Here is a 144179-nt window from a genome sequence, read left to right as displayed (position 1 = left end):
TGACTCATTTGTATGAGCTGAGCAAACCAAGCCCTTTTTGGCCAGAACGGGATTATGGCTATTCCCGAGGCTTGGTCCTGTCTTATTTTTATCAATACCTTCGGTATGATTGGAATTGGAGGGAAAATGTAAAACAGCCTGAACCTCCAAGGGATGGACAGGGCATCCACTGCCAAGGGATTGTCCTCCTGGTACAGGGAGCAGAAGGTCCCTACCTTGGCGTTGAGTCGGGTAGCCATAAGATCGACCTCCGGGAGACCCCATCTCTGGACGATCTGTTGAAATATGTCTGGATTGAGAGACCATTCTCCTGATACGGTAATACCCCGACTCAGCTGATCCGCTACTATGTTCAGGGAGCCCTTTATGTGAACAGCGGACAACTGGACCAGATTCTTCTCTGCCCAGGTGAATATGAGATTCGTCTCTCTCAGCAAGGTTGGTGACCTGGTGCCCCCTTGTTTGTTTATATAAATAACCACCGTCGTATTGTCTGACCGGATCTTGACTGACTTGCCTTTCAATTCCGGGGCAAAGTGTACTAGGGCCAGGTACACTGCTCTGAGTTCCTTGAGATTGGATGACCCCAGCTCCGGACATCTCCATCGTCCTTGTACAGTTTTGTCTTGACAATGGGCTCCCCATCCCCACTGGGATGCATCTGTTGTCAACAGGGTCCACACTGTCGGGACCGTGGACCTTCCGTCTTTCAGGTGTATCCACCATCTGAGGGAAAGACGGGTAGCGGGAGAAAGGCAGATCTTCTTGTGCAGTCCCCGTGGAGACCTGTTCCAGGTCTTCAACACTTCCATCTGTAGGGGACGCAAATGCCATAAAGCCCAAGGGACCGCCCTGGCCGAGGATGACATTAGGCCCAGAACTCTCATGGCGGTGCGGATGGTTACCTGCCGAGTGAGCAATAGGAATCGCGCACTGGCTTGGATCCTTTCTTTTCTTGGACGGGAGAGGAAGATCTGCATCGCTTCTGAATCCACTAAAAAACCGAGGAATTTCCTTCGGGTGGATGGAACGACTTCGGACTTCTCCCAATTGATAATCCATCCTAATTCTTGTAGGAAGTTGGTGGCAAGGTTGAGCTGCTGGAGGAGGGCAGCAGGAGACTGAGCTTTCAATAGCCAGTCGTCTAGATAAGGGACGATGAAAAGACCCTGAAGTCTGAGGGTCGCAGCGACCGGAGCGATCACCTTGGTGAATACTAGTGGGGCGGATGTGATGCCAAAAAGCAGAGCTGTGAATTGATAGTGCTCCCTGTGGCCTGCCATAGAAACGGCAATCCTGAGGAACCTCCTGTGGGAAGGAGCAATAGGGACATGTAGGTAAGCGTCCTTCAAGTCAAGGGTAACCATCACCTCTCCTGGTTGAAGAAAAACAGCCACGGAATCCACGGTCTCCATTCGAAATGACCTCTTTCTGATAAACTGGTTAAGGTACCTCAGGTCTATTATCATTCTCCAGCCCCCGGTGACTTTGGGGACCAGAAAGATGGGGGAGTAAACTCCCAGACCGTGATCTGAGGCTGGTACCTTCTCCAGGGCGCCCTTGGTAACATAATTGGCGACCGAGGCTTCCAGACTGGACTGCTGAGAAGGTGGAAGGATTCGGGTGATGACGAACCGATCTGGAGGTGGAAGGTGAAAATCGATATGATACCCGTGCTGTATAATCTTCAACACCCATGGGTCTTGAATGTGGGTGGACCATGCTTTGAAAAAGGAGGAGAGACGTTCTCCCACAGGAAGAAGGGCCACAGGGAGCTGCCCCACGTCAAAACTCAGGCTTCCTCTTGGCATCCTCCTTGGAAGCGCCACGTCCGGCACCCCTAGGGCGGTATCTAGAACGCCGCTGCTGAGCCGGGCGTCTATAATTAGAGGAAGAACCTCTGCCTCTAGAGGGAGCACGTCTGCCCCTGGATGCTTGAGGTAGGGACCTTCCCCTACCTTCAGCTAAACCCTCCATAATGGCATCCAAACTTTGGCCAAACACTCTTCCCGGTTCAAAGGGGAGAGCGCAGAGAGCTGCCTTAGATGCAAAATCTGCACGCCAAGGCTTTAGCCACAGGGGTCTACGGGCAGCGGTAGATAACACCATAGATTTGGCGGAGATCTTCAATTGATGGCGGGAAGCTTCCGCCAGATAGTCTGCAGCCCTATGAACTCTCTTCATAGAGGTCAGAATTTCGTCTCTATCCACGCCCGCATCTATATCCCGCTCCAAGGCGGCTAAACGGTTGCGCAGAAAGTCGCCAGCCGTGGAGGAGGCTATGGCCACAGAGGCTTGTGCAGAGGAAGCGGAGTAGATCTTCTTTAGAACAGAGTCCGCCCTACGGTCCAGAGGGTCTTGAAGATTGGAACCATCTTCTAGGGGCACCAGGGTTCTGCGGGACAGCTTGGCTACGGCCAAATCCACCTTCGGGGGAGGCCCAAAGGAATCCCACTGGGCAGTGTCAACAGGAAACAGAGTCTTGAAAATCCTGGAGAGAGAGTGTCCCTTCTCTGGCTGTTTCCACTGCTGTGCCATAAGGTCGGACAGCGTGGCGTCCGCATGGAAGGCAATATGTCCCCCAGAGGCAGACGTGGAGGCTTCCCCGTCAACATCTCGGCCCACTGTAGACCGGATGGACTTCAGCAGCCTGCCTGTTTGTTCATAGTGGAACACAGGTCTGCCGGAAATTACTGAGTCGTCCTCAGAGGAATCATCCTCTGCCACCTGCAGCTGTTCCAAAGGTGGCAGGGAGGAGGAACGGTGCTCAGGGCATGGTCTCTTGGTGAGCTGAGACAAGGTGGCATGGATTCCTTTGAGGGAATCATCCTGCAAAACAAAAGGAGAATACAAGCAAGGGAAAACCTATTTACCCAAGCGATGCCCAAAACTCACCATCTCCTTGACCCAGGCCATCATATCTCTGGGAGAGGGCTCCTCAGGTGGAGGACCTCTACACCCGCGACAACGGGCCCATTCATAGCCTAAAAATAATAGGCAAGTTATAGGACCACAATACATCAAAGGGACCACCCCTTAAACCGCTACCTACCATCAGGGAGCGGTGTGTCGCAATTAAAACAGGAAAGGTGTTTCCTCTTGGCAGAGGATTTCCTCCTACCATCCCCAGGAGGGGTAGTAGAGGATGACATATCCTGCAATAAGGAGATAATAGACCATGCAATACTGTCACCATGCATCATACCATTGCACTTTAAAAAGGGTAGATCTTACCAGGTTCAGAAGACCGGATCAGTAAAGGTGACAGACAATAACCAGACTCAAGGTTAACAAACGCAATTTAAGCTAGTGAGACCAGACTCACAACAATAGCACAGCCTTCCAGGTGCAGCAGGAAGGTACAAGTGACACGGCCGGCCTGACCTTTAACCTGGCCGGCCGGAAATGGGAGGAGCTAACCGCTCCCATCCACTACCCCAAACAGGGGTTAATAAGGCTTTTATCTCCCCTCCCCAGCAATCCCCAAGCCAGGGGAACACTCACCCTCTCCTCCGTAGGGCTCCGAGTACTGGGAGTGGAGCCTGAAGTGAAGATAGCGCTGGCCGCGGCCGCCGCGCCACGAACTTCCGGTCAAAACCGGAAGTGAGCGCAGGCAAAGTGCGGCCGCCGCGAATGCAGCCATACGCAGAAGTTCCGGCTGCCGCGCGGACCCGCCGTAACCACGGACGCCGCTGCACAGATCAGTGGCGTGGTGCGGCTCTGAGGATCAGCGCTCAACAGACGCTGAAAGGGTAAGGAGGAGAGGGGAGGGAAGGAGGGGGAGAGGAGAAGGAGGATTCAGGGGGAAAAAGCCAACGCAGGCTAACCAGCACCCTCTTTCCTTAGGAAAGAGGGTGACTTTGAACAAAAACATCAAGCTCAACAGCTGAGCCCTGTAAGAGGACACAAGTCCTCACACCTGTCCTCTGTCCACACAGGACAGAAAAAAACACGCAGAGGGGAGGTTCTTGTGCCCTCTTATAGGGCCTGCCACGCATCTTATTGGCTAATTAACTATCCGCCTGTCCTACCAGCACACAGGGGCAGAAATACCCCACATTGTGCCGCTGTTGAGGACGATAGGGAAAGGAGGTTATGGTTGGAGCACAATCGATCATGAAGTTATCCCCTATTTTATATGTAGTGGATAGATTAAAAATTTGTTACAACCCCTCTAACATATCAACACAGGAAGTGTATACAATGTACATTGTAATTCTCCTTATTTTTATTTTAGATCAGTTACTCCTCCATGGATCCTCTTCTCAGTGATAATATTCAGTTTCCCTCATTTTATCGCACTGTCCCCAATGAAAATATACAATTTCAAGCTATAGCTAAACTAATACGATATTTTGGTTGGTCCTGGATTGGTTTATTTGTGCCAGAAGATGAAACCGGTCTCAGAGCCAGTCAAAGAATACAAAAAGAGCTGGAACAAAGTGATGCGTGTTTGGCATTTTTGGAATTTCTTCCATATCGTGAATCTCCAGATGAAGACAAAAAGCAAAATCACATTGCTAAAATATTAAGAAGTACATTAGCTACCGTAATAATTGCCTATGGAGATAAAGACTACATGCTGACATTGTACATAATACTCTACAAATTCCCCGCACCAGAGAAGGCTTGGATTATTATTTCCTCACAGTGGGAAATTTCCTTTGAATTTTACTTCCCATTTTTAAACTTTAATCCATTCAATGGTAGTTTGGGTTTTATTCTACACGGAAATGTTATGTCCAAACTCTCAGAGTTTATAGGAAATATTCATCCTCGGCATTATCCAAATGATATCTATATTGATGTGGCATGGGCAATACTATTTGATGATGATCATGAGTTTTATACTGGGAATGAAACCATTCTGAATTCTAAATACAAGTATATATACAAAGAGATTTCCTTCTATAGCTACAGCATATATAATGCTGTATATGCCCTGGCCTATGCTTTACATAATATTCAATCTCATACTAAGATGGAACAGAGTAAATCTCATTTTTTAAAAGCTTGGATGGTAAAGTAGAAATTATGATGATGATATTTAGTAATACTGATATAATAATGAAATCAAGATTGGACTCACTTCATGCCTAGTTTATTTATCTGTTGATTATGGGATTTCTGGGCTGCTTCCAACACCAAGTTATATAGTGGGAACCAGCACCCAACTCCCACCTCTTGTTGTACAATGGTATTACTTGTATATAGGGGCTGACAGACTTCATCACTGTAATAGTAATGCCATTCCCCATAAACATGTAATCCTAGTGAGAAGCGAGGAGAAGGAGTTTGGGTGCCAGACACTGGTTTTCATCATGTGGTGTTATAAGCAGCCCATAAATAGAGATGAGCGAACAGTGTTCTATCGAACTCATGTTCGATCGGATATTAGGCTGTTCGGCATGTTCGAATCGAATCGAACACCGCGTGGTAAAGTGCGCCATTACTCGATTCCCCTCCCACCTTCCCTGGCGCCTTTTTTGCTCCAATAACAGCACAGGGTAGGTGGGACAGGAACTACGACACCGGTGACGTTGAAAAAAGTAGGCAAAACCCATTGGCTGCCGAAAACATGTGACCTCTAATTTAAAAGAACAGCGACGCCCAGCTTCGCGTCATTCTGAGCTTGCAATTCACCGAGGACGGAGGTTTCCGTCCAGCTAGCTAGGGCTTAGATTCTGGGTAGGCAGGGACAGGCTAGGATAGGAAGGAGAAGACAACCAACAGCTCTTATAAGAGCTAAATTCCAGGGAGAAGCTTGTCAGTGTAACGTGGCACTGACGGGCTCAATCGCCGCAACCCAGCTTTCCCAGGATCCTGAATGGAATACACTGTCAGTGTATTCCCGTATACCCGATATATACCCCGATACCCGTTCCAACGGTGTGCCCCCCCACCTTCACCCCAGAAATACCCTGCAAGTCCCCTAGCAATAGAATTGGGGCTATATACACCCACAATTTTTACTACTGGTATACAGTGCCATTGTCTGACTGGGAATTCAAAGAATATATTGGGAATACAAATACCCTCATTTCTTGCTACTGCCATATAGTGCCAGTGTCTGACTGGGAATTCAAAGAATATATTGGGGTTACGTGCACCCACAATTTTTACTACTGGTATACAGTGCCATTGTCTGACTGGGAATTCAAAGAATATATTGGGAATACAAATACCCTCATTTCTTGCTACTGCCATATAGTGCCAGTTTCTGACTGGTAATTCAAAGAATATATTGGGGTTACGTGCACCCACAATTTTTACTACTGGTATACAGTGCCATTGTCTGACTGGGAATTCAAAGAGTATATTGGGAATACAAATACCCTCATTTCTTGCTACTGCCATATAGTGCCAGTTTCTGACTGGGAATTCAAAGAATATATTGGGGTTACGTGCACCCACAATTTTTACTACTGGTATACAGTGCCATTGTCTGACTGGGAATTCAAAGAATATATTGGGGTTATAAATACCCTCATTTCTTGCTACTGCCATATAGTGCCAGTTTCTGACTGGGAATTCAAAGAATATATTGGGGTTACGTGCACCCACAATTTTTACTACTGGTATACAGTGCCATTGTCTGACTGGGAATTCAAAGAGTATATTGGGAATACAAATACCCTCATTTCTTGCTACTGCCATATAGTGCCAGTTTCTGACTGGTAATTCAAAGAATATATTGGGGTTACGTGCACCCACAATTTTTACTACTGGTATACAGTGCCATTGTCTGACTGGGAATTCAAAGAGTATATTGGGAATACAAATACCCTCATTTCTTGCTACTGCCATATAGTGCCAGTTTCTGACTGGGAATTCAAAGAATATATTGGGGTTACGTGCACCCACAATTTTTACTACTGGTATACAGTGCCATTGTCTGACTGGGAATTCAAAGAATATATTGGGGTTATAAATACCCTCATTTCTTGCTACTGCCATATAGTGCCAGTTTCTGACTGGTAATTCAAAGAATATATTGGGGTTACGTGCACCCACAATTTTTACTACTGGTATACAGTGCCATTGTCTGACTGGGAATTCAAAGAGTATATTGGGAATACAAATACCCTCATTTCTTGCTACTGCCATATAGTGCCAGTTTCTGACTGGGAATTCAAAGAATATATTGGGGTTACGTGCACCCACAATTTTTACTACTGGTATACAGTGCCATTGTCTGACTGGGAATTCAAAGAGTATATTGGGAATACAAATACCCTCATTTCTTGCTACTGCCATATAGTGCCAGTTTCTGACTGGTAATTCAAAGAATATATTGGGGTTACGTGCACCCACAATTTTTACTACTGGTATACAGTGCCAATTTCTAACTAGGAATTCAAAATGCGCAAGGCTCCCGGAAAGGGACGTGGACGAGGCCGTGGGCGAGGTCGGGGGAATGGTTCTGGGGAGCAAGGTAGCAGTGAAGCCACAGGGCGTCCCGTGCCTACTCCTGTGGGGCAGCAAGCATTGCGCCACTCCACAGTGCCAGGGTTGCTTGCCACATTAACTAAACTGCAGGGTACAAACCTTAGTAGGCCCGAGAACCAGGAACAGGTCTTGCAATGGCTGTCAGAGAACGCTTACAGCACATTGTCCAGCAGCCAGTCAGACTCTGCCTCCTCTCCTCCTATTACCCAACAGTCTTGTCTTCCTTCCTCCCAAAATTCCGAAGCTTTACAGAACAATAACCCAAACTGTCCCTGCTCCCCAGAGCTGTTCTCCGCTCCTTTCATTGTCCCTCAACCTGCCTCTCCACGTCACGATTCCACGAACCTAACAGAGGAGCATCTGTATCCAGATGCTCAAACACTAGAGTCTCCTCCATCTCCGTTCGATTTGGTGGTGGATGACCAGCAACCCACCCTCATCGACGATGATGTGACGCAGTTGCCGTCAGGGCATCCAGTTGACCGGCGCATTGTGCGGGAGGAGGAGATGAGACAGGAGTTGGAAGAGGAAGTGGTGGATGATGAGGACACTGACCCGACCTGGACAGGGGGGATGTCAAGCGGGGAAAGTAGTGTGGATGTTGAGGCAGGTGCAGCACCAAAAAGGGTAGCTAGAGGCAGAGGCAGAGGTCAGCAGCTTAGGCGAAGCCAGGCCACACCCGGAATCTCCCAAGATGTTCCAGTTCGTACCCAGCCCCGAAAAACTCCCACCTCGAGGGCACGTTTCTCGAAGGTGTGGAGTTTTTTCAAGGAATGCGCCGAGGACAGATATAGTGTTGTCTGCACAATTTGCCTCTCGAAATTGATTAGGGGCTCTGAGAAGAGCAACCTGTCCACCACTTCAATGCGCCGTCATTTGGAATCCAAGCACTGGAATCAGTGGCAGGCAGCAACGGCAGGACAAAGGCCGCCTGCCGTTCACGCCACTGCCACTGCCTCTGCCTCTGCCTCTGCCACTGCCACTGCTGACTGTGCTGGCGATGCACTCCAGAGGACGAGCCAGGACACCACTTCATCTGCCTCCGCCACTTTGTTGACTTCTACCTCATCCTCCCCTGGTCCTGTCTTATCTCCTTCTCCTGCACCATCAAAGGCACCATCAGGCGTTTCTTTACAACAACCCACCATCTCTCAGACATTGGAGCGGCAGCAGAAATACACTGCTAACCACCCACACACGCAAGCCTTGAACGCCAACATCGCTAAACTGCTGGCCCAGGAGATGTTGGCGTTCCGGCTTGTTGAAACTCCCGCCTTCCTGGACCTGATGGCAACTGCGGCACCTCGCTATGCCGTCCCTAGCCGTCACTACTTCTCCCGGTGTGCCGTCCCCGCCTTGCACCAGCACGTGTCACTCAACATCAGGCGGGCCCTTAGTTCCGCGCTTTGCACAAAGGTCCACTTGACCACCGACGCGTGGACAAGTGCATGCGGACAGGGACGCTACATTTCACTGACGGCACACTGGGTGAATGTAGTTGAGGCTGGGACTGCTTCCCAAACTGGCCCGGTGTACCTCGTCTCCCCGCCTAACATTCCTGGCAGGGACACGAGAAGAACACCCCCCTCCTCCTCCTCCTCTACCGCCTCCTCCTCCGCCACCGCCTCCTCCTCCGCCACCGCCTCCTCCTCCGCTGTTAGATTGACCCCAGCTACGAGTTGGAAACGTTGCAGCACTGGCGTTGGTAGACGTCAGCAGGCTGTGCTGAAGCTGATCAGCTTGGGGGACAGACAGCACACTGCCTCCGAGGTGAGGGATGCCCTCCTCGATGAGACGGCAATATGGTTTGAGCCGCTGCACCTGGGCCCAGGCATGGTCGTTTGTGATAACGGCCGGAACCTGGTAGCAGCTCTGGAGCTTGCCGGACTCCAACATGTTCCATGCCTGGCCCACGTCTTCAACCTAGTGGTGCAACGTTTCCTAAAGAGCTACCCCAATGTTCCAGAGCTACTGGTGAAAGTGCGGCGCATGTGCGCCCACTTTCGCAAGTCGACAGTAGCCGCTGCTAGCTTAAAATCTCTCCAGCAACGCCTGCATGTGCCACAACACCGGCTTTTGTGCGACGTCCCCACACGCTGGAACTCAACGTTTCAGATGTTGAATAGAGTGGTTGAGCAGCAGAGACCTTTGATGGAATACCAGCTACAAAACCCTAGGGTGCCACAAAGTCAGCTGCCTCAGTTTCACATCCATGAGTGGCCATGGATGAGAGACCTTTGTGACATCCTACGGGTCTTTGAGGAGTCCACAAGGAGGGTGAGCTCTGAGGATGCGATGGTGAGCCTTACAATCCCGCTCTTGTGTGTTCTGAGAGAATCCCTGATTGACATCAGGGATAACTCAGATCACACAGAGGAGTTAGGGATAGCATCCGATCCGTCACAGCTGGAGAGTAGGTCCACACATCTGTCCGCTTCACTGCGTTTAATGGAGGAGGAGGAGGAGGAGGAGGAGGAAGAAGAGTTGTCCGATGATGTGATGGTGATACAGGAGGCTTCCGGGCAACTTCGAATCGTCCCATTGTTGCAGCGCGGATGGGTAGACATGGAGGATGAGGAGGAAATGGAGATTGAACTTTCCGGTGGGGCCAGAGGAGTCATGCCAACTAACACTGTGGCAGACATGGCTGAGTTCATGTTGGGGTGCTTTACAACCGACAAGCGTATTGTCAAAATCATGGAGGACAACCAGTACTGGATCTTTGCTATCCTTGACCCCCGGTATAAAAACAACATCTCGTCTTTTATTCCGGTAGAGGGGAGGGCCAATCGCATCAATGCTTGCCACAGGCAATTGGTGCAGAATATGATGGAGATGTTTCCAGCATGTGACGTTGGCGGCAGGGAGGGCAGTTCCTCCAGTAGGCAACCAAGTTCTCACCGGTCCACACAAACGAGGGGCACACTGTCTAAGGTCTGGGACACCTTGATGGCACCCCCTCGCCAAAGTGCCGCCACGGAGGGTCCTAGTGTCACCAGGCGTGAGAAGTATAGGCGCATGTTGCGGGAATACCTTTCCGACCACAGCCCTGTCCTCTCCGACCCCTCTGCGCCCTACACGTATTGGGTGTCGAAGTTGGACCTGTGGCTTGAACTTGCCCTATATGCCTTGGAGGTGCTGTCCTGTCCTGCCGCCAGCGTCCTATCTGAGAGGGTGTTCAGTGCAGCCGGTGGCATCATCACTGACAAGCGCACCCGTCTGTCAGCTGAGAGTGCCGACCGGCTCACTTTGATAAAAATGAACCACCACTGGCTAGAGCCGTCATTTTTGTGCCCACCTGTGTAAAGCACCCCAACATGAAACTCCATGTCTGTACTCAACCTCTCCAATTCCTCCGCATCCTCATACTCATCCACCATAAGCGTTGCACAATTCTGCTAATACTAGGCTCCCTCCACCCTGATTTCCCCCAACTCTGCTGGTTAGAGGCTCCCTCCACCCTGATTTCCACCAACTCTGCTGGTTAGAGGCTCCCTCCACCATGAATTTGCCCAAACTGGGCTGTTTAGAGGCTCCCTCCACCATGAATTGGTCTAAACTGGGGTGGTTAGAGGCTCCCTCCACCATGAATTGGTCCAAACTGGGGTGGTTAGAGGCTCCCTCCACCATTAATTGGTCCAAACTGGGCTGGTTAGAGGCTCCCTCCACAATTAATTGGTCCAAACTGGGCTAATTAGAGGCTCCCTCCACCATGAATTGGTCCAAACTGGGTTTTTTAGAGGCTCCCTCCACCATTAATTGGTCCAAACTGGGCTGGTTAGAGGCTCCCTCCACAATTAATTGGTCCAAACTGGGCTAATTAGAGGCTCCCTCCACCATGAATTGGTCCAAACTGGGTTTTTTAGAGGCTCCCTCCACCATGAATTTGCCCAAACTGGGCTGTTTAGAGGCTCCCTCCACCATGAATTGGTCCAAACTGGGCTGGTTAGAGGCTCCCTCCACCATGAATTTGCCCAAACTGGGCTGTTTAGAGGCTCCCTCCACCATGAATTGGTCCAAACTGGGCTGGTTAGAGGCTCCCTCCACCATGAATTTCCCAAAACTTGGCTGTTTAGAGGCTCCCTCCACCATTAATTGGTCCAAACTGGGCTGGTTAGAGGCTCCCTCCACCATGAATTTGCCCAAACTGGGGTGGTTAGAGGCTCCCTCCACCATTAATTGGTCCAAACTGGGCTGGTTAGAGGCTCCCTCCACAATTAATTGGTCCAAACTGGGCTAATTAGAGGCTCCCTCCACCATGAATTGGTCCAAACTGGGTTTTTTAGAGGCTCCCTCCACCATGAATTTGCCCAAACTGGGCTGTTTAGAGGCTCCCTCCACCATGAATTGGTCCAAACTGGGCTGGTTAGAGGCTCCCTCCACCATGAATTTCCCAAAACTTGGCTGTTTAGAGGCTCCCTCCACCATTAATTGGTCCAAACTGGGCTGGTTAGAGGCTCCCTCCACCATGAATTTGCCCAAACTGGGGTGGTTAGAGGCTCCCTCCACCATTAATTGGTCCAAACTGGGCTGGTTAGAGGCTCCCTCCACAATTAATTGGTCCAAACTGGGCTAATTAGAGGCTCCCTCCACCATGAATTGGTCCAAACTGGGTTTTTTAGAGGCTCCCTCCACCATGAATTTGCCCAAACTGGGCTGTTTAGAGGCTCCCTCCACCATGAATTGGTCCAAACTGGGCTGTTTAGAGGCTCCCTCCACCATGAATTTCCCAAAACTTGGCTGTTTAGAGGCTCCCTCCACCATTAATTGGTCCAAACTGGGCTGGTTAGAGGCTCCCTCCACCATTAATTGGTCCAAACTGGGCTGGTTAGAGGCTCCCTCCACCATTAATTGGTCCAAACTGGGCTGGTTAGAGGCTCCCTCCACCATTAATTGGTCCAAACTGGGCTGTTTAGAGGCTCCCTCCACCATTAATTGGTCCAAACTGGGCTGGTTAGAGGCTCCCTCCACCATGAATTGGTCCAAACTGGGGTTTTTAGAGGCTCCCTCCACCATGAATTGGTCCAAACTGGGGTTTTTAGAGTCTCCCTCCACCATGAATTGGTCCAAACTGGGGTTTTTAGAGTCTCCCTCCACCATGAATTGGTCCAAACTGGGGTTTTTAGAGGCTCCCTCCACCATGAATTTGCCCAAACTCTGCTGGTTAGAGGCTCAATCCACCCTGATTTTCAAAACAAATGTTGGTGCCAACCTCAACTTACTACAAGGGCCAAATTCACTGCTGGTGACAAGCTCTCCTCACTGCAAGTGCCAAATACACATGTTTCAAGGTGTTTTCCTACTGTCAGAGAGGTGGTATTGAGTGTGTAAAGTGTGTAGTTGTTAGGCTGTGATGTTGGGGTAATAGAGGGTCTTTGGTGTGTTAGATGCCCCCAGACATGCTTCCCCTGCTGTCCCAGTGTCATTCCAGAGGTGTTGGCATCATTTCCTGGGGTGTCATAGTGGACTTGGTGACCCTCCAGACACGGATTTGGGTTTCCCCCTTAACGAGTATCTGTTCCCCATAGACTATAATGGGGTTCGAAACCCGTTCGAACACACGAACATTGAGCGGCTGTTCGAATCGAATTTCGAACCTCGAACATTTTAGTGTTCGCTCATCTCTACCCATAAACTGATAGACCGACAAATAAAGACGCCAGACAAGAAGAAAGTTCAAAATAGTCCCCAGATAATCCCTTTAAACTTATTAATAAAATGGTCTGAAATGTTGTCTGGGACAGATCAGTGTCCTCATTCTTCAGTCGAATTCCAGCTGATACTCCAGGTCATTGACCAAGGAATTACCTGAAGCTGAGTTTGGAATCTCCACAGACCACATTGCGATTTGCCATCTCTAAAGCGATACTTGACTTTCAACAATCTTTAAGTAGTAGAACAGTCTCTTGATAGTACATTGGTCTCAAAGTATCCTCCTTCTAAGAATTCCAGGGGTAAACTGTAATTCTTAGGGAAACTTTGGAGTCGTATATTTCCCTACAGCTCCACCACAGTTGAAAATAAGGATTTTAATTAGAGATGAGCGAGTAGTGTTCGATTGAGTAGGTGTTCGATCGAATACAACGGTATTCAATCGAACACTACTCGATCGAACACTACTAGCTGTTCGAAGTTTAAGGTTCGATGCAGAACCAGCGTTGATTGGCAGAATGCTATACATTCTGCCATTCAACGCTGGTTCTTCTCTTACCTTTAGAAGTCTTCTCCGTGCGGTGTCCCCGCGGTGTCTTCCATCTGGAATTCACTCTGCCTAGGCACTCTGAATCTATACTGCGCATGACCTCAGATGTGCAGTCGGCTCTGCCTAGGCCGGATGCCTAGGCAGACTGAATTACAGCCGGAAGACGCTGCGGGGACCCTGCACTGGAAGAAGACTTCAAGGAGGATCCAGCCCGACCATCACTCGTGGACTAGGCAAGTATAATTTTATCGAATTTTGCGTACCCCTGAAACAAGCATTTCCCCCCATAGACTATAATGGGGTTCGAAATCCGTTCGAACAGTCGAACAGTGTGCGGCTGTTCGAATCGGATTTCGAACCTCAGACATTTTATTGTTCGCTCATCTCTAGGGTTGAGTAATTGGGATTGGAAAAGATTGGTAAATTTCACGATCGCGATCGAGTTCTGATCCCGCATAAAATAGATCGGGAATGAAATTCCCATCCCGATCGCTCAACTTACCTGCACAGATCTGCTGCCGCTGTCGCTTCTCGGTCTGGTTCTCTCTCATGTTCAGGCCTTCAGAGCGCCGTACGCGCCCCTGCCTCCCAGGTTAGTGTTACAGACCTAGGAAGAAGGCAGGGCTTGTGGCTTAGGAGAGTGTGGGCAGGTACTTGGAGGGGAGACATGAGTGATGCACTTACGTCTCCCCGCCCTGTACCCGCCCACACTCTCCTAAGCCACAACAAGCCCCGCCTACTCCCAGCATCTCTAACACTAGCCTAGGGAGCCGGGGGCGCGCACGCCATTCTGAAGGCATGTGAATGAGAGATAAGAGGAGCGAGAAGAATGGGGAGTGGCAGAAGCAGCGATCTGTGCAGGTAAGTGGACACCAGGGGGGACTAAGTAGTCAGAGGATTTTTTTTAATCACTACACAGCGTGGAGTCTAAATATTAAAGCATTCAATTTTTGGACTCCATTTTGTATAGTGAATAGGATCATTTTTAAAATCCGATCTTTGATTATTAAAAATATTCCATTGACTTTCATTAGGATCGGAATTAGGATCGGGTTCGAATGGAAAATGATCGGAAATCGGATTTTAAAAACGATCCTGAAATCTCAAGATCGACTCAACCCCACTATTACACAAAACCTGTCAGGGGTCATATCTTTTGAATGGGAGGACATTTTTTTTTTTTTTATGCCAAATTAATCAGGGTTCCTTTGGCAATCAAATTACTATTTTCCACAATCCAAAAGGAACTATATATGGGCTGAATTCTTGAGTACCTGCGCCTACCATCAAGGCGTGGGGAAGGGTAGTTTTCACTACTTCATTGTAGAACTATTGTGCTAGCTAGATAGTATCTGACAGAGCAGTTCCACATGATACCGTCTGAGATAGATACTTTGTTTACTGCTTCGGTAGATTAGAGTCCAGGCTAGCTGAAAGACATATATCCAGTAATGATTGCTGCTGAATCTATACTATTAGTCTCCTGAGGATTCCCTGCAATGGGAAGAAATGCATAGAGACATAGATTGTTACCTAGACTAGGGTGAGAGGAAGCTAGGAATAAGACCTGGTGAGACTCCCCTCCCCCTCCTCATATTTGTTTTATTTAAGTAGTGACAGAGTGTCTCTCTTCATCAGCTAGGACACTTGTACTAGCCTAGGGTTAATTGTGAGAAATTTCCCATTGCCCTCCTGCTTTCCCTGAATGTGCAGCAGCTTTTAAAGACACAGGAACAATTTACTCGTTGTGGTCTTTTATAGTTTGGCTGGCTGGCAACTCCTGCAGCATTTGTGTTTTCACCTGAGCTGTAAGGTGATAGATTACTATGTATCAGTGGCACCCTCTGTTATATACTGTCTAGAGGCTGCCTGTTCTGCTCATTTGTATGCAACACTTTGAGCTACTCTATTAATTATACCTCATAGGTGACACTGACTATTTTGGCTTTACACAATACACTCTTTAGTAGAGGGTTATGGTCCCCTTTATATCTAAAAGACTTGAGTAATAGAGTTCCTTGGTGTATATAGCCAATCTTGAATTCCTTCTTCTGTACATGAAATAGGGCTAGATCAGTCACTGTCTACTGACTTAGGGGTATTTTTACATCATATGTATACCCATGGACATATATTTTTAATAAGTATTAATAAAGAATAGTTTTTATTGCCATTTTTTGTTTTTGGAATTACAAATGACTATTTAGCATTTACTACTTGGTGTGAGATCCTTGAGATTTTTTTCTGCAAATAAATGGCATATTATGGCCATTGCACTTTTGTGTGCATGAGACATACTAGGTTTTTTTTTTTTTTTTAGAGAAGGTCCTGCATGCAGTATTAGACAGATTGTGTGACAGAGACTAATGAAGCCTTTGACACAGATGAGAACATAAACTTTGTACAGCAAGATAAACTTTTGAATGACTTATGAATTTTTACATAAAACACATTCTTATTATTCTTGTTTTAGATCCATAAATATTTGAAGAAAACCTCATTCACAAACAATGTAGGTGAGGTTGTGCAGTTTGATGAATATGGAGATATACATTCAACATTAGATATCGTGAACTGGATAGTAATTCCCAATGAGACCCAACATGCTATCAAAATTGGAACGTTTGATCCTAATTCCTTCAATCAACTACAAATGAATGACACATTAATAAGTTGGAGACCGCCATTCAATCAGGTGATCAACCACTTTCATTTACTTTATACCATAATCTAAAAGTCTCCACTTATTGCTGGTGAAGGTCCATCAGTACAAAACTTGTGCAAGCCCAATGTAAAGGAATTTCTAGACGAGCAATTCCCTAGTACCTGTTGGTGAACCCTGGATGAGAGACACGACAAGACAGTGATCCCTAAGCTGAACCCTCACCCTTTCCCTGCCTATTTGCCTGAACTGTTCTAGGCAACTGACAACTGGGTGGCAATCCCTTCTTAGCTATAATTTTCTTTTATTTTTTTTTTCTTATGGTAGAGTTGGAAGGGACCTCAAGGGCCATCGGGTCCAACCCCCTGCGAGTGCAGGCTTTCCTAAATCATCCCAGCTATATGTTTATCCAGATTCCGCTTGAAGATTTCCATTGATGGAGCGCCCACCACCTCCCGTGGCAGCCTATTCCACTCTCTCACTACCCTCACTGTCAGAAAGTTTTTCCTAATGTCTAATCTGTATCTCTTTCCCTTTAGTTTCATCCCATTGCTTCTTGTACTTCCTTGTGCTAATGAGAATAGGGGAGATCCCTCTGCACTGTGACTACCTTTCAGATATTTGTAGACTGCTATTAAATCTCCCCTCAGCCTTCTCTTCTGCAAACTAAACAATCCCAGTTCTTTTAGCCGCTCCTCATAGGACATGGTTTGCAGACCTTCCACCATTTTGGTTGCTCTTCTCTGGACTTGCTCCAATATATTGATGTCTTTCTTGAATTGAGGCGCCCAGAACTGTACACAGTATTCCAGGTGTGGTCTGACCAGGGAAGAGTACAGCGGAATAATGACCTCTCTTGATCTAGATTCAATGCTTGTCTTAATACATCCCAGAATTTTATTAGCCTTTTTTGCAGCAGCACCGCACTGTTGGCTCATGTTGAATTTGTGATCTACTATTATGCCCAAGTCCTTTTCCCCTATGCTATCACTTAGTTCTATTCCTCCCATACTATATATGTTTTTTACATTTCTGTTACCCAGATGTAGAACTTTGCATTTGTCCCTGTTAAATACCATTTTGTTCGCCTCAGCCCATTGTTCCAGTGTGTCTAAGTCCTTTTGAATACACTCTCTCTCCTCTCTAGTGTTGGCTATTCCTCCTATCTTCATATCATCTGCAAATTTTATGAGTTCCCCAATAATTCCATCGTCCAGATCATTTATAAAGATATTAAAAAGTACTGGGCCCAGAACAGAGCCCTGCGGCACCCCGCTTTTGACTTTCTTCCAGTTCGATGTGTAGCCATTCAGTATTACTCGTTGTGCCCGATCATTAAGCCAGTTGTGAATCCACCTAACTGATTTTTTGTCAAAGCCATACTTAATCATTTTTTCAATAAGAAGGTTATGTGATACTTTATCAAATGCCTTACTGAAGTCAAGATATACTATGTCCACGGCATTCCCTTGGTCCAACCATTCAGTGATTTTGTTGCAGAAGGAAATCAGGTTAGTCTGACAAGATTTATTGGTCATAAAGCCATGCTGGCTCTGGTTAATTAATGCCTTCCCATCCAGGTACTGAAGTAAATGTTCCTTGACAATTTGCTCAAAGATTTTTCCTGCTATCGAGGTCAGACTTACCGGCCTGTAATTTCCTGGATCGTCCCTTTTCCTCTTTTTGTAGATGGGGACAACATTTGCCCTTTTCCATTCTGAAGGGACTACTCCTGTTTCCCATAACTTACCGAAGATTATAGCAAGGGGTTCTGTTATTTCCTCTGCTATCTCTTTCAGGACTCTAGGGTGTAAATCATCTGGTCCTGGGGACTTGGTTTCCTGTAACTTGGCTAAGTGCTCTCTTACCAGACCTTCGCTTATAGTCAGCTTGGAGTCCTCCTTCCCCTCATCTCCATAACCATTAATGTTGATATTTCCATTTGTTTCTTGGGAGAAGACGGATACAAAATATGAATTTAGTAGCTCCACCTGCTGTTCCACCATGTTGACTGTTTCTCCTTTGTCATTCTTCAGGACTCCAATGGTCTCCTTCACTTTTCTTTTGCTTTTAACATAAGTGAAGTAGCAGAATGCAGACTAGACAAATAACAACAAAAGAGTGGTCAGCTAGTAGGGTTGAGCGATCGTGTTCGGAAAAAATCGGATTCCGATCGGCGATCGAGAAAATTTCATGATCGCGATCGGAATTCCGAACACGATCTTTTTAGGTGGGATCGGGATTGGTAGTATTTCCCACAATGCCTTCACACTGAGTATATAGTGTATACTCAGTGTGAAGGCTCCGCTACGGTTCCATAGGAATTAATGGAAACAGTCGACACACAGCCTTAACCCCCTGCACGCCGGCTGCCTCCATTCATTCTAATGGGAGGCTAAACTAACATGTCTTGTAGCTACTTACCTCCAGAGATGGCTGCTCCGCTGCTGTTCGCCTCGCTGCCAGTCCAGCTGCAGTCTTCTTCGCCTCGCGGCCCCCTCCCTGCCAGGTTAGGAGAGTGTGGGCGGGTTAGGAGAGTGCGGGCAGGTACAGAGCAGGGAGACGTCACATCTCCCGTCCCAGTACCCGCCCACACTCTCCTAACCCACCCACACTCTCCTAACCTGGCAGGGAGGGGGCAGCGAGGCAGAGAAGACTGCAGCTGGACCGGCAGCCAGGACAAGAAGAAGGAGAAGCAGCGGACCAGCCATCTTTAGAGGTAAGTGGACACCAGGGGGGACTAAGTAGCCAGAGGATTAAAAAAAAAATCCTCTGGCTACTTAGTGATTCACTACACAGCGTGGATTCTAACAATTAAAGCGTTCAATTGTTAGATTACATGCTGTATAGTGAATAGGATTGCTTTTAAAATCCGATCTCCGATTTAAAAAAAAATCCCATAGACTTGCATTGGGATCAGAATTGGGATCGAGATCGGGTTCGAATGAAAAATGATTGGAAATCAGATTTTAAAATCGATCCTGAAAAGTCAGGATCGGCTCAACCCTACTAGCTAGCCATTAGTCAAGCAATGCAGTACAGAATCAAAGTCCGGGAGAATAGCCAAAGGTAAAGCCAAAGGTCAGGAATATGAATACAGGTAACAACGGCATGAGTAGCAGTCAGCAGACGCAAGGCAATAGCAAGCACCAATGTGAATGTGAGCAAATAAATCAGAAGGAAGAACCCGCCTCAGACTTGAAAAGAAGATGGGCTGTCAATCACATAGCAGATGGGTGATGGGTGTGTTGGAAAATTAATTACAAAGTTGAGGGAATAGGACAGTTCTCTGACAGGGCAACTAGAATCCTAAGCAAGGAATCAAAACTAACACACCTCCTCTGCCGCAGTCTGCAAGTGGATTCTGCAGACGTAACAGTATCTCCCCTTTTATATGGGGGCACCAGATTCTCATCAGACAACCCAGGTTTAAAAGGATTCTGCTGATGAAACAACATCATGCGTGAAGCATGAAGGTTCTTGCCAGGGACCCACTTCCGCTCTTCAGGGCGATAACCCCTCCAATATACCAGGTACTGGACCGAGTTTCATACCCAAGGGGAATCTAGAATTTTTTCAACTTCATATTCTAGTTTCCCCAGAATTAACACAAATTCGGGTGGAGTGACAGGTGTAATGTACATTTTCAAAACAAATTTATTGAACGCATTATGATTTTGGAAAGACTTAGGCAGTCGTAGTTTAATTGAAACCGGATTAATAACATGAATGACAGTGTGGTGGAGAAAATTTTGCAGATGAAACCCTAAGGCGCAAATTTTTGTGGACAGCCAAACCCGATTTTACCTTGTAATCAGGACCCGATAAGCATCTCTTACAGTATTTGCCTGACTTTTTTGATTCTCTTGGGTTTTTACCAGGTTCTGCAGAGCCTGGGCCCATACTGTGCATAGTTGTCGATAAGTCTGTCCAGTGGTAAGATTATTAGGTTCATTACTTTGAAAAGATGAGTATCTAGGGTTAAAACCATAGTTACAGTAAAATGGAGACATCTTAGTGGAGGAGTTCCTTCTTTTATTACCTCCGCCAATGGAAGGAACTTCCTCCACTGTTCCTGGGCATCAGACACAAAACACCTCAGGTATTGTTCAAGAGACTGGTTGAGTCTCTTCATCTGTCCACTGGTCTCTGGATGGAATGCAGACGAAAAAGACAAAGAGATCCCCAGATGATCAGAAAACTCCCTCGAAAACCAGGAAAAAAATACTTCCCTTTCAGACACAATATTCTCTGGTACCCTAAAAAAACTATGGTTAATGACCAGAGAGGCAGTGTCGAGCACTCGGAAGCTTTTTTAGCAGTGTAAAATGGCTCATTTTAGTGAGTCTGAAAAAGACCCCCGAGTGTAATAAGAGCGGCAGTGGGATCATGGCCTAGCCCCGGCCTATTCACTGCAGGACTCTACAAGGGGAAGCGGGGGCGGCAGGGATCAGGTCCGGGGAGGTTGGTAAATAAAACAAAAAAAAATGTTATTATACTTACCGATAACGCTGCTGCTGCTCCCGCTGCCTCTGCAATCCTTTTCTCTTGGCAGACGTCAGACGTCTACATATCAGTGTGGTCGGCTTGATGACGCGGCCTATGCTGATACGTACATGTCTGAACCAGCACACGGAGAGCAGCAGCTCTCCTGCGCTGGTTCAAAGAAAAAAACAAAAAAAAAGAAAAAGAAAATCGCCCGCGCTGCCGCCCCCATTAGAGGTGCAGTGCTGGGTCCGGGCTGTGGCACGGGGCCCTGGGCGGTTGCCCAGCTCGCCCGGTCCTGGATCCACCCCTGTTGAGGGATACAAATAATTTCCAAGTGGGAATATTTCTGAGAGCATAATCTTGAAAATGAACCACAGACGTGGCAAGAACAGGGTTTATAGTGGCCACTACCACTCCAGGGGACAGGATTTTTCTTGGAGATTTTCTACAGCATTACTGGCACAAAAGCTTTGAGAAAGAACATCGGCTTGCGTGTTTTTAGTACTTGGATGACAGGTTACAGCAAAGTTAAAACGTGTGAAGAACAAGGCCCATCAAGCCTGCCTAGCATAGAACAGAACGCTGCAAAATGGCAACAGAACATGCGCGGTTGGCTTATAGTGCAGATGTGGATGCCTACGAAAGGCAGAAAATTAGAAGAACATGAAGAGGGTCATGAACAAAATTTGCTAAGGGGTATCTAAAGTTATTTGAGTTTCATTTCCAGCAGTCTCCCCTTCTGTCCCCTCCCTATAGACTAATGTAAAAAGGTAACTGTAAGGGAATTGCTAGGACAGCAATTCTCAGTAACTGTTTAAACCCTGGGATGGGGCACAAGAGACAGTGAACCCTAAGCTGAAACCCCCCAGTTTCCCTTCCTATTGCCAGACCCTATCCTAGGTAATAGGCGACAACCACGAAGACAGTCCCTCCCTGAATACGTGAAACACAAAACGCAGACAAGACGAACAACAACAAAGGGAGGTCAGCTAGCCAGGGTTCGGTAACAAGAGAGCGATGCAGTGCCAAATCAGAGTCCAAAAGAATTGTCAGTAGGGAAGCCAGAGGTCAAGGATTAGAATACAAGTAATATAACAGCAAGAAAAACCAGCAAGCAAGAGGCAATAACCGGCACCAGTGTGACTGTGAGCCAAGACTAAATAGGGGAGGAAGAACCCGCCCTGAACCTGATAGGAAGGAAAGTTGTCAATCATAGGCAAGACAAAATCAAACACTTAATGGACAGAGGCAACATTGGCAGGAGACGGGTGTGGTGCAAATGCAATCACAGAACTAGAGCTGAGTTCACACAGTGCAACTAAAAACTTTAAGCAGATTATCAAACTGCACACGCCTCCTGCGCCGCAGCACGCGAGCAGAGGGTGGCGCAGAGGCCCGAACAGGCAGAGATGTTACAGTAACTCAACCTGATAAGTGGAGAAGGAAACACATTTATTTATTAAGATATATCATAAAGTTTGTTATATTTACTTGAACTGTTCATTTATGCAAAGTCAGTTTATAATTGGAGTTCTTCTTTAAGTCAATTCACCCCAAACTTGTTTCCATTTCCTCTCTCTTCATAGACTCCACGTTCAACATGCAGCACAATTTGCTTCCCTGGCTATAGAAAATCACCAAAAGAGCCCTATTCATCTTGTTGTTATAGATGTGTCCCCTGCTCAGATGGGGAGGTTTCAAATGAGACAAGTAAGTGAACTAGAATTACAAATTGTCAAATATTGTCTCTGTAGTATCTTAACTCTCTATTCAATATAGTAACCATAATTCTAGAAAAATATAGCCATTGTGTAAAAATAATAAAATAAATATATGTATTCCTATATTATAAACCTATAAATCTTTATTCTATAGCAATCCCTTCAAAACAATGTTTCACTTTTTCCCCCCAACTAGATCCTCATAAAGGCTAAGACTCCATTGGTTGCAGTCTCTAGCAAAAAAATAAAAAAATAAAGAATAGAGATGAGCGAACAGTAAAATATTTGATATTCGTTTCGAATAGCGCCTCAATATTCGACTATTCGAACGAATATCGAACCCCATTATAGTCTATGGGGAAAAAATGCTTCGTTTCAGGGGATCCCATTCTTTGACTCTGGAGAGTCACCAAGTCCACTATGACACCCCAGGAAATGATGCCAACACCCTGGAATGCAACTGGGACAGCAGGGGAAGCATGTCTGGGGGCATCTATCATGCCCAAGTCACTGTATTACGTCGGGATCCCTGTCAGCTTGCGATATGCGCAAGCTGACTTTTTCCCATAGGAATGCATTGACCAGCGTTGATTGGCCGAATGCCATACAGAGTACAGCATTCGGCCAATCAACACTGGTTCTGCTGGAGGCTCGTCTGTGAGGAGGCGGAGTTTAAGATCGGACCAGAATGGAAACTGCTGTGGACCAATCTTAGGCTCCGCCTCCTCTGGCAGAACCAGCTTTGATTGGCCGAATGCTGTACTCTGTATGGCATTCGGCCAATCAACGCTAGTCAATGCATTCTTATGCTGAGATGTAGTGGAGCTGGCCGAGTGCTCTGCTGGGCTACACCAGGGATGCAGCTGAGCTGAGGACACGACCAGCACTGCTACACTGGAGATGACGCACAGCTGGCCGTGCGCTGAGCTCGGCTACTCTGGAGATGCAACCGAGCTCAGCGCACGGAGAGCTCTGCCACACCGGAGATGAAGCAGAGCCGGACATGCGCTAAGCTCTACTACACCAGAGATGTAGCAGAGCTCAGTGTGCGCTGCACCCTGCTGCACACTCCGCTCTGCTGCAGCAGAGATTCAGCAGAGCTGAGTGTGCACTGAACACTGCTGCACACTCAGCTCTTCTGCATAAGAGATATAACAGAGCTGAGTGTGCAGCTGGGTTCAGCACACACTCATCTCTGCTACATCTGAGATGCAGAAGAGCTGAGAGTGCAGCAGGGCTCGAGCGCACACTCAGCTCTGCTACTGTACATCTCTGATGCCGCAGAGCTGAGTGTGCAGCAGGGTTCAGCGCACACTCAGCTCTGCTACATCTCTGATTCATCCCCGGTGTAGCAATGCTGGTCGTGCGCTCAGCTTGGCTGCATCTCCGGTGTAGTCATGGTGAGCGCACAGCCAGCTCCGCTACATCTCGGCATAGGAATGCATTGACCAGCATTGATTGGCCGAATGCCATACAGCATTCGGCCAATCAACGCTGATTCTGCCGGAGGAGGCGGAGTCTAAGATCGGTCCACAGCAGTCTCCATTCTGGTCCGATCTTAGACTCTGCCTCCTCACAGATGAGCCTCCGGCAGAACCAGCGTTGATTGACCGAATGCTGTACTCTGTATGGCATTCGGCCAATCAATGCTGGTCAATGCATTCCTATGGGAAAAAGTCAACTCGCGAATATCGCAAGCTGACAGGGATCCCGACCAGATAGAGCAGGGGTAGCTGCTGTAAAACTACAACTCCCAACATTCTCCATTCACTTCCATGGAAGTTCCAAGAAAAACAGAGCAAGTATGCAAGCTGGGAGTTGTAGTTTTGCAACAGCTGGAGAGCCGTACATTCCCTACCTCTGAGATAGAGCATTGCTCCAAACAGCTCAAGCTCAATGGGAAAACAGAATAGGTTTTAGGTGATAGCTATCTGTTTGTGTGTTTAGAGTGATATGCTGGGTTCTGGTGACAGATTCCCTTCAAATGTATCTTAACACACAGAAAGCTAGAAGCTTGCAGAATGGTGGCTCAGTGGTTAGCACTACAGCCTTGCAGCGCTGGAGTCCTGGGTTTGAATCCTGCCAAGAGCAAAAAAAAGAATGTCTGCAAGGAGTTTGTATGTTTTCCCTGTGTTTGCGTGAATTTCCATCCCATACTCTAAAGACATACTGATAAGGAAAAAAAATGTACATTTGGAGCCCTATGTGGGGCTTACAATCTACATTAAAAAAAAACCCCAAAGAACAAGAGACTGGTGCAGCCATATTCAATGTGTATGTTCTTATAATAATTTGCGTCAAACCTGCCTTGCCAGTGAAATCACATTGGATGAAATTTTTTTTAAAAAAGCATTTTCCTTAGATTAGATTTCTGTGGGCCTTATAGTGTGATCAGATGCAGCCATATTCTGCTGAACTAGTAGAATCTGAGTGAAGTCAGTGCTCCTGGGGGACAAAAGTGTTATCAGGGGTGAATGAAGTTTTGTACTTACCAACACAAATCATGCAGTACAACATGTTAGGGGGGATTCTAGTTGTGTGCGCACAGCTGTTCCCTTCCTTGTCATTATATTGGAGTTTATAGTAGAAGACAAATATTTCAGATAATTCTGTCACTTGGCATTATGTTGCTGTTAATTCACTTTCTTTTGATCTTTGAGAAGATCTTCTCTGTTGGGGAGGAGATGGGACTACTGAATTTTTAGTAACTATTCTAGAAAGAAAAACATTCTGTTAGGAACCTAATGAAACAAACAACTCTGTAACGTCTAGGGAAACTAGAATCCCCAAGCGTTGAGGTAAAACAGTCCTGGGTGTGCTACGCTCTCCCAACCGGAGTGGAAACAGGCCCCAGAGTTCTTTACCAGAGCTCCTGATGGTGGAGTGGGACTTGGTAAAAGTCCAAGGCCCAGATCCGCAACTGCCCAGAGAGTGACACACACCCAGCTAACCCCAAGGAAGAGGACCCAGAAGTACACAGACACTAACCTTGGAGTGAAGTTCGGAAGAGCAGGTGGGTTCAGGATGGTAGGAAGGTAGACCAAGGAAGACATGCAGAAGCCAAGGAAGTAAATCCGTAGTCAGGCAAACCGAGTTGTCAACTGGAAGTCACAAGGTAGCAGAGGGAAGAGGCAGCAGCAAAGTCAGGACAGCCGGGTCATACACAGGAGGTCAGCAGGGTAGCCAAATCAAGATCCAAAAGGGAGGTCAGGAGACAGCCAAAAGGTCATACACAGAAGGTCAAAGGAGTAGCCAAATCAGGATCACGGAGAGGAGGTCTGTAAAGCAAGCCAGGTCATACACAGGCAGAAGGTACAGGAATAGCAGGGACAGGAGCCAGGCAGGAAGGTATCTTTAGGGAGCTGATGCTGCGGTAACATGAATAACCAGCGGCGGGCCAGGAGCAAAATGAGGCCTAAATATCCTCAGCCCCGCCGCTAATCCCCTAACCCCGGAAGTGCAGGCTCCGGCGCCAGGGGAAAACCGGAACCTCCGCAAACTCTAGTGGAGGCCTCCGGCCTACCTCACGCCAGAACCTACAACCTATGTATAATTTTTCTTGCATTTTTTTTTAATAACGTCAAAACATATTAGTCAGTCATTATTGTTACTGAAAATTAATAAATAATGTTATTATATATTTTCAGATGTGGATAAATGTTCCAAATGCCCAATAACTGAATGGCCGAATAAAGAAAAAGTAGCGTGCGTTCCTAAGGTCCTAATATACTTATATTACGAGGAACCTCTTGGAATATGTTTGCTTCTTGTATCAGTCGTATTATTTCTCCTGACTTGTTTAGTTACAATGACATTTATCAAATACAGAGACACTCCAGTTGTAAAAGCTAACAATAGAGATCTCAGCTATATCCTCCTTCTATCCCTCAAGATGTGTTTTCTGTGTCCATTATTATTCATCGGTCTTCCTAACAATGTGACATGTCTTCTTAGACAGGCAGTGTTCGGAATTACATTCTCCATGGCCGTATCCTCCATCTTGGCCAAAACCATATTAGTTGTTACTGCTTTCCATGCCACCAGACCAGGAAGTAAATTAAATAACTGGATCAAATCCCGATGGCCCAACTGTATTGTCTTACTTTGTACAATGTTCCAAGTTATAATATGCGGTATTTGGCTTGGGAAATCTCCACCGTTCCCATATTATAACATGGATGATGACATTGAGAGGATATTGGCTGAATGTAAGGAGGGTTCCTTTGGACTGTATTGTGTTCTAGGATATATGGGATTCTTAGCCATTGCCAGTTTCATCATTGCTTTTTTAGCTCGGAATTTACCCGATATTTTCAATGAAGCCAAATTTATTACATTCAGTATGTTAGTGTTTTGCAGTGTCTGGATATCCTTTATACCAGCTTATCTGAGCAGCAAAGGGAAATATGTTGTGGCGGTTGAGATATTTGCTATCCTCACGTCTAGTGCTGGATTACTGGGGTTAATATTTATTCCTAAATGTTATATTATACTTATTAGATCTGATCTAAACGTCATTAAACATTTTAAACTAAATAACTATTGATTGGAAATAATAAAAAGTGAGGGGAATTCATAAAGACTGGCATATTGTGTGTCCGTCTTGTTGATCACCCCTCGCTATTCGAATGGAAAAGTTCGATGCAGAACCAGCATTGAATGGCCGAATGCTAGGTTCTTCTCCTATCTTTAGAAGTCTTCTCCGTGCAGCTTCCCCGCGGCGTCTTCCGGCTCTGAATTCACTCTGCCAGGCATCAAGCTTTGTAGTGCGGGCATGCGCAGTCGGCTCTGCACAGTCCCGGTGACTGGCAGAGTGAATTCAGAGCCGGAAGACGCCGCGGGGACGCTGCACGGAGAAGACTTCTCGGAGGATCCAGCCCGACCCTCACTCGTGGACTTGGTAAGTATAATTTGATCGAACGTTGCCTACCCCTGAAACGAGCATTTTCCCCCCATAGACTATAATAGGGTTCGATATTCGATTCTAGTAGTCGAATATTGAGGGGCTACTGGAAACGAATATCGAACCTTGAACATTTTATTGTTCGCTCATCTCTACTCATTATATATCACGTACATCCTAAACGGAGCTGTGTATTTATAAGGGTTAATAACTTTCAGACCTATATTGAGAGACAAATGTTATTGTTTGAAAAGAAAAATATGCACAATTTTCCAACATACCTTCTCACACATAAATTTGTCTTGTAACTATTTAGCATATGATTAATTATGCAGATTCTTGTCATGTAACTGCATTTTACTGTTTGATCCTAAAAATTAGAGATGAGCGAGTACTGTTCGGATCAGCCGATCTGAACAGCACGCTCGCATAGAAATGAATGGACGTAGCTGGCACGCGGGGGGTTAAGCGGCCAGCCACTGTCAAAGCGGAAGTACCAGGTGCATCCATTCATTTCTATGGAGCGTGCTGTTCGGATCGGCTGATCCAAATAGTACTCGCTCATCTCTACTAAAAATCTAAATTTTTATTTTTTATTAGTATTTTGTAAATCCACCTTTGGCTTTCAACACTGCCTGAATTTTTCTGGTTCTGTGGATAACATCACTCTTTAAGGAGAGAGTACCTTCACAGGCGTATGGAGACCTACAAAAAAAAGCCTTTTTAGCTCCATTGGGGGATTATGGGAAAAATATGCAAATCTGTTTTCCAAGATGTAAATAGGAAAACAGTGCCTCTGTTTGCTGCCCTCTTCCTAGTTACATCTTGGAAAAAAGATTTGCATATTTTTCCCTAAATTCTTCTGGGCATGTTGTTGGTCATATTCAAGCATGTCTCGACCAAACTCTGATCCTAGGTCTTTTCAACACGTTCTCGATGTTGGTGCATAGTGTTCGGCTCACTCTACAAGCAATAGGTTGGATTGGGTTGAGATCAGATGACTGTGAGGGCCAATCCAGTACCTCTACTTCATTGCCATTGAACCATTTCTTTGCTAATCTTGATGTATGATTTGAGTTGATGTCCTGCTGGAACACTATATCATCCTTTTCATAGCCATAGTAATCGAGTGTATGATAGTGTAGGATATTCACATATAGCTCAGCATTGAGACCACCATCGATCCTATTCAACACCTTTGACTGTGAAACAACCCTATATCATTAGGCATCCTCCACCAAACTTGAGAGTTCCTTCAATTTCTCAATCCTTTAGCCCCCTTTGTCCCTTGTTTCTTCCAGACCCATTTGCACACATCACAGCCCAGTCTATTGACTTTTGTCTCATGAATCCAAATCACCCTTTTTCCATCTACTGTCCACTTTTTTTGTACTTTTTTGCAAACTCGAGTTGACACTTCTTCTGACAATATTGAAGTTAAGGCTTCTTCGCTTTTTTTAAGCCATCATTCCAGACTTGTGTAATGCACATCGCACAGAGATTGTATGAATGTCTGTGATCTCAATATTATGAAGCATACAAGACCTCCTCCGCTACTGTTTTTGTCGCAGAAGAACTGATATACCATGTGATGAGCCAACTTGTTGACTTCGATATTTTGCCTGGATGTCCATCTCTTAGTTTTTGAATGGATGGATGGACTTCAATTTGTGTTATTCTCTCATGGCAATTTCATGATGCAGTTTGGCAATTTTTTTGGCCGAGACCACTGTGGATGAGCTGGATGATGTTGTTTCTATTTTCTTTGGAAACCTTCAAAGCTGACATTTAATTCAAAACAGTAAGCTTTCACTTAAGAACACACTGAATTATTGGGTAAACAGAAGTTGTAATTTGTAGTATACAAGAGGAAAAAGATTTTTCCACTACCAGGAGAAAAACAGTAACAATGCAATTACATGACAAGAATCTGCATAACTAATTATATGCAGGTATATATATACCTTCTCCCATACTATCATCTTATGTCAATGCACATCTTAAGATCAGAGCTGGCTCATGTTGGGTTTGGGAGTTCTCTTCTGAGCTACAGTGGTTATTGGTTCTCTAGAACCAACTTGTGGGCATGTATCAGTAGCATATGTACCATTGAGATAAATATACTAGAGGTGAACCTACTGTGCATTCTACCCATCAGCCCCTCCTCACAACTGTTTTTTTTTTTTCTAATATAGTAACAAATTGGGCTTTTATCTTGAAGAATAATAGTAATAATAATGTACCTTGTATTGGGTAATGACTTTAATATATATATGCTGTGACCCCCCCTCCTCATGTCCTACAACTGCAGTAGGCTGTATTATTAACATCACTTCACACAGAGAACTAAATGATCCTGCAGTGTGTCTGTGTTTCTTTCTTTTTTAGTTGCTCTGATTCCTAGGATTTCTCTATCTGCCATGAGCTTGTATGTGTTTTCTCTCTTGTTATATACTACTGTACCATCTATGAAACTGTATCACTGACATTTCCCCATTGTGGGACTATTAAAGGATTATTTTATCTTACCTTATCTTAATATGCTTAATATGTATATACATTTACACATTAATTATTTAATTATTTATTTTGACCTTTGAACTGCTATCTTGCTGCCTTTTTGCCTCTTGAAATTGTTCTGGCTGTCTCTTTACTTTAAAGGATTTTAAGCCCAAGTACATTGTTTTAGCCTCGATAAACCAGATTTCAAACCATGGATCATCCCAGCGGATCTCTGTGAGGAGTGCCCTACAGAACCCAGCTTTACCAGGATTGAATCCTTTTGACAGTGGAGAAGTTTTGGCCTGAGTGTTGGTCTTTTGCTGTACCAGATACTCATCTTACAAGATATTCATACATGGTGGTGTTTGCACAAGGCACAGAAACTTCCAAAGAACATTCTGATCCTGACAATGCATACCACCTAACTTTCAGAGGACAGAAAGAGGGTCAAAATATGTGGCACGCTATGCACATTGTGGCAAATTTAGATCCACCCACTTCTAAATTTTTGAAGGCGTCTGAAGCCGTCTTTGCTCGCATTTTCTACTGCTCGCAGTTGTCAGCCTATTTCTGCTGCTGCTCTCCTGAAGACCAGAACATTTCTTATCTTCTTACCTATATTCCTATGACAGGGCTTCATAGGAACTAGATGGTTCCCAAGACCTCACAGCAGAAGCTGTCCTGCAGCAGATTGAGTACTGGAGAGATGAGGAATGTCTCGGGAACAGACTTTCCACTGTGAAACCTGGCAACTATGGCTCTGCTTCAGAGCGGGTGCCAAATTTAAAGACCTAACGGCAGCACCATTGTGGTGTATGGAGTGGAAGGACGGTAAAGATGTTTCCAGCATACCACTGACCTCTACCTTTGGTGAAAAAATTAAGCGACTAAGTAATATTCTATATGTCTAATACTATATTTTGCTTCAGTATATATATATATATATATATATATATATATATATATATATATATATATATATTTCTGTTTAGTTCACTAAATCATAGAAATAAACCGAATTAAAAAAGAAAATGCTTCAAATTGTCCATCCTGACACATTTTGATAAATTTGGGAAGTTTTAGAATATGTGTGTTGTAAACTCCAAATAGAAGCTGGTACTATGGGGGTCTATTTCCATTTATTTTATATACATTATTTCTACTGAATATTCTTACATTTTTCATTTGTATTCTGGAATTTTAGGTTTTTAAAATAAATCAAGGCTAAACTACAAAATTGTTCCGTTTTTTTTTCATTGCTAAAAAATAGTTACATACCAGTTACAAAGACTCCTGGGGATAGTGAAGTTAATGTCTAGTTATACTAAAACTAGTAAAGTTGAGTATTCCTCCGTCTTTTCACTGAGATTTATTACATACTAGTGCATCTCAATAATTTATAATATCATCAAAAAGTAAAAAATTTTTAGTAATTCAATTGAAAAAGTGAACCCCATATAGTGAGTCATTACATAGAAAACTTTTTTAAGTGTTCCTTTCTATTAATGTTGATGATTATGGCTTACAGCCAAGGAAAACCCAAAAGTCATTACCTCAGAGAATTAGAATATTATATAAGACCAACTGTAAAAAAAAAATAAAATAAAAATAACACAGAAATGTTGGCCAAATGAAAAGTCTGTCCAGTAAATACCCTCAATACTTGGTCAGGGCTCCTTTTCCATGAATGACGTCATTAATGCGGCAATGTGGGATGGAGGAAATAAGCCTGTGGCACTGTGGAGAACGTGTTATGGAATCCCAGGTCGCTTTGATAACTTGTCTGCATTGTTGGGTCTGGGGTCTCACATCTTCTTCTTGAAAATACCCCATAGATTGGTCAGGCGAGTTTGCTGGCCAATCAAGCTCAGTGATACTGTGGTTATTACACCAGGTCTTGGTACTTTCGACAGTGTGGACAGGTGCCAAGTCCTGTTGGAAAATGAAATTTCCATCTCTAAAAAGCTTGTGGGCAGAGGGAAGTATGAAGTGCTCTAGAATTTCCTGGTAGACGGCTGCACTGACTTTGGTCTTGATAAAACACAGTGGACCTACACCAGTAGATGACATGGCTCCCCAAACCATCACTGATGGTGGAAACCTCACAATAGACCTCAAGCAGCTTGGATTGTGTACAGAAGCCTTTCCACTCTTCCTCCAGACTCTGGGACCTTGATTTTCAAATGAAATGCAAAATTTACTTTAATCTGAAAACAGCACCTTCCACCACTGAGCAGTCGTCCAGTTTTTTCTTTCCTTGGCACAGCTAAGAAACTACTGGCATGCGATAAGTCTGTGTGTGGTGGCTCTTGATGCACTGACTCCAGCAGCAGTCCACTCCTTATGAATCTTCCCCAAATTTTTGAATGGCCTTTTCTTAACAATCCTATCAAGGCTGCGGTTATCCTGGTTGCTTGTGCACCTTTTTCTACTACACTTTTTCCTTCAACTCCATTTTCCGTTAATAGGCTTTGATACATCACTCTGTGAACAGCCGGCTTCTTTAGCAATGACCTTTGGTGGCTTACCTTCCTTGTGGAGTGTGTCAATGACTTCCCTCTGTACATCTGTCAAGTCAGTAGTCTTCCCCATGATTGTGTCACCTACTGAACCAGACTAAGGAACACTTTTAAATGCTTAGGAAGCCTTTGCAGCTGTTTTGGCTTTATTTAATCTAAATTTCTGATATAACGACTTTTGGGTTTTCCTTGGCTGTACGCCATAATCATTAATATTGATAGAAAAACACTAGAAAAGTTCTCTCTGATTGTAATGACTCAATATAATATATGGGGTTCACTTTTTCAATTGAATTATTAAAAAAAAAATAACTTTTTGATGATATTCTGATTTATTGAGATGCACTTGTAAGACTTGTTTAACAATTAACAATTGTTTTTTATATATATTCTTGTCAAACACAAAAACCAATTGAACTAATTTTTCATATACTTTTTTTTACTATCCAAATAATTCAGATTTTGTAACATAAAAGGGCCCGTGCAAAAAAATGCCTGTTAAAAATAGGGTAGTGAATGAAAAGGAAACGCTCATTGCCACACAGCATATTTGTTGCAGAGTTCCAGATTTATTAAGAAGAAAGTAAGTCATGGTCATCCAAATACAGAAGCAGAAAGATTAGGAACTTTGAATCTCCATCGCCACATGTACCTGCATCATCCTACTAATACTATAGATGTGTATGTTTGTGTGTTTTTGTGTTTGTTAATCAATCACGCAAAAACGGCTAAATAGTTTGTAACCTCGAATAACACATAGGCTACTTTTTATCCTGGTAAATGATATGGCTTCATGACTGTTATGAATTTATGTTCATATACTATATTAAACTGCTCTTGCTAGCAGCAGTATCTCAGTATCTTCATTTGAATGGGTGAGAAAGCTGTCCGGCCGTGAGCGGCGGTGAGCGTTTTATGCTCTCCGCTGTGAAACCGGGTTTTTTAATTGGACATGCAGAGTCGGACATGCAGTACTCTGTGTCCGGATTTAAAAAAAAAACGGTTTCGCGGTGGAGAGCATAAAACGCTCACTGCCGCACCCGTTCTGTGGTTTCCGTCTTCTTGCATGCAGAAGACGGAAACCACAGAACGGAGACCCAAACGCAGGTGTGAACCTAGCGTAAGAAGGAACCCAAGGACTAGCGGTTGCTGAATCGCTACGATGTGATGATAGTAGGAAACAAACTAAACTCATTTATCCTGTTAAAGAAGGCGTCAGCAACTACTATCCAGTATGACGACTGTTTTCACTACATTTCACTCACTTCACGGAGCTCGCTTGGGGGGTTTCATACTTTGCCTAAATATCATTTGGCATTCTATAGTCTAGGCAAAGTACGGAATGATTCTCCCATTTTATACATTGACTGAAAACGCCAGGCATTCTATATTTTACAGGCATTATACTTTGCCTGTAAAATATATATCTCCCTATATTATAAAAATGAATTTCTGTCTGTCTGTCTGTCTGTCTGTCTGTGCTCTAATGCGAACCAAACGACTGGACCGATCTTCACCAAATTTGGTACAGAGATACTTCAGATATCCGGGAAGGTTTAAGACGAGACTCCAACTCGCTTGGATGTACCATTGCTGAAATACAGCATTCCAAACACAGTGCCCCCCCACACCTTAGCCAATACAAACCTGCAAGACTTTCACTCATATTCCAACTGCAATACACATGGTCACTCCACATGCACAATACAACACTGATATCCAAACTGAGATACACGCATCAGAGGATTAGATACACAGATCAGCACACAGTATTACACACCAGAGGATTAGATACACGGGTCTGCACAGAGTCTCACAAACCAGAGAATTAAATACGCGCTTCTGCACACAGTTCCACACACTGATGGATTTGATACGTACATCTGCACACGGTTCCACATATCGAAGGATTAGATACAGGCGTCTAAACACAGTTCCACACTCCAGAAGATTAGATACGCGCGTCTGCACACATTTGTACACGCCATAGGATTAGATACACGCATCTGCACAAAGTACCACATGCCTTAGGATTAGATACACGCGTCTACACACAGTTCCACACTCCAGAGGATTAGATACGCGCGTCTGCACACAGTTGTACACGCCATAGGATTAGATACACGCGTCTTCACACAGTACCACATGCAGTAGGATTAGATACGTGCGTCTACACACAGTTCCACATGCAGAAGGATTAGATACGCGCCTCTTCACACAATACCACACAGGGGAGGATTAGATACGTGTGTGTGCACACAGTACCACACTTTGGAGGATTAGATACAAGCCTCTGCACACAGTACCACATGCCAGATAATTAGATACGCATCTCAGCACACAGTACCACACGGGGGAGGATTAGATACGTGCATCTGCACACAGTACCTCACGCCAGAGGATTAGATACACCTGTCTGCACACAGTACCACACGCCAGAGGATTAGATACGCGCATCTGCACATAGTACCACATGCCGTAAGATTAGATATGCACGTCTGCACACAGTTTCACTTACCGGAGGATTAGATACGTGCCTCTTCACACAATGCCACATGGGGGAGGATTAGATACATGCCTCTGCACACAGTACCACAAGCCAGAGAATTAGATACGCGTCTCAGCACACAGTACCACATGGGGGAGGATTAGATACGCGCGTCTACACACAGTACCACATGCCATAGGATTATAAACGCGCGTCTGCACACAGTACCACATGCTGGGGGATTGGATACATGCGTCTACACACAGTTCCACACACTGTAGGATTAGATACGCACCTCTTCACACAATACCACACAGGGGAGGATTAGATACATATGTCTTCACACAGTTGTACACGCCATAGGATTAGATACACGCGTCTTCACACAGTACCACATGCAGTAGGATTAGATACGTGCGTCTACACACAGTACCACATGCAGTAGGATTAGATACGCGCATTTACACACAGTTCCACACGCTGAAGGATTATATACGCGCCTCTTCACACAATACCACACAGGGGAGGATTAGATATGTGTGTGTGCACACAGTACCACACTTTGGAGGATTAGATACATGCCTCTGCACACAGTACCACAAGCCAGAGAATTAGATATGCGTCTCAGCACACAGTACCACATGGGGAGGATTAGATACGTGCGTCTACACACAGTACCACACAGGGGAGGATTAGATATGCGCGTCTACACACAGTACCACATGCCATAGGATTAGATACGCGCATCTGCACACAGTACCACATGCCGGGGGATTGGATACGCGCGTCTACACACAGTTCCACACGCCGTAGGATTAGATACGCACCTCTTCACACAATACCATACAGGGGAGGATTAGATACACGTGTCTTCACACAGTTGTACACACCATAGGATTAGATACATGCCTCTGCACACAGTACCACAAGCCAGAGAATTAGATACGCGTCTCAGCACACAGTACCACATGGGGGAGGATTAGATACGTGCGTCTACACACAGTACCACACGGGGGAGGATTAGATATGCGCGTCTACACACAGTACCACATGCCATAGGATTAGATACGCGCATCTGCACACAGTACCACATGCCGGGGGATTGGATACGCGTGTCTACACACAGTTCCACACGCCGTAGGATTAGATATGCACCTCTTCACACAATACCACACAGGGGAAGATTAGATACGTGTGTGTGCACACAGTACCACACTTTGGAGGATTAGATACATGCCTCTGCACACAGTACCACAAGCCAGAGAATTAGATACGCGTCTCAGCACACAGTACCACATGGGGGAGGATTAGATACGTGCATCTACACACAGTACCACATGCCATAGGATTATATACGCACGTCTGCACACAGTACCACATGCCGGGGGATTGGATACATGCTTCTACACACAGTTCCACACACTGCAGGATTAGATACGCACCTCTTCACACAATACCACACAGGGGAGGATTAGATACACGTGTCTTCACACAGTTGTACACGCCATAGGATTAGATACACGCGTCTGCACACAGTACCACATGCCGTAGGATTAGATACGCGCGTCTACACACAGTACCACATGGGGGAGGATTAGATATGCGCGTCTGCACACAGTACCACATGCCGTAGAATTAGATACGCGCGTCTACACACAGTTCCACACTCCACAGGATTAGATACGCGCGTCTGCACACAGTTGTACACGCCATAGGATTAGATACACACGTCTGCACAGAGTACCACATGCCGTAGGATTAGATACACACGTCTACACACAGTTCCACACTCCAGAGGATTAGATGCGCGCGTCTGCACACAGTTGTACATGCCATAGAATTAGATACACGCGTCTGCACACAGTACCACATGCAGTAGGATTAGATACACGACTCTTCACACAGTACCACACAGGGGAGGATTAGATACGTGTGTGCACACAGTACCACACGTTGGAGGATTAGATACATGCCTCGGCACACAGTACCACAAGCCAGAGAATTAGATACGCGTCTCTGCACACAGTATCACACGGGGGAGGATTAGATACGCGCCTCTTCACACAATACCACACAGGGGAGGATTAGATACGCGCGTCTGCACACAGTACCACATGCCGTAGAATTAGATACGCGCGTCTACACACAGTTCCACACTCCAGAGGATTAGATATGCGCGTCTGCACACAGTTGTACATGCCATAGGATTAGATACACACGTCTGCACAGAGTACCACATGCCGTAGGATTAGATACACACGTCTACACACAGTTCCACACTCCAGAGGATTAGATACGCGCGTCTGCACACAGTTGTACACGCCATAGAATTAGATACACGCGTCTGCACACAGTACCACATGCAGTAGGATTAGATACGGGACTCTTCACACAGTACCACACAGGGGAGGATTAGATACGTGTATGCACACAGTACCACACTTTGGAGGATTAGATACAGGCCTCTGCATACAGTACCACATGCCAGAGAATTAGATACGCGTCTCAGCACACAGTTCCACATGGGGAGGATTAGATATGCGCATCTGCACACAGTACCACACGCCAGAGTCATTAGATATGCGCGTCTGCACACAGTTTCACTTACTGGAGGATTAGATACGCGCCTCTTCACACAATATCACATGGGGAGGATTAGATATGTGCATCTGCACAAAGTACCACACCAACAAGAATTAGACACTTGCATCTAAACACAGTACTACACGGGGAAGGATTAGATACAGCTTTACTCCAGGTATCCATAACAACTGATCACAGGTTTTTCACTGACATCCAAAATGAGATCCACATAATCACATGACGCTTATGGACATACACACAAACCACATACAAAATACACCAGTGCAAAACTGGACAATTCTTATGGGGCCACTACACAAACATAAAATGTAATATACCCGTGCGAAGCCGGGTCCTCCCTCTAGTATATATATATATATATATATATATATATATGTTTCAACAGTAGCATCAACTGGTTAGTGATTTTTTTTTATTAAATGTAGATTGTGAGCCCCACATAGAGCTCACAATGTACATTTTTCCCTATCAGTATGTCTTTGGAATATGGGATGGAAATCCATGCAAACATGGGGAGAACATACAAACCCCTTGCAGATGTTTTTTTTTTTTTTTGTCCCTTGGCAGGATTTGAACACCAGGTTTCCAGCACTGCAAGGCTGCACTGCTAACCACTGAGCCACCGTGTGACCCCTTAACTGGTTAGTGATTGATCCACTTCATTTTAGAGTCAATGGCTGGATCATAGGGGGGCCTCTCTGCTATGATTATTTTGCTTTTTTAACAGTGTGTCACCAGTGGTTTATACAGTATATTCTTGTACTGTGATGTCACTGTGCCACAGTACAGAGATGAGTCATAGTGTTGGTCTTCACTGTGCCGCCAATGCTCTTTTAGGGTGTAGACAGCAGCAGAACAGATATGAGGGGAAAAGGTGGCAAACACTGCCAGGCAATTTATCTGAATTGATGGGCAGCTCTTGCTATGATTTCTGGTATGGTAAAATAGTGCACCAGCAACATGCCAGCAGTGATTATAATGAATGCTACATCCATATGACTATTTGTCTTGCATGCACAATAATGAATTATTTTTTTTTTACATTTTAAACAGAAATAAAATAATAATAATAATAATAATAATAATAATAATAATAATAATAATAATAATAATAATAATAATAATTAGAGATGAGCGAACACTAAAATGTTCGAGGTTCGAAATTCGATTCGAACAGCCGCTCAATGTTCGTGTGTTCGAACGGGTTTCGAACCCCATTATAGTCTATGGGGAACAGATACTCGTTAAGGGGGAAACCCAAATCCGTGTCTGGAGGGTCACCAAGTCCACTATGACACCCCAGGAAATGATGCCAACACCTCTGGAATGACACTGGGACAGCAGGGGAAGCATGTCTGGGGGCATCTAACACACCAAAGACCCTCTATTACCCCAACATCACAGCCTAACAACTACACACTTTACACACTCAATACCACCTCTCTGACAGTAGGAAAACACCTTGAAACATGTGTATTTGGCACTTGCAGTGAGGAGAGCTTGTCACCAGCAGTGAATTTGGCCCTTGTAGTAAGTTGAGGTTGGCACCAACATTTGTTTTGAAAATCAGGGTGGATTGAGCCTCTAACCAGCAGAGTTTGGGCAAATTCATGGTGGAGGGAGCCTCTAAACACCCCAGTTTGGGCAAATTCATGGTGGAGGGAGCCTCTAAAAACCCCAGTTTGGACCAATTCATGGTGGAGGGAGCCTCTAACCAGCCCAGTTTGGGCAAATTCATGGTGGAGGGAGCCTCTAAAAAACCCAGTTTGGACCAATTCATGGTGGAGGGAGCCTCTAACCAGCCCAGTTTGGGCAAATTCATGGTGGAGGGAGCCTCTAACCAGCCCAGTTTGGACCAATTAATGGTGGAGGGAGCCTCTAACCAGCCCAGTTTGGACCAATTAATGGTGGAGGGAGCCTCTAACCAGCCCAGTTTGAACCAATTCATGGTGGAGGGAGCCTCTAAACAGCCCAGTTTGGGCAAATTCATGGTGGAGGGAGCCTCTAAAAAACCCAGTTTGGACCAATTCATGGTGGAGGGAGCCTCTAACCAGCCCAGTTTGGACCAATTAATGGTGGAGGGAGCCTCTAACCAGCCCAGTTTGGACCAATTCATGGTGGAGGGAGCCTCTAAACAGCCAAGTTTTGGGAAATTCATGGTGGAGGGAGCCTCTAACCAGCCCAGTTTGGACCAATTCATGGTGGAGGGAGCCTCTAAACAGCCAAGTTTTGGGAAATTCATGGTGGAGGGAGCCTCTAACCAGCCCAGTTTGGACCAATTCATGGTGGAGGGAGCCTCTAAAAAACCCAGTTTGGACCAATTCATGGTGGAGGGAGCCTCTAAACAGCCCAGTTTGGGCAAATTCATGGTGGAGGGAGCCTCTAACCAGCCCAGTTTGGACCAATTAATGGTGGAGGGAGCCTCTAAACAGCCCAGTTTGGGCAAATTCATGGTGGAGGGAGCCTCTAACCAGCCCAGTTTGGACCAATTCATGGTGGAGGGAGCCTCTAACCAGCCCAGTTTGGGCAAATTCATGGTGGAGGGAGCCTCTAAAAAACCCAGTTTGGACCAATTCATGGTGGAGGGAGCCTCTAACCAGCCCAGTTTGGGCAAATTCATGGTGGAGGGAGCCTCTAACCAGCCCAGTTTGGACCAATTAATGGTGGAGGGAGCCTCTAACCAGCCCAGTTTGGACCAATTCATGGTGGAGGGAGCCTCTAACCAGCCCAGTTTGGACCAATTAATGGTGGAGGGAGCCTCTAAACAGCCAAGTTTTGGGAAATTCATGGTGGAGGGAGCCTCTAACCAGCCCAGTTTGGACCAATTCATGGTGGAGGGAGCCTCTAAACAGCCCAGTTTGGGCAAATTCATGGTGGAGGGAGCCTCTAAAAAACCCAGTTTGGACCAATTCATGGTGGAGGGAGCCTCTAATTAGCCCAGTTTGGACCAATTAATTGTGGAGGGAGCCTCTAACCAGCCCAGTTTGGACCAATTAATGGTGGAGGGAGCCTCTAAACAGCCCAGTTTGGGCAAATTCATGGTGGAGGGAGCCTCTAACCAGCCCAGTTTGGACCAATTAATGGTGGAGGGAGCCTCTAACCAGCCCAGTTTGGACCAATTAATGGTGGAGGGAGCCTCTAACCACCCCAGTTTGGACCAATTCATGGTGGAGGGAGCCTCTAACCACCCCAGTTTGGACCAATTCATGGTGGAGGGAGCCTCTAAAAAACCCAGTTTGGACCAATTCATGGTGGAGGGAGCCTCTAAACAGCCCAGTTTGGGCAAATTCATGGTGGAGGGAGCCTCTAAAAAACCCAGTTTGGACCAATTCATGGTGGAGGGAGCCTCTAACCAGCCCAGTTTGGACCAATTAATGGTGGAGGGAGCCTCTAAACAGCCAAGTTTGGACCAATTCATGGTGGAGGGAGCCTCTAAAAACCCCAGTTTGGACCAATTCATGGTGGAGGGAGCCTCTAACCAGCCCAGTTTGGACCAATTAATGGTGGAGGGAGCCTCTAACCAGCCCAGTTTGGACCAATTAATGGTGGAGGGAGCCTCTAACCACCCCAGTTTGGACCAATTCATGGTGGAGGGAGCCTCTAAACAGCCAAGTTTGGACCAATTCATGGTGAAGGGAGCCTCTAAAAACCCGTTTGGACCAATTCATGGTGGAGGGAGCCTCTAACCAGCCCAGTTTGGGCAAATTCATGGTGGAGGGAGCCTCTAAACAGCCCAGTTTGGGCAAATTCATGGTGGAGGGAGCCTCTAACCAGCCCAGTTTGGACCAATTAATGGTGGAGGGAGCCTCTAACCAGCCCAGTTTGGACCAATTAATGGTGGAGGGAGCCTCTAACCACCCCAGTTTGGACCAATTCATGGTGGAGGGAGCCTCTAAACAGCCAAGTTTGGACCAATTCATGGTGGAGGGAGCCTCTAAAAACCCCAGTTTGGACCAATTCATGGTGGAGGGAGCCTCTAACCAGCCCAGTTTGGACCAATTAATGGTGGAGGGAGCCTCTAAACAGCCAAGTTTTGGGAAATTCATGGTGGAGGGAGCCTCTAACCAGCCCAGTTTGGACCAATTCATGGTGGAGGGAGCCTCTAAAAAACCCAGTTTGGACCAATTCATGGTGGAGGGAGCCTCTAACCAGCCCAGTTTGGACCAATTCATGGTGGAGGGAGCCTCTAAACAGCCCAGTTTGGGCAAATTCATGGTGGAAGGAGCCTCTAACCAGCAGAGTTGTGGGAAAGCAGGGTGGAGGGAGCCTCTAACCAGCAGAGTTGGTGGAAATCAGGGTGGAGGGAGCCTCTAACCAGCAGAGTTGGGGGAAATCATGTTGGAGGGAGCCTAGTATTAGCAGAATTGTGCAACGCTTATGGTGGATGAGTATGAGGATGCGGAGGAATTGGAGAGGTTGAGTACAGACATGGAGTTTCATGTTGGGGTGCTTTACACAGGTGGGCACAAAAATGAAGGCTCTATCCAGTGGTGGTTCATTTTTATCAAAGTAAGCCGGTCGGCACTCTCAGCTGACAGACGGGTGCGCTTGTCAGTGATGATGCCACCGGCTGCACTGAACACCCTCTCAGATAGGACGCTGGCGGCAGGACAGGACAGCACCTCCAAGGCATATAGGGCAAGTTCAAGCCACAGGTCCAACTTCGACACCCAATACGTGTAGGGCGCAGAGGGGTCGGAGAGGACAGGGCTGTGGTCGGAAAGGTATTCCCGCAACATGCGCCTATACTTCTCACGCCTGGTGACACTAGGACCCTCCGTGGCGGCACTTTGGCGAGGGGGTGCCATCAAGGTGTCCCAGACCTTAGACAGTGTGCCCCTCGTTTGTGTGGACCGGTGAGAACTTGGTTGCCTACTGGAGGAACTGCCCTCCCTGCCGCCACTGTCACATGCTGGAAACATCTCCATCATATTCTGCACCAATTGCCTGTGGCAAGCATTGATGCGATTGGCCCTCCCCTCTACCGGAATAAAAGACGAGATGTTGTTTTTATACCGGGGGTCAAGGATAGCAAAGATCCAGTACTGGTTGTCCTCCATGATTTTGACAATACGCTTGTCGGTTGTAAAGCACCCCAACATGAACTCAGCCATGTCTGCCACAGTGTTAGTTGGCATGACTCCTCTGGCCCCACCGGAAAGTTCAATCTCCATTTCCTCCTCATCCTCCATGTCTACCCATCCGCGCTGCAACAATGGGACGATTCGAAGTTGCCCGGAAGCCTCCTGTATCACCATCACATCATCGGACAACTCTTCTTCCTCCTCCTCCTCCTCCTCCTCCTCCTCCATTAAACGCAGTGAAGCGGACAGATGTGTGGACCTACTCTCCAGCTGTGACGGATCGGATGCTATCCCTAACTCCTCTGTGTGATCTGAGTTATCCCTGATGTCAATCAGGGATTCTCTCAGAACACACAAGAGCGGGATTGTAAGGCTCACCATCGCATCCTCAGAGCTCACCCTCCTTGTGGACTCCTCAAAGACCCGTAGGATGTCACAAAGGTCTCTCATCCATGGCCACTCATGGATGTGAAACTGAGGCAGCTGACTTTGTGGCACCCTAGGGTTTTGTAGCTGGTATTCCATCAAAGGTCTCTGCTGCTCAACCACTCTATTCAACATCTGAAACGTTGAGTTCCAGCGTGTGGGGACGTCGCACAAAAGCCGGTGTTGTGGCACATGCAGGCGTTGCTGGAGAGATTTTAAGCTAGCAGCGGCTACTGTCGACTTGCGAAAGTGGGCGCACATGCGCCGCACTTTCACCAGTAGCTCTGGAACATTGGGGTAGCTCTTTAGGAAACGTTGCACCACTAGGTTGAAGACGTGGGCCAGGCATGGAACATGTTGGAGTCCGGCAAGCTCCAGAGCTGCTACCAGGTTCCGGCCGTTATCACAAACGACCATGCCTGGGCCCAGGTGCAGCGGCTCAAACCATATTGCCGTCTCATCGAGGAGGGCATCCCTCACCTCGGAGGCAGTGTGCTGTCTGTCCCCCAAGCTGATCAGCTTCAGCACAGCCTGCTGACGTCTACCAACGCCAGTGCTGCAACGTTTCCAACTCGTAGCTGGGGTCAATCTAACAGCGGAGGAGGAGGCGGTGGCGGAGGAGGAGGCGGAGGAGGAGGCGGTAGAGGAGGAGGAGGAGGGGGGTGTTCTTCTCGTGTCCCTGCCAGGAATGTTAGGCGGGGAGACGAGGTACACCGGGCCAGTTTGGGAAGCAGTCCCAGCCTCAACTACATTTACCCAGTGTGCCGTCAGTGAAATGTAGCGTCCCTGTCCGCATGCACTTGTCCACGCGTCGGTGGTCAAGTGGACCTTTGTGCAAAGCGCGGAACTAAGGGCCCGCCTGATGTTGAGTGACACGTGCTGGTGCAAGGCGGGGACGGCACACCGGGAGAAGTAGTGACGGCTAGGGACGGCATAGCGAGGTGCCGCAGTTGCCATCAGGTCCAGGAAGGCGGGAGTTTCAACAAGCCGGAACGCCAACATCTCCTGGGCCAGCAGTTTAGCGATGTTGGCGTTCAAGGCTTGCGCGTGTGGGTGGTTAGCAGTGTATTTCTGCCGCCGCTCCAATGTCTGAGAGATGGTGGGTTGTTGTAAAGAAACGCCTGATGGTGCCTTTGATGGTGCAGGAGAAGGAGATAAGACAGGACCAGGGGAGGATGAGGTAGAAGTCAACAAAGTGGCGGAGGCAGATGAAGTGGTGTCCTGGCTCGTCCTCTGGAGTGCATCGCCAGCACAGTCAGCAGTGGCAGTGGCAGAGGCAGAGGCAGAGGCAGTGGCAGTGGCGTGAACGGCAGGCGGCCTTTGTCCTGCCGTTGCTGCCTGCCACTGATTCCAGTGCTTGGATTCCAAATGACGGCGCATTGAAGTGGTGGACAGGTTGCTCTTCTCAGAGCCCCTAATCAATTTCGAGAGGCAAATTGTGCAGACAACACTATATCTGTCCTCGGCGCATTCCTTGAAAAAACTCCACACCTTCGAGAAACGTGCCCTCGAGGTGGGAGTTTTTCGGGGCTGGGTACGAACTGGAACATCTTGGGAGATTCCGGGTGTGGCCTGGCTTCGCCTAAGCTGCTGACCTCTGCCTCTGCCTCTAGCTACCCTTTTTGGTGCTGCACCTGCCTCAACATCCACACTACTTTCCCCGCTTGACATCCCCCCTGTCCAGGTCGGGTCAGTGTCCTCATCATCCACCACTTCCTCTTCCAACTCCTGTCTCATCTCCTCCTCCCGCACAATGCGCCAGTCAACTGGATGCCCTGACGGCAACTGCGTCACATCATCGTCGATGAGGGTGGGTTGCTGGTCATCCACCACCAAATCGAACGGAGATGGAGGAGACTCTAGTGTTTGAGCATCTGGACACAGATGCTCCTCTGTTAGGTTCGTGGAATCGTGACGTGGAGAGGCAGGTTGAGGGACAATGAAAGGAGCGGAGAACAGCTCTGGGGAGCAGGGACAGTTTGGGTTATTGTTCTGTAAAGCTTCGGAATTTTGGGAGGAAGGAAGACAAGACTGTTGGGTAATAGGAGGAGAGGAGGCAGAGTCTGACTGGCTGCTGGACAATGTGCTGTAAGCGTTCTCTGACAGCCATTGCAAGACCTGTTCCTGGTTCTCGGGCCTACTAAGGTTTGTACCCTGCAGTTTAGTTAATGTGGCAAGCAACCCTGGCACTGTGGAGTGGCGCAATGCTTGCTGCCCCACAGGAGTAGGCACGGGACGCCCTGTGGCTTCACTGCTACCTTGCTCCCCAGAACCATTCCCCCGACCTCGCCCACGGCCTCGTCCACGTCCCTTTCCGGGAGCCTTGCGCATTTTGAATTCCTAGTTAGAAATTGGCACTGTATACCAGTAGTAAAAATTGTGGGTGCACGTAACCCCAATATATTCTTTGAATTCCCAGTCAGACACTGGCACTATATGGCAGTAGCAAGAAATGAGGGTATTTGTATTCCCAATATACTCTTTGAATTCCCAGTCAGACAATGGCACTGTATACCAGTAGTAAAAATTGTGGGTGCACGTAACCCCAATATATTCTTTGAATTACCAGTCAGAAACTGGCACTATATGGCAGTAGCAAGAAATGAGGGTATTTATAACCCCAATATATTCTTTGAATTCCCAGTCAGACAATGGCACTGTATACCAGTAGTAAAAATTGTGGGTGCACGTAACCCCAATATATTCTTTGAATTACCAGTCAGAAACTGGCACTATATGGCAGTAGCAAGAAATGAGGGTATTTGTATTCCCAATATACTCTTTGAATTCCCAGTCAGACAATGGCACTGTATACCAGTAGTAAAAATTGTGGGTGCACGTAACCCCAATATATTCTTTGAATTCCCAGTCAGAAACTGGCACTATATGGCAGTAGCAAGAAATGAGGGTATTTGTATTCCCAATATACTCTTTGAATTCCCAGTCAGACAATGGCACTGTATACCAGTAGTAAAAATTGTGGGTGCACGTAACCCCAATATATTCTTTGAATTACCAGTCAGAAACTGGCACTATATGGCAGTAGCAAGAAATGAGGGTATTTATAACCCCAATATATTCTTTGAATTCCCAGTCAGACAATGGCACTGTATACCAGTAGTAAAAATTGTGGGTGCACGTAACCCCAATATATTCTTTGAATTCCCAGTCAGAAACTGGCACTATATGGCAGTAGCAAGAAATGAGGGTATTTGTATTCCCAATATATTCTTTGAATTCCCAGTCAGACAATGGCACTGTATACCAGTAGTAAAAATTGTGGGTGCACGTAACCCCAATATATTCTTTGAATTACCAGTCAGAAACTGGCACTATATGGCAGTAGCAAGAAATGAGGGTATTTATAACCCCAATATATTCTTTGAATTCCCAGTCAGACAATGGCACTGTATACCAGTAGTAAAAATTGTGGGTGCACGTAACCCCAATATATTCTTTGAATTCCCAGTCAGACACTGGCACTATATGGCAGTAGCAAGAAATGAGGGTATTTGTATTCCCAATATACTCTTTGAATTCCCAGTCAGACAATGGCACTGTATACCAGTAGTAAAAATTGTGGGTGCACGTAACCCCAATATATTCTTTGAATTACCAGTCAGAAACTGGCACTATATGGCAGTAGCAAGAAATGAGGGTATTTATAACCCCAATATATTCTTTGAATTCCCAGTCAGACAATGGCACTGTATACCAGTAGTAAAAATTGTGGGTGCACGTAACCCCAATATATTCTTTGAATTACCAGTCAGAAACTGGCACTATATGGCAGTAGCAAGAAATGAGGGTATTTGTATTCCCAATATACTCTTTGAATTCCCAGTCAGACAATGGCACTGTATACCAGTAGTAAAAATTGTGGGTGCACGTAACCCCAATATATTCTTTGAATTACCAGTCAGAAACTGGCACTATATGGCAGTAGCAAGAAATGAGGGTATTTATAACCCCAATATATTCTTTGAATTCCCAGTCAGACAATGGCACTGTATACCAGTAGTAAAAATTGTGGGTGCACGTAACCCCAATATATTCTTTGAATTCCCAGTCAGAAACTGGCACTATATGGCAGTAGCAAGAAATGAGGGTATTTGTATTCCCAATATACTCTTTGAATTCCCAGTCAGACAATGGCACTGTATACCAGTAGTAAAAATTGTGGGTGCACGTAACCCCAATATATTCTTTGAATTACCAGTCAGAAACTGGCACTATATGGCAGTAGCAAGAAATGAGGGTATTTATAACCCCAATATATTCTTTGAATTCCCAGTCAGACAATGGCACTGTATACCAGTAGTAAAAATTGTGGGTGCACGTAACCCCAATATATTCTTTGAATTCCCAGTCAGACACTGGCACTATATGGCAGTAGCAAGAAATGAGGGTATTTGTATTCCCAATATACTCTTTGAATTCCCAGTCAGACAATGGCACTGTATACCAGTAGTAAAAATTGTGGGTGCACGTAACCCCAATATATTCTTTGAATTACCAGTCAGAAACTGGCACTATATGGCAGTAGCAAGAAATGAGGGTATTTATAACCCCAATATATTCTTTGAATTCCCAGTCAGACAATGGCACTGTATACCAGTAGTAAAAATTGTGGGTGCACGTAACCCCAATATATTCTTTGAATTACCAGTCAGAAACTGGCACTATATGGCAGTAGCAAGAAATGAGGGTATTTGTATTCCCAATATACTCTTTGAATTCCCAGTCAGACAATGGCACTGTATACCAGTAGTAAAAATTGTGGGTGCACGTAACCCCAATATATTCTTTGAATTACCAGTCAGAAACTGGCACTATATGGCAGTAGCAAGAAATGAGGGTATTTATAACCCCAATATATTCTTTGAATTCCCAGTCAGACAATGGCACTGTATACCAGTAGTAAAAATTGTGGGTGCACGTAACCCCAATATATTCTTTGAATTCCCAGTCAGAAACTGGCACTATATGGCAGTAGCAAGAAATGAGGGTATTTGTATTCCCAATATATTCTTTGAATTCCCAGTCAGACAATGGCACTGTATACCAGTAGTAAAAATTGTGGGTGTATATAGCCCCAATTCTATTGCTAGGGGACTTGCAGGGTATTTCTGGGGTGAAGGTGGGGGGGCACACCGTTGGAACGGGTATCGGGGTATATATCGGGTATACGGGAATACACTGACAGTGTATTCCATTCAGGATCCTGGGAAAGCTGGGTTGCGGCGATTGAGCCCGTCAGTGCCACGTTACACTGACAAGCTTCTCCCTGGAATTTAGCTCTTACAAGAGCTGTTGGTTGTCTTCTCCTTCCTATCCTAGCCTGTCCCTGCCTACCCAGAATCTAAGCCCTAGCTAGCTGGACGGAAACCTCCGTCCTCGGTGAATTGCAAGCTCAGAATGACGCGAACCTGGGCGGCGCTGTTCTTTTAAATTAGAGGTCACATGTTTTCGGCAGCCAATGGGTTTTGCCTACTTTTTTCAACGTCACCGGTGTCGTAGTTCCTGTCCCACCTACCCTGCGCTGTTATTGGAGCAAAAAAGGCGCCAGGGAAGGTGGGAGGGGAATCGAGTAATGGCGCACTTTACCACGCGGTGTTCGATTCGATTCGAACATGCCGAACAGCCTAATATCCGATCGAACATGAGTTCGATAGAACACTGTTCGCTCATCTCTAATAATAATAATTTATATATTATAAATGCATTTTTATTTAAAATTTACCTCCAATATAAAGGTATATTGAGTCATGAGAAAACTCAGCATTACTTCAATAATGATATAAAATAAAAAAAATAGTTTTGGCTATGATTGTGATGTATAATTTTCTATTATAAATAATGAAAAAAAATGACTCTCTTGTGTTCTATGCAGTACATGAGAGAAAGGTATAAAACTGGGGGACAGAATACACTAAGAAAACACAGAGATGGGCAGACAGCCTGACTCCATGTATCCATCTGATTTCCATCATACACAGGGTCAGTCACCACCTGCTGGTCCAAGTTCTGCTCTTTGTCTAGCTGCTGATGAGCAATGTCTTTACTATGCAGGTGAAGAAAGATGCACATCAGTGACTCTAGGTTCAGGCTGCTGCTGATGGAGCCCATACTGCTCCTGCCACCCCCACCCCCTCACACAACTGCCATGCCAGTGCAAGTTGAGCGCTCAGTGCCCCCCCCCATTCGGACATGAGAGAGGATGGACAATGGTGCAGATAGGCAGCAGCCAACTTGCTACATAACATGTCTCTATAGTAGTTCAGTTTGTCCTCCCTCTCACTGAGTGTAAAAAAGGCTCTCATTTTTGACTGGTAGCAAGGGTCTAATATGGTGGAGAGCCAGTAGTCATCCCAATTGTGATTGGCTACATCGTCATCTAATAATGTCTGAAGGTCACTGATGTCCTCTTCAACGGTCTCTAAGCCAGGAGCCTGACCGCCTGCAACACCAGCTCCCATGCAACTCTCCTCATCAATACTACCAGAAGAAGTGGCAGATGTCTCCTCCAGATCTTGGCTGGGCATTAGCTGCTTACTGTCCAGTAGTAACTCATACTCAGGGTATAGTGGATCTGAGTTCCCAGCATATAGTAATTCTCTAGCTGAGGGAACATAAAAGGACAGAGGGAGGTTCAGGGCACCTGAGGACACAAGACCCTCTCGAAGGTAATGACAACTAAGGATTGTGTCTGACGAACCCACCGACTCTTGGCTGAGGGTGTCTGGTGTGCCTTGGGATGAAGTGAATTACTGAGTCAACCAGTCTTTAACCGTTCAGTTGCTGCTCAAGACTTGACACTGGAAGCTCAGGCCCCTGTAAGTGACCCCTGCTACCAAGCCCCATTACTCTGCAGCGAACTGTGCCTGCACCAGAAACATTTAGGTCTGTGGCCCTCCCCTGTGGTCTGTCCCTTCTCTGTCTGACATACTGAGAAATGGCCTGTAATTTTATACTGGAAACAAATTGGTGAATGTGTCCCTAATTTGTTTCCCCACTGATAAACACCTTTATGTAAGTGTTAGCATAACCGCTAACTGCAGAGATAAGTGGCCAAGAATGATTGATTTTTTGCCAGGACTGCATTGAGAAATGGCCTATAATTGGAGAGTCAACCCAAACCAAAGGACGCATAAACACAATATCTTTTATCAATACCGTTTAAAAGATTTACTAGAAAAAAATAAGTGTGCATCACACCATGCATATATAGATCACGACCTCAACAAAATGGGGGAAATAGCTATAGGGTAAAATAATCTCTCATTACCACTAGCTCTCTCGATAATTCCTCCAATAGTCCTTCCCACTACTAGATGAGGCTAAACATCAAATTTAGGCAAACTTCATAGATATAGTAGTAACTTCTATACTAAAGCTGTCGCCTAAGGGGGATTCTAAATGAACAAGGACCCGGTGATGCTAATCAGGTAATGTGCCACTACTAGAACTAGCTCCCTTACAGCATAACAACTAGCCTGAATTACGCTACAGGTCTTGAGGACAAAAATAGAACACGTGACACATTTCAAAAGCTGGCACTATCACCAGCAATCTCATCATTAGTTCCGAGGGAGGGCGAGAGGGTCTGCACCAGTGTACTGAAATAATTAACCATTTGCTATTGGTCAGACCACTCTTCTGTAGTAGCGCCTCTCAAGAGATTGCTGGTCATTGCTGGCTTTTGAAATGTGTCAGGTGTTCTACTGTTATCCTCAAGACCCCTAGAGGAAACCAGGCTAGTCGCTATGTTATAAGGGAGCTAGTTCTAGCACATTACCTGATTAGCATCACCAGGTCGTTGTTCTTGTATGGTGTGGTGCACACTTATTTTTTGTACCAAATCTTTTTAATGGTATTAATAAAAGATAGTGTTTTTATATGTCTCCTTTTGTTTTGGTTACACTACTTCAGGCACGCAATACATTTAATTCTACATATAATTTTGACCCCACTAATAGCTTTAAAATAAACATGAGAATAATAGGTAATTGTAGAGATTATTGTTTAAGATAGATTTTTACCCTGACTAGATTGAGAAATGGACTGTAATTGTATACTTTGCACACAATAGCTAATCAGCCCCTAATTTATTTCTCCACTAATAAACCCTTTAAAATGGCTTGATAACACAATGAGTGCAGCTATTAGTGGATGATAATTCATTGTTCTTGGCTGTAAAAGGCTTGTTGTGTTCCACCTTGAACACACAAATATTAGTAATAAGCAGCAGTATAGCGGCAGTGAGCGCTGTAATGTGTATTAAGTTTCTCTCGCTGCCACCACCTCAAATTTTTCTTTAATTTCCTCCCTATACTTTCCCTTCTATCTGTTTTCTATCACTGTCCCTAGCTCCTAATGATATCTGTCCCTGCAGGAAGAGTCATGTGAAATAACTGTAACTAAAATGGCCACTGGTTTTTATAGGGCTGTGACATCACAAGTCCAGCTGGCTTCTGATTAGCTTCACATTTAGCATTATGGGTGATCCCACATTCCCAGAATTCCCTGCCCCTTGTCCTAACATGTGCAGTGGCCATTTTATTAAAAAATGCAATTTGATGCATTGAAGCATCCAGATTCTTGGTGAATCGAAGAGTTCCTGAAATTTGGATCGAATTCCACTTTGTTAGAATCAATACGCCCATCTCTAATCATTATTACTACGGACTGAAGTGTACAAGGAATTGAACATTTGAACTAAGGAGTTTTAGGGAACCTTTTTGTGTCAGTTGAAACACTAAAGGCCCACTGGAACAAGAAGTTTATCACAGTTATTAGTATTGTAAAAAAAAAAAAAAAAAACAACAACAACAACCCACTTTATGTAATGTCTGGGAAAATGTAGACTAAGAAGGAAGAAAAAAATATCTGTTTTCCACAATTGTTTTTGATTTTTTTAAATAGTTTTCCCACTGATGTTAATTCATTAATTTCTTTAATTTATTTATCTAGTTGACACATAATATTGTTGCCAGGGAGGACTGGAGCCTGTGATGTGTAGACATGACAATTTATTATTTATGTTAGCTTTATTACTTTATTTACTATACTTAAAAAATTTTTAAGATAATATTTATTTATTTATTTTCATACATTGTGACCCCATAACATCATGATAGGCCATTTTGTTTGTCTTGCCAGGGGCTGGGGGGGGCATATAAACATCCCCTGTTTTTTTTATTTTATTTTATTTTTTTTTTGGGGGGGGGCTTTTTTTTTCTAATTTCCCCAGTTAAGGAGGATGATAAATTAGCCCCAGTTACTCCTTCCGATCCTACACTACAGAGATGATCTTGGTTCTCTAGGACCCAGCAGCTCCTACATTTCCCAGCTCCTGGAAGATCACATGACTCCCACGGTCAAAAGGGAGTCACATCATGCTATCTACACTCCATGGAAGGTCCAGCTGTTGTAGTAGATGGCTCCCTACTTTTGCTTCATAATCGTTCAGCTGCTTTACTGTGCGAGGGTGTACAGGTTCTTCCTGGCAGAGTTAAGACTGGACAAGGATGTACAGTATATAGTCAATGGAAGGTCCAGAAGAGCTAAGGGTTAAGACTGGACAAGGAAGGTCCAGAAGCAGTTAAAGTATTCCAATCTGCTAGGTATAATAACAGAATTATTGATCACAACATTTTTTAAATTTTATTTACATTGCTTTGTTCTTTTTATCTCAAGACTGTTTGTATTCCATTGTGGCTTGAAAATGATTATATAGCATTTTGGGATGAATATACATCCTAGTAGTCCTGCAGAAGAAGATATGATAGCAAATATCTCCACGGCCACTACATATTTCCCCTTAGTGCTCAGGTAGGCTGGGATAAAAGTGATCCAGACACTGCAGAACACGACCATACTGAAGGTTATAAGCTTGGCTTCATTAAATTTATCTGGCAAGTTTTTGGCAAAAAAAGCAATAAAAAAACTAGTAAGTGCTAAGAACCCTAAATATCCCACGACAAAATAAAATCCAACTGGAGATCCCTCATGGCATTCCACTATTATTTTCCCAAGCTCATCATTCATGTTGTAATGTGGAAATGGAGGAGCTGTCGACAACCAACAAACACATATTAGCACTTGAAGTAAAGAACAAGATACAAGAAGCCATTTGTATACTGAAGGTTTCATCCAGTTCCTTAGCTTGCTGCCTGGTTTGGTGGCGTTGAAGGCAATAATAACAATGATCGTTTTCGTTAAGATGGAAGAAATGGAAATGGAAAAAGTGACCCCAAAAACAGTTTGTCTAAGAATACAGGTCAATGGAATGGGGTAACCAATGAAAATGAAAGCACAGAGGAAACACATCTTCAGAGAGATAAGAAGTATAAAACTTAGGTCTCTGTTGTTTGCTTTCACTATGGCAGTTGTTCGATATTTTCTAAAGATGATCATAATCCAGCAAGTGAGGAGAAAGAGGAGCAGAGCGAGTACGGCAAGCGATGTCCCCAATGGCTCTTCATATGATAAATAGATCACCACCTTAGGCTTACAGTTGTCCCTTCTTGAATTAGGCCACATATCTGATGGACATTTAAAACATGTGTCCATATCTAGAACAAAAGATACATTGTTTTATTGGTGCAAGGCAAGAATAACTATAGTAACAAGATCCAGAGAATGAGAGGAGACGACTGGGTCTGTCCTGTTACCCTGAGTGCAGTGAGACAAAGTTGTGCTTATTTTGTTTGTTTGGTTGGTAGTAAATCACACATATAGTTAGGTTAACATTTCTGTTTAGTTAGTCGCTCGGACGAGCAGGATTTTATTTAGTTTTGCCTGAAGTTAAGGCTGTATCTTGTTTTGCTCATTTTGTGCCTGAAGTGAAGTTTTAGTTATATTCCTGTTTTGATTTTTTCTAAATAAACCCATTTACTATTATGTGTCCCTGTCTTTGACTGTTTGGGTTCGCACCACTGCTTCTATCGAGCTACCTTTCCCACAATATATGAACTCACCTGGCTTGTCAGAGATTTCCCCTTCTGAGCAGGGTATACATTCATAGCAGCAAACTGATAGATCTTTTCTTGTAGACTTTCTGAATCCAGGAGGGCAACTTTCACTGCATTTAGACGTAGGAGTCTGTTATAAGGTGCATAAAACATAAAATACAGTATCATTTGCTGATGTCCATTTCTGTCTGTGTATTATGGCGATAAATACAGCCTTTTTTAAAATCCTATTTCACTGTATAATTTTATACTGGGGTATAGAAATAGCCTGTAGATACATATGGGATAATTTATCAAACCTTTTTACAACACTTTATGACTAGAGATGAGCGAACGGCGTTCGATCAAATTGATATTCGATCGAATATCAGGCCGTTCGAGGTGTTTGATTCCAATCGAACATCACGTGGCAAACTCACTAAAAATTTGATTCCCCTTCCACCTTCCCCGACGCGTTTTTTGCACCAATAAATACGCAGGGGAGGTGGGACAGGAACTACGACAAGGTAGGCAGTGAAAAAAAATTGGAAAAAGGAATTGGCGGCCGGAAACAGATAACCTCCAATTTAGACGAATGGTGGATTTACCATTCAACTAATTTGGGACTGTGAACTATATGAGTGTGAGACAGGGACAGATGTACAGGCAGGGTTAGCTAGGGATTACCTTTATTTAGGTGGGAATGTCACTCACCCAGCTCTTTGGGGCTCTATCTGGTCGGGATCCCCATCAGCTTGCGATATGCGCGAGCTGACTTTTTCCCATAGGGATGCATTGACCAGTGTTGATTGGCCGAATGTCCGTACAGTGGCCAATCAACGCTGGTCAATACATTCCTATGGCTCGGAACTACTAAAGGAATAGCTGAGCTGAGCGTGTTAGTACTACTAAGGAATAGCCAGCTGAGTGTGCAGTGTTGGAGATTATCCTATTCAGTACACAGCATGTACCCCACGCTGTGTAGTGATTAACCCCCTCCCCCTGGCGTCTGCTTACCTGCAGCTCTTTGCTCTTGGTCCACTTCGGTCCATGGTCCCGGTTTCAGAGCGCTTTGCCCCCCTCTCTCCAACTATCATTATAGAGAAGGTGGGGCTTAGGAGAGTGTGGGCGGGTACTGGGCGGAGAGACTCTCCGCCAACACTCTCCTAAGCCCAGCCTTCTCTATAATAATAGTCGGGAAGAGGGGGCAGGGCGCTCTGAAACCGGGACCATGGATCAAAGTGGACCAAGAGCAAAGAGTTGCAGGTAAGCGGACACCGGTGGGGGTGGTGGGGGGGAAGGGGTTAATCACTACACAGCGTGGGGTACATGCGGTAGTAGTGAATAGAATAGTCGTTACAATCTCAGCTCTGCTTAATCAACAAACAGTAGTGAACGATACTACAAACTCATCTTGGTATACCGATAAACTGAGCGTGTAGGGTCCGATGTAGGTGAGCTGAGTGTGTAGGAGATGTAGATGTAGGAGAACTGGCAGATATGCAGCAGACTAACACACTCAGCTCTGCTAACATCAGCCAGCTCTGCTACATCTCTGGTGTAGCAGCTCTGCACTACACCCAACCAACCCTCCATCTACTCCTCCTGTCACACACATCTCATGTGTAGCAGGGTTCAGCGCACACTCAGCTCTACTACATCTCTACAACAGAGTGTAGAGATGTAGCAGAGCTGAGTGTGTGCTGAGCTATGTTACACCATAGATGTGTGTGACATGAGGAATAGCCAAGCTGAACACATGGCTGGCTCTGCTTCATTTCTCCATAGGTATGCATTGACCAGCGTTGATTGGCCAGTCTTACAGCATTTGGCCAATCAACGCTGGTTCTGCCGGAGGAGGCGGAGTCTAAAATCGGACCAGAATGGAAACTGCTGTGGACGGCTCTTAGACTCCGCCTCCTCAGGCAGAACCAGCGTTGATTGGCCGAATGTCATAGACTGGCCAATCAACGCTGGTCAATGCATTCCTATGGGAAAAAGTCCGCTCCATCATATCGCAAGCTGACAGGGGATCCTGACATAATAAAGGTACTTGATGCCCCCAGGCATGCTTCCCCTGCTGTCCCAGTTGCTTTCCGGGGTGTTGGCATCATTTCCTGGGGGTGTCTTAGTGGACTTGGTGACTCTCCTGAGTCAAACGGTGGGATCCCCTGTAGCGAAGCATTTTCTCCCATAGACTATAATAGGTTCGATATTCGTTCGAATAGTCGAATATTGAGATGCTATTCGTAACGAATATTGAATCTCAAACATTTTACTGTTCGCTCATCTCTATTTATGACCATTAAATTTATATTAAAAGTCATCATTTTAGATGCACAATTGTGCAAGCAGCACTTTTCTATCCGCATGTTTCGTGCGGACACCAAGCTGAAACCACACGGACCTCATTATAGTCTATGGGGTCAATGTGGTTTCTTAGGTAACTGCTTTTTAATGTGTATAGGTTTCCATTTGGGGTCCCCAAGTGGATTCCCCAAACGGAAACCCAAATGCTGATGTGAACCGGGCCTGAGCCTGTATGGACTCTGTTTCCAGCGCTGCCTCTTTGCAGAAAACCCTTACTCAGTACCTCCCCCATTTAGGTGTTAGTAAAGCCAGTACCTTGCTAAAATGTGGGTCCCACTTAATCTGACTCTCTTTAACCGAAAGCATAGGGCCAGAATCAGTTGTATAAAATCTCCCAACCATGCTAGCACTGCGATGTTCTTCAGTATTTACAAGCCAGTTTAATATCAGAAATTCTGTACGTATGTTTCCATATTCATTACGAACCATCTCATTACCCATACTATTATTGAAATGGAGATTCTTCAAATATTGATGAATCTAAATGCAAGAAATAGCATTGTAATGGATGCACCAGTTCAATTCACATTGCATAGAGCATTCAATTGTTCTATTATCCTCTATTTGGCACTGAAAACAACATGGCAATAAAACAGTTGACACTGTTGTATCAAAGTAAGTCAGTAGAGAAGGCTAACTGGTCCCCTTTCCTTTAGTCTTGGTCTTTGAGATAATTTTTATTCCTTATTCCATCTTTTGACCAGTCCCGCACTAATTACCAGCCTGTCTGTAAACTTGGCTTCATTTCTAATTTCCAGTAAAACTTGGTCTACTCTAAGACTGAGCTCACACCAGTGATTGAAATCCGTTCAGAGGTTTCTATCTACATTTTTCAGGTGGAAACGGGATGGAAACCTGGTGGACCTCATTATACACAGTCCAGTCATATTAATGTGACCACCGCCTATACTTTTGGCGTCAATGTTAGATAACCAATGGCAGAAGGCACGTGTCATGAGCCATCTGGGTGCATTCATCATTGTGGAAGGCACGATGGATCAACACAAGTATGCATCTATCCTTGCGGACCATGTTCACCCATATATGTGAATTGTTTTTCCTCAGGATGATGGCATCTACCAGCAGGACAATGCGACGTGTCATAAAGCTCACAGTGTACGAGCGTGTACGAGCACCAGGATGAGTTTACCGTACTCCCTTGGCCAGCAAATTCCCTAAAATTGAACCCAATCGAGAATCTGTGGGACCACCTTGATTGGGTTGTTTGCACCATGGATGCTCAACCGCATAACCTAGCGCAGCTGGCCATGGCACTGTAGTCGGCATGGCTCAACATCCCAGTGAACATCATGACAACATCCCCTCTCTTCCTGCACGTCTCGCAGCGGTCCACTCTGCGAAAGGTGGTTATTATGGATTTTGACAGGTGGTCACATTAATGTGACTGGACTGTGTATTCACTTTTTTAAGTGAACTAAGTTTCCATTCCAGGGGGTCCCTAAGCAGACCCACTGAATGGAATCCCGAATGCAGATGTGAACATAGTGACACATAATCCACTATCTCACTGTTAACTCTGTCCTTCCTTACAGAAACTACCATCTCGGGGCCACACAGTAGCTCAGTGGTTAGCACTGCAGCGCTGGAGTCCTGGTGTTCAAATCCCGCCAAGGGCAAAAAACCATCTGCAAGGAGTTTGTATGTTTTCCCTGTGTTTGCATGGATTTCCATCCCATATTCCCAAAAAGACATACTGATAGGGAAAAATGTACATTGTGAGCTCTATGTGGGATCACAATCTACATTTAAAAAACAAACAAACAAAAAACTACCTTCTCAAAAGTCTGAATTTATCTCCTGAGACCTAAAATTAGGTTCATCCCTGGTCTTCTATCCTACCCATACTCTCCATTCTGTCAATGATCCCAGGTGAACATTGTCCATAATCTAAACCTCCCATCTCTAAAACCTTTCACGAGCTGCACCTGTTCTCTGGAATGAACTATCCCAAACAATCAGATTCATTTCCAATAACCATAATTTCAAGAATAATCCAAAAACATTGAGCAGAGAGACATCTGCACGATACAGAAAAAAACCTGGGTTGTCAGGAGTTAGTATCCGGTCTTACTTGATAAGTTCCTCTCTATTTGTAGCATACACTCATTATACTGTCAGGCATTAAGTATTGTTTTACCTTCCATGGCAGAGATCTACGCACCGTGCTTGGATTCGTCTTTTTGACAAAGATATGTAAGGCGTATGTCAGCAAATACACAGCTTTGTATAAGTTATAACTATAAAATGAAATATCTTTGAAGGCGTCCACATGTTCACAGTCCTTAATAGTTTCATTACCTATACACTTATATCTTTTACCTAACCAAACACAGCCAAAAAGTTCAAACCATACTATCTTGATAAAAGTATCATTAGGATATACATCTGGATTGATGCTATACATAAACTCTTCAAAACCTGCAATATCTTCTTTGTATAGAGAAAGTCCTAAACTGCCATTGAAAGGCTGAAAGCTCAGAAAAAAATGTTCAAATTCAGAGTAAATATCCCATTGACTGGCTATAATCCAAACTTTTTGGGGGATATTATGTTTGTACAATATAACCTGCAGAGTAAAAATGTAATCCCAGTCACCATAGACAACTATCACATTGGCACTCGTAGTCCTCAAAGTATGAACAACCCACAATTCCCATTCTTCACTCTTGGCGTCATGGAAAGGAATAAAGCCCACAAAGGCAAAACAGGAGTCTTGCTGTGCAAATTTTCTACGTAGACACTGACTGATTAGGAAACCTGATTCGTTGTTTGACGACAATATTCCGACCCAAGACCATCCAAAATAATTTAATAACTTTTTTATGGCTTCGCATTGCAAATTATCTGTAGGCACTGTGCGATAAAAGGAAGGAAACTGGATTTTATCACTTAGAATAGGATCCATTGAAGAATAACTTATCTGAAAAAAATAAATAAATAAATAAATTAAAAATAATGAAAATGTTAACCTTGAAATTAATTTATTTAATCTAAATATGTAGAAAGGGGTTGAGCGATAGGGATTGGAAAAGATTGGATACCGATCGGCGATCAAGAACATTTCACGATCGCGATCGGGTTCCGATCTCGCCTAAAAAAGATCGGAAATGGAATTCCGATTCCAATCGCTCAACTTACTTGCACAGATCTGCTGCCATTCCCTGTTCTTCTCACTCCTCTTCTCTCTCATTGACATACCTTCAGAGCGCCCTGCGCACCCCAGCCTCACTAGACTAGTGTTAGAGATGCTGGGAGAAGGTGGGGATTGTGGATTAGGAGAGTGTGGGTGGGTACTGGGAGGGGAGACATGAGTGATGCACTCACGTCTCCCCGCCCACACTCTCCTAAGCCACAACAAGCCCCACCTACTCCCATCATCTCTAACACTAGCCTAGGGAGGTGGGGGTGAACACGGCGCTCTGTTGGCATGTTAATGAGAGAGGACCAGACTGAGAAGAATGCGGAGCAGCAGCGGATCTGTGCAGGTAAGCAGACACCATGGCGGCTAAGTAGCCAGGGGATTTTTTTTTTTTTTATCACTACACAGCGTGGAGTCCAAAAATTGAAACAATTTTTGGACTCCATGCTGTGTAGTGAATGGGATCATTTTTAAAATCCGATCTTCAATAATTAAAAAAAATCCCATTGACTTGTATTAGGATCAGAATTGGGATCGGGATCGGATTCAGATGGAAAATGATCGGAAATCGGATTTTAAAAACGATCCTGAAATTTCAAGATCGGCTCAACCCTAATATAGAAATAAAGAAAGTGTAAGGGAATTGCAATAGAAACAGAAATTCCCCAGTAGCTGCTGGTGAACTCTGGGAGGAAGGCGCAATAGACAGTGAGCCTTAAGCTGTATTCCCCCCACTGTCCCTTCTTGCTTGCCGGTCCTGTCCTCAGCAATAGGCAGCAACTGGTTGATGGGCCCTACCTATACAATTGACAACACAGAACCAAGACAAGCCAAACAACAACAAAAGAAGGTCAGCTAGCCAAGGGTCCAGTAACAGTCGAGAAATGCAGTACAGAATCAAAATCCAAGAGAATAGTCACAAGAGTAAGCCAGAGGTAGGCAATACAATAGTAGCAGAAGAGGAGCTTTGCAGGAACAAAGTCACAGGCACAGTCTTAATAGCCAGCGAGTCTATGACATGTATATAGAAAGCCCAGGACCAGTCCTAGTCTTGATTGGTAGACAGGCTGTTAACCGCACAGGCCAGAATTAACTATTTGATGATCAGAGAGAAACAAGGTGCAGGAGATGGGTGTGGTGTAAATTCAGTTACTGAGATACAGAAGTGTTCACACAGTGCAACGAAAAACACTAAGCAAGGAATCAAACTGAACTCGCCTCCTGTGCCTCAGCGTGCGGAGGGTGACACAAAGACCCAAACAGGCAGAGATGTTACAGGAAGACTACAGAAATAATATGCAACACGTAATGCGCACACTTTTTCAGCATTTGCTTCAGGGAATTTTGAGTGTTTTTGGTTGCTTCTTTATAATCTTGTATTGTAACATGCATTTGTTTCTGAAATTTTTAAGCCATGTATGGAAGCAGACATTATACTCACAACATGTGGCATTTTTTGGGAAAAGTCACCAACCCTAAAAATGCTACTAAAATGGCAGATGGAAGATTTACTAATTCTGTTTAAGGATTCTTGCACACGACCATAATGGATTTACGGTTCTCAAGTACTGATGATCCCCAATCTGCACAAAAGCATGTCTGCATAGCATGAGTATGTCATCTGCAATCACAAATGTTGTATGATTCCCTATCTGGCCTGTGCTGCAAATGCGGCCAAGAATAGGACACACTTCATAAGCTGCGGTCCTTGAATATAGCACAGATACACGCCCAAAAAAATTGCAGTCTTGTGTCTGGGCCAGTAGAGATGAATTGGATAATAATTTATAAAATGGGATATAATTTTCTCCACAATTACCTTGTGCATGAGGACTGTGTAAACTTAGACTAGGCAATAATAAAACAATATTAGAGATGAGCGAGTAGTACTTCGATGCAGAACCAGCATTGATTGGCCGAATGCTATACAGTCGGCCAATCAACGCTGGTTCTTCTCCTACCTTTAGAAGTCTTCTCCGTGCAGCTTCCCCACGGCATCTTCCGGCTCTTCATTCACTCTGCCAGGCATTGGGCCTGGGCAGAGCTGACTGCGCATGTCCGCTTGTAGTGCAGGCATGCGCAGTCGCCTCTGCCAAGGCCCGATGCCTGGCAGAGTGAATTCAGAGCTGGAAGATGCCACGGGGACGCTGCAAGGAGAAGACTTCTCGGAGGATCCAGCCCGACCCTCACTCATGGACTTGGTAAGTTCTATTTGATCGAACGTTGCCTACCCCTGAAACGAGCATTTTCCCCCCCATAGACTATAATAGGGTTCGATATTCGATTTGAGTAGTCAAATATTGAGGGGCTACTCGAAACGAATATCGAACCTCGAACATTTTACTGTTCGCTCATCTCTAAACAATATGAAGAACAATCTGAGCTATGCTATTTCTGTAACCCCATACAAGTGAATGGGAGTCACATATACAACATGGAACAGTGAGCAATGCTATCTCTGTGACTTGTGAGATGGAGAAATTGTTGCTCACCGTTCTACACTGTTTCTGCCAAAAATATCTCTTTAATGCTAACCCAGGATTTTGTACACATAAAACATAGTTTTTACCTAGAGCATAATGTACCTGTGGGATTCTGTATATTCCAAATACTCTTGCTATTAATAATGATATTTTAGATGAAATGCCATCAGCCAAGCCTACCACGGTGGACGAAGGACCGCACTGGTAGTTGGGTAGAGCGTACGTGTTACCAGACAGAATTCTTAGCATTCCCGTTACAGCCTTTTCTTCAGACAGACAGTTATCCAAAATGTGAAATCCCAAAGTAACGTTAGGCAACAACTCCTCATTGTCATTGATTTCCTTGATAGCAAATACAAACATTAGGAGAGATTGATAGTTCCGAAAGTTCATTCTGATGTAATAAGGGAAAAACATATTATTACTAGAGATGAGCGAACACTAAAATGTTCGAGGTTCGAAATTCGATTCGAACAGCCGCTCACTGTTCGAGTGTTCGAATGGGTTTCGAACCCCATTATAGTCTATGGGGAACATAAACTCGTTAAGGGGGAAACCCAAATTCGTGTCTGGAGGGTCACCAAGTCCACTATGACACCCCAGGAAATGATACCAACACCCTGGAATGACACTGGGACAGCAGGGGAAGCATGTCTGGGGGCATAAAAGTCACTTTATTTCATGGAAATCCCTGTCAGTTTGCGATTTTCGCAAGCTAACTTTTCCCCATAGAAATGCATTGGCCAGTGCTGATTGGCCAGAGTACGGAACTCGACCAATCAGCGCTGGCTCTGCTGGAGGAGGCGGAGTCTAAGATAGCTCCACACCAGTCTCCATTCAGGTCCGACCTTAGACTCCGCCTCCTCCGGCAGAGCCAGCGCTGATTGGCCGAAGGCTGGCCAATGCATTCCTATGCGAATGCAGACTTAGCAGTGCTGAGTCAGTTTTGCTCAACTACACATCTGATGCACACTCGGCACTGCTACATCAGATGTAGCAATCTGATGTAGCAGAGCCGAGGGTGCACTAGAACCCCTGTGCAAACTCAGTTCACGCTAATAGAATGCATTGGCCAGCGCTGATTGGCCAATGCATTCTATTAGCCCGATGAAGTAGAGCTGAATGTGTGTGCTAAGCACACACATTCAGCACTGCTTCATCAAGCCAATACAATGCATTAGCCAGTGCTGATTGGCCAGAGTACGGAATTCGGCCAATCAGCGCTGGCCAATGCATTCTATTAGCCCGATGAAGTAGAGCTGAATGTGTGTGCTAAGCACACACATTCAGCACTGCTTCATCAAGCCAATACAATGCATTAGCCAGTGCTGATTGGCCAGAGTACGGAATTCGGCCAATCAGCGCTGGCTCTGCTGGAGGAGGCGGAGTCTAAGGTCGCTCCACACCAGTCTCCATTCAGGTCCGACCTTAGACTCCGCCTCCTCCGGCAGAGCCAGCGCTGATTGGCCGAAGGCTGGCCAATGCATTCCTATGCGAATGCAGACTTAGCAGTGCTGAGTCAGTTTTGCTCAACTACACATCTGATGCACACTCGGCACTGCTACATCAGATTTAGCAATCTGATGTAGCAGAGCCGAGGGTGCACTAGAACCCCTGTGCAAACTCAGTTCACGCTAATAGAATGCATTGGCCAGCGCTGATTGGCCAATGCATTCTATTAGCCCGATGAAGTAGAGCTGAATGTGTGTGCTAAGCACACACATTCAGCACTGCTTCATCAAGCCAATACAATGCATTAGCCAGTGCTGATTGGCCAGAGTACGGAATTCGGCCAATCAGCGCTGGCCAATGCATTCTATTAGCCCGATGAAGTAGAGCTGAATGTGTGTGCTAAGCACACACATTCAGCTCTACTTCATCGGGCTAATAGAATGCATTGGCCAGCGCTGATTGGCCAGAGTACGGAACTCGACCAATCAGCGCTGGCTCTGCTGGAGGAGGCGGAGTCTAAGGTCGGACCTGAATGGAGACTGGTGTGGAGCGATCTTAGACTCCGCCTCCTCCAGCAGAGCCAGCGCTGATTGGCCGAATTCCGTACTCTGGCCAATCAGCACTGGCTAATGCATTGTATTGGCGTGATGAAGCAGTGCTGAATGTGTGTGCTTAGCACACACATTCAGCTCTACTTCATCGGGCTAATAGAATGCATTGGCCAGCGCTGATTGGCCGAATTCCGTACTCTGGCCAATCAGTGCTGGCCAATGCATTCTATTAGCTTGATGAAGCAGAGTGTGCACAAGGGTTCAAGCGCACCCTCGGCTCTGATGTAGGAGAGCCGAGGGTGCACTTGAACCCTTGTGCACCCTCAGCTCTGCTACATCAGAGCCGAGGGTGCGCTTGAACCCTTGTGCACACTCTGCTTCATCAAGCTAATAGAATGCATTGGCCAGCGCTGATTGGCCAATGTATTCTATTAGCCTGATGAAGTAGAGCTGAATGTGTGTGCTAAGCACACACATTCAGCTCTACTTCATCGGGCTAATAGAATGCATTGGCCAGCGCTGATTGGCCAGAGTACGGAACTCGACCAATCAGCGCTGGCTCTGCTGGAGGAGGCGGAGTCTAAGATCGCTCCACACCAGTCTCCATTCAGGTCCGACCTTAGACTCCGCCTCCTCCAGCAGAGCCAGCGCTGATTGGCCGAATTCCGTACTCTGGCCAATCAGCACTGGCTAATGCATTGTATTGGCTTGATGAAGCAGTGCTGAATGTGTGTGCTTAGCACACACATTCAGCTCTACTTCATCGGGCTAATAGAATGCATTGGCCAATCAGCGCTGGCCAATGCATTCTATTAGCGTGAACTGAGTTTGCACAGGGGTTCTAGTGCACCCTCGGCTCTGCTACATCAGATTGCTACATCTGATGTAGCAGTGCCGAGTGTGCATCAGATGTGTAGTTGAGCAAAACTGACTCAGCACTGCTAAGTCTCTGCATTCGCATAGGAATGCATTGGCCAGCCTTCGGCCAATCAGCGCTGGCTCTGCCGGAGGAGGCGGAGTCTAAGGTCGGACCTGAATGGAGACTGGTGTGGAGCGATCTTAGACTCCGCCTCCTCCAGCAGAGCCAGCGCTGATTGGTCGAGTTCCGTACTCTGGCCAATCAGCGCTGGCCAATGCATTCTATTAGCCCGATGAAGTAGAGCTGAATGTGTGTGCTTAGCACACACATTCAGCTCTACTTCATCAGGCTAATAGAATACATTGGCCAATCAGCGCTGGCCAATGCATTCTATTAGCTTGATGAAGCAGAGTGTGCACAAGGGTTCAAGCGCACCCTCGGCTCTGATGTAGCAGAGCTGAGGGTGCACAAGGGTTCAAGTGCACCCTCGGCTCTCCTACATCAGAGCCGAGGGTGCGCTTGAACCCTTGTGCAGCCTCGGCTCTGCTACATCAGAGCCGAGGGTGCGCTTGAACCCTTGTGCACACTCTGCTTCATCAAGCTAATAGAATGCATTGGCCAGCACTGATTGGCCAGAGTACGGAATTCGGCCAATCAGCGCTGGCCAATGCATCCCTATGGGAAAAAGTTTATCTCACAAAAATCACAATTACACACCCGATAGAGCCCCAAAAAGTTATTTTTAATAACATTCCCCCCTAAATAAAGGTTATCCCTAGCTATCCCTGCCTGTACAGCTATCCCTGTCTCATAGTCACAAAGTTCACATTCTCATATGACCCGGATTTGAAATCCACTATTCGTCTAAAATGGAGGTCACCTGATTTCGGCAGCCAATGACTTTTTCCAATTTTTTTCAATGCCCCCAGTGTCGTAGTTCCTGTCCCACCTCCCCTGCGCTGTTATTGGTGCAAAAAAGGCGCCAGGGAAGGTGGGAGGGGAATCGAATTTTGGCGCACTTTACCACGTGGTGTTCGATTCGATTCGAACATGGCGAACACCCTGATATCCGATCGAACATGTGTTCGATAGAACACTGTTCGCTCATCTCTAATTATTACTAGAGATGAGCGAGTAGTATTCGACTGAGTAGGTGTTCGGTCGAATACTGTGGTATTCGAAATACTTGTTCTCGGTCGAATACCACGCAGTAAATGACCGAGGTGTCATTTTCCCGGTGGCACGTGGGTGCTGTCATTTTCCTGACAAGCAAGCTCTGGGTCTGGAATCACATTGCCATGACTGCGGGGAGCCTTGTGAAGGCTACCCGGCCTGTCATTCACAGGATTCTATTGCAGGCAACTCTATGTAGCCTTCAACAGAAGCCCAGATATTTTGTAATGCAAAATATCAGGACCCCTAAGAGGTCTAATAAATGCATATTTTTTTATTTTTTTAAAAAAGTAAAAAAAAATAAAAAAAAATTAAATAATAAAAATTCAAATTGTCCCCCTTTCCCTAGAACACATATAAAAGTATGTAAATACTGTGAAACACATACATGTTAGGTATCCCCATGTCTGAAAATGTCCACTCTACAAATCTATAAAAATATTTTTCCCATACGATAAACGCCGTAGCGGGCAAAAAATTCAAAAGTTCCAAACTGTCATTTTTTCATTGTTTTGCCGCTGATAAAAATTTGAACAAAAAGTGATCAAAGAAATAACGATTCCCCAAAATGGTATAGCTAAAAAGTACACCCGGCCCGTATAAAAAGACGCCCTATGCATCCCCGTACACGGAAGTATAAAAAGTTATGGGTGTCAGAATATGGCGACTTTTAGAAAAAAAAAAGCCACAATTTTGGATTTTTGTTAAGGGGTTAAAATGTAAATTATATCATATAAATTAGGTATCCCCAGAATCGTACCAAAACATAGAATACAGGTGACATGTCATTTTGGCTGCACAGTGAACGCCGTAAAAACGAAGCCCGTAAGAAAATCGCACAAATGCACTTATTCTTCAAATCCACCCCATTCTGATTTTTTTCCCAGTTTTCCAGTACATTGTACAGAATAATTAATGGTGGCACCATGGAGAATAATTTGTCCCACAAACAAAAGACCTCATATGGCTCTGAGAGCGGAGAAATAAAAAGTTATGGAGATTGGAAGGGGGGGGGGGGAATCAAAATCAAAAAATGCCATCGGCAGGAAGGGGTTAATAGACCCTTTTACATGTCTACATTCAGGTTAAATAATTTCTGACGTTACTATAAAGATTGTTGTCACTCCTTCACACACTGCGCATGGACTAGCAGCAGGCGTCAATTTGAACATAAGTTCTGCTCTATGCTTAGGTCTCCTTCACTCAACAGTTCCACAATCGTGGATCAAAGTAAAGACACATGCACTTCTATGGACCTTACATGCAGTCGTAGTTATCGATAGTGAAGAGCTGCAAATACCTGCCTGTATTTGGGGCTCGTTCCATTGGCTTCAATGTACAGGATAGTGAAAAGCACATATACAAATCCATATGTCAATCGTGCCGATTTCACTGACCTGTGCACTGAAAAATTAAAAAATGAATGAGATTTAACGAATCTCCACAACACATTGCAGAAAAGAGTTGCAAAAAAAGCTGCATTTCTTAAAAACAATCGATATGCAGACCATAATAACCATCAAATTCAATTAGTATTAATATTAATAATAACTGTGAATATTAATTGAATTTGATGGTTATTACAGTCTGTGTATCAACTGATATGATCTTGATTCCGATTCCTCTTTATCAGCTACCTTTGTCGAAGAGTTAATACTTGGTCACACATGTGTGCATATATATTGAGAGTTTGGACACGTATATACTGATTATATATGCATATTTGTGTATAAATATATAAATGTTTGCGTAAAAGCAAATTGTCAAAGTCAATTTGATCTTACTTACACGCGACATCCTGTTTTGAATCCATACGGCTCGGACTTGAATGTATATTTCACCTTGTAAACTGATGTTTGGACGGTGATGAGTCCCCCAATAATAAAATCTCCATCCTGGTAGTAAGAAGACGCATGCAATGAGTGTAGAGAACATTTCTGACAGCTTATGGCTTGTTGGAGTACTAATAAAACTGTCAAGACAAAGTGGACAATATACATATTGGAACCCAGGTAAGTTACCAGAGGTTCATGCTTGCTCAGAATCTCCTCGTTACTTGATGGTTACAGTGAAATTCTGCTGCCTTTAAACCCTTTCTGCTCCAGGAAAAGCACAAGATATGTAATTTTCTTAATTATAAATTGTTAAAATTATACCAGTACAGTAACGCCAAGGTGACTTAAATTTAACCCCAGAATACAGAGTAGATATATTAGTATTCAATCTTTACTGAAACATATATTTACAAAGATAAAAGTAATGTACAATCCTATGAAAAAGTTTGGGCACCCCTATTAATCTTAATCATTTTTAGTTCTAAATATTTTGGTGTTTGCAGCAGCCATTTCAGTTTGATATATCTAATAACTGATGGACACAGTAATATTTCAGGATTGAAATGAGGTTTATTGTACTAACAGAAAATGTGCAATATGCATTAAACCAAAATTTGACCGATGCAAAAGTATGGGCACCTCAACAGAAAAGTGACATTAATATTTAGTAGATCCTCCTTTTGCCTCTAGTCGCTTCCTGTAGCTTTTAATCAGTTCCTGGATCCTGGATGAAGGTATTTTGGACAAACAATTCAAGTTCAGTTAAGTTAGATGGTCGCCGAGCATGGACAGCCCGCTTCAAATCATCCCACAGATGTTCAATGATATTCAGGTCTGGGGACTGGGATGGCCATTCCAGAACATTGTAATTGTTCCTCTGCATGAATGCCTGAGTTGATTTGGAGCAGTGTTTTGGATCATTGTCTTGCTGAAATATCCATCCCCGGCGTAACTTCAACTTTGTCACTGATTCTTGAACATTATTCTCAAGAATCAGCTGATACTGAGTGGAATCCATGCGACCCTCAACTTTAACAAGATTCCCGATGCCGGCATTGGCCACACAGCCCCAAAGCATGATGGAACCTCCACCAAATTTTACAGTGGGTAGCATGTGTTTTTCTTGGAATGCTGCTTTTTTTGGACGCCATGCATAACGCCTTTTTGTATGACCAAACAACTCAATCTTTGTTTCATCAGTCCACAGGACCTTCTTCCAAAATGAAGCTGCCTTGTCTAAATGTGCTTTTTCATACCTCAGGCGACTCTGTTTGTGGCGTGCTTGCAGAAACGGCTTCTTTCTCATCACTCTCCCATACAGCTTCTCCTTGTGCAAAGTGTGCTGTATTGTTGACCGATGCACAGTGACACCATCTGCAGCAAGATGATGCTGCAGCTCTTTGGAAGTGGTCTGTGGATTGTTGTTAGGATCGGGTCTCGCAGGTTTCCATCACGGCACACAGCGCCACCTGCGGGCCAATCCGAACCTCGCCCTCAGCGCCGTGCAGTAAGATGTTTGGAGTCTAAGTCCAGCTTTTGGCCGACTGAGCATGCTCAGACATTTTGGAGCCGCTCAGAGGCTGTGTCATTCTCTCCCCACTGAGCATGCTCAGACATTTTGGGTCCGTTCTGAGGCTAAGTCCCAGTTTGGCCATACTGAGCATGATCGGTGACGTCATGCCACCGCCCCTGTTGGGCGGGGACTAGCCTTTAAATAGTGTGAGCCGAGGCCCGCCCGATGCTCACACTTTGCTTAAAATTTGTTGAGACAGGAGGTTAGGGCCAGGTTCCAGACAAATCTAGGAGCTGAGTAGGGATCCAGTTAGTTCCCCTTGGCTCTGCCCTTTGGAACCCGTCAAACCCATTCCCAGTCCAACTGTCTTGTTTCTCCTTGCGGATAGGAGTTTGTTGTTTTGACTGACCAGGAGTGACGTTAACCCCTGGCAGTCTTGTGTCAGCAGTGTAGGTAGCACATGCAAGGTCTGGTTCTCCTGCTGTAATTAGCAGGGGCTGCTGACAACTTCATTTGCTCAACTGCTGTACATTGTCACGCTCTCCCAGTGACGTTTAACTGGAGAGAGTCGGTTGCTGCCTGTTCACATTTGTGTTGCACAACGTCTGTGCCAGTGCAGTTCAACTGGTGGTGCATAATTAAGACATATGGCTGCCCATCTGGGCCTGTGGACCTCGCCGCAGTGCTCTGCGGCTTAGCAGTTCTGGTTGCGTTTATTATTATTTTTGTATATGCACACAGAACCATAACAATTGTCCTTGACTGTTCTCACCATTCTTCTTCTCTGCCTTTCTGATATTTTTCTTGGCCTGCCACTTCTGGGCTTAACAAGAACTGTCCCTGTGGTCTTCCATTTCCTTACTATGTTCCTCACAGTGGAAACTGACAGGTTAAATCTCTGAGACAACTTTTTGTGTCCTTCCCCTGAACAACTATGTTGAACAATCTTTGTTTTCAGATCATTTGAGAGCGGGCTGTCCATGCTCGGCGACCATCAAACTTAACTGAACTTGAATTGTTTTGTAAAGAGGAATGGTCCAAAATCCCTTCATCCAGGATCCAGGAACTGATTAAAAGCTACAGGAAACGACTAGAGGCAAAAGGAGGATATACTAAATATTAATGTCACTTTTCTGTTGAGGTGCCCATACTTTTGCATCGGTCAAATTTTGGTTTAATGCATATCGCACATTTTCTGTTAGTACAATAAACCTCATTTCAATCCTGAAATATTACTGTGTCCATCAGTTATTAGATATATCAAACTGAAATGGCTGCTGCAAACACCAAAATATTTAGAACTAAAAATGATTAAGATTAACAGGGGTGCCCAAACTTTTTCATAGGACTGTATGTATCTAATCCTCCGACGTGTGATACTATGTGCTAAACTGTGTATCTAATCCGCTGGCATGTGGTACTTTGTGCTGAGCTGTGTATCTAATCCTCCAATGTGTGATACTGTGTGCTGAGCTGTGTATCTAATCCTCCAATGTGTGATACTGTGTGCTGAGCTGTGTATCTAATCTTCCAACGTGTGATAACATTTGCTGAGCTGTGTATCTAATCCTCTGACATGTGATACTGTGTGTATGCTTAGATGTCTATGAACTAAGGAAGAATGAGCCCAGGTAAAAAAATAAAATAATTAAAGATTCTCTGGTACAAGATATTGACAAGAGATTGCAGGAAGTTTAATAGGAGTGGATCCAGGGACTGCAAAGATGTGATCATGATTGAAGATGAGCAGGTTACCCTAGAGAGGAGTAAAAAAATTCAGCTCTACAATATTTATCAGCAGGACAATAGGTGATTTGGAAATCAAAGCCAGAGAAGTAAAGTACTCAACTTAAATTTCAAGAATTTAATCTGTGAACAGATTAAAAATGTACAAGATTTTTGCGGCCCGTGTAGATGGTTACAGGAAGCTTCCTCCAACACATCTCACCAATCCTCTAAATCAGGTTTATCAACCAGAAGTTCTCCAATGGAATCATTTTATTTGACTTGGGTGAAATTTAAAAAAAAATAAAAATAAAATAAGAATCTACAATTTGAAAATAAAAACAGCTGGTCAGCAGAGGTGAGTGCAGTAATGGGAGTTCACCAGGAGATGGTGGAAGAGCCGAAGAGTAGTCTTACAAGCTGGGTTGGGAGTCAGAAGGTCACGCAGTTTCCAGGGAAGAGACAGGATGTATTCAAACAAGCTGGGTCATACACTAGATATCACGTGGTACAGAATGTTGAAGTCAAGGGATAATCAGACAAGCTTGGTCATACACAGGAAATTACGAGGTACAGTCACAGGTCAAGCAGAGGTGGTCTTTAGACAAGCAGAGTCATACACAAGAGGCAATTAGCAGATACCCAATAGGAGGGCAGGGAAACAGGTCAGGGGCAACAGGAACACAGAGTTGAACTGATACCAGGGAATTTTGAATAACCAGGCCAGAGTCAGGCTTAAATAGCCTCCGGCTCGCCGCCTGACCCCCTGACTCCGGGAGTCCAGGATCCTGTCCCAGGAGGAGACCTGCAACCCCTGAAGACTATTGCGGAGGTTCTAGTCCTCCCCCTGAAGGATTTCAGAAGTGCCAGACCCGGAGCAATTAATGGAGCAGGCCGGAAGCCTCCGTGCATCGCAGCTTCTGACATGTTTACCAGCCAATGAAATCTCATTGTATGATTTACATCATGTGATAGGGAGTAACTAGATTTAATTATCAAATTAATTTAGTAATGCTCTTTTGTGGTGCACAGAACCCCAAGATGGGATCACCTGGAGGTTCTCTAAGCTATAGTGCAGGGACTCCTTCACCCACACAAGAGGTTAATCACTGTCATGTCAAGTCTGTGAATAACCCTTTCTTTGGGCACAATATGAGGAGTCATGCAGCACAGAAGCATACCTCCCAACCGTCCCGATTTCCGTGGGACAGTCCCGATTTGGGTGACATGTCCCGCGGTCCCGGTTGGAGGGAGGTATGTCCCGATTTCAACTCATATCTGCGTCCAGAGGACGCAGATCTGAGTTGAACACACATGCGGCTGAAGGAAGGAGCTGACACAGGTCAGCTCCTCGCTTCGCCGCTGCCCGCCTCTCTCCCTGACACACGCGGCTGAAGCTGCTCGCGTGCTCGCTTCGCCGCTGCGTCTCTCTCTCGCTGACACATGCGGCTGAAGCGAGGAGCTGACCTGTGTCAGCTCCTCGCTTCGCTGCTGCCGCCGGCTCCTGGCTTGTAGACGCGATGTAGCGGCATGTGTCAGCGAGAGAGAGACGGAGCGGCGAAGTGAGCACGCGAGCAGCTTCAGCCGCGTGTGTCAGGGAGAGAGGCGGGCAGCGGCGAAGCGAGGAGCTGATCTGTGTCAGCTCCTTCCTTCAGCCGCATGTGTCAGCGAGAGAGGCGGCGAGGGAGCGGAGGAGAAGGTAAGTTTAATGTGGAGGTGGAACGTGAATCTGGGGGCAGATGAAGGAGAGGACGGCATGACATTGGGGCAGAGATGGGGGACATGAATCTGGGGGCAGAGATGGAGAGGACATGAATCTGAGGGCAGAGATGGGGGACATGAATCTGGGGGCAGAGATGGGGGACATGAATCTGGGGGCAGAGATGGAGGGACAGGAATCTGGGGGCAGAGATGTGGGACATGAATCTGGGGGCAGAGATGTGGGGACATGAATCTGGGGGCAGAGATGGAGGGACATGAATCTGGGGGCAGAGATGGGGGACATGAATCTGGGGGCAGAGATGGAGGGACAGGAATCTGGGGGCAGAGATGTGGGACATGAATCTGGGGGCAGAGATGTGGGGACATGAATCTGGGGGCAGAGATGGAGGGACAGGAATCTGGGGGCAGAGATGTGGGACATGAATCTGGGGGCAGAGATGTGGGGACATGAATCTGGGGGCAGAGATGGAGGGACATGAATCTGGGGAAAGAGATGGGGGACATGAATCTGGGGGCAGAGATGGAGGGACAGGAATCTGGGGGCAGAGATGGGGGGACATGAATCTGAGGGCATAGATGGGGGGACATGAATCTGGGGGCAAAGATGGAGAGGACATGAATCTGGGGGCAGAGATGGAGGGGACATGAATCTGGGGGCAGAGATGGAGGGACATGAATCTGGGGGCAGAGATGTGGGACATGAATCTGGGGGCAGAGATGGAGGGGACATGAATCTGGGGGCAGAGATGGAGGGACATGAATCTGGGGGCAGAGATGGAGGGGACATGAATCTGGGGGCAGAGATGGAGGGGACATGAATCTGGGGGCAGAGATGGAGGGGACATGAATTTGGGGGCAGAGATGTGGGACATGAATCTGGGGGCAGAGATGGAGGGGACATGAATCTGGGGGCAGAGATGGAGAGGACATGAATCTGGGGGCAGAGATGGAGGGACATGAATCTGGGGGCAGAGATGGAAGAGGGACATGAATCTGGGGGCAGAGATGGAAGAGGGACATGAAACTGGGGGCAGATGAAGGGTGTATATGAAACTGGGGGAGAGATAGAGGGGGGACATATAATTTACGGGTGACTGTAGGAGGATTATACTGTGTGCGGGCACATGAAAAATTAACGAGTGGGCGGAGTCAACACAAAAGTGGGTGGGGCTAAATTTGCCGCGGCGCGCTATGCGCGCCGCACATTTTGTCCCTCTTTCGGTTCTTCAAAAGTTGGGAGGTATGCAGAAGCCCATGAGGAATGTACTTGAGTGGTGGCATTCCTAAGGAACATGGCTGTAGTTGTCCTAGACAACTAGAAATAGGCTAGATTGGATATCATTATGTGAATTATGGGAGGCCGTAATTTTATATGGGCGTGTACAATTTTATATAAGGAGCTTAGGAAGAATAATTTTATATGGACATGTACAATTTTATACAAGGAGCTTAGGAAGAATAATTTTATATGTTGTACTTCAGAGCAGCCAATTTATCATTATATTGTTTAGGTACTGTATGGTGGTATTATCCAGTCATTGTGTTGAGGCATTAATTAGTCCATGAATCAATTATTATTAGTGAGTATGGATACTCTATTTTTTATAGATTTTAGATTCTGGTGCAGATTCTACATAAAGATGGATAAACCTGGCACATTTTGCTCTTGACATATTTACAAGGTTCCCCACAGTTTTGTTTTGGGTCAAACTGAAGCAGAACTGACAGTATCCTTTGGGGTCCCTTCAGACCCCTGAGTATAAGTGGAGGCTAAAGTGGAGGAGAAGACCATCATAAACATAAATATTCACCTTCCCTCACTACATCATTTGCATTCCTAGGCATCTTCAATCCTCTTTAGGCCTCTTCCACCTTCTATGATGTCACAAGTCCTGATGTCTCACGAGTAGAGATGAGCGAACAGTGTTCTATCGAACACATGTTCGATCGGATATCAGGGTGTTCGCCATGTTCGAATCGAATCGAACACCGCGTGGTAAAGTGCGCCAAAATTCGATTCCCCTCCCACCTTCCCTGGCGCCTTTTTTGCACCAATAACAGCGCAGGGGAGGTGGGACAGGAACTACGACACCGGGGGCATTGAAAAAAATTGGAAAAAGTCATTGGCTGCCGAAATCAGGTGACCTCCATTTTAGACGAATAGTGGATTTCAAATCCGGGTCATATGAGAATGTGAACTTTGTGACTATGAGACAGGGATAGCTGTACAGGCAGGGATAGCTAGGGATAACCTTTATTTAGGGGGGAATGTTATTAAAAATAACTTTTTGGGGCTCTATCGGGTGTGTAATTGTGATTTTTGTGAGATAAACTTTTTCCCATAGGGATGCATTGGCCAGCGCTGATTGGCCGAATTCCGTACTCTGGCCAATCAGTGCTGGCCAATGCATTCTATTAGCTTGATGAAGCAGAGTGTGCACAAGGGTTCAAGCGCACCCTCGGCTCTGATGTAGGAGAGCCGAGGGTGCACTTGAACCCTTGTGCACCCTCGGCTCTGCTACATCAGAGCCGAGGGTGCGCTTGAACCCTTGTGCACACTCTGCTTCATCAAGCTAATAGAATGCATTGGCCAGCGCTGATTGGCCAATGCATTCTATTAGCCCGATGAAGTAGAGCTGAATGTGTGTGCTAAGCACACACATTCAGCTCTACTTCATCGGGCTAATAGAATGCATTGGCCAGCGCTGATTGGCCAGAGTACGGAATTCGGCCAATCAGCGCTGGCTCTGCTGGAGGAGGCGGAGTCTAAGATCGCTCCACACCAGTCTCCATTCAGGTCCGACCTTAGACTCCGCCTCCTCCAGCAGAGCCAGCGCTGATTGGCCGAATTCCGTACTCTGGCCAATCAGCACTGGCTAATGCATTGTATTGGCGTGATGAAGCAGTGCTGAATGTGTATGCTTAACACACACATTCAGCTCTACTTCATCGGGCTAATAGAATGCATTGGCCAATCAGCGCTGGCCAATGCATTCTATTAGCGTGAACTGAGTTTGCACAGGGGTTCTAGTGCACCCTCGGCTCTGCTACATCAGATTGCTACATCTGATGTAGCAGTGCCGAGTGTGCATCAGATGTGTAGTTGAGCAAAACTGACTCAGCACTGCTAAGTCTCTGCATTCGCATAGGAATGCATTGGCCAGCCTTCGGCCAATCAGCGCTGGCTCTGCCGGAGGAGGCGGAGTCTAAGGTCGGACCTGAATGGAGACTGGTGTGGAGCGATCTTAGACTCCGCCTCCTCCAGCAGAGCCAGCGCTGATTGGTTGAGTTCCGTACTCTGGCCAATCAGCACTGGCCAATGCATTTCTATGGGGAAAAGTTAGCTTGCGAAAATCGCAAACTGACAGGGATTTCCATGAAATAAAGTGACTTTTATGCCCCCAGACATGCTTCCCCTGCTGTCCCAGTGTCATTCCAGGGTGTTGGTATAATTTCCTGGGGTGTCATAGTGGACTTGGTGACCCTCCAGACACGAATTTGGGTTTCCCCCTTAACGAGTTTATGTTCCCCATAGACTATAATGGGGTTCGAAACCCATTCGAACACTCGAACAGTGAGCGGCTGTTCGAATCGAATTTCGAACCTCGAACATTTTAGTGTTCGCTCATCTCTACTCACGAGGCTTCTTCCTCAGCCATATGTGGGATGTGCGGACAACTGGACATCTGGGACCAGTGACATCACAAAAAGGGCAGGAGGAGGATCAAAGATTACTTGGGACATGTACCACAATGGAGACCTCGAGAGGAGAGTATTAGTGTTTATGATTTATCCACATCTCCTATGGTCCTCTTCCTTTTATACATTGAGGTCTGAAAATATTATAATACATAGATTATAATAATGATTGTGAATATAGATAGTGAACAGACCAGTCCACACCTGAATATAGACTTAATGACTATGCTGATGAATATGTAAGCATATGGCTAAGGGCAGCCAAGGGTTGCAAAAGCATATGGCCAAGGGAATCTAAGGGTTACAAAAGCGTATGGCCAAGGGCGGCCAAGGGCAGCCAAGGGTTACAAAAGTGTATGGCCAAGGGCAGCCAAGGGTTACAAAAGCGTATGGCCAAGGAAAATCAAGGGTTACAAAAGCATATGGCCAAGGGCAGCTAAGGCTTACAAAAGCGTATGGCCAAGGGTAGCCAAGGGTTACAAAAGTGTATGGCCAAGGGCAGCCAAGGGTTACAAAAGCGTATGGTCAAGGGCAGCTAAGGGTTACAAAAGCGTATGTCCAAGGGCAGCCAAGGGTTACAAAAGTGTATAGCCAAGGGTTACAAAATCGTATAGCCATGGGCGGCCAAAGGTTACAAAAGTGTATGGTCATGGGCAGCTAAGGGTTACAAAAGCGTATGGCCAAGGGCAGCCAAGGGTTACAAAAAATTGTATGGCCAAGGGCAGCCAAGGGTTACAAATGCGTATGGTCAAGGGCAGCTAATGGTTACAAAAGTGTATGGCCAAGTTCAGCCAAGGGTTACAAAAGCATATGGTCAAGGGCAGCCAAGGGTTACAAAAGTGTATAGCCAAGGGCAGCCAAGGGTTACAAAAGTATATGGTCAAGGGCAACCAAGAGTTACAAAAGCGTATGGCCAAGGACAGCCAAGACAAGCAAACTATATTACTTTCCAGCTTTTTTAAACGTATTTATCTGAGTTTAGTCCATACAGTAGAAATAGTAAATGTTCTAAACACATAAAACAACAAGGGAATAGCACAGATTAATAAGAAGCAGACAAGCTGCACACAGCTCTGTATACATCAGGCAGCCTACCTGCCACACATTTCATGTCAGTCCCTCAATAGATGGCTATAGAGAACAATGAGTGTAATGTGAGATGGAGACAATCAGTTCCGAAATGATTCCTTTGTTGGTCCTTCTCAGGTTTCTTAAGTCTCTTTCTGTAATCCTTATGTTTCTTTTGTCGCTATCATTATGTTCTCAGACAGACGTGAGATGTGAGCTCCCTAACGGTGACAACGACTCGCCATTGAGTTATTCAAGAGACGGTGATGTCATCATAGGTGGGATTTTACAAATATTTCTTGCATATTCTGAGAACACGGTGGATTTTTTATTCAGGCCCAGCGCTGACACTTGTATGGGGTAAGTAAAGAACAAAAATATTTTCTGCATATTTCTGGAAATTATCTTATTTGTATTACTATTGTCTATTTTACAATGTTACATTGCTGTCTATGGAGAACGTAAGAAAATTCTGAAATCCACCAAACATACTGTATGATCAAAATACACCAAAATATCTGTGTGCGGCCTATTTCACGTGTTGTGGTTAAGTCATAGTTTTTTTCTTTGCTTGTTTTTTTAGGCATAATTCTCTGTGTGATGTATATGTATATTCATTATAGAATAAAATATAAAGTTATCACCCTCATCCACAAGGCTCTCCATAATGCCGCACCCCCATACATCTCCTCCCTCATCTCTGTCTACCGCCCAACCAGTGTTCTCCGTTCACTCAATGACCTAACACTTACATCCTCTATTATCAGAACCTCCCACGCTCGTATACAAGACTTCTCCCGAGCTGCACCACTTCTCTGGAATGCTCTACCCCGGACAATCAGATTAACTCCCAATTTCTACAGTTTCAAATGCAAACTAAAGACGCATCTTTACAGACAGGCCTATCACAATTCCTAATGTAAACCCTTAACCTTCCTCTGTCACCACTCCCACATTTCCCACATGATATGATGTCATCTCAGACTAACTTTATATGTCCAGGCTCCATCCACATGTTAAAGGACACGACTGTCGACGGCTCATAAAGTCTTATGTTTATGCAATGACAGTCACCTCTATTACAAAAGTGTCTGACCTCTGCATAAGCAATGCCGCCCCTGCTACCTCTTGTGTCACCCCCTCTACCTCATAGATTGTAAGCTCTTGCGAGCAGGGCCCTCAGTCCCATTGTGTGAAATGACTTTCTTTGTAATGTATCTTTCTGTCTGTATTTGAACCCTACAAATTGTACAGCGCTGCGGAATATGTTGGCTCTATAGAAATAAAATTTATTATTATTATTAGTATTAGTATTATTAGTATTATTATTATTATTAGTAGTAGTATTATTATTATTATGTAATATTTAAAAATATGTGAACTTTTCTTGTGTCCGCCGCGTATTGTCTAATATGATGTTATATGTTTTGTTTCAGGCTTTTGCTTATTTTAATTCTAATATTTAACCTCTTATTTACCAAAGACCCTCCGTGGCATAACAGTTTAAAAGCCTCATTTTTTTTTTCATTTTTATTTATTTTACTTTTTAATGAATAGTTATTCTAATTATTATTATTTATCTTTTTTTTTTTTTTTTTTTTTTTTTTTTTTAAATTGGGCTGTTTTGTTTTCTTATATTATTTTTGTATTAATATATTTGTTGCTGTTAAATTTAAGTTGTTTAGAAATTTTATTTTATTTTAAAATTATAAATCTTAAATTCATAGCTTCTCAGATTCACATGAAAATATATGTTTAATAAAGTTACATTGTTTCTCATGTTTGCGCTTTATAGGATAACAAAGGTTATTGGCAGTTTTTCGGTTGGCAATGATATTTTGAGGCAGTGGTGCAGACCTTTTGCAATTATTCCAAATTTAAGGCTAATGACCCACATGGCGTCCCACAGCAAAAAAGTGCTGCAGTAAAAACTGAGGTGACAACGCATCGCGGTTCTTTCAGCAGCGCTTTAGACAGAAAGTTTGCAGAGTTTTCCTCTGAAGACTTTCTGTTACATTTACATCTATGAGTGTTTCCATAGCTATAATTGACAACTGCGCCGGCTTTGGAAATCACAGTATGTCCGCACTGCTGTTTTTCCTGAAAAAGTGGGCATGGGATTTAGATTCAGATTCTAGAGACCCATCCACTTTGCCATTACTGTAAAATGTTGCAGGTTTTCCCATGGTGTTTCCATTCCGTGGAGCCCCAGGGCCAAAATGTGTTTCTGCATCTTACACTTATATGGAGGTAGTATCGGACTTGGTTTTCTTGGGCCTGCCAGAGGAAACAATTTCTACTGTCCTTCAATATAGATCATGTCATGTTTCTTAACCAGCTGAAACAGATGACATCTTGGTAGCCAAAGAAGACTCTGACTGTGGGTGATCCTTTAGATGATGAGGTCAATAGTGACAACGGCATCTAAGAGGTGAAAGTTCTAGTATCAGCTCCCTGCGGCATGATCGGGGGGCACCAAAGTGTTTCTGGGGTAGCAGCTGGCCCAATGAGGGCCTTCAGTAATGTCATCATTAGTTATGTATCAGGTACTGCTGTAGTCAGTATCTAATGCTCTAGCTGTTAGCTTTTAATTAAAAAATTGCACAGTCTTGTTCCTATCCTGCGGGAAAAAAACAGGCTTTAAAAAACATATAAAAAAGTTAAGTAAATTTTTAAAAAATCTATTTTTTCACATTTAAAAATCAATAATTGGTGTGACCACCCTTTGCCCTCAAAACAGTATCAGGTCTTCTAGGTACACTTGCACACAGTTTTTGAAGGAACTCACTTGGGAGGTTGTTGCAAACATCTTTGAGAACTAAGCAGAAAGTAATATACATTTGAATTGATTCAAAACGGTGCGAGATAATGGACTTGCCAATTAACGATGTAAAATATAACCCTTACAGGACATCTTATGAGTACCTAAAGCATCACTTGGCCTTTATCTACGCCATTGAGGAGATTAACAATCGCACTGATATTCTACCCAACATAACTTTAGGATTTCAGATCTATGACTCTTGTACCAGTGAAAATTTGGCAGTACAAAGTGTCCTGAATATAATTTCTCATTCTCAAGAACCAATCCCAAATTACATCTGTCAGAAGAGTCAAAAGATGGTTGCTGTAGTTGGGCATTTATTAGCAACTTCCACCTACACTATAGCACGGCTAACTCAACTCTACGGATATCCCCAGGTAGGATATTATTATAATAATATGAATATTCATGGCCTTGTGCCACATTTGAGCAATAGAAATTTTTCTGTAGTAGAAAATTATTCTAGAAAATCTGTTTCTGTTTGTGATTATAAACAATACATTTATTAAGCAGTGCTGGGAAAATACTGGACTAACCACGTTCAACTCAAATTTTCCAGAAGTTTTGGGCTTGTTCCGAACCCAAACTTGTGGAATTTGTCACCCAAAAAGCACTATCATATTCTGGGGTCTCCTAAGACCTAAGTGTAGGTCCAAGGAAGTTACCTCTCCTGAGTAAATTCCCAGCATCCTCTTCAGGCCTCTTCTGGCTTCTGGTTGATGTTACGTGTCCCGGGCCTGTGATTGGGCCTCAGCAGTCACATGGGGTGTGACATACGCGCGTATCACATTGAAAGCAATAGGTAAAAAAGCCTCCCATTAAGTTCAATGGGTAGCGCACGTAAGACCGAATGTATTGAAGTCAATGGGATTCTGTTTTACTGTGCTCACTCTGACACGTTTACATGTCAGAATGAGCATAGTGTGAAAGCACCCGAAGACTGTTTTGAGCTGCACTACACTTTATATGTATAAAACCATAAAACTGATAAAAACCAATAAAAAAAGCATTCAAAATCTGTACAAAAAATGTTAGATATTTTTTTGTTATAAAACATAATTAATTCACTTGTTCATAAATGGAACAGCATTTCAAAAAAATTGTATCTTGCAGATAAGTTATGGTGCACTTAATTCTGTGCTTAATGAAAAATTTCCATTGCTATTTCAAACTGTTCCAAATGAATTATCTCAGTTTGATGCCATCGTTGAACTTCTGATCCACTTTGGTTGGACATGGGTCGGAATTATCGGGACACAGAATGACAGAAGCCAACAAGCTACTATGGAACTAAAGAAGCAAATGGAGAAATGTGGGATCTGTGTGGACTTCATGGCATTTATTTCCATAGATGAAAGCAATTATCAAGAAAAAGCATCAGAAACAGTCGAACAAATTAAAAAATCTTCTGTTAGCGTCATTATTTTTTATGGCTTGGAAATCCCATTTGTTGGCTTCCTGCAAAGTTTTACCAGCAATATTTCAGGAAAAGTGTGGATAACAACAACAGGAATGGAAGGCACCAATAAGTATACATTTCCTAATTTTAATCATCATTTCAATGGTTCCATAGCAATAACAATACAAAAAGGAAAAATTCTAGGATTTAATCATTTTTTATATGAGAGTACACTGATTAATATGCCAGAAAATATTTTTGTAAGTCGATTCTGGCAGTTCAGCTTTGGATGTTATGATCATTTTCGTGAATTGAGGCCCGAACAGATTTGTGCAAATAGCACCGCATGGAAAGAGCTTGTTTCAAAGGAGACACTCTCCTATCGATATTCATACACAATTTATAATGCTATCTATTTGGTTTCAGAGGCGTTACATCAAATGCACTTGGCTAAGCAACTTTTTGAGACATCATCCTTACGTCTAAAGGATAAGTTGAAAGTTAGTGTTACTTTTTAATATTTAATAAAAAAAGTTTATAATTAGAGATGAGCGAACACTAAAATGTCCGAGGTTTGAAATCCGATTCGAACAGCCGCTCACTGTTCAACTGTTCGAACGGATTTCGAACCCCATTATAGTCTATGGGGGAAAATGCTCGTTTCAGGGGTAGGCAACATTCGATAAAATTATACTTACCAAGTCCACGAGTGACGGTCGGGCTGGATTCTCCTTGAAGTCTTCTCCCGGCGCAGCGCCCCCGCAGCGTCTTCCGGCTGGAATTCACTCTGCCAAGGCATCAGGGCCTAGGCAGAGCCGTCTGCGCATGCGCAGTCGGCTCTGCCTAGGCCAGATGCCTAGGCAGAGTGAATTCCAGCCAGAAGAAGCCGCGGGGACGCTGCACGGAGAAGACTTCTAAAGGTAAGAGAAGAACCATCGTTGATTGGCAATGTATAGCATTCTGCCAATCAACGTTGGTTCTGCATTGAACCTTAAACTTCGAACAGCTAGTAGTGTTTGATCGGGTACGAGTATTTCGAATACCGTAGTATTTGATCGAACACCTACTCGATTGAACACTACTCGCTCATCTCTATTTATAATATCATAATTCCCAACCTTCTTATTTTAATGAGGTACTAAATTGGGAATGGGTCCACACAGGGCTTGACTGGGACTGAAATTCAGAACTGGCGTTTAAAAAACATATAGGTCCCCTATATAGTTTAGGAATCTTAATATTAATTTTAATTTGCTCCTGCTTCTCCTACTTGCATCCAGTGTTCCCCTAGGCTAAGGCTCCTCGGGCCGGAGACATAGAGCTAAAGCATTGCGGGAACAACCACGGTGTGAACGTATCTCAGTTCTTCCCGCAGCACTTTGAATAGAAAGTTCGCTGAGTTTTCCTCTGCAGATTTTCTGTTACAATTATAACTATGGGAAAGCTGTAGATGCATTTCTGTAGATACAACTGACATGCTGCGGAGGCCGCCTCAGGTTCCAGTCTAAAAACCGGGTAGCCGTGACTGAAAGCTGGCATCCAGCCGCGCACTCCGCTCCAGATTAGGCCTAATGAATGGGCCTAGTCCGGAGGAGGGAGTGTCTTCAGGCCGAATCATGAGGCGACTCGGCCTGAAGAATGAACATCTAATTCATTCTTCAACGGCTCCCGGAAAAAACTCCTGATTTCAATGGGAGCTGTCTTTTTGGTCAGGATTTTGAGGCAAATGTGGCCTCAAAGTCCTTACCAAAAAAATCCATGTGAACTTACCCTTATTGTTTAATCGTGAGCTGAGTAGGGGTATTTTAACCTAGCATTGAGAATTATCACCTGTCTGTGATTGCCTTTGTTTTCTGGCTCTACATTCTCAGAATGTACTAACTCCATCATTTTTGTTTACATGTACTGTACTTGATTGTAACTGGGGTGTCAGATAATGGCAGGTTGTCAAATGTCCAAGGTGTACGTTGCCATTGTTTTAACAGCTTTGGAGGCTCAGAGTCATTTGCTGAATTGGTATAATAGTGGCCATAGATCCTTCTCAGTAGGTCTTTGGAATAGGGGGGCTAGTCTGAGGACGATGAGAAGATGAGAGATGGGACTGTGCTACTTTTATGAGGCAACATATGAGGCATAAGGGTATCTATAGGAGAAATGAGGTCTAATTCTATGATACCCCATTTTCCAAATTAACCATATATCAGATCGGGCTTGAAAAAGGATGGGCAATAGGAGTCTGATTCTTTATGTTGGTGACCCTGAGGCTGGTTCTGAGGTGCATCAATGCCATTTTGGTTGCTGTCTTGAAAACAGGAAAAGTAAAAGTTTGATAGATATTTCGGTCTGGATATTGAGTTATTGTAGGCCTTCTAGGCTTCTTGGCAGTTGGCAGTTGGCTCATTGATGAGGTATAGCATACAATATGTCAAGGTGCTGCAGAAGCTGTGGCCTCACATAGCAATTTAGCCCAACAACCAAGCCATACACCCCCAAATCACAAATTTTTCTGCCTGCTTTTACAGCATATACCCAAAAATATATTCTGGGTACTGCTGCTACTTGGCATTGAGTACTGCCGCTGTTTACACAATATTCTAAATATCAGTCATCCACTTGTCTAATAATTTATATTCTATCCCTCATTTTAAGCTGAACTATTACTTAAAAGAGGTGAAAATAAAAGGACCTTCGGGTGCAGATATTTTTTTCAACAACAAGGGATACGTTGAAGGAAACTTTGATGTTTTAAACGTTGTTGTAAGTTCAGATATGAAGATATCGAATGTCTTGGTTGGGTATTGGTTATCAACTTCTAATAAGCTTGAAATAAATGAGAGTGCCATTGTATGGAATCCATATTTCATAGAGGTAGGAAGCACTGGTGTGAATCATTTTCATATTGTTGTTAATAATCTGAATTGCTATATTTTTCACATTAGCTTTTTGGCAGAATAGTGATAGATTGTTTGGCGCATGGACCTTTCTGTATTGATGATCTCTCTTAGGACATCATTGTGTGATTGGTGGGTTAGCTGGTTGAAGAGGCCACATTATTCGGGTAGGTTCTATAATCTCTCCACTAAATACCAAGAATAGTGTCATAGATATTGAAAGGGACTGAGCTGCATTTGTGCCATGGGACCAATGAATGTAGCGTCATCAGTAAAGGGAAGAAATGGCAGTGCTCTTCAACAAGGTTGGAGAATCCAGATGTCAGACCTTCACCGATCACATAATGGTGACTTATCCTAAGGATATTTTAGCAATATATAGGTCATGAGAATCTCTCTTAGCCACTTCAGTCCCGGGACAATTTCTGATTCAGGACCAGACAATTTTTATTTTATTTTTTATTTGTGGTTTTGAGGGCTATAACATTTTTAGCACTTGGATTAATCAACTAATTTCTGTGTCTTTTTTTCCTGACACATAGGGCTTTATTTTTATGTAGATTTTATTTTTGCATGTTTTTTTATTTTATAAAATAAAAATATAAACAAAAAAGAAGGAAAAATGAGTCTGTTTTTCACTTTTCATTTTTTTTTAATCAATATCACAAAGTGCTACAAAAAAAAACATTTCAAAATTGTTTTACCTCTACGTTACGGTAATTTTTATGTTATATTATGTGTTCAAGGGTGGGGATAGAACCTGCAATGAAGGTGTTTTATGGCTAATTATCTTTTTTTTAAAGGGATTCTATCATTGACTCTATTGATTTTTAACTAAGCATATTCCATGTTCCATAAGTCCAGTCATATTAATGTGACCACCTGTTGAAATCCAGAATAACCACCTTTGGCAGAGCGGACCGTAGCAAGACGTGCAGGAAGAGAGGGGATGTTGTGATGATCACTGGGATGTTGAGCCATGCCAACTCCAGTGCCGTGTCCAGCTGTGCTAGGTTACGCGGTTGAGCATCCATGGCGTGAGCAACCTGAAGTGGTCCCACAGATTCTCGATTGTGTTCAAGTCTGGGAGCTTTATGACACATCGCATTGTCCTGCTGGTAGATGCCATCATCCTGAGGAAAAACAATTGTCATGTAGGGGTGAACATGGTCCGCAAGGATAGATGCATACTTGTGTTGATCCATCGTGCCTTCCACAATAATGAGTGCACCCAGATGGCAGATGACATGTGCCTTCTGCCATTGGTTATTTAACGTTGATGTCAAAAGTAGGTGGTGGTCAGATTATTATGACTGGACTGTATATTTGCATAGCGTTTAGAAAGGCTATTCCAGGCATAACTTTAATTTGTTAATCCTCTCAGCCATTTTTGAATTAGCCCGCTTTTATTGATATGCTAAACAGCCTCCAGGGTGCACTCCAGAAGTGTGATGTGTGTAAACAGGGGGAGGTGAGAGCAGTGAAGGCTGATGAGTCATCATCATCAGCAGCCTTTCCTGCTCTCACCTCATCCTGTTTACACATATCACACAGTGCTCAGTGAACATCTAGACGTATATACACAATGGATGGTCCGGAAGCGATTAATGACTACTCTTATAGTGTGCTTGGTTACCAGGCAGATGTCTGGTTATTGTGCTGTGATTATAATAAGCTGTGCACCTGCGTGTCCATCACGTGATCATGGACTGTATGTCACATGACCATGAACTGATTTTTATCCACCAGAAGTAAGTAGAATAACTGAAAGCAAGCAAAGATCTAGAAAACGGTGAGGAATTGATACAGAAAGTATATTGGAAAACTGCATAACTTTTTCACCATGCAAATATAATTTGTCTCTTAATATTGATTTGAAACTAGACAACTCCTTTACAGAACAACCTCTTTAAGACATAATTTGATTTATTTTTGCTTCTTGGTATGGATTTTCAGACTCCACGATCTGTATGCACAGACCCTTGCTCTCCAGGTTACAGACAATCTCTGGATACTGGTAAACGATCATGCTGCTTTGAATGTGTACCATGTAATGATGGAGAAATTACAAATGGAACAGGTATGTGCATAAATGTCATGGTTTAGATTTCTGCTTAACGTTGCCTAGGTCATGAAAGTATTTTATAGTATCCTGGATACTTTAGTCACAAGTACATATAGATATTTCTACCCTTATCTGTCTTGTTACAGGACCATTTTCAATTGCAAGTAGAGCTTTGTCACAAGTCGGGTTCGACCCGAATGTCCTAAATTTTTAACAAAACTGAACAATTGGGGATTTGTCTTGTTGGAACTAAAACGGCTGCTGCAACATGCTTTGCAGTAAATGAGTATATTCTGTTGTATCTTAAGACCTCAGAGTATAAAAATTGGACACCCAGGAGAGGTGAATAAATAAATAAATTTAAAAAGACAGTCGAGCAACGCAGTACAGAATCAAAATCCGAGAGAGTAATCAAAGGGTAAGCCAGAGTTCAGAGGTCATCAATACATTGGTAGCGGAAGAGGAACTTAGCAGGGGCAAAGTCACAATAGCCCACAAGTCTGAGAGGACTGACCTCCAGTATATAAGAAGCCCAAGATCCTCATTAGGCTTGATTGGAAGATAGGCTGTCAATCACACAGGGAAGACTAGAATTAACTATTTGAAGAACACAGAATTCAATGGTGGAATCCAATTACAGAAATAGAACTGTGTTAAAAAAAACACTAAGCAAAGAATCAAACTGAACTCGCCTCCTGTGCTGCAGCATGTGAGCGGAGGGTGGCGCAGAGACAGGCAAAGACATTACTCCTGGGGTTACCTCTGAGCTCTGGGCATGGCACACATCATGACATCCCTATCACATGCTCAGTGATGATCCCGGGCACATGACATCACCGAGGAGATTGAGAGAGATCAACAAGGAGGCCAAAAAGAAGTGAGGAAAAGTGTAAATATATATATATATATATTTTTAATGTAGATTGTGAGCCCCAAATAGAGCTCACAATGTACATTTTTCCCTATCAGTATGTTTTTTGTTTTTTTTTGGAATATGGGATGGAAATCCATGCAAACACGGGGAGAACATACAAACTCCTTGCAGATGTTTTTTTTTTTGAAAAGTGTAAATATATATATATATTTTTTTTTCCTGATTTTTACACCTCCCCATGGCCTACACCTATTATACCCTGTGGTCTAAAGAGACTCCAACATATAATAATTTTACATCTGGTACTATCTGAACTTGCTGGACCTGAACGAATCACAGACCAAACCCAAGGAACAAAATAAATCTTGAAATGGTCACTCATCTCTAATCTCAAATTATGCAAAGTTTCTAAAAAGCAACATAATCTCCTAAAAATTTAAAGTGTGACTAAAATTTTTTGAGGAATATGCAAATCTGTCTCCCAAATTGTAAATAGGGAGACAGTGCCTCTATTATGCTGGTTTCTCCTTAAGGAGGAACATTATCCACATAATCTAAAATTTTAGAAAAATATACATTTCCAGGCACCCTTTGTATCTTTATGAGATGTTGTAGATTTTGCTCCTTTCCATGAAATCCTGTGCTGGGATTCACTTTATCTGCCCCTTATTTATTACTTTCCCTTTTTCTCTATTACCTTTCACTATTTTTCACTGGACTATACAGTTATTAAAAAATATCTCTATGCTCTCAGACATTTAGATGTCTCCAAATTGTTGTTATCTTCTGACCCTCATAGAGTGTTACTAAAATTCCAAGTTGGGAAACTACTAAAGGATGATACACTTAAAAAATAACTTTTGACGCGTTTCTGCTATTTGCTTCTTCAGAGGCAGACTAGGTCTTAGGATTCCTCAGAACTAAAGTCCATAGCGTAATTTTTAGACCCTAAATTCATTCTGGCCCCCAGCCATAGTTTTCGGCTGTAAAGCGCCGCCGCGCTCAGCCGGCTATATAAAGCTATAGCCACGCCTCCACAACAGTGATGTAAGGGGGACGTGTCACTGGTCATGTGATAACTCACTGCCACCCCTCGTCACATGATACAGAGAAGGCTCTGCCCATCTGGGCGTTTCTCTCCGTTCGTAAACAACCACACGTGTACTTCAAACGTGTGTTTACACAGCCAGGTATCCCCGCGGGTCTCACTACAGGGAACAATGAGACAGCGATTTCTATTTGCCTTTTGACAACATCGAGGTAATGAATAGTCTATATAACAATAGCTAGCCATAGATAGAAGGTCTAAAGCAATCTAACACAGCAGAGACATGATGTTTACTCAGCTGTATAACATCAATTCACATCATCAAAACCCAAAGGTAAGTATACCTAAGTCTAAAGCTGTAGTTTTATTATTATTATTATTTGTAAGTGGGATTTTAAGAGTGGGGATAGAAGATGTAACATTGTAACATTCTCAATGAGGGAAGGAATAAACTCCCCATTAGTTAACAGTTGAGGGAGCATATTCACAACAAAACCCTCATGAGTTAAATTTTTAGAGGAATGATGTAAATGATATATAATCATTGAGTCCTTTTGGGTGGACTGTATCCAGATAATATATCCACCTAGTTTCTCTTTGTAGGACTTTTGAGTCAAAGTCACCACCTCTAGGTGACATCTTGACTTTCTCAATTCCTTGGAACTTGATCACCTTAATGTCCCCTCCATGTTTCTCACGGACATGCCTAGAGATGGATGTTGGTTCCTCTCGCAGTATATCATTAATGTGCTCTCTAATACGTCTGCGAAATTCTCGCACAGTCTTCCCCACATATTGTGGCCCACATATGCATGTGGCTAGGTACACAATGCCACTGGTTTTACAATTAATAAAACTGAATATGTCATATTTCTTGCCAGTAGAATTGCTCAGAAACGATTTTCCTTTCTGAATAGATGAGCAAGCCTTGCAGTTTCCACACGGATATGTACCTGTGATGCTCTTAGACTGTGTTGTCAGCCAATCGGATTCCGCTTTTATGGGGCTAAGATGGCTATGGACAAGTTTGTCCCTGAGATTTTGTCCCCTGCGATACGATATTAAAGGCCGAGGATCAATAAATTTGGCAATATCAGGGTCAGTCAGCAATGTACTTATTAAGGATCTTAATCTGTTTTGTAGGAGATTAAAGTGGAAAAAGTTCTTCTCATTAAATGATAAAAGGAGATGTGAGGAGTTGGGAATCTTGGAGGAAGATATCCCATCCCTAGATCTGCTGGGAGAATTATGGGAAGAGGGACAGAGAAACCTCGGTGAGGGACCGTTCACTAGCCGTCGCCTACCATTAAAAAAATATCCCCCTGTGAGTGATGAAGGGGAGATCGACATATTTCTTCGAGTAGTCACCCATAATGTCAGAGAATTCACTAAAGTACAGGGCAGGAATGCTGAAAGGAAAAATCTAAGCAGAGATGAATTCTTGGCCTTGAGGAATTTGGAATCGGATGAGCAAATCATCATTAAGCCCTCCGACAAGGGGGGGAACCTTGTGATATTAAATAGGGATGAGTACATACGTATGTGCATGAACATTCTGGCGGATCCAGCATGTTATGAGATTGTGGAGGAGGAGGTTATCAGGACCTATAGGACAAGACTTCTAGATATTACCACACGAGCACTTGAAGTAGGGGTGATTAATAAAGTGGAATTTGAATTCCTGAATCCTAAATTCCCAATACAGGCCACATTTTATGCCCTACCGAAATTACATAAGGGCTTAATACCATTAAAAGGCAGACCTATCGTGGCGGGGATAGGATCTATGACCCAGAATGCAAGTCTATATCTGGATGATATACTTCGCCCCTTCGTTCTTGGTCTTCCATCATACGTGAGGGACACGATGGATGTCCTCCGTCGCTTGGAGGGCATCCACGTGTCCCAGAACGTCTTTTTGGCGAGTCTTGATGTGGAGGCCCTGTATAGCTCCATCCCCCATAACTACGGGGGTGGGGCTGTCAGGGCCTTCCTCTCCACAAGGGGCAGTTTCATGGAGGATCATAATGCTTTTGTCCTCGAACTACTCACATTTGTTTTGGAGAGCAATACATTTCTCTTTAACGGGAAAATCTTCCACCAGCTCAGGGGAGTTGCGATGGGGAGCCCCTGTGCCCCATCGTATGCAAATCTCTTCCTGGGCTGGTGGGAGAAGGAGAGGGTCTTCACAGAAGACCAAGAGCAATGGACGCAGTACATACTCCTCTGGGTCCGTTTCATTGATGACATATTCATCCTTTGGGATGGACCCAGGGGGGAGTTTGTGTCATTTGTCCAATCCTTAAACAACAACGAGATTGGTCTCTTTCTCACCTATGACATCCAGGAGGAGAAGATGACATTTCTCGATCTGACTATTTCAAAGGAGAGATCGGGACAGCTCCGTACATGCGTCCATAGAAAAGAGACTTCTACAAATTCCCTTCTGTCATGGAATAGCTGGCACCCCCAATCCCTTAAATCTGGAATCCCCAAAGGTCAATACCTTTGGATGAGGAGAAATTGTACCTATCTGTCAGATTTCCAGGTGATGGCGAAAGATCTCAGGGGGAGGTTTGGCAGAAGGGGATACCCTGATCCGGTGTTGCGAGAGGCGTACCATCATGCTCTTTCCAGAGACCGGACACAACTCTTGAATCCCAGACATGATCTGCCGAACCAGTCAGATAAGATTAGAATTATTACAACTTTTGATGGAGCGGCTAGAGATGTCAGAAATATTGTGAGTGAAGCATGGCCAATTTTGCTGACTGACCCTGATATTGCCAAATTTATTGATCCTCGGCCTTTAATATCGTATCGCAGGGGACAAAATCTCAGGGACAAACTTGTCCATAGCCATCTTAGCCCCATAAAAGCGGAATCCGATTGGCTGACAACACAGTCTAAGAGCATCACAGGTACATATCCGTGTGGAAACTGCAAGGCTTGCTCATCTATTCAGAAAGGAAAATCGTTTCTGAGCAATTCTACTGGCAAGAAATATGACATATTCAGTTTTATTAATTGTAAAACCAGTGGCATTGTGTACCTAGCCACATGCATATGTGGGCCACAATATGTGGGGAAGACTGTGCGAGAATTTCGCAGACGTATTAGAGAGCACATTAATGATATACTGCGAGAGGAACCAACATCCATCTCTAGGCATGTCCGTGAGAAACATGGAGGGGACATTAAGGTGATCAAGTTCCAAGGAATTGAGAAAGTCAAGATGTCACCTAGAGGTGGTGACTTTGACTCAAAAGTCCTACAAAGAGAAACTAGGTGGATATATTATCTGGATACAGTCCACCCAAAAGGACTCAATGATTATATATCATTTACATCGTTCCTCTAAAAATTTAACTCATGAGGGTTTTGTTGTGAATATGCTCCCTCAACTGTTAACTAATGGGGAGTTTATTCCTTCCCTCATTGAGAATGTTACAATGTTACATCTTCTATCCCCACTCTTAAAATCCCACTTACAAATAATAATAATAATAAAACTACAGCTTTAGACTTAGGTATACTTACCTTTGGGTTTTGATGATGTGAATTGATGTTATACAGCTGAGTAAACATCATGTCTCTGCTGTGTTAGATTGCTTTAGACCTTCTATCTACGGCTAGCTATTGTTATATAGACTATTCATTACCTCGATGTTGTCAAAAGGCAAATAGAAATCGCTGTCTCATTGTTCCCTGTAGTGAGACCCGCGGGGATACCTGGCTGTGTAAACACACGTTTGAAGTACACGTGTAGTTGTTTACGAACGGAGAGACACGCCCAGATGGGCGGAGCCTTCTCTGTATCATGTGACGAGGGGTGGCAGTGAGTTATCACATGACCAGTGACACGCCCCCCTTACATCACTGTTGTGGAGGCGTGGCTATAGCTTTATATAGCCGGCTGAGCGCGGCGGCGCTTTACAGCCGAAAACTATGGCTGGGGGCCAGAATGAATTTAGGGTCTAAAAATTACGCTATGGACTTTAGTTCTGGGGAATCCTAAGACCTAGTCTGCCTCTGAAGAAGCAAATAGCAGAAACGCGTCAAAAGTTATTTTTTAAGTGTATCATCCTTTAGTAGTTTCCTATAATTTTTGGATACACCTACCTATTACCTTTCTATTAGCATTTGACCTAAAATTCCAAGTTAGTTTCAGCAGTTGTATTCATCTTCACTCTGCCCTTTTACTTTTTTACAGTAGGATTTAATGTGTAGGGATGATACACAGTCCAGTCACATTAATGTGACCACCTGAATAACCACCTTTGGCAGAGCGGACCTCTGGGAGACGTGCAGGAAGAGAGGGGATGTTGTCATGATGTCACTGACATGTTGAGCCATGCCGACTCCAGTGCCGTGTCCAGCTGAGCTAGGTTACGCAGTTGAGTATCCATTGTCTGAACAACCCAATCGAGGTGGTCCCACAGATTCTCGATTGGGTTCAAGTCTGGGGAACTTGCTGGCCAAGGGACCACGGTAAACTCTTCCTGGTGCTCCTCGAACCACACACGTACACTGCAAGCTTTATGACACGTTGCATTGTCCTGCTGGTAGATGCCATCATCCTGAGGAAAAACAATTCTCATGTAAGGGTGAACATGGTCCGCAAGGATAGATGCATACTGGTGTTGATCCATCGTGCCTTCCACAATAATGAGTGCACCCAGATGACAGATGACACGTGCCTTCTGCCATTGGTTATTTAACGTTGATGTCAAAAGTAGTTGTTGGTCACATTAATAGGACTGGACTGTGTATATAATGATTTCAATAAAAGAAACTCTAGGTCGGGATACATAGAAACTTGATTGAAGTTGAGGATCCCATTTTCTCCTAATAAAATATGTAAACATGTTCTGTATTCCTTCCAGCAAAGGAATCTTGTCAAACTTGTCCAGATGATGAATGGTCTAATCCCTCTAGAGATAAATGTATTAAGCATCCTCTACATTTCCTATCCTATGAGGAGGATTTAGGGATATCACTAGCCATCATTGCCACCATCTTCTTTGGGATGACATCATCGGTGCTCTGGATTTTTGTTAAATACAGGAACACTCCTCTGGTCAGAGCCAACAACTGTAACCTGAGCTATGTTCTCCTGGTGTCTTTGATGATATGTTTCCTTCTCTCCTTCTTATTTATTGGACATCCTGAAGAACTGACCTGCCTCATGAGACAAACAACCTTTGGGTTTGTCTTTGCTGTTGCCATTTCTTCTGTTCTGGGTAAAACCACAACCGTTCTCATTGCGTTCAATGCCACAAAACCTGGAAGCAAATTAAGAAAATGTGTAGGATCTCAGATATCTACAGGACTTGTCATTATGTGCTCCTTGGGTGAATTCATCATATGTGTCACTTGGCTGATCTCTGCTCCACCAGTTGTTGAACTTGATAGTAAGACTATACCTGGGACAATGATTGTACAATGTAATGAAGGATCTATCATTGCTTTCTATGTTGTAGTCTCATATATTGGGATTTTAGCCATTTTTAGCTTTATTATTGCTTTTATATCTAGGAAGCTTCCAGACACCTTCAATGAGGCCCAATACATAACCTTCAGTATGCTGGTGTTCTGTAGTGTCTGGATATCTTTTATTCCAACATATGTATGCACTAAAGGAAAATATATGGTGGCTGTGGAGATATTTGCTATTTTGGCTTCTAATGGAGCTTTACTATGTTTCATATTCTTCCCCAAATGCTACATTATATTATTTAAGCCAGAGAGCAATAAAAAAGGAGAAATTAGTATAAAAGTCTATGAAATGTAATCATTATGTATAATGATGTTAATCTGTTTTCCCTTAGTCCCTACAGCAGCACAATACTGGTGTATTTCTGCCCCTGTGTGCTGGTAGGACAGAATACAATTTTTAGTGAACAATTAAATGGTTAAACATTAACCCCTTCTCCTCCTCAATATAAGGAAGGAAGTACCAAACCCCCAAAATGTATATTTTCTGTCCTGTGCTGGTGGGACAGTTGGAGGGAAGATTATTTCTTCCCCATAATGTTATCCATGGTATATGAGTTTCCCATCCTCACTACTCCCTGAGTTTATGTCTTATATCCTCTTGCTGTGAGGACTCTCCTGTTGCTTTTGGTTCCTGTTGGTACAAAATACATGTCCCCAGTATTGTGCTGCTGGTGGGACAAAAGGGACATTGGCAACTAGAATCCCCAAGCGCTGAGGCAAAAACAGTTCTGGGTGTGCCTTGCTCTCCCAACCTGAGTGGAACCAGGCCCCGGAGTTCTTCACCAAAGCTCCTGATGGTGGAGTTGGACTTTGGTACAAGTCTGAGGCCCAGCTCTGCAACTGAACACCAAGAAGGAAGACCCAGAAGGACCCAGACACTAACCTAAGAGTGAAGTCCAAGAGAGCAGGAGGGAATGTAGTCACAGATGAGCAGGAGGGTAATCCAGGGAATACATGCAGATATCAGAGGAACAATTCCGTGGTTAAGCAAGCAGGTCAAAAACTGGAGGTCACGAGGTAGCAGAAGGCAGAAGCATAGTCAGGGAAGCCGGGTCATGCACAGGAGGTCAATGGAGTAGCTAAATCAGGATCCAAAAGGGAGGTCAGGTTGAAGCCAAAGGTCATACAAAGGAGGTCAGGAAGTTACAATATCAGGATCATGGAAGAGAGATCTGTAAGGCAAACCAGGTCAAACAATCCAGGGAATCCAAGAGCAGGTACAGGAGGCAGGTGACAGGTGACAAGTGACAGGAGATGGGAGAAAGGAGAGGAACAGGAGAAGCAATGCTGATACCGTGGAGTAACAAATAACCAGCAAGGCAGAACCAGAATGAGGCCTAAATAGCCTCAGGACCGCCACTGATCCCCCTGACCGAGAAGTACTGGCTCCGGTGCCAGGGAAAAACCGTAACCTCCGCAAAATCCAGCGGAGGCCTCCGGCCTATCCTGCGTCGGAACCAGCAGCCATTCCGGCACTGGACACAGAGCGGGCCGGGAGCCTCCGCACAGCACAGTGGAGGCCCCGGTCTGTCCTAACAATAATAATAAATAATTCAATAACACTACTGGATTATTATCTGTGTCTGTTCTCATGGAAATAATATCCAATATTATGACATGCTCAAAGAGGCAACAGAGCACAATACAACCATGTAGTGGTTGCAAATAGACAGATATGGGACAGACATCTTGTGACAGAGTAGCACATAATCAGAACTAGAACGGAGAACTTCTGTGTAGCACAGGATCACCAACCATCTCTTAACTCCACAAATTCCACAGTGCCCATATTTTTTTTTATGTTTTCATGACTTTTTTGAAACAATAAAAGCTTGTTCAGATTGTTAAGATTGCAAATGCCATAATTTCACAAGTCAAAGTAAATGCTACTACTGTCTTTATGTGGTAACACTAAACTAAGCTATTGACATAGATGTATTCTTTTTTCTAAGCAATTTCTTATTTATTTATTTTTTAAATAATACTGACAAGATATGAGTTTATTATTTTGAAATAAGATATATGTGTACTACATTGTTTCTCCAAAATTAAAAAAAAAAAAAACCTGTCATTTTCTCCTCTGTCTTTGGACCCATTTTCTAAGTTTTATAAGATTTTTTTTTTCTCTCCTGGTTGACCAAATGCATTTTTGATTCATTCAAACCTGGTATCTTCATCCTACCATCATTGTTACTGCTTCTTATGCTTCTAAAATTTCAAGTTTTATCTCCACTAGGATAGAGTTATAAGATTTGCGACTTAGCACTAAGATAATCTTGAAATTGTATGGTCTATATATTTTCCTTAAAGGTGTTAATAAAAAAAATAAAAAAAAAACCATTTTAACTTTAAACTAAATACCCCCCATCTACTTTATAAGTTAACTTTTATTAGCAAAGCTTGATATTCAGCATTATTGTTGGGGCAGTCATGTGGCCGCCCCAGGCACATCATAGTATTCTGTGACTCTTAAAGGGGTATTCCCACGTCGCATACTCACCAGTATTCACTGCTGTAAAATCTTCTTTCTTCCTGGTTTCTTGCATCATTTGGTGGGTGGAGTTTCACATGCAACCTGCCATTTAGCCCCACCCCCAAATTTGTGTGTAGCTCCGCCCACCCATATTGGACTATGAAGTACAGGCAGGAGCAACTCCATTCTGTGTTACATACAGAGACTGCCTGTCTCTGCCATAATGAACACAATTGAGTTAGCTAGCTAGGTAACTGGAAGAACAGAAGACAGTTCAGAAATGAAAGCAGCTCCTCTCCCCTATCTGAGAGCAGGAAGCTAGGTCACGTGGTGCAGACACAGGAATAGCTAGATACACAGGCTGGCTCCCGTGCACTTAGCCACTTTTCCCTCCTTCCTGAGAGCAGGCAGATACATCACTTGACCTTTGAGCAGATAAGCCCAAGGGCTGTGTCAACAATTAATTGAATAAAGTAAGATAATGGACAAACAAAGCAGTTTTGCTGAAGCAGTGTATTTAGGAAAAGTCTTACATTCACATTAACAAGCAGTATAGATAGGATCCTTGTGATGGGACACCCCTTTAACCTGTGTCTCGCTGCCTCGCTACTTCCGGAGACAGGGGTAACATACTATATCCCCCCCTTTCTCCTACCCTCTCATCCAGTCCCCATCTCTCCCATCCCCTCACTTTAAATAAAAAACTACTTGTAAGGACCAGTGCCAGCGATCTCCTTTATTCTTCACCTGGGGATTCTTCTGTGATCTCTTTTGAATGCACAGTAATGTCACCGGTCCTTCACCAGCAACCATCGAGGCCTGTGATAGGCTGCAACAATCACATGAGAGTCTTTACTTCTAATCAAGCCTGACAATAGTGGGAATAGGGACCAATCTATAATATGGTGCACGAGGAATCATTGAGTATGACTTTTATATTTTACCCCACTGTGGCCACCACTGAGTTTTGACTGTTACTGGATTTTTTTTTTTTTTTTTGGATACCTGCCACTGGCAAATACTAAACACTGTTTTCTTATGTTTATAAAAATTGAAAAACAGACTTGTCCGCCAATACATTTTGTCAATTTTGTATATGTATGTAAGTCCCTCTGTCTCTTTCAAACATGTTTGTGATTATATATATATATATATATATATATATATATATATATATATATATATATATGTACTATCCTCTGCCTGCGAATTTGTGTGTTGTTGGCATCAATGATCTGCCTGCTTCGACATTTCAGTAGCTCTCAAGCTGGCCTGGCACTAAACATGTTCCTCGCACCGTGCCTGTGATTGCATTTCAGTAGCTCGTTGGGACACCATATAATGAGTATGTTCGAGTATGTTCGATATATCGAGGTTCGATATTCGTTTTGCGTAGCCCCTCAATATTCGACTACTCAAATCGAATATTGAACCCTATTGTAGTCTATGGGGGGAAAATGCTTGTTTCAGGGGTAGGCAACGTTCAATCAAATTATACTTACCAAGTCCACAAGTGAGGGTCGGGCTGGATCCTCCGAGCAGTCTTCTCCGTGCAGCGTCCCCGCGGCGTCTTCCGGCTCTTCATTCACGCTGCCAGGCATCAGGCCTGGGCAGAGCCAACTGCACATGCCCGCACTACAAGTGGACATGCGCAGTCGGCTCTGCCCAGGCCCGATGCCTGGCAGAGTGAATGAGGAGCCGGAAGACGCCGCGGGGAAGCTGCGCGGAGAAGACTTCTAAAGGTAGGAGAAGAACCAGCGTTGATTGGCCGACTGTATAGCATTCGGCCAATCAATGCTGGTTCTGCATCGAACTTTTACATTCGAACAGCGAGTGGTACTCGATCGAGTACGAGTATTTCGAATACCATAGTATTCGATCGAATACCTACTCGATCGAGTACTACTCGCTCATCTCTAGTATGTTCTTGGCATTGATACTGCTCCGACGTTTTGGCTGCTCTAAGAGTGACTTGACGCCTAGGTTGCTCAATCCTCCTCAGCTCCGCTTGAGGAGAACTCTGTTGACTTCTGGCTACCTTCATAGCTCTCGTTTTTTTTCTTTTTTCGAATTTTGCGACAAATTAGATTTTCTCTTTCCCAGCATATTTAAAAGTAGCAAACTGACAATTTGGATTAAAGGGGTTTTCCCATCTCAGTGTCTCAGCACGCTACCTAGAGGACATAGAACACTTATGTAGATGAGATAATATGTAGATGCTTGGACAGAATGGAGTCATTGTTATCTGTGTATTTACATAGTGAGATAACAGACCAGGCTTTTCAGCAATTAGCTGAATTGTCCTGCCAGTAAGAGCAGTGTAATATAGTATATGAACATAAATTCATAACAGTCGTGAAGCCATGTCATCTACCGGGATAAAAGGTAGCATCTTAGTGAGAAACTATCTATAAGCCAAATTTCATCCAAATCCGTTCAGATGTTTTTATGTGATTTTTTTCATATTTATAATATTAATAGGATATATATACAGTATATATATATATATATATATATATATATATATATATATATACTGTATACACACATAAGGATCCAGATTTGAAGTGGTTAAAAGAAAAAACTATATCAAACTGTAATACAACCAGTTTAAGTTTTATTTTTATGTGTTACAAGCCAATGCTATTTTTCTTCTTTTTTTAAAAAAAACATTTTTTGTACACACAATAGAAATAGTAAATCATTTTAAACATATAAAACAGCAAGGGAGTATCAGCATGGATTTATAAAGTCAGGTGTTCTGCACACCTTTCTGTATTCTTCGCACAGGCGACTTGTCTCCTATATCACATTCCATGTCCGCTACTAAATACATGCTTACAGAGCGCCAAGTAACGTGATATGGAAACATCTGCTTCCAAAATGATCCCATTGTTCGGCTTTCTTTATTTCCTTAAGTCTTTTGTTATAGTTCTTATTTTCTTTCTGCCGATTTCTTCATCTTCTAACACTGACTTGGGCTGTGAGCTCCTTATCAGTGATAAAGAGACTCCTATGAACTATTCCAAAGATGGCGATGTCGTCCTAGGTGGTATTCTACAAATCTCCGTTACACATGATCAGAATATAGTGAGATTTTTAGAGAGACCCTCCGCTGACTGCTGTATGGGGTGAGTATAAAATATACCTGCAAATCGTCATTTTTTCTATTACTAGTCTTTGCCTGATATTGCTCAATGAAACAGCATTTTGGATTGTGTATGTAATGTTCAGAATACGTCTATATAGGAGTATACAGCCATATTCCGGTATTGCGATTTCCTCCCAAACTCCAAAGACATTCCTGACCAAATCCCTGACCAAAAAACTCAGCCTTAGCCTTAAATCGAACTTAATATCTAACTTAGTATAGAGGTTTTCTAGTTTCATGCCAATAATGCTTCATTCCCTTAAAAACGAAACGTTCTACACATTTTTAACCCCTTCAAACTAAATTTTCATCTTTTCATTTCCGTTTTTTTTCATCCCTGTATTTCAAGATCCATCACTTTTCAATTTTTCCATTACATAATACTATAAGGGCTCATTTTTGCAGAACAAATTGGTCTTTTTACTGCCACTATTGAACAGTCTAGACACCAAAATATATATGTATTGAGAAACTGGTAAAAATTCAGTATGGAAAAAATTCTGAATTGAAAAAAAAAAATTCAATTGCATTATTTGCTTAGGGATTTTGTTTTTCAGCGCATCAATGTAAGAGAAAAATAATAAAATAAAATAAAAATTACAATATTTATATTCTGTCTTTGCCAAACCAGATTTCTATTGTTTTTGTGTGTGCGTTTATACTGGAAAAAAATTTCAACTTTGACATATAGAAAAATGTTTATTTGTATGACCATATTGTGACATGTCATATGGTGGCACCCTGTTTAAATGCTGCAGTCCCGATTGAAATTATAATTTAAAGAGTAAGGCCCCTGGCAGATGACTTTGGCCGAGATCAGTGTGCTATCTGTGGTTTTCTCGGCTAGTACACTGACCAATTCATTTCTAAGGACCCATACACATCACCTTGAATTACATGGTCACGTGTGCGGGTCATCAGTCCGGCCGCAGAATATAGAACAGGTCCTATTCCTGGCCGTGGAAGCATGGCTAGTGCACAAGCGGCACACGGGAGACATCCATGTGTACCCCATGTGCTACCTGTGCCTTCAATTCATGGCTGGCAAGTGGCCTTACTCAGACTATTATTTCTAATCACAAAGCCATACATGGTATATCTTGTCTTGCTCTTATCTGTAAAATGTGTTCAGCATAGACAACAATTTCTGAGCCAAACTGCCTGGGCTCCAGATCTATCTATCTATCTATCTATCTATCTATCTATCTATCTATCTATCTATCTATCTATCTATCTATCTATCTATCTATCTATCTAGTGCACATATGAATCATGCAAAAACTTTGCAGAATATGCTTTTCTTGTAAATGTAACCTCTCACTTTATATACAATTCAATACCTTTCTAATTTTTGCTACTACTATCTATGATCTAGTTCTGCTGCGTGTATTCATATGTTTGGATTGTTGAACCATTTAACCTCAAGACAATGACTAACATTTCCCTACTTATTATTATTATTATTATTATTATTATTATTATTTTATGTAATTCAATATTGCTTACATCTTCCTTTTGCTTTTTGCAAGAGGAAGTATATGTTTAACCCTTTCCCGCCGATGGCGTTTTTTGATTTTCATTTTTCGTTTTTGACTCCCCTCCTTCTAAACCCCATAACTTTTTTATTTCTCCGCTCCCAGAGCCATACGAGGTCTTACTTTTTGCGGGACAAATTTTTCTTCATGATTCCACCATTAATTATTCTATATAATGTACTGGGAAGCAGGAAAAAAATTCAGAATGGGGTGGATTTGAAGAAAAAATGCATTTCTGCGACTTTCTTACGGGCTTTGGTTTTACGGCATTCACTGTGCAGTCAAAGTGACATGTCCCCTATATTCTGTGTTTCGGTACGGTTCCAGTGATACCAAATTTATATGGTTTTACTTAGATTTTGACCCCTTAAAAAAAATCAAAATCTGTGTTAAATTTTTTTTTTCTAAAAGTCGCCATATTCCGACAGCCGGAACTTTTTTATACGTCATTGTACGGGGATGCATAGGGCGTCTTTTTTTGCGGGACCGGGTGTACTTTTTAGTTCTACCATTTTCGGGAAATGTTATTGCTTTGATCACTTTTTATTCAAATTTTATCAGAATCAAAACAGTGAAAAAATGGCGGTTTGGCACTTTTGACTATTTTTCCTGCTACAGCGTTTACCAAACAGGAAAAATATTTCTTTTAGAAAAAATAGAGAAGTAGCTCACCTATCTTCCGTTCACCTGTCCTCCTGTGGTGCACGACCCTGTTCTACTTGACCTCTTGGAGCAAAACGATGAGAAAAAATTCCAAAAAGGATTCAAACAAAGTTTGAAGGATCTGCAGCTCAGAGGAGGTTAAAACTCAAAAAAACTTTATTTCATACTTTTAAAAGGACTCACCCCAAGTGGGTGAATACAAGTGGTGAAGGGATGTCAAATTGATACTGTATAATAATTATATAATTATAAGATCTTATTTACCTTGAGTTGAGGGGTGCATTGGATATTGTAGTGGTTAAATTTCAAATTTCCAGTACTGGAAAGCCTTAGTGGTATCATGGAAGGTAGAGATTTAGTAGACTTGATTCTATAGGCTAATAATAGACATGTGACTGTTTTATGAATGGGATAACATCGATGGTTTAGTCTATTTCGAGCCTAGTACTTTGTTGACTTGTAGTAGTCACGTGTTCTCTTTTTGTGAATGAGATAAGTCCTCCTCATAAATCAATCTATCGGGGGTGGACTGACATGTCAGTGCAGTGGAATTGATGTTCTCTGGGAAAGTCTTTGTACTATGAGAAGAGCTAGGTGTGTTTGTTCCCAAACATTGGCAGGTCAGTGTTATATATCCTTTCACCGATTTTAGTTTTAGAACTAGTGGCATGTACATAAGGATTAACCCCTATTTAACCACTATTTGCCTTTCGTTTAGTTTACTAACACAAAAAGAACTAACCCCTTTGTTCAGTTTATCAGTAAAATATTTAAAAAAAATCTGCACATGGGGATTAACTTATATTTAACCCCTACTGGCCGTTCGTACAGTCTACAAGTATAATAACAATAGATCCCTTTGTTCATCTTATCAGTATAACAACAATAAATGTGTACATGAAGATTAACCCCTATTTAACTCTTGTTTTCCCTTCGCTCAGTCTGCTAGCAAATTAACACTAAAGAGACGGCAGTCTGTTTAGACGGCACTCTGATACGGACTGTGTAAATATTGATGAAAGTCATTTAGCTTCCCCCTTTTCTGATCTGCAAGTTAATTACCTTGGGGTCAGATTTGAGTAGGTTGAAACACTTACGAAACCTGTGATTGATATTTTATGGGATACAACTGTAGGTTGATGCCTAGCAAAGCTAGTTTCATGGTATCGTATATTCTTCCATCAATTTGAATATCGTATTTTTCTTTAATGTTTTTTCTTTTGGATGCCTGTTATACAATTGGAAGGGCTTGAGTATCTTAAACCTGGCTGTCAGGGTGTTTTATTATGGGTTGGGGTTATTTACCGGCATTGTAAAAGTTATCGGGTGGAGGTTTTTTTTACCGACATGTAGAAGGCTGATGGGGATTAGACAATTAAGTGTTCTAAACTGGGTTAAAGTCAGTAGTATATAAGAGATCGAGGCAACACATTGTGTAGGCTGTATTCCGCTATGATTAAGGGACACTAAAAATCTGTCCCGAAACGCGTCAGCGGTTTTTGGTTTTATTTCCACATTTTTCTATCTTTTTCTCACTATGCTCTGTTGTTAAACCTCTGAATGTATTCACCCACTTGGGGTGAGTCCTTTTAAAAGTATGAAATAAAGTTTTTTTGAGTTTTAACCTCCTCTGAGCTGCAGATCCTTCAAACTTTGTTTGAATCCTTTTTGGAATTTTTTCTCATCGTTTTGCTCCAAGAGGTCAAGGAGAACAGGGTCGTGCACCACAGGAGGACAGGTGAACGGAAGATAGGTGAGCTACTTCTCTATTTTTTCTAAAAGTGTTGTTTTTTGAAGGATTGACCTAAGAGAAGTTTAGCTCCCATTTTTTGACAATTGAGTTTGATGTGTTAATAATAATTATAATGGAGAATTTTCTGGCAAGTAAAAAGGACAAATTAGCTGCCATTTTTGGCAATACAGCCACAGAGAATAATGAACAAAATATTGTCATCAAAGATCTCATGAAAAACAAAGAAAAAGTGCTCATACAGGAGCTAAAACTATCTTGGGATACGACTACTTTGACCTATTATATAGAAAAAGAAATGATCCCCAGAGGTCTAAGATTACACAAGTTTCCAACTTTCTTGTCTGATGAGGAATTTATGCAGACATGGAACAATATTCTCACTGACTGCTCACTGAAATTGATGAAACTGATAGTTCAATATGAAAATACCAAAGTGTCTAAATTAAGAGAGGAGATCAGTGTGTTACAAGAAAAATTGGATAAATTTAAACCCTTGGCAAAACTTGAAGAATGGGAGACTAATCTAAATAAAAAACTGGAAAGTATTGAAAACAGGATAGTAGACATCAAGAAAAAGAAATTCCAGCGTGACACAAACGATTATACTACGGGTTTTATTTATAAGAAACCCCCGAATACTTCATCTCCTCATCCTAAATCTATCCTGAAACATCAACATTACAAAGGTGCACGACCCAGAAATGAACGAAATGTTTCTTTTAGCTCCTTTGAGTATGCAGACTCCTCACCCTCTACATCTGGCAATAGATCTGGAGATTTTTCTGGGAATCTAGATAGCAGTATGGAGTCATTTAAGAATAGAAGAAAATACCAAAATTCAACTTTTTCCTCAAAAAACGGAGGAGAACTATCATCAGAAGAGGAAAGGGAAAAGGCAAGAAAAAGACCAAGGTACTTGACGAGATCAAGGAGATAACGGAAGAACAGACTACTTTCAGTGTTGTCAACCTTTCTTCAGCAAATTTAACTACAGCTGAACTTAAACTCCTAGATCGAGGATTAAATTTTGTACCTACCAAACCATTTGATATTTTCCAAACAATTATGGACACTAACAAATTTGTAAGGACGCTTACTATCAGAAAACATTTTTTTTTGAGAGTGAAAACTTAAAAATAGCCAATAAAGATACTACAGAGAATGTCATCTCAGACAGAAGAGCTTTACCTTTGTCCGCTAGTGTGAAGGAACATGTTACTGCACAGTGTCTTTTGGATTTAGAATATGAGAATAAGGAGATTATTAAAAGCATAGAAACAGTTGAATTAGACAGAAAAAATACTGACTTTTACCCTGTTGCAACAAGAAGCCCTTGCTTCAATCTATTTCAACAAAAAGTGGAGGAAGAGTTGGTTGAACTAGAAAATGAAACAAAAAGTAGGAATAGGGGTAAAAATAAAAATAAAAGTAATAAAAACAATCTAACTAGTAAAGAAAAAAATGCGTTAAAGAATCTGAAAAAATCCAAAAACATTGTAATAAAAAGAGCTGACAAAGGGGGGAAGACGGTAGTGATGGATGTCAATGATTATACTGAGAGCTGCCTAAAAATCCTTAGTGACAATAAGACATATTCTAAATTAGAAAAAGACCCAACACATGATTTTAAGATCATATTATATGATCTAGTCAATGAAGGTGTAGCCCTGGGTATTTTCAATAGACTGGAAAGTGAATTCTTAATTAATGAAACACCCACTACTCCAACCATGTACGGTCTGCCTAAATTACATAAAAATGAAAAACCTATTCCCTTACGCCCCATCATTTCAGGCCAGAATTCATTAAATGAGAGACTCGGTATATGGTTGGATAAGATCCTTCAGCCTCTGGTATTCCGTACGGTAGGTTACATCAAGGACAGTCGGGAAGTTTTACGAGTTTTCAATGATTTTGTTTGGAGGGAAGGCATGTCTTGGTTGACCTGCGACGTGTGTTCCCTATACCCAAGCATCCCCCATGGGGGTGCTCTGGATGCTTTAGCCTTCCACCTGTATAAATACAGTCTGTACACCCCCGCAATGAATGAGTTTATTTTGACAGTTACATCGTTTTTGTTGAAACATAATTTTTTTGTTTTCTTGGATGTTTTTTATTTACAGATAAGGGGGCCCCTATGGGAGCCCCCTTCTCACCATCCTTAGCTAATTTATTTTTATCATTTTGGGAGGAGAAACACATCTTTTCCCCACTTAACCCTTTCATTGATTCTCTCTCCTGGTATGGGCGCTACATCGATGACCTACTCATTGTGTGGGTCGGAGATGTGGCGCCCATACCAGGTTTTATTTCATTTTTAAACAATAATGAATATGGACTTAAATTTACATATCAACACAATTTTTCTATGATTAATTTTTTGGATGTCACGTTGCGGGGGTGTACAGACTCAGGGAAGGTCGTTTCTACACTTTATCGGAAGCCATCTTCAGGCAACACTATTTTAAAGGCTGACAGTTGCCACCCTGAGGCTACAATCCGGGGCATCCCAGTGGGGGAACTCACTAGGGCCAGGCGAGCATGTAGTCTGCAAGAAGACTACGAGAAAGAAAAAAGGGAAATAGCAGAAAGGCTAAGTAATAGGGGCTACAAAGAAAGTACACTCAAAAAAGCAATACAAAAAGTAGACACAAAAGAAAGGGGAAGTCTTTTTGTGGAAAAAGAAAAAAATGACTCCTTGAGGGACAAAGTGGTTTTTTCAACTAACTATAGCCCACAGTTTCAGAAAATAAAAAAGATCATAAGAAATAACTTACCGATTTTGGAATTGGACAATTCGGTAAAGAAAATTCTAGATAAAGGTGTCCAGTTTGTCCCCAGAAGGGGCATTTCACTAAAGAATGAGTTATCTCCTAGTTTCCTACAGACCCCAACTACAGCTGGCCAGGCTGGCCACAAAAATGGCTTCTATAAATGTAATAAACCCAAATGTAAGAGCTGTCCCTTCACCTCCAATGTGGACGTATTAACTAGCTTTGCGACGGAATTTAGAGTACATTATAAATCATCATTGAATTGTAATTCCCGATATGTGATTTATTGTATTAAATGCCTTCAATGCAAAGTTGATTATATTGGGAGCACTACCCGCCCTCTTAAAGTTAGGGTAGCGGAGCACATTAGAGACAGTAAAAAAACAAATATGGAAACAATATCAGGTGTGTCAAAGCATTTTGCAAGTGTACATGGAGGTGAAGTGGACACTCTCCGGTTTTGGGGATTAGAAACCATAAAAGAAAACATTAGGGGGGGCAATAGGAAAAAGGTTCTTTTGAAAAAGGAAGCTCTCTGGATCCTTAGGTTTGGGTGCAGGCAGCCAACAGGAATGAATGCAAAATCAGATCTGGCTCTCATTTTTTGAATGTAGAGACTTTGCTGCGTAATAGTTATATGAAGGGTTAGGTTACAATGATCAGAAAATAATTTGCATAAATTAAGAATGGGATCATTTGTCTTCTTTTTATAAAACTGCATAATTACAACATACACAGGGACACTCTTAATGAAGGGATGTCAAATTGATACTGTATAATAATTATATAATTATAAGATCTTATTTACCTTGAGTTGAGGGGTGCATTGGATATTGTAGTGGTTAAATTTCAAATTTCCAGTACTGGAACAATGATACAATAATCCAAGCCTTAGTGGTATCATGGAAGGTAGAGATTTAGTAGACTTGATTCTATAGGCTAATAATAGACATATAAAAAACAAAAAAAACTTTGCAAGTCTTCAGTAGGTGATACCTTTTTTAATGGCTAACTCATAATGATGACAGAATATGACGTTTCGAAGCTTTCCTCTGAGCTTCTTCTTCAGATATAACTAAAAGACACTTTCTAGAGGCTGCATATTTATGTACAACAGGACACAGGGCTAGAATTACAGGAGGGAGGGGGGAAGAGGCTTATTACTATATACTTATCACAACAAACAATCAATTGCCAGATCCCTCAGTTCTTATCTTAATGGCTGTCTTAATGATGTGTATAAAAAGACATAAACCCACGTGAGATGTTCATCCCATTGTCCAACGTCTGGAATAGGGTCATGGCCTTGTACTCATAAATCAGTCGCTGTTTCCTTGATTTAAAGTTCCCTTTTAAGATCAAGATTTTCATGTCATTGGTGATATTATGATCTTCCTGGCAAAAATGACTTGGCACGGGAAGATCAGTTCTCTGTTGTTTGATTGTATGGCGATGTGAATTAATTCTCATTCGGAGTTTCTGACCAGTCTCTCCAACATACAGATTTTCAGTGGAACATTTGGTGCAAATGATCAAATACACCACATTAGGTGTGTCACAGGTGAACGTACCTGGGATTTGATATTCCCTGTTAGAGTTTGGTATCTCTATCTTGTCAGTGGTCAGTATGTGCGGGCAGGTTTTGCACCTCTTCTGTCCACATGGAAATGTTCCTTTGTTAGTTGGAGGTGACAGTGAGCTGCTAATAATCATATTCCTGAGGTTTGGTGGCTGTCTGTAGCATAGGAGAGGTTATCTCCGGCCTATCTGATGGAGCAATAAGCCTAAGCAGCCTCATACCGGCAAGCCCTAGGACAGGGACTTTTTATATGCTTCCAAAACTGCACAAACCTGGGAACCCAGGGAGACCGATCATCTCATGTGTTGGGACTCTCACTGAACAAATCTCTGGATGGGTGAAGGGCACTCTGAAACCCCTAGTGAAGGATACAGCCAGCTACCTACAGGATACTACAGACCTATTAAACAAACTATCCACTATAGGTCCCCTTCCAGATGGAACCATCCTAGCCACCATGGATGTAGAATCCCTGTACTCCAACATCCCACACCAGGACGGTATAAATGCCTGCCAGTTTTTCATGGAAAAGCGAGGTATGAACGCTGAATCGGTGGTGAAACTGACAAAATTCATCCTCACTCACAATTACTTCTCCTTTGGTGACTGCATCTATTTACAACGGACCGGCACCGCAATGGGGAGCAAAATGGCGCCACAGTACGCTAATCTCTTCATGGCCAAGCTTGAGAGTGACTTCCTATCCACCTGCACCATTAGGCCTCGGGCCTACTATCGCTTCATTGATGATATCCTAATCATTTGGACCGGGTCTGAGGAACAGCTGAAAACCTTCCATGAACAGTTCAACCAGTTCCATCCCACCATCAACCTGACGCTCAATCACTCCTTCTCCGAAATAAACTTCCTGGATGCAGTCATCAAGATACAGGACAACAAAGTTGAGACATCACTGTATCGGAAGCCGATTGACCGCCCTACCTACCTAAGATGGGATAGTTTTCATCCTAAACACATAAAGAACTCCATTGTATACAGCCAGGCCATCAGATACCATCGCATATGTTCAAACCCTGCAGATAGGGACGAACACCTTGGGGGCCTCAAAAACACATTCTTGAGGCAGGGTTACTATCCAAGAACAGTTGATAACCAAATCACCAGAGCCACCAGGATACCAAGATCGGAGTTATTAAAATACAATACCAAACAGGAGAACACTCGGGTACCCCTGGTTGTCACATACAACCCCCACCTGGAGACGCTGAGAGGAATCACACGCAAATTACATCCACTACTGCAAAAAGACAATCGTCTAAAATCCATATTTTCTGACCCCCCTCTCTTGTGCTACAGACAGCTACCAAACCTCAGGAATATGATTATTAGCAGCTCACTGTCACCTCCAACTAACAAAGGAACATTTCCATGTGGACAGAAGAGGTGCAAAACCTGCCCGCACATACTGACCACTGACAAGATAGAGATACCAAACTCTAACAGGGAATATCAAATCCCAGGTACGTTCACCTGTAACACACTTAATGTAGTGTATTTGATCATTTGCACCAAATGTTCCACTGAAAATCTGTATGTTGGAGAGACCGGACAGAAACTCAGAATGAGAATTAATTCACATCGCCATACAATCAAACAACAGAGAACTGATCTTCCCGTGCCAAGTCATTTTTGCCAGGAAGATCATAATATCACCAATGACATGAAAATCTTGATCTTAAAAGGGAACTTTAAATCAAGGAAACAGCGACTGATTTATGAGTACAAGGTCATGACCCTATTCCAGACGTTGGACAATGGGATGAACATCTCACGTGGGTTTATGTCTTTTTATACACATCATTAAGACAGCCATTAAGATAAGAACTGGGGGATCTGGCAATTGATTGTTTGTTGTGATAAGTATATAGTAATAAGCCTCTTCCCCCCTCCCTCCTGTAATTCTAGCCCTGTGTCCTGTTGTACATAAATATGCAGCCTCTAGAAAGTGTCTTTTAGTTATATCTGAAGAAGAAGCTCAGAGGAAAGCTTCGAAACGTCATATTCTGTCATCATTATGAGTTAGCCATTAAAAAAGGTGTCACCTACTGAAGACTTGCAAAGTTTTTTTTGTTTTTTATATTTTATAACCACTGGCTAACACGGTACCAAAACAAACATTTTCCTTTTACTAATAGACATGTGACTGTTTTATGAATGGGATAACATCGATGGTTTAGTCTATTTCGAGCCTAGTACTTTGTTGACTTGTAGTAGTCACGTGTTCTCTTTTTGTGAATGAGATAAGTCCTCCTCATAAATCAATCTATCGGGGGTGGACTGACATGTCAGTGCAGTGGAATTGATGTTCTCTGGGAAAGTCTTTGTACTATGTGAAGAGCTAGGTGTGTTTGTTCCCAAACATTGGCAGGTCAGTGTTATATATCCTTTCACCGATTTTAGTTTTAGAACTAGTGGCATGTACATAAGGATTAACCCCTATTTAACCACTATTTGCCTTTCGTTTAGTTTACTAACACAAAAAGAACTAACCCCTTTGTTCAGTTTATCAGTAAAATATTTAAAAAAAATCTGCACATGGGGATTAACTTATATTTAACCCCTACTGGCCGTTCGTACAGTCTACAAGTATAATAACAATAGATCCCTTTGTTCATCTTATCAGTATAACAACAATAAATGTGTACATGAAGATTAACCCCTATTTAACTCTTGTCTTCCCTTCGCTCAGTCTGCTAGCAAATTAACACTAAAGAGACGGCAGTCTGTTTAGATGGCACTCTGATACGGACTGTGTAAATATTGATGAAAGTCATTTAGCTTCCCCCTTTTCTGATCTGCAAGTTAATTACCTTGGGGTCAGATTTGAGTAGGTTGAAACACTTACGAAACCTGTGATTGATATTCTATGGGATACAACTGTAGGTTGATGCCTAGCAAAGCTAGTTTCATGGTATCGTATATTCTTCCATCAATTTGAATATCGTATTTTTCTTTAATGTTTTTTCTTTTGGATGTCTGTTATACAATTGGAAGGGCTTGAGTATCTTAAACCTGGCTGTCAGGGTGTTTTATTATGGGTTGGGGTTATTTACCGGCATTGTAAAAGTTATCGGGTGGAGTTTTTTTTTACCGACATGTAGAAGGCTGATGGGGATTAGACAATTAAGTGTTCTAAACTGGGTTAAAGTCAGTAGTATATAAGAGATCGAGGCAACACATTGTGTAGGCTGTATTCCGCTATGATTAAGGGACACTAAAAATCTGTCCCGAAACGCGTCAGCGGTTTTTGGTTTTATTTCCACATTTTTCTATCTTTTTCTCACTATGCTCTGTTGTTAAACCTCTGAATGTATTCACCCACTTGGGGTGAGTCCTTTTAAAAGTATGAAATAAAGTTTTTTTGAGTTTTAACCTCCTCTGAGCTGCAGATCCTTCAAACTTTGTTTGAATCCTTTTTGGAATTTTTTCTCAGGAAAAATATTTGTATAGCTTTGTAGAGCGGGCGATTTCGGACACGGGGATACCAAACATGTATGTGTTTCACAGTTTTTAACTACTTTTATATGTGTTCTAGGGAAAGGGGGGTGATTTGAATTTTTAATACTTTTTATATTTTTTTTTATATTTTTTTAACTTTTTTTTTTTTTTTTGCATTTATTAGACCCCTTAGGGGTGTTGAACCCCAGGGGGTCTGATCACTAATGCAATGCATTACAATGCTAATACATTGCAAAAAAATCATCATTTCTTTTGCAGGCTGCATAGACCAGACTACAAAAGAGAGGATTTGCAGACAAGCCTGGGAGCCTTGGCGCCGTGGGGGGTTAATGCCTCAGATCAGTCCGGGGACCGATCAGAGGTATTAGAGCCGGTTGTCTACTGCTTAAAGCAGTAGACACCTGGCGGCTATGGCGGCGGACTGTCTTCCGGGCGGTCGCCATAGTTACAGACCCGACATGCGCTGTACTATTACGGCGCATGTTGGGAAGGGGTTAAGGCTAATGCCCCGTGATTTGGAAACAAACCTGAATTTTACCTGACAGGAAAAAGCTTTTTGTTAATCTCATCCACACATTGTAGAAAAAAGCTATGGCAAAGCTGCAGAATCACAAGCATTTTCCCTATAGATTTAATAGAGGAAAGAAAAAAAAGCAGAGAAAATTTAGTTTTTTTGCTGAATAATTTCCGAGGGCATTGTTTGGCTGCATTTTGCCACATGGGTTTTTATCCTAAAAAAAGACTGAACTATTGATGACTTCAGGTGTTTGAAAGCCCATAGCTATTGCAGCCTCTTCTCCATGCCGATGATGTCGTGTTCATTGGCCACATGGTACAGCTGTATCATGGTCCTATTCAAGTGATGGGACTGGACTGCAATAATAAGCACAGCCCCTATCCAAAATATGATGCTGCATTTGGTATTCAGTGAATAAGCCTCAATGCTCACATGACTGTTGTGGCCTCTTCCAACAGATGACTATTTGGGGGGGGGGGGGAGGGTCCTGTGTGTTGGTACTCTGCTCTTCCTTGTTCTCCTCCTATCTCTCGGACTGTACTTTCAGTGTATCATCTGCCACTTCTCTTCCCCTTGATGTTGGATTTCTTTAGAACTTGGTCCGAGGCCCTCTCCTCTTCTCACTCTACTCAGCACCTATTAGACAAACTTTGAGCAGATTTGGCTTCTGGTACCATCTTTATGCCGAGGACAGCTAACTATATTCCTCATCCCATGACATACCTTCCCTCTGTCTGAAACTGATTCTCTCAAAGGCTGAACTACTACTGTTTCTACCATCTACTAACCGACTCCAGAATGTGACCATGCTAACTATGGAAACATCAGAAACCCTTATTGTTCCCCTTATTCACTTTAACTTTCTCCTAATCGGTCAGTAGACTTATGGCCATGGCAAACATGGGAATCTTTGTTAGATGTGTCTAACCTTAGAGGGAAAGTGCCACTATTACCTATAGCTTAAAAAAAGTTTATTTTTTTTTTATTTTTTATTATGATTAATGATGTCATTTTTTAAATTTTCCATCATATATAAACATATCTAAAACTCCTGAATTGGCAACTGTAGCCACTAAGCCTAAAATAGTCTGTCACTTCTTGTTTCTTGAAGATGGCCCATGGCCATAGACACAATGACTAGAGATGAGCAAGTAGTTAAATACTCGATATTCGATATTCGTTTCGAGTAGCCCCTCAATATTTGACTACTCGAATCAAATATCGAATCCTATTATACTCTATGGGGGAAAAATGCTTGTTTCAGGGGTAGGCAACATTCAATCAAATTATACTTACCAAGTCCACGAGTGAGGGTCGGGCTGGATCCTCCGAGAAGTCTTCTCCGCGCAGAATCCCCACGTCATCATTCAATGAATTCACTCTGCCAGGCACCGGGCCTGGGCAGAGACGACTGCGCATGCCCGCACTACAAGAAAATGGCTGCTTACAGTCAAAGCGGTCATTTTCTTGTAGCGCGGGCATGCGCAGTTGGTCTGCCCATGCCTAGCCCATGCCCAATGCCTAGCAGAGTGAATTCAGCGCCGGAAGATGCCGCGGGGACGCAGCACGGAGAAGACTTCTAAAGGTAGGAGAAGAACCAGCGTTGATTGGCTGACTGTATAGCATTTGGCCAATCAACGCTGGTTCTGCATCAAATTTTTCCATTCGAATAGCGAGTGTACTCGATCGAGTACGAGTATTTCGAATACCGTAGTATTTGATCGAATACCTACTCGATCGAATACTACTCGCTCATCTCTAACAATGACCAAATTGACTATGAGAGAGTCTTTTAGGCATGTTCTGGGTCGTAGATAATGCTCTTCATATACATTAATTTGTTAGAGATACTAATGCATGTCACTATATAGTCATACAATAATGTATCGTATGACATAAATAGTACATGGTAGGTCATTATCCAAGATGTCATTACATAGAATAGCATAGTATACAGTGATATGATATGACATGATATGGTATCATATGAGTTTTCCTCATGCAAATGTAGTCTTATAATATGATGTGAACAGACTCTTAATACCTTGTCAAACAATGGCTGCCCTTCAGATAATGGTGAATATTTTTATCCCCTACAGGATATCTTTTAAGTACCTGAAGCATTTCTTGACCTTTCTTTACGCCATTGAGGAGATTAACAATAGCACTGACATTCTTCCCAATGTTACATTAGGATTTCAGATCTATGACTCTTGTACCAGTGACAATTTAGCTATAAAAAGTGCCATGAACATTATTTCAGAGTCCTGGTCACCAGTCCCAAACTATATTTGTGAGAAGTCTCAGAAGACAGTTGCTGTAGTTGGACACTTGTTATCTTCATCTACCTATACCATAACAAGACTCACTCAGTGTTATGGATACCCACAGGTAGGGGTGTCACTAATATTGTCCGTACCATAGTGTACAACAAATTATGTATCAATTTTGGATGTTCCATCTGGGGTTTGTGAAATGTTAGGATTCTAAAAGCAATGACCAGAGGCATAGCTAGGAGTTCGGCACGGGTGGGGGCAAATGTGTTCAAGTGGACCCCCAACTCAAGTATGCCGACAGTATGAATACAGCACAAGAAACATTATGTGATTTAGAGGAGACGTTTCTGACTAATTGATCACATTTCTAATCTTTCATCTGGACCGCCATGACCACTTCTTCCAGCTGTGACTTGTCTCTGTAAAGTTGGCAACCCAGACATCTTTGGCTCCTCACTCCTCCACCCACCTCACCCACATTTTCTCTTACGTAAACAATGTCCCCATTCTCCTGCTTCCCCAATTATAAAATATATCATACAACCTCTCCCAGAAAGAATAGTACCGAATGATACATCTGTAAATTAATATTGGCCATGTTGCCCTCTTAAATAGTGCACCTTATTAATAATACCCCCTGCGAGCCTCTTCCAGGTCATCAAAATAAAAATCAGTAGAGTTTTTATACCTGGGACCCCCACTGATCAGCTATTTGAAGAACAGTGCTTATACAAGGTGCCCTAGGTGTCCACCACAGGTGAGGGATAGGCGACCCCGCTATGATCAGCATGAAGCCTACCAAGGAGCAGGTAGTAAAGAAAGCGGAAGATCGGTGGGGTGGTGTTTTTCCCAAAACCCATTTATTAGAGTTTTTGTTACTTTCTCTGGTGCCGATTTTATTGCGGTTTTACGGCCAAAGCCAGGAGTGGATTTAATGTAAATGAATGGGAATTTTAAAGGGAAGAGTTATATTTCTCATTTCTGCTAAATCTACTCCTGGCCTTAGCTCAAAAACCGTGTGCAAAATCTGCAACAAAAAAAGCAACATTAACTCCTTGTGTGACAAAATAAAAAATACCACTAAATGCTTTTGAAAAATACTTAAAATGAACTACGCTATTGAGAAATGGTGAGAAAAGTTTGTGAAAGAGCCCTTAAAGGGATTCTATCATTAAAATGCTATATTTTGTCCAGAACACATAGGAATAGCCTTAAGAAAATTAGGTAAAAATCCTGTGTAAGCGGCCACTGGAAAATTGTCATGGGCATACGCAGTCGGCTCTACCCAAGGCCTGATGGCAGAGCCAACTGTGCATGCCTAGAAGTTTGAAGCCATTGCTAGAAGAAGACGCAAGGAGAGGCCGTTCCAGACAAAGATAGAGGTGGCGCTGGAGAATTCTCTCGCAGCATTGGGGACGCCCCCAGTGCTGTGAGAGAACTCATTTGCATAAAGAAGAAAACCGGGATTTGGGGCAACACGGTGGCTAGCACTGCAGTCTTGCAGCTCTGGAGTCCTGGGTTCTAATCCCATCAGGAACAACATCTGCAAGGATTTTATATGTTCTCCCCGTGTTTGCATGGATTTCCTCCCATTCTACAAAGACATACTGATAGGGGAAAAAATGTACATGGGGCTCACAATCTACATTAAAGAAAGAAAAAAAAAAAAAGAGATTTCTACCAAACAGCGGCACGGAGAAGACATCTACGGGTAGGAGAAGAATACTCTTTCTTAAGGCTATTCCTTCGTGTTTGGGACAAAAAATAGCATTTTAATGATAGAATCCCTTTAAGAAGAAAATATCTGTTGCTCATAAAAATCTGATTCCAAAAACATCCACAATACAATTTTTATCGGATTGAAGTACAATGTTTCAATGAGGTGGATACAGTTATGTATTAAACTACAAATGTAAAAATTTAATTTTTTTTAATTTTTTTTTTGTGATCCTTACTATACTGTTCTGAAAATTGTAGAGCAAATAATACTAAAATACCTTTGTGCACTTGCAGATAAGTTATGGAGCACTCAGTTCTGCTTTTAGTGAAAGTGAGAACTTTCCATTACTTTACCGAACAGTCCCAAGTGAAATATCTCAGTTTCGTGCGATCACTCAACTTTTGATCCACTTTGAGTGGACTTGGGTCGGGATTATTACAACAGATGATAACAGTAACCAACGGGCAACTGTGGAGCTTAAAAAACAAATGGTAAAACATGGGATTTGTGTTGACTTCTTAACATCCGTTTCAATGGATCCAGAAAATCATAGGAATAGTAAGGAAAAAGTTTTACAAATCATTAAAAAGTCGTCTGTAAAGGTCATTGTTTTACTTTGCACAGAGACGTTTTTTGTTGGAATTCTGGAAACCACCTCCAATGCGATGACTGGGAGAATATGGGTAACATCGACAGGGATCGATAACTTTTATCATAATAAAGTTCCTCATTTTATTAAATTATTCAATGGTTCATTAGGAGTAACCATCCAAAATGGAAAAATTCCCGGATTCAAGAATTTTTTATATCAATCTACGTGTGTGAATAAGCCAGATAATATTTTTATAAGATTCTTCTGGTATTTTAGTCTTGGTTGTTTTGATGGAAATTCGGACTCTAATGAAAATTGTGCTGATGACGTTTTGTGGAAAAATCTTGTGTCTGAAAATGGGGCCACAATTTATCGATACTCGTACACGGTTTATGAAGCGGTTCATTTTATTTCGAAAGCTTTGCACCAAATGGATTTACAGAAACAATTCCATAAACCGATCACAAGAAGCCTGTGGAATAGATTAAAACGTAAAGTTAGTGATTTTTTCTTACGAAGCAAAAAATTGGAACAAAATGAGTTAAAATCGGAATATTCGAGATTAGGAGAAAATAAAGCGATAGAAAAGACATTGTTCTGTCATTTGTATGTTAATATGTTCACCATCTGTAAAGTGGTTCAGTGCTCTGCAGCAGTGTGTGAGATAGATATAAGACAAGTATCCATAGTAATGCAACATAACGTGTATTCAAGTTAAAAAGTTGTTAAATTTTGTGTGCATTATTTTTTAAAATCTATCTATTTATCTATCTATCTATCTATCTATCTATCTATCCATCCATATATCTCTATCTCTATCTATGTACAAATAGACAAAAATTAGGCAGCATTTGTAGAACATTTTAAAATGAAATTTCAACTAGTGCAGGTACCTATAGATTTATGAAGAGGCTTTGGCATCATTATAAGTCTGTCTGCTTTCCCTGTGCCAGAATGGAAATCTACCTCAGATAAGAACTAGCATAGATTTCAATTGCAACTCATGTCATGGTGTGAGTTATAATAAATGTGTCAGACCTTTGTGTGGACTCCTTTGCCGTCCCCAATTTCCGACCTAGGCGGCCACGGTCGTAACTTGAGGGGGTGAAGAGGACGCAGTCACACCAGGGCCCAGAAGCCTTAGAGAGACCATAAGCACTGGCATCAGTATTGAGATTGCAGCTTCCATCTGGCCCATAAGCCAAGGAGGCCCACAGATTACCCGAACCACACTAAGGTGGATTAAACTCCTCAGCACCCGTAACCATCACTATTATGAAGATGCTGTAGGGATGAGGTAGGGGGCCCTGGACAAAAGATTGCACCGGGGCCCACAAGACTTTAGTTACGCCAGTGTACGCTGCCCACATTTGCACACTGTGGCAGGTGAGGTACAGATCAGGGCTTTAAGCAGATGTTTGGCTCAAAATAGGGCCTTGGACAAACATGGGCCTCAATATCATCCCTCTATGCCAGTTTTCCATCAAAAAAGGGAATGATAAATGCTCCAGTATCTTTATTCACCTCATGGAGCTAGAAGCAGATGGCTCTGTGCCCTGTGAAGTGAAACTATTATAGGTTTTCCTTCATGCTCTTCCATCATTCAGCAGTTGATCGAACTAAGGACTTCACAATTACCTTTATCCAGCATTTTCTCTGACGTCATGAACCCTGGGATACCTGAGAAGGCCTGTGGTTAAGCCTCAGCAGTCACGTGGGAAGTGCTAACAAGCGTCAGCATGCTCCACAAGCCTACTGAACCCAAACACAGTCCATAGGAGAGACCCTGGGGCAGGTGACATTGAAAAAGATGCTGCAAGACCTGCAAGACTTCCTGGTAAAGACCGGAAGACAGGAAAGAAGAAGGGATGCCCATGAGAGGCGAAGGACTTCCAGTTAAAGCAGAACCAAAATTTGTGGGCAAACCTCTATTTACTAACCAAATCTTGCTAGTTTTAACCATCACTTTGAATAACAAAAATAATTCAGACACAAAATGGAGTCTTTTAACCACATTGGAAGGACATGCAATGAAAGGGATTCGGCTTTCACTCTCTCGACAATGGAACACAAAAAATGTCAGATGATCTAAAAGATAATGATATAGAATGAAGGGGAACAGTTTGGTTAGTACAACAAGGCTATGTCCAGTACAATAAAAGAAACCACACATCTACTGGCGCTTTCAAACTCTGACTAGATCTTTTAAAGCCGGAGATATTGATTTATTACTGGTAAACACTAGAGATGAGTGAGTAGTATTCGATCGAGTAAGTATTCGATAGAATACTACGGTATTAGAAATACTCATACTTGTTCGAATGCTACTCCAATTTGCAGTAGGCCCGAGACAACGGACACTGCTGTGGTTAGATCTTAGACTCCACCTCCTCACAGACGAGCCTCCGGCAGAACCAGCGTTGATTGGCCGAATGCTGTACACTGTATAGCTTTTGGCCAATCAACGCTGGTCAATGAATTCTTATGAGAAAAAGTCAGTTCCCGCATAACCGCAAGCTGCCAGCTCTCCTGACTAGCAAAGAAGAGCCTGCTGCAGAACCAGCATTGATTGGCTGAATGCTATGCACTGTATAGCATTCGGCCAATCAATGCTGGTTCTGCAGGACGAGTAAGTTCACATTAGCGCTTGCCTCCCCTTCGGAAGGAGATCGCAGAAGGACCCCCCCAATGGAATATCAGCGCAACTGCAAGCGCTGTGCAGTTACAGCGCATGGACCCGTTATAGTCTATGGGGTCCGTGCACTTTAACTGCACAGCGCTCCTCCTAAACACTCTTCTCCTGCTATTCGTGGACTTGATGACTCTCCTTTAGTCGAATAGTGGTTTCCCCTGAAACGAGCATTTTTTCCCATAGACAATAATGGGATTCGATAATCAATCAAGTAGTCGAATATTGAGGCTCTACTCGAAACGAATCTCGAATATTTCACTACTCCCTCATCTCTAGTAAACACTGAAAAAATTATATTTTATAATAAGGGGAAAATAGTTTTTAGACCAAGGTAGTCGCTCGGTTACTTCTGAAATTTACCTCTGAAGTTGAAAATATTATCTGCTGTATATTTTCTGTCTTTGCGTATGTTTAGTTTAAATACTCCCATGCCAATATTGTATAAAGTGAAGCCTTCCGAGGTATTACTACAATTATACTAGATCATTTGGGATTGAGAAAGATAAAAATGTCATATACATATAGTCTGAACATATTAATGACAAAATCACTTTTCCGCATTTCGACTGGAATGTAAATTAGTCTAAAGAGTAATATACCATATACAGTATGAGTTCCAAAATGCTCTTTATAGAAGATAAGTTCTTTAGAACAAAAAAAAGCCTATAGGCAAAATATAAAAAAAATATATTATATGGACTTATGGTCATCTTTAAACCTTAAAAAAGGAGTTAATTCATTCTAAGGGCCCCTTCACACGGCGTAAGCTCTCTGCTCATTCCGTGCTGTACACGCGAGCACTTCTAAACACTTCCCATTCACTTCAATGGGAGCGCTCGTAAAGCCGGCTTTACGCGCGCTCCTATTGAAGTGAATAGGAAGTGTTTAGAAGCGCTCACGTGTACGACTCGGAATGAGCCGAGCGCTTACGCCGTGTGAAGGGGCCCTAAGGGATATATATATATATATATATATATATATATACAGTCCTATGAAAAAGTTTGGGCACCCCTATTAATCTTAATCATTTTTAGTTCTAAATATTTTGGTGTTTGCAACAGCCATTTCAGTTTGATATATCTAATAACTGATGGACACAGTAATATTTCAGGATTGAAATGAGGTTTATTGTACTAACAGAAAATGTGCAATATGCATTAAACCAAAATTTGACCGGTGCAAAAGTATGGGCACCCTTATCATTTTATTGATTTGAATTCCCCTAACTACTTTTTACTGACTTACTGAAGCACAAAATTGGTTTTGTAACCTCAGTGAGCTTTGACCTTCATAACCAGATGTATCCAATCATAAGAAAAGGTATTTAAGGTGGCCAATTGCAAGTTGATCTCCTATTTGAATCTCCTCTGAAGAGTGGCATCATGGGCTACTCAAAACAACTCTCAAATGATCTGAAAACAAAGATTGTTCAACATAGTTGTTCAGGGGAAGGATACAAAAAGTTGTCTCAGAGATTTAACCAGTCAGTTTCCACTGTGAGGAACATAGTAAGGAAATGGAAGACCACAGGGACAGTTCTTGTTAAGCCCAGAAGTGGCAGGCCAAGAAAAATATCAGAAAGGCAGAGAAGAAGAATGGTGAGAACAGTCAAGGACAATCCACAGACCACCTCCAAAGAGCTGCAGCATCATCTTGCTGCAGATGGTGTCACTGTGCATCGGTCAACTATACAGCGCACTTTGCACAAATAGAAGCTGTATGGGAGAGTGATGAGAAAGAAGCCGTTTCTGCACGTACGCCACAAATAGAGTTGCCTGAGGTATGAAAAAGCACATTTGGACAAGGCAGCTTCATTTTGGAAACAAAAATTGAGTTGTTTGGTTATAAAAAAAGGCGTTATGCATGGCGTCCAAAAAGAAACAGCATTCCAAGAAAAACACATGCTACCCACTGTAAAATTTGGTGGAGGTTCCATCATGCTTTGGGGCTGTGTGGCCAATGCCGGCATCGGGAATCTTGTTAAAGTTGAGGGTCGCATGGATTCCACTCAGTATCAGCAGATTCTTGAGAATAATGTTCAAGAATCAGTGACGAAGTTGAAGTTACGCTGGGGATGGATATTTCAGCAAGACAATGATCCAAAACACCGCTCCAAATCCTCAGGCATTCATGCAGAGGAACAATTACAATGTTCTGGAATGGCCATCCCAGTCCCCAGACCTGAATATCATTGAACATCTGTGGGATGATTTGAAGCGGGCTGTCCATGCTCGGCGACCATCTAACTTAACTGAACTTGAATTGTTTGTCCAAAATACCTTTATCCAGGATCCAGGAACTGATTAAAAGCTACAGGAAGCGACTAGAGGCTGTTATCTTTTGCAAAAGAAGGATCTACTAAATATTAATGTCACTTTTCTGTTGAGGTGCCCATACTTTTGCACCGGTCAAATTTTGGTTTAATGCATATTGCACATTTTCTGTTAGTACAATAAACCTCATTTCAATCCTGAAATATTACTGTGTCCATCAGTTATTAGATATATCAAACTGAAATGGCTGTTGCAAACACCAAAATATTTAGAACAAAAAATTAAGATTAATAGGGGTGCCCAAACTTTTTCATAGGACTGTATATATATGTTACAGGCAATGTATGAAAAGCAGGTATTCTATAGAATGCCTGGCGTTTTCAGGCAATGTATGAAATGGGAGAATCGTTCCGTACTTTGCCTAGACTATAGAATGCCGAATGATATTTAGGCAAAGTATGAAAAGCCTCAAACAAGCTCTGTGAAGGGAGTGAAATATAGTGAAAACAGTCCGTGACGTCATACTGGATAGTAGTTACTAACACCTTCTTTAACAGGATAAACGAGTTTACTTTTGTTCCCTACAATCATCACATCATTGTAGCGATTCAGCAACCGATAGTCCCTGGGTTCCTTCTTAGTAGTCATTTTTGGTGTGTGTGTGTTTTGGATATCATTGATTAACTTCTGGTAAGTAGTTTGGCTTAAGCAAATACTGTTTTTGGCAGCGTTCCCCCGAATTTTGGACAGTTCCTCATCGAATCATTGTTTCATTTCCTTCTCCAACCCTCCAGCTTGCTTCTCCTCCCCTTCCCACATTTTCATTCATGAACAAAACCAAACTAAGTGGAATTTCAAAGACCTGAGGCAACGACAGAGCAGAGAAGACCATCGGGTATCATGCTAGAAACGAAACGCGCGAGAGTGAGACAGAGAGAGAGAGATCATCGGAGATGCGGCTGAACGAAGTGTAAGCCTGAGGCAGCGGCAGAGAGAGACCGTCATCTGTATTGTGTGTACACGGAAGCGGCAGCGCCTTCATGCTATAAGCGAAGTGAGAACGAAGGTCGCCTATCATTTCATACTTTGCCGGCTTCTCATTTGGCATTGTATAGAATGTCTAGGCAATGTGTGAAATGACAAATCGTTTCATACATTGCCAGCTAGATTTAGGCATTCTATACAACACCTAGGCATTGTGTAGAACGCCGGATTTCATATAATGCCGGTAACATATGTATAGGCTTACTGTTAGTACTTGTACAAGTGTTTCCTCCTCCCTTTTGCCTGTATGGTTGCTTGTATATATTTGGTAAAAAAAAAAAAAAACCTTAAAAAAAGGGCTTCAGATTAGCAGGCTGTATCAGACTAGGTGAGCATAAAAAAAACCTCAAAAACTCTAGCTATAATTCAAGCTTCGCTGCAGTCAATGTTCTATATCATGTCATATTAGAGATGAGTGAGTAGTATTCAATCGAGTAGGTATTCGATCGAATACTACTCATACTCAATCAAGTACCACTCGCTATTCGAATGGAAAAATTCGATGCAGAACTAGCGTTGATTGGCTGAATGCTATACAGTCGCCAATCAACGCTGGTTCTTATCCTACCTTTAGAAGTCTTCTCCGCACAGCGTCCCCGCGGCGTCTTCCGGCTCTGAATTCATTCTGCCAGGCACTGGGCCTGGGCAGAGCCGACTGCGCATGCCTGCGCTACAAGAAAATGGCCGCTTTGACTGTAAGCGGCCATTTTCTTGTAGTGCGGGCATGCGCAGTCGACTCTGCCCAGGTCCGATGCCTGGCAGAGTGAATTCAGAGCCGGAGGACGCTGCGGGGACGCTGCGCGGAGAAGACTTCTCGGAGAATCCAACCCGACCCTCACTCGTGGACTTGGTAAATTCAATTTGATCGAATGTTGCCTACCCCTGAAACAAGCATTTTCCCCCCATAGAGTATAATAGGGTTCAATATTTGATTCGAGTAGTCGAATATTGAGGGGCTACTCGAAACGAATATCTAATATCGAGTATTTAATTACATGCTCATCTCTAGTCATTATGAATAACACACCCACCCCTTACTCCAACCATCACTGAAATGCCTTGCGTTCCAGCTCACACAACCTTATAGACTGTAAATAACGTCAACACTGTAAGGAGTCGATCACTACTGACTATTGGATGAGAGGCTGTCAGATGATATCAGGTGATGCCAGAATGTCATAGTAACTAACAGACATGTGTGTCTTCTATATGCAGTGATGGCCATTTTAGTTTGTCCAAGTCAAATCGCCACTTATTCGGTTTTGTTAAAAATCAAAAAAAAATTGGAATATTCGGCTTGGAACTAATCGCTCACTTCTTTTTGCGATTTTATTTTATGGTAAATTATTGCTAATCTTAATGTTTTTCTATGTTTTTTAAAGCTGAACTTTTATTTAAAGCATGTAAGTCTGAAAGCGTCTTCAGGTGCCGATATCGTTTTCAACAATAAAGGATTTATTGAAGGAGGATTTGATATCCTGAACTTTGTGACAGATACAGATATGAAAGTAACCAAAGTGGTTGTCGGTAGTTGGTTGCCTTATGCTTCCAAACACCTCAAAATCAACAATAGTGCAATTTTCTGGAATCCATATTTTAATAAGGTAGAAAATTTATGTGAATTTTTTTCCATTTTGTTTTTTTAATCATTCATCTTCATTTACAGTCTACATACAATATACTGCTGAAACATAGACTTATGTATACTGACTAACAATTTCTCTATATACCGTCCATAGAAAGTATCACAGTGTTAGTAACTTTCCATGGGTAAAGTCTGTGTTCAGTAAAATATCTAGTTTTTACAACTTTTTATGATGGATAACCCCTTGAGAACCACCATGATTAGGGTTGAGCCGATCTTGAGATTTCAGGATCGTTTTTAAAATCAGATTTTCGATCATTTTCCAGCTGATCCCGATCCTGAACGTGATCGTGAAATTTCTCGATCGCTGATTGGGATCCGATCTTTCCCCATCCCAATCGCTCAACCCTAGTAATGTAATGTATGTACACTATGGTTGAGCCAATCTTGAGATTTCAGGATTGTTTTGAAAATCCGATTTTCGATAATTTTCCAGCCGATCCCAGTCGTGAAATTTGCTTCATCGCCAATCGGGATCGATCTTTCCCAATCCTGATCGCTCAACCCTAACTGTGATCTGTTATTTCTTGGAGAAGCCAATGATATTACTCATATAGAACCTATTAAAATAATGGACCATATATGTGATTATTTGGGCAAAGCAGAAGAGTTATCAATTTATATCCATATGTTCTAATAGGACATAGAAAGCGAGTAGTACTCGATCGAGTAGGTATTCGATCGAATACTACGGTATTCGAAATACTCATACTTGATCGAGTACCACTCGCTGTTCGAATGTAAAAGTTCGATGCAGAACCAGCATTGATTGGCCGAATGCTATACAGTCGGCCAATCAACGCTGGTTCTTCTCTTACCTTTAGAAGTCTTCTCCGTGCAGCTTCCCTGCGGCATCTTCCGACTCTGAATTCACTCTGCCAGGCATCGGGCCTGGGCAGAGCCGACTGCGCTTGTCCGCTTGTAGTGCGGGCATGCGCAGTCGGCTCTGCCCAGGCCCGATGCCTGGCAGAGTGAATGAAGAGCCTGAAGACGTGGCGGGGAAGCTGCACGGAGAAGATTTCTCGGAGGATCCAGCCCGACCCTCACTCATGGACTTGGTAAGAAAAATTTGATCGAACGTTACCTACCCCTGAAATGAGCATTTTCCCCCCATAGACTATAATAGGGTTCGATATTTGATCCGAGTAGTCGAATATTGAGGGGCTACTCGAAACGAATATCGAACCTCGAACATTTTACTGTTCGGTCATCTCTAATAGAGAGTTTCAATGCTATACATTCTGCCAATCAACGCTGGTTCTTCTCTTACCTTTAGAAGTCTTCTCCGTGCAATGTCCCCGCGGCGTCTTCCGGCTGGAATTCACTCTGCCTAGGCATCCGGCCTAGGCAGAGCCGACTGCGCATGCGCGGACATGCCCTCGCATGTGCAGTCGGCTCTGCTCAGGCGTCGGGCCGTGCAGAGCAGACTGCGCATGTCCGCGCATGACTGCACATGCGCAGTCGGCTCTGCCTAGGCTCCGATGCTTAGGCAGAGCAAATTCCAGCCGGAAGAAGACGCGGGGACGCTGCGCCGGGAGAAGACTTCAAGGAGAATCCAGCCCGACCATCACTCGTGGACTTGGTAAGTATAATTTTATCGAATTTTGCGTACCCCTGAAATGAGCATTTCCCCCCATAGACTATAATGGGGTTCGAAATCCGTTCGAACAGTCGAACAGTGTGCGGCTCTTCGAATTGGATTTCAAACCTCGGACATTTTAGTGTTCGCTCATCTCTATTCATTAGTATAGGATGTGTAGGATCTAGCACCAATAATATATATACCAATAAAATTTTACTTTAAATTCTCATGTTAAAAACACCCACACAAGAAGCCGGTGGTGCACTTCTTCTTATGAATTTCGAGGCCAACTGCCTTAGTCATAGCACGGATATTAAAGAGGATCTTTCATGTCCTCGGGCACATGCAGTTTTATGTACCGCTAGAAAGCCAACAGTGCGCTGAATTCAGCACACTGTTGACTTTCCCGTTATGTGCCCTGGGGCTGAAGATATTCTTGCCGTCATAACAGCAACAATCTCAGTCCACTGTATGGACTGAGAAGAGCGTTCCTGACAGTCTAGCTGGGCTGTGAAGAACGTTCCCCCTGACAGTACTCATCCATAGTGTTGTACTGTCAGTTGGGGCGTTACTTACCGCCCAGCAATGGGGTTGAACGGTGAGGAATGCCCCCGCAATACTAGTCTATGGACAAGTACAGTCAGGGGGGTATTCCTCAAAGCTTAGCCTCATCGCTGGGGAGTAAAGAATGCAAAGATATCACCAGCCCCGGGGGCACATAATGGGAAAGCTCACAGTGCCCTGAATTTAGCACACTGTCAGCTTTCTAGCGGTATATAAAACCGTGTGTGCCTGAGGACATGAAAGTCCCTCTTTAAGTGTTATGACATTTTTTAATGTTCATTAGGGCGGCTATTCTGTATATTTGTATAACAACCCTAATGGATATTAGGATTCCTATTCAGACCTAGTGAGTGTTCCTTTGGCTGACTCTGTATATCTGGTTGTCCTAAGGAATATGCGTTAGAGACTCACAGTGGAGTAGGATGTCTCTGGGCTCTCCAACACCATGTGGAGTCCCACTAGAAACTAAAACTTATGAGGAATTTTGGTAAAATCTGGCTTGACAGCACTCACTGTGTCCATCTCTCATCGCAAAAGTGTATTGTGTCAGCTTGTGATCAAATTGAGAGCAATACAGATTGTGAAGAAAACAGTCGCGGCTATGGTAAAATACCAACACAAAAAAGTAAATACGGTAAAACTAGTATAGAAAAACCTACTGGTCATTGTGTCTTGATCATGTCCAATATGGTAATGGTAATGGTTTTGTATGTGATGGTTATGTGGCAGAGTAATCTATAATTTTTATGTGCAGTGTTTGGGAGTAGAGATGAGCGAACACTAAAATGTTCGGGGTTCGAAATCCGATTCGAACAGCCGCACACTGTTCAAACGGGTTTCGAACCCCATTATAGTCTATGGGGGAAAATGCTTGTTTCAAGGGTAGGCAAAATTCGATCAAATTCTACTTACCAAGTCCATGAGTGAGGGTTGGGCTGGATTCTTCTCCCTGTGCAGTGTCCCCGCATCCTCTTCCGGCCTTGAATTCACTCTGATAGGCATCGGGCCTGGGCAGAGCCGACTGCGCATGTCCGCACTACAAGCGGACATGCGCAGTCGGCTCTGCCCAGGCCCGATGCCTGGCAGAGTGAGTGAATTCAGAGCCGGAAGAGGACGCGGGACGCTGCACAGGGAGAAGACTTCTAAAGGTAAGAGAAGAACCAGCTTTGATTGGCAATGTATAGCATTCTGTCAATCAACGCTGGTTCTGCATCGAATCTTAACTTCAAACAGCTAGTAGTACTCGATCGAGTACGAGTATTTCAAATACCATAGTATTCGATCGAACACCTACTCGATCGAGTACTACTCGCTCGTCTCTATTTGGGAGACATCATGGTAGCTAGTCTTCACCTACTAGTTCAGAGATAACTCATTGAAGTGGGACTCTCTGGATGCAGCTGAAAAAAACTTTATATGGTCGCAACTCATCGGACAATTCATCTCTCCAAAGCCAAGCTTTGTAGGGGAAGGGACCATAGATTTCTTCCCCCCTCCTGCTATACGTACTGCCTAAGTACATGCATCAATTTCTTCCCTGGTGCTCCAAGAAAATAACAGAATAACAGTCTTTGCCCCAATAAGATTCACACACAATGCCTAAGATGAAAAAAGTCAGCTGGTGATAACAAATACCTTAGGAAAAAAACATTTCTACAAACAGGTTAACTGAGCATAAGAGAAGAGGCAGAGCAACCCATGCTAATAACACAGAGAGTGCAATACCATGATTGGATAGGTCATCAGTATTTGATTGGTGAGGCTCCAGAACCCAGGTCCCATGCTGATCAACTTTTTGAAAAGTCCTCTTCCCTATATTGATGATGTCATGTTCCACAGTCACATGGCACATCAGTAGCTCGATCCATTTCAAGTGAATGGTGCTAAGCTGCAATACTAAGAAAATATGGCTTGATATGAAATTAATAAGCCATAGCATGTCACTAGAGATGAGCGAGTAGTATTCTATCGAGTAGGTATTCGATCGAATACTACGGTATTTGAAATACTCGTACTCGATCAAGTACCACTCGCTATTTGAATGGAAAAATTTGATGCAGAACCAGCGTTGATTGGCCGAATGCTATACAGTCAGCCAATCAACACTGGTTCTTCTCCTACCTTTAGAAGTCTTCTCTGCGCAGCGTCCCCGCGGCGTCTTCCGGCTCTGAATTCACTCTGCCATGCATCGGGCCTGGGCAGAGCCAACTATGCATGCCAGCGCTACAAGAAAATGGCCGCTTTGACTGTAAGCGGCCATTTTCTTGTAGTGCAGGTATGCGCAGTCAGCTCTGCCCAGGCCCGATGCCTGGCAGAGTGAATTCAGAGCCGGAAGACGCCGCTGGAACGCTGCACGGAGAAGACTTCTCGGGGAATCCAGCCCGACCCTCACTCGTGGACTTGGTAAGTTCAATTTGATCGAATGTTGCCTACCCCTGAAACGAGTATTTTCCCCCCATAAAGTATAATAGGATTCGATATTCGATTCGAGTAGTCGAATATTGAGGGGCTACTCGAAACGAATATCGAATATCGAGTATTTAACTACTCGCTCATCTCTACATGTCACCCTTTGTTCACATCTGCATTCAGTATTCCATTCGGGAAGTCCACATGGGGACCCCCCGAATGGAATACCGAATGCAACTGCAAGTGGTGGGCAGTAAAAGCACAAGGACTCAATACACTATAATGGGATCTGTGTGCTTGATGCGCGCTGCCCCCACAAATCATGTGGACAGGAAAGTGGATTGTGAACTACTTTCCTGTCCGCATGATCCCTGCGGAGATGTTATTATTTATATATATTAAGAGATTATAGTCTATGGGGTCCATGTGGTTTCACTTGCACACCACTTGCAGTTGCGTTCAGTATTCTGTTCGGGGGGGGGGGGGGAGATCCTGATGTGGAATCCCCCATATGGAATACCAACGCAGATGTGATTGAGGCCTCAATTTTCCCACCACCAATTTTCTGTATAATTATCTTCTAGTCACTACAGAGCAACCCACTGTAGAACATATACAATAGAATTTTTGTGCTGGAGAGGAAAAATCAGTTGCTGTCCTGAGCCCACCCTAGTAGGACTGATAACATATGGAAGCAAAAATTTGAGGAAAATAAAAAATACAGCTATAAACTGACTTTCAGAAAAAAACTCCTTTCAATAGTCCTATTTGCAATTTTCTCCACAGACCCCACAATCTTTGTGCAATTTCCCATGTTCTCCCGGCTATAGGAAATCCATGAAGATAGGTAAACTGGCTTGTTGCTTTGACTGTGTATTGTGTAAAGATGGAGAAATAACTAATGGAACAGGTACATATAGTCATAAATTGACCTTACATTAATCTCAAACATACACTGTAGGTTTGTCGATAGCACATTGTGTATTATGTATCATTTTGTGTCCAATCTTATTTCCTTTAAGCAATGGAATCTTGTGCAAGCTGTCCAGATGATGAATGGTCTAATCCCTCTAGAGATAAATGTATTAAGCGTCCTCTACATTTCCTATCCTATGAGGAGGATTTAGGGATATCATTAGCCATCATTGCCACCATCTTCTTTGGGATGACATCATCGGTGCTCTGGATTTTTGTTAAATACAGGAACACTCCTCTGGTCAGAGCCAACAACTGTAACCTGAGCTATGTTCTCCTGGTGTCTTTGATGATATGTTTCCTTCTCTCCTTCTTATTTATTGGACATCCTGAAGAACTGACCTGCCTCATGAGACAAACAACCTATGGGTTTGTCTTTGCCGTCGCCATTTCTTCTGTTCTGGGGAAAACAACGACAGTTCTCATTGCGTTCAATGCCACAAAACCTGGAAGTAAACTAAGAAAATGTGTAGGATCTCAGATATCTACAGGACTTGTCATTCTGTGCTCCTTGGGTGAATTCATCATATGTGTCACTTGGCTGATCTCTGCTCCACCATTTGTTGAACTTGATAGTAAGACTATACCTGGGACAATGATTGTACAATGTAATGAAGGATCTATCATTGCTTTCTATGTTTCAGTCTCATATATTGGGGTTTTAGCCATTTTTAGCTTTATTATTGCTTTTATATCTAGGAAGCTTCCAGACACCTTCAATGAGGCCCAATACATAACCTTCAGTATGCTGGTGTTCTGTAGTGTCTGGATATCTTTTATTCCAACATATGTATGCACTAAAGGAAAATATATGGTGGCTGTGGAGATATTTGCTATTTTGGCTTCTAATGGAGCATTGCTGGGCTTTATATTCTTTCCAAAATGCTACATTATATTATTGAAGCCAGAGCGTAATAAAAAAGGAGAAATTTCAGTAAAAGTCTATGAAATATGAAGGTCAAGCGCTGAGGTTCAGCTTTTTATTCCTTGTTTAAATGTATCTAATAGAGATGAGTGAGTACTGTTCGGATCAGCCGATCCGAACAGCACGCACGCATTGAAATGAATGGACGTAGCCGGCATGCGGGGGGTGTTAAGCTGTCGGCCGGCGTCAAAGCGGAAGTACCAGGTGCTTCCATTCATTTCAATGCGTGTGTGCTGTTCGGATTGGCTGATCCGAACAGTACTCGCTCATCTCTAGTATCTAATGAATGTGTGAATTTTATTAAAGTATAGGAGTATACAACCTTTGACTGACTGCTTCTCCTTGGTTATAGACTACAAACAAACAGGTGTGTAGTCTTCATTCTGCAGTACCTTTCCTAACCATTACATTTAACTAGTGTTACCCTTTTGTAATGTAGATTGTGAGCCCCATAAAGGGATCACAATTAGAGATGAGTGAGTAGTGTTCGATCGAGTAGGTGTTTGATCGAATACTACGGTATTCGAAATACTCGTACTCGATCGAACACTACTAGCTGTTCGAAGTTTAATGTTCGATGCAGAACCAATGTTGATCGGCAGAATGCTATACATTCTGCCAAGGCCGCATACGCAGTAAAAATTTGTATCCCCTCCCACCTTCCCTGGAGCGTTTTTTGCACCCTTAACTGTACAGGGCAGGTGGGACAGGAACTACGACAATGGAGGCAGTGAAAAAAATGGTAAAAACCCATTGGCTGCCGAAAACATGTGACCTCCCAATTCATAAAAATACTGTCGGCCATCTTCTTCTCATTCTCGTTTTGGAGTCATAGAGAGAGTGTGGTTTCAGACTGTCAGTGCGATACAGTGCTTTGGTTAGGCAGGAATGGACAATAATAACAGCTCTATTCAAAGCTTAATAATAGCTAGCTAGAAAATCATGCAGCGTAACAGCAGGGGACGTGGACGTGGAAGTCGATGCCCAGCTGGGTATCAGCTCCAGAGTCCAGGTACTGGAGAGGGGCTGCCAGCATTGCCTCTTGTCAGTAGCAGCAGGGGACATGGGCGAGGACGTGGACTTGCATACCCAGCTGTGTGTGTAGTCCACAGTCCTGCTACTGGAGAGGGGCTGCCAGCATTGCCTCTCGTCAGTAGCAACAGAGGACGTGGACGTGCATACCCAGCTGGGTGACTGTGGAGTCCAGGTACTTTAGAGGGGATGCCACCAATATCCTTCATCATTATGAGCAGGGGACGTGGGCTAGGATGTGGATACCCAGCTGTATATCCACTCCACAGTCCAGGTACTGGAGAGGGGCTGGCAGCAGCAGCAGGGGACATGGGTGAGGACGTGGATAACCAGCTGGGTATCCACTCCATAGCCCAGGTACTGGAGAGATTCAGTCAGCAAACAATTTACTCTTCCTCATCCCTCTCATCCTCCTCCTCCTCCTCCTTCTACAACCCCAGCCCCTATTTCTGCATGTGAAAATCATATATATATATATATATATATATATATATATATATAATTTCCATTATCCCCCCCCCCCCAGGGGGTTGCAACTCAATTTTTTAGGGGTCCAGCCCAAAGGCCTGAAAAATTATTTTTTAGGGCTCACCCCCAAGGGGTTGAAATCTAATTTTTTAGGGCTCCCCCAAGGGCCTGAAAATTAATATTTTAGGGCTCCCCCAAGGGCCTGAAAATTAATGTTTTAGGGCTCATCCCCAAGGTCCTGAAATCTAATTTTTTAGGGGTCACCCCAAGGGCCAAAATGAAACACTGCTGCTGCATGGCTCTAGTGACCAAAAGGGCCAAAAAATGAAACACTGCTGCTGAATGGCTCTAGTCACCAAAAGGGCCAAAGAATGAAACATTGCTGCTGCATGGCTCTAGTCACCCCAAGGGCCAAAGAATGAAACACTACTGCTGCATGGCTCTAGTCACCCCAAGGGCCAAAAAATGAAACACTACTGCTGCATGGCTCTAGTCACCCCGAGGGCCAAAAAATAAAACACTGCTGCTGCATGGCTCTAGTCACCAAAAGGGCCAAATAATGAAACATTGCTGCTGAATGGCTCCTGTCACCCCAAGGGCCGAAAAATGAAACACTGCTGCTGCATGGCTCTAGTCACCCCAAGGGCCGAAAAATGAAACACTGCTGCTGCATAGCTCTAGTCACCCCAAAGGCCAAAAAATAAAACACTGCTGCTGCATGGCTCTAGTCACCAAAAGGGCATAAAACACTGCTTTTTAAAGGCTGTACTCACTCCAAGGGCCAAAAACACTGCTGGTGTGAGGCTTTACTCATACCAAGGGCCAAAAACCCTGCTGGTGCAAGGCTCTACTCTCTCCAAAGGCCAAAAACACTGCTTTCTAAAGGCTCTACTCATACCAAGGGTCAAAAGCCCTGTAGTTAAAAGGCTCCACTCACTCCAAGGACCAAAAACACTGTGTTTTAAAGGCTCTACTCACTCCAAGGGCCAAAAACTCTGCTGTTGCGAGGCTCTACTTACTCCAAGGGCCAAAAACACTGCAGTTGCAAGGCTCTACTCACTCCAAGGGCCAAAAACACTGCTGGTGCAAGGCTCTACTCACTCCAAGGGCCAAAAACACTGCTTTCTAAAGGCTCTACTCATGCCAAGGGCCAAAAGCACTGTAGTTTAAAGGCTCCACTCAGTGCAATGGCCAAAAACACTGCTGGTGCAAGGCTCTACTCACTCCAAGGGCCAAAAACACTGCTGGTGCAAGGCTCTACTCACTCCAAGGGCCAAAAACACTGCTTTCTAAAGGCTCTACTCATGCCAAGGGCCAAAAGCATTGTAGTTTAAAGGCTCCAATCACTCCAAGGGCCAAAAACACTGCTGGTGCAAGGCTCTACTCACTCCAAGGGCCAAAAACCCTGCTGATGCAAGGCTCTACTCACTCCAAGGGCCAAAAACACTGCTGGTGCAAGGCTCTACTCACTCCAAGGGCCAAAAACACTGCTTTCTAAAGGCTCTACTCATGCCAAGGGCCAAAAGCATTGTAGTTTAAAGGCTCCACTTACTCCAGGGGCCAAAAGCACTGCTGGTGCATGGCTCTACTCACTCCAAGGGCCAAAAACCCTGCTGTTGCAAGGTTCTACTCACTCCAAGGGCCAAAAACCCTGTTGGTGCAAGGCTCTACTCACTCCAAGGGCCAAAAACACTGTTGGTGCAAGGCTCTACTCACTCAAAGGGCCAAAAACACTGCTTTCTAAAGGCTCTACTCATGCCAAGGGCCAAAAGCACTGTAGTTTAAAGGCTCCACTCAGTGCAATGGCCAAAAACACTGCTGGTGCAAGGCTCTACTCACTCCAAGGGCCAAAAACACTGCTGGTGCAAGGCTCTACTCACTCCAAGGGCCAAAAACACTGCTTTCTAAAGGCTCTACTCATGCCAAGGGCCAAAAGCACTGTAGTTTAAAGGCTCCACTCAGTGCAATGGCCAAAAACACTGCTGGTGCAAGGCTCTACTCACTCCAAGGGCCAAAAACACTGCTGGTGCAAGGCTCTACTCACTCCAAGGGCCAGAAACACTGCTTTTTAAAGGCTCAACTCACCCAAAGGGCCAACAAATCTCTGCTGGTGCAAGGTTGAACTAAATTAAAGGGCCTAAAACTCTGCAGGTAGAAGTCTGAAGTTACCTGAAGGGCCTCAATCTCTGCTGGTAGCTCAGCTTAAGGACCTGTAACTTAATTTGGAAGGGCTCATGTTAAGGGGAAGTAAAGTGAATTTTGGAAAGTCTTACCACATCACACACACACACACACACACACACACACACACACACACACACACTGTAACGGTTTTGGGTCTGGTTTGGAGTCTAAGGTTGCTACCACCTGGATGGAGACTTACTTGTAAGGCTGGAAACATGGTCGGGAGCTAGCCAAGGGTTCGGTAACAGTCGAGCAGTGAGGTGCCAAATCAGAGTCCAAGGAATCGTCAGAAGGGAAAGTCAGAGGTCGGTACACGAGGTGAGCGTCAGAGTTTGAGGAGAGAGCAAATACCGTGGTCAGGGACAAGCCAGTAGTCAGTACACAAGATGAGATGAGATGAGCGTCTGGGTTGCTAGCAGAGCAGTAAGGCAGCTTGATCACATGCAGAGCACAATAATCTCGCAAAGCAGGAAGTCCAAGGCTGGGCTTAAATAGGATGCACAATCAGAGAACAGGGTGGAGCAACCCAGAGAGGCAGGAACTAGAATTAGAGCCAGCGGGAACTAGGCTCAGATCAGCACTGGAGCTGTCCAGGAGGCTGAATAGCTCAGTTTGCAGAGCTACCACCTGGGACACTGCAGTCCCTAGGTTCAAATCCTGACAGTAGTCCCCTCCTTTCAGGATGGCCTCTGGACATCTTAGGAGCTGGTTTCTCAGGATACCTTAGATGAAATGCCCTTGTAAACCTAGGGGCGTGAACATTGCTTTCTGGTTCCCATGAGTTCTCTTCTGGTCCATAACCCTTCCATTGCACCAGATATTGTAGTTGATATTGTCCAAGATTTGTTCAACAACATATTCTTCCTCCCCTTGAACTTTTACTGGGGCAGGAGGTGGCTGATTTCTCCCTGGAAACGGGTTTTAATTGAATGGCTTGAGCAATGATACGTGGAATACAGGGTGTATTTTCAATCTATTAGGGAGTTTGAGCCGGAAAGCAACTTGGTTTACTTGTGCAGTAATCTGGAAAGGTCCTATGAATTTTTGGCCCAATTTTGGAGATGGAACATGTGTTTTCAGATTTCTAGTAGACAGCCAAACCTTATCACCAATTTTATAGGTAGGAGGTACTTTACGACGTTTATCCGCTGCTTTTTTATAGACTTCTTGAGCTTCTTGTAGCATCTCTCTTAGTTTCCTCTGGGTTTCTTGCAATTTTGTTAATCTGTCAGTAACAGCAGGAATAGGAATACTAAGAGGGAGGTTAGGAATAAATACTGGATGTAGGCCAACATTAGCAAAAAATGGACTTTGAGATGTAGCACTGTGTTTGGAGTTGTTGTAGGCAAATTCTGCTGTTGGTAAATAGTCCACCCAGTCATCTTGAAGGTAAGAAACAAAACAGCGGAGGTATTGTTCAAGAGTTTGGTTTGTCCTTTCCGTCTGGCCATTAGACTGAGGGTGAAAAGCAGAAGACAAATTTATAGTTACTCCTAAGGCTGTACAGAAGTTCTTCCAAAACCTTGATGTGAATTGAACACCTCTATCTGAAATAACGTTGTCAGGAATTCCATGCAACCTGAATATCGCCTTAATCATTAATTCTGCAGTTTGTTTTGCAGTAGGAATTCCTCTGACTGGAATGAAGTGGGCCATCTTTGTGAGTCGGTCTACAACAACAAGAATGGTAGTCATTTCCTTAGATGGGGGAAGGTCTACAATAAAATCCATGGAAATTGATCCCCAAGGCCTAGATGGAACTGGAAGTGGTTGAAGAAGACCTAGAGGAGAAGATCGCAGTGTCTTATTTCGTGCACATGTTAAACAGGAGGATACATATTTTTTAACATCGTTCTTACAGTTAGGCCACCAAAATGAACGAAGCAACAAGTCGCAAGTTTTCATCACTCCAAGATGCCCTGCAAGTTTAGAATCATGGACCAATTTGAGGACTTCAAGTCGAGCAGTTTCAGGAACATATATTCTGTGTTCCTGCTTCCAAAACCCCTCTTTAAAACAAAGGTCCACATCTTTAGAAGGATGGTTGAGGAAGGAGTCATTCTGATATCCTTCTCTGAGCATGGTTAAAAGATCTTTGGAGTCCAGTATTCCTACAAAATGTTTGGAAGATAAAATAGTAGACTCTGGTTTAGACCCCTCCTCTGGTTCGGCAAGATTCCTGGACAAGGCATCAGCCTTGCCATTTCTTGAACCTGGACGATAAGAAATGATGAAATTGAATCTAGAGAAAAACAAGGCCCATCTTGCTTGTCTTGCCGACAATCTTTTAGCTGTACGGATGAACTCTAAATTTTTGTGGTCAGTAAGGACAGTTACTGGATGATTAGCTCCTTCCAAAAGATGTCTCCATTCAGTGAACGCAACTTTAATAGCCAATAGTTCTTTGTTTCCTATGTCATAATTTCTTTCTGCTGATGTCATGGTATGAGAAAGAAAAGCACATGGATGGAGTTGCATCTTGTCTCCAACTCGTTGAGACAGGACTGCTCCCACAGCATAATCTGAGGCGTCCACTTCAACTACAAAAGGTAATTCAGGGTTTGGATGGACCAGTATGGGCGCCGAAGTGAAGAGAGTTTTTAGTTTGTCAAAAGCAACTTGTGCCTCTGGGGACCATAAAAATACTTGTCTTTTCTTTGTGAGTAAAGTGATTGGTAAGATGATTTTAGAAAAGTCTTTTATGAATCTCCTGTAGAAATTCGCAAACCCTATAAATCGCTGGATATCTTTAAGATTTCTTGGAGTGGGCCAATCCATTACAGCTTTGATTTTACTAGGATCCATACTCAAACCTTCTGGAGAGATGATATATCCAAGAAATTGGATCTTTGTTTGTTTGAATTCACATTTTTCCAGTTTGATATAAAGATTATTCTCCAATAGACGTTCCAAGACTAATTGAACATGTCTCCGATGTTCCACCAAGGTGTCTGAAAATATAAGGATGTCATCAAGGTACACAACAACAAATTGGTCCAAGCAATCCCGAAACACATCGTTCACAAAATGTTGAAAGGTTGCAGGGGCGTTACAGAGACCGAAAGGCATAACCAGGTATTCAAAATGTCCATATCTAGTTCTGAAAGCAGTCTTCCACTCATCCCCTGGACGAATGCGTACAAGATTGTAGGCACCTCTTAAATCTAGTTTGGTAAAAATGTTAGCAGAACGGAGTCTTTCCAGCAACTCCGGAATTAGAGGAAGAGGGTAACGGTTTTAATAGTCATCTTATTCAGTTCTCTGTAGTCAATACATGGTCTCAAATTTGAGTCTTTCTTCTCCACAAAGAACAAAGGTGCCCCAGCTGGGGATGAGGAGGGTCGAATGAAGCCTTTCTTTAAATTCTCATCCAAGTATTCTCTGAGCCCTTTTAATTCTGGTTCAGAGAGATTGTAAATTCTGCCAAAAGGAATAGTAGCTCCAGGCAGCAACTCAATGGGACAATCATAAGGACGATGAGGAGGTAGTTGATCAGCTTTTTTCTTGCTGCAGACATCACTGAACTGTTGGTACTGTGGTGGCAACTCATAATTCTGGTGAGGAATCTTGGAAAATTTTGTTTGCTCTTGGATGGCTAAACACATATAACAATTGTCCTTACAGTATTCAGAAGGAAAGTAACAGTCCGTGATTCCCAGTTGATAGAAGGATTATGGACAGCAAACCATGGAATTCCTAAAATCACGGGAAACTTGGGAGAAGAAATCAAATGAAAACTAATAGTTTCATGATGAGCAGGTTCTATACAGATTCCAAGTTCCATTGTTTCGTGAGTTACAGGTCCAGATGACAAAGGTGAACCGTCAACAGTTTCCATATCAATTGGCACGGATTTTATTCTACGTGCAATGTTATTGTCAAGCGCAAATTGTAAGTCCATAAAATTTCCCCCCGTGCCGGAATCTAACATGGCAGAACACTGTATTTTATGGCTCCCAACCATGACCTGAATTGGAATGACAAAATGAGAGGATGCCGAATACATTTTGTTTTCATTTTGGGTCACAGATGAGATGGTCTGCATAACTGAATCCGGCAGTTCAGAGAGTTCAGGATTGATGTCTGTCTTAGCACTGGTGCAGGCTATAGACCTTTGAAACTTGTTGGGACAATTAATGGCGTAATGTCCTGATCCCCCACAATAGAGGCACAGATTTGCTGTACGGCACCTCTCTTTCTCAATGGCACTGAGAGGTTTTCGGATTACATCAATCTGCATAGGTTCTGATAAGGGTTCAGTCTTTTGCTGAGTGTTCAATTCTGAGTGACTGAAAGAATAGGTGGCTTGGTTTCCAAATATACGCAGTCTCTCTTTTCTACGTTCAGTAAGTCTCTGATCAATCCGGATACTCAATTGTATAAAATCCTCCAGACCATCAGGAGCCTCAACTCTGGCAAGCTCATCCTTTACAAGCTCTGATAAACCTCGTCGAAATTGACTCTTTTGGGCTGCTAGATTCCATGTGGTGTCAGCTACCCAACGTCGAAATTCCGCTGTGTATTCAGCAACTGAGCGACGTCCTTGACGCAGATTATGTAATTTGGTCTCAGCTGTGGCGCAACGATTTGGGTCATCAAAGACTTGATCCATAGCAGTGATAAAGTTTTCAAAATCATTGAGGAGCTCAGAGTTCTTTTCCACATAAGGGGATGCCCATGCTAGAGCTTCATCTGACAGCAGGTTAATGATAAATAGCACTTTTTTCCTGTCACTAGTAAAAGGAGCAGGTTGCATTTGGAAGTAGATACGGCATTGATTAAGAAATCCTCGGTAATGGTGACGGTCCCCACTGAACTTTGATGGCAGAGGCATATGAGCATTTAAATCTGAGCCTGAATTGCGCATTTCCAGGAGTTGTTTTTGCAGTTCCATGATATCTCGTTGTTGATCCAGCACAAGGGTTTGTAACTTACAAAATTTTTCTTGGTAAGTAGAACCAAATTCTTGAAGCTCAGCTACTTGCTGCCTCAAGGTAGTCACAACAGACTCCATTTTTGGGCGAGATTATTCTGTAACGGTTTTGGGTCTGGTTTGGAGTCTAAGGTTGCTACCACCTGGATGGAGACTTACTTGTAAGGCTGGAAACGTGGTCGGGAGCTAGCCAAGGGTTCGGTAAGAGTCGAGCGGTGAGGTGCCGAATCAAAGTCCAAGGAATCGTCAGAAGGGAAAGCCAGAGGTCGGTACACGAGGTGAGCGTCAGAGTTGGAGGAGAGAGCAAATACCGTGGTCAGGGACAAGCCAGTAGTCAGTACACGAGATGAGATGAGATGAGCGTCTGGGTTGATAGCAGGGCAGTAAGGCAGCTTGATCATATGCAGAGCACAATAATCTCGCAAAGCAGGAAGTCCAAGGCTGGGCTTAAATAGGAAGCACAATCAGAGAACAGGGTGGAGCAACCCAGAGAGGCAGGAACTAGAATTAGAGCCAGCGGGAACTAGGCTCGGATCAGCACTGGAGCTGTCCAAGAGGCTGAATAGCTCAGTCTGCAGAGCTGCCACCTGGGACACTGAAGTCCCTAGGTTCAAATCCTGACACACACACACACAATGACAGTTCAGGGTGGGTACTGATGGATTTCCCATTGCCTATTCCATCTGTGGTTGTCATGGGTAACATGATTTAAAGGGGTGCTTGTTAATGTTTGTTAAGCTTAAATTTGGGTTTGTGTCCATCCATTTGGGGAGTAAAGAAGGTTTCCAGGTATTTTCCCACTTTGATAGAGGTTCTATGTTGGGGTAAAACAGTGACTTGGGCTTTTTAGATGCCCCCAGACATGCTTCCCCTGCTGTCCCAGTTGCATTTTAGAGGTGTTGGCATCATTTGCTGAGGTGCGATAGTGGACTTGGTGATCCTCCTGAGTCGAATGGTGGGATCCCCTGAAACGAAGCATTTTCTCCCATAGACTATAATGGGGTTCGATATTTGTTTGAATAGTTGAATATTGAGAGGCTATTCGAAACGAATAACGAACATCGAATATTTTACTGTTTGCTCATCTCTACAGGCCATGTGACATCACGGTCACATGGCCTGATCACAGTTTTTTCTCATTCCAGTGTGTGGGCTGATCTACAATTTAAGAACAACTGCTATACAATATACAGCCATGTGCTTAGTAAGTACCAAAGAGGCTGCATCGCTCACGCAAACACTGCAGCCTCTTCAAAAAAGCTGATCAGCTGGGGGTCTGCGTGTTGGACCCCTGCCAAACTTTAGTTAGTGGGTTACTAATAGAGATGAGTGAGTAGTACTCGATCGAGTAGGCATTCGATCGAATACTACGGTATTCTAAATACTCGTACTCGATCGAGTACCACTCGCTATTCGAATGTAAAAGTTTGATGCAGAACCAGCATTGATTGGCCGAATGCTATACAGTTGGCCAATCAATGCTGGTTCTTCTCCTATCTTTAGAAGTCTTCTCCGTGCAGCTTCCCCGCGGCGTCTTCTGGCTCTGAATTCACTCTGCCAGGCATCGGGCTTGTAGTGCAGGCATGCGCAGTCGGCTATGCCCAGGCCCCATGCTTGGCAGAGTGAATTCAGAGCCGGAAGACGCCGCGGGGATGCTGCACGGAGAAGACTTCTCGGAGGATCCAGCCCGACCCTCACTCGTGGACTTGGTAAGTTCTATTTGATCGAATGTTGCCTACCCCTGAAACGAGCATTTTTCCCCCATAGACTATAATAGGATTTGATATTCGATTAGAGTAGTCGAATATTGCGGGGCTACTCAAAACGAATATTGAATATCGAACATTTTACTGTTCGCTCATCTCTAGTTACTAAGTTAATTAGTCAATTTGCAAGTCCCAGGAAACCCCTTTAATTGAAGTCCAACCAGTATATCCAGTCTATGGATTACAGTAGTAATAGTCACATTGCAACAAAGTAAACCTAAACTAATTCCTATTGTTTGTGTCAAAAGATTCACTGGTAACAGCAGCAAACAAAGAGAACTATAAAAGTGCATCTAGAAGCGCAAAGGGAAATACTAAATATAATGTGCACTAGAAAAAAGCATAGCATGGTCTACTTGTAGAAAACAGCAAGGGAATATCATGGTGTATAAGAGGCAGACTGCTGCACACACGTCTGTATACATCAGACAGGTTACCTGCACATATCACGCTGCATGTCAGGCATCCAATAGATGGCGACCGAAGACACAGAAAGAAACATGAGATGGAAACATCAAGTTCTGAAGTGTCTCCTTTCTTTGTCTTAAAGCTGGTAAAGTTGGCTGTCATGATTTTTATGCTTTTCCTGTCTTTACCATTATGTTCTGGGAATCACTTGGGTTGTGAGCTCCATAATGGTGACAACGACTCACCTATGAGTTATTCAAGAGATGGTGATGTCATCATAGGTGGGATTTTACAAATCCTTCTCACACATGACCAAGAGACATTTGACTTCTCGGAGAGACCCTCTATTGCCTACTGCGGGGGGTAAGTATATAGGAGCAACAATATTTAAGCAAATGTGTATGTGACTGTATTATTATTGTATTTTAATTGTGCTATAATATATCAGGTTACCAGATAAGTCAATACGGTAATTGAATTGATTTATTTATTTTTAACTTTATTTATTTATTTTTTTTAAATAAGATTTTTTTTTCCTATTTTATTTTTTAGTAGACAGTTCTCATGGTTAACAGTCAGGGAAACCATAATTTGGTTCTTATATACATTGCCCGTTTTCTGTTCAGATTCTCAATGTTTCCTATAATTAAAGACGTTAACGTTTTATTAAACAATATAATTGTTTCCAATTTTCCAATACATTTTCTGTGTCAATTCTTCGATGTTTCCTAGATTTCTGCTTGCTGTCATTGCTTACTACTAACATAGTAAGATAGTAGATAAGGTTAAAAAGACACAGGTCCACCATGTCCAACCTATAAACCTACCAAGTTGTTCCAGATGAAGGCAAAACCCCCAAGAAGTAGAAATAAATTTCCCCATCTTCAAATGGGCAGTTGTACTAAATATCTGGACTAAATATCTGGATCAACATCCAATCCCTAAAATTTAAAGCATCCATAATTTGTGGTGTTCTTACTTTCAAGAAAGGCGTCCTGGCCCTTCTTGACCATGTACACTCTGAGATCTGTCTTGTGATGGATACAATTCAAATCAAATCAAAAGAGCTTTATTGGCACCCCGAATATATATTTGGCATTGTCAAGGCAAAGAGAGTGGTTGTTATGGTGGAGGGAGGGGATTGGGGTGTATCAGAGTCCATGGGGTTTCATTTTAACCCCTGTTTGTGGCAGGCGGACACATATTGGGCGGCGATCTCAACAGTGGACTCCTCTTCTCCCAGTAGGATGTAGAGTTTGGAAGTAGACAACCCTCACAGCTGAGTATTTGGTGCAGTGTAGCAGGAAATGGGCTTCTTCCTCTAGGGCCCCCTGGTTACATTGCTGGCACAGTCTGTTCTCCCATGGCTTGTACTTCTGCCTGTGTCGCCCCGTTTGCATCTCCAGGCTGTGGATACCTATGTATCCATCACATGGCCACCACAAGTAAACAGAGTGAATGGCAGAAAGTGGAGATCTACAAAGCCATGAGGAATTGATATGGAAAATATTTTGTCAAATTGTGTAAATTTTTCAATATACAAATCATAAAATGTATTTGCTGAACCTGTGCAATCCCTTTAAGTGTTTACTATTGAAATTCAACATTTTCAACATAACATTTTGCAGGACATCTTATGAGTACCTGAAGCATTTCTTGGCCTTTATCTTTGCCATTGAGGAGATTAACAATAGCACAGATCTTCTTCCCAATATCACCTTAGGATTCCAGATCTACGACACTTGTACCAGTGAAAATCTGGCAGTAAAAAGTGTCCTGAACATTATTTCAGAGACTCAGGAACCGATTCCAAACTACATCTGTGAGAGGAGTCCAAAGTCAGCTGCAGTAGTTGGACACTTGCTATCATCTTCTACATATACTTTAGCTCGCCTAACTCAACTTTTTGGATATCCTCAGGTAGATTTTTTTTTTCCCTCACTTTGCTGGTACTGTAAAACACAGTGTTATTTTTCCCCATGTGTTCCCGTGTTTCTGCAACTGGGGGCCTTAGCCTGAAACTATGAAAAGATGCACAAATTTGTAACCTGAGTTTGATAACCTGCTGCAGCATATAGTAAAGGTAAACTTTGCAATATCTGTACGTACATAGGGCAGGGAGAGGTGTAAAGACAGAATAACACTCTATGTGCGTATACCACTACTATCATTGCCATTCCTTATTTACTCCATGGGGAACTTGTCTCTAAACCTTTACAACAGTACAGAGTGTGATGAAGGTTTGGACATGGACCAAAATGTCACATTATAATCTACATATTCTTAATAATTCAGGCACATTCCACACTACTAAATGACCCCCGTTGTCTTCTGAAGAAGTCACTCTATTGACTTGACGTTAAAACATGCAGTCATAGACCAGCAATATGTTAAAGAGATCCTATCATTGGATACCCTTTTTTTTCTGACTAAGGCTGCCTTTACACGGAGTAACGCCGGCTGCCATTCACAGCCGTACACGCGAGCGCTGCGGAAGGCTACCAAACACTTCCCATTCACTTCAATGGGAGTGCTCATAAAGGCGGCGTTACG

The 144179-nt window shown here is 43.4% G+C and overlaps 4 protein-coding genes across 4 annotated transcripts in view; 3 read left to right on the top strand and 1 right to left on the bottom strand.

Annotated features, from left to right (window-relative positions):
• Positions 1 to 19783: 19783 nt before the first annotated feature.
• LOC142213364 (vomeronasal type-2 receptor 26-like) lies at positions 19784 to 27068 on the top strand. Its single transcript, XM_075281681.1, has 3 exons — positions 19784 to 19846; positions 22388 to 22511; positions 26170 to 27068. Exons 1-3 carry the CDS (start codon positions 19784 to 19786, stop codon positions 27066 to 27068), a joined length of 1086 nt encoding a protein of 361 aa, XP_075137782.1.
• Positions 27069 to 52714: 25646 nt separating this feature from the next.
• LOC142214519 (vomeronasal type-2 receptor 26-like) lies at positions 52715 to 77656 on the bottom strand. The gene is made up of 7 exons (XM_075283467.1): positions 77641 to 77656; positions 67840 to 68023; positions 62197 to 62410; positions 58990 to 59314; positions 58532 to 58713; positions 54031 to 54154; positions 52715 to 53625 (listed from the first exon to the last, which is right to left on the bottom strand). Exons 1-7 carry the CDS (start codon positions 77654 to 77656, stop codon positions 52715 to 52717), a joined length of 1956 nt encoding a protein of 651 aa, XP_075139568.1.
• A 16-nt stretch (positions 77657 to 77672) lies between these two features.
• On the top strand, positions 77673 to 94508 carry LOC142214518 (vomeronasal type-2 receptor 26-like). The gene is made up of 7 exons (XM_075283466.1): positions 77673 to 77699; positions 77813 to 77973; positions 80523 to 80814; positions 81632 to 81928; positions 84486 to 84704; positions 86666 to 86807; positions 93601 to 94508. Exons 1-7 carry the CDS (start codon positions 77673 to 77675, stop codon positions 94506 to 94508), a joined length of 2046 nt encoding a protein of 681 aa, XP_075139567.1.
• A 47215-nt stretch (positions 94509 to 141723) lies between these two features.
• The window catches only part of LOC142213363 (vomeronasal type-2 receptor 26-like), a 14922-nt gene continuing 12466 nt past the window's right edge, over positions 141724 to 144179 (top strand). The window contains exons 1-2 of the mRNA XM_075281680.1: positions 141724 to 141989; positions 143255 to 143546. Of these exons, the coding sequence (XP_075137781.1) occupies positions 141724 to 141989; positions 143255 to 143546 (558 nt within the window). The remainder of the gene's footprint in view (positions 141990 to 143254; positions 143547 to 144179) is intronic.

The sequence above is a fragment of the Leptodactylus fuscus genome, chromosome 7 (assembly GCF_031893055.1).
Source record: "Leptodactylus fuscus isolate aLepFus1 chromosome 7, aLepFus1.hap2, whole genome shotgun sequence".
Lineage (NCBI taxonomy): Eukaryota > Metazoa > Chordata > Amphibia > Anura > Leptodactylidae > Leptodactylus > Leptodactylus fuscus.
This window is presented reverse-complemented; position numbering and strand designations above follow the sequence as displayed.

Bases quoted from the DNA above. Each gene is read 5' to 3' on its own strand.
- LOC142214518 (XM_075283466.1), top strand. From the start codon at position 77,673: ATGGCTATAGAGAACAATGAGTGTAAT. The intron at 84,705-86,665 runs GTAGGAAGCACT...TTATTTTTGCTT, and splicing joins GGAATCCATATTTCATAGAG to CTTGGTATGGATTTTCAGAC. The intron at 86,808-93,600 runs GTATGTGCATAA...TATTCCTTCCAG, and splicing joins AGAAATTACAAATGGAACAG to CAAAGGAATCTTGTCAAACT.
- LOC142213364 (XM_075281681.1), top strand. From the start codon at position 19,784: ATGAAGGTTCTTGCCAGGGACCCACTTCCGCTCTTCAGGGCGATAACC. The intron at 19,847-22,387 runs GTACTGGACCGA...CTCTCTTCATAG, and splicing joins TAACCCCTCCAATATACCAG to ACTCCACGTTCAACATGCAG. The intron at 22,512-26,169 runs GTAAGTGAACTA...ATATATTTTCAG, and splicing joins GGAGGTTTCAAATGAGACAA to ATGTGGATAAATGTTCCAAA.
- LOC142214519 (XM_075283467.1), bottom strand. The intron at 62,411-67,839 runs GTAAGTAAGATC...TTATTACATCAG, and splicing joins TTCAAAACAGGATGTCGCGT to AATGAACTTTCGGAACTATC. The intron at 54,155-58,531 runs GTAAAACAATAC...ACCTTATAACAG, and splicing joins GTAGATCTCTGCCATGGAAG to ACTCCTACGTCTAAATGCAG.